The sequence below is a fragment of a genome, unplaced genomic scaffold, assembly GCF_019419815.1.
Source record: "Pyrus x bretschneideri cultivar Hongxiangsu unplaced genomic scaffold, Pyrus_bretschneideri_v1 Contig52, whole genome shotgun sequence".
In the NCBI taxonomy this organism is placed as follows: domain Eukaryota; kingdom Viridiplantae; phylum Streptophyta; class Magnoliopsida; order Rosales; family Rosaceae; genus Pyrus; species Pyrus x bretschneideri.
The window spans coordinates 2031079-2155295 of record NW_025999790.1 but is presented as its reverse complement, the minus strand read 5'-3'; the positions used below and the strand labels follow the sequence as shown (position 1 = coordinate 2155295).

General features: G+C 36.7%; 9 protein-coding genes and 1 long non-coding RNA gene across 14 annotated transcripts; 2 read left to right on the top strand and 8 right to left on the bottom strand.

Annotated features, from left to right (window-relative positions):
* Positions 1-3648: 3648 nt before the first annotated feature.
* Positions 3649-4851, bottom strand: LOC103945635 (F-box protein CPR1-like). The gene has a single exon (XM_048570232.1). The coding sequence runs from the start codon at positions 4849-4851 to the stop codon at positions 3649-3651; it is 1203 nt and encodes a 400-aa protein (XP_048426189.1).
* Positions 4852-13775: 8924 nt separating this feature from the next.
* On the bottom strand, positions 13776-14624 carry LOC125470741 (F-box protein CPR1-like). Its single transcript, XM_048570231.1, has one exon. It carries the CDS (start codon positions 14622-14624, stop codon positions 13776-13778), a length of 849 nt encoding a protein of 282 aa, XP_048426188.1.
* Positions 14625-17821: 3197 nt separating this feature from the next.
* Positions 17822-26191, bottom strand: LOC103945582 (protein LNK2). 4 transcript variants are annotated; one of them, XM_018647063.2, is made up of 9 exons: positions 25903-26191; positions 24215-24503; positions 21952-22081; positions 21136-21451; positions 20950-21036; positions 19633-20352; positions 19392-19549; positions 18258-18661; positions 17822-18147 (listed from the first exon to the last, which is right to left on the bottom strand). In XM_018647063.2, exons 1-8 carry the CDS (start codon positions 25924-25926, stop codon positions 18289-18291), a joined length of 2097 nt encoding a protein of 698 aa, XP_018502579.2. In that variant the 5' UTR covers positions 25927-26191; the 3' UTR covers positions 17822-18147; positions 18258-18288. The 4 variants fall into 4 exon arrangements, with proteins under 4 accessions (XP_018502579.2, XP_048426292.1, XP_048426293.1 ...); XM_048570335.1 differs by having other exon boundaries at positions 17822-18661; positions 21136-21245; positions 21324-21451; XM_048570336.1 differs by adding an exon at positions 24593-24784 and having other exon boundaries at positions 17822-18661; positions 25903-26189.
* A 13244-nt stretch (positions 26192-39435) lies between these two features.
* Positions 39436-42254, top strand: LOC103945581 (annexin-like protein RJ4). 2 transcript variants are annotated; one of them, XM_009356174.2, is made up of 5 exons: positions 39436-39591; positions 40371-40516; positions 40902-41120; positions 41381-41593; positions 41730-42254. In XM_009356174.2, exons 1-5 carry the CDS (start codon positions 39519-39521, stop codon positions 42018-42020), a joined length of 942 nt encoding a protein of 313 aa, XP_009354449.2. In that variant the 5' UTR covers positions 39436-39518; the 3' UTR covers positions 42021-42254. The 2 variants fall into 2 exon arrangements, with proteins under 2 accessions (XP_009354449.2, XP_009354448.2); XM_009356173.2 differs by lacking the exon at positions 39436-39591 and adding an exon at positions 40113-40263.
* A 1263-nt stretch (positions 42255-43517) lies between these two features.
* Positions 43518-46580, bottom strand: LOC103945580 (annexin D4). The gene is made up of 6 exons (XM_048570379.1): positions 46517-46580; positions 45770-45942; positions 44993-45211; positions 44312-44536; positions 44005-44076; positions 43518-43923 (listed from the first exon to the last, which is right to left on the bottom strand). Exons 1-6 carry the CDS (start codon positions 46560-46562, stop codon positions 43714-43716), a joined length of 945 nt encoding a protein of 314 aa, XP_048426336.1. The 5' UTR covers positions 46563-46580; the 3' UTR covers positions 43518-43713.
* A 5453-nt stretch (positions 46581-52033) lies between these two features.
* On the top strand, positions 52034-55553 carry LOC103945579 (annexin D3). The gene is made up of 6 exons (XM_009356171.3): positions 52034-52408; positions 52876-53021; positions 54159-54386; positions 54578-54790; positions 54892-54981; positions 55162-55553. Exons 1-6 carry the CDS (start codon positions 52228-52230, stop codon positions 55363-55365), a joined length of 1062 nt encoding a protein of 353 aa, XP_009354446.2. The 5' UTR covers positions 52034-52227; the 3' UTR covers positions 55366-55553.
* Positions 55554-58106: 2553 nt separating this feature from the next.
* Positions 58107-63471, bottom strand: LOC103945578 (aspartic proteinase 36). Its single transcript, XM_009356169.3, has 10 exons — positions 62743-63471; positions 60875-61004; positions 60511-60764; positions 60181-60408; positions 59818-59980; positions 59608-59681; positions 59419-59515; positions 59219-59282; positions 58769-58840; positions 58107-58609 (listed from the first exon to the last, which is right to left on the bottom strand). Exons 1-10 carry the CDS (start codon positions 62988-62990, stop codon positions 58437-58439), a joined length of 1503 nt encoding a protein of 500 aa, XP_009354444.2. The 5' UTR covers positions 62991-63471; the 3' UTR covers positions 58107-58436.
* A 21653-nt stretch (positions 63472-85124) lies between these two features.
* LOC108867116 (probable LRR receptor-like serine/threonine-protein kinase At3g47570) lies at positions 85125-97423 on the bottom strand. Its single transcript, XM_048570229.1, has 8 exons — positions 96913-97423; positions 96693-96764; positions 96519-96590; positions 92442-92609; positions 92142-92321; positions 88534-88893; positions 85623-87632; positions 85125-85522 (listed from the first exon to the last, which is right to left on the bottom strand). The coding sequence occupies exons 1-8, from the start codon at positions 97421-97423 to the stop codon at positions 85125-85127; spliced, it is 3771 nt and encodes a 1256-aa protein (XP_048426186.1).
* Positions 97424-102964: 5541 nt separating this feature from the next.
* On the bottom strand, positions 102965-104212 carry LOC103944659. The gene is made up of 3 exons (XR_007253043.1): positions 103840-104212; positions 103653-103759; positions 102965-103023 (listed from the first exon to the last, which is right to left on the bottom strand). It is a non-coding gene; the product is annotated as an uncharacterized LOC103944659 (long non-coding RNA).
* Positions 104213-110479: 6267 nt separating this feature from the next.
* Positions 110480-119006, bottom strand: LOC125470740 (LRR receptor-like serine/threonine-protein kinase GSO1). Its single transcript, XM_048570228.1, has 4 exons — positions 118427-119006; positions 117634-117801; positions 117043-117150; positions 110480-110667 (listed from the first exon to the last, which is right to left on the bottom strand). Exons 1-4 carry the CDS (start codon positions 119004-119006, stop codon positions 110480-110482), a joined length of 1044 nt encoding a protein of 347 aa, XP_048426185.1.
* Positions 119007-124217: the final 5211 nt, after the last annotated feature.

Genomic DNA, 124217 nt, shown 5'->3' with positions numbered 1-124217 from the left:
GGTTTGATCACGATGAGGTGTTTGATGTTGGGTGTATGATCCTCAGGTCCAATGGAAATGTGTAATTCCCATCTTCCAGTGATAAGCTTTTAGGATTTTACAAATTGTGGTTCCTAAAGATCATTCGCTGTATAGAAGCATTATGATTTCTGGGGTTTGATATTTCATTTAGTTTTGTTATATTTGGAATATAAGTTTTTCAAATTGTTTGCTTCTTCTTGGGCCGTGCCATGCAAGAAGGCTATTGAAAGAATTTTTACCAAGGGTTCATCGAAGAGCTCTGTGTGTTTACTGAAAGGCATGGTGTTCATCGATCTAAACTTCTAATTTGTTTCTCAATTTTTTTATAGTTTTGGATTTTTAAAAACCCTCGATTGAATAGGATACTGGCATGGTCCCTTACAGGAGAAAAAAAGCTTCATTTAAAAAAAAAAAAAATTAGTTTTTGTTATTTTTTTCAGAGGAACTCGGGTGGTGGCTATATTACTAATTAGCGACAGAAGTTATATATTCTTATGAGTACACTATGGATGCTGGTTTGCTATGTCACTTTTTGGGATGAAATTACTATAAATACACAAGAAAAATTGGATTGATATTATTGGTTTGTACGCAAAAATACAAAATACCCAGAAACCTGAAGTGGAAAAAAAAGGTATCCATCTCTTTTTCTTCAACTTTTGCTTCGTTTTTACCTCTTTTTCCATTTTTGTGCTTCATAATTTTTTTTAAACATTTAACATTTTTTTCACTGTAATCTGTTTTGTTAAAGGTAATGATAAGGATATATCAATTTTGTTTGTTTGGGGGGTTTATGATCAGAACCCTGATGAGACCTTCAGTGTGAAAGGCTTTTGGTTTCACAAGTCACAACAAAATTGAATACCAAATGAATAAAAATCTGGCCATAAATGCACCACTTCTTTACTCCATATTTATGCACATATCTCCCAATATATATGCACTGATGAGACCCTAAGGAGGTTACGATATGTTTCCCAATTATTAAACAAACTGAGATAACTTAACAAGTTAAATTATTATATCTTTATAAGAAACATTAGCTTATATGTGCACTAAGTAAACTAAGGTCATCTATTATAAGTCTCCCTAAGTCTTCGATCTCTTTACAGTGTGTTATTTGTGTCTGATTGGTTTTTCCCCTATATTTCCCTATGTTTTCTATCACTTTATATGTGCACTGATTAATTTGATCAGTGTGTGTGTATTTGTGTCTAATTGGTGTTGGGTATATTCCAATTTGGGGTCTTTATTTACTTAGTGTGCAATCCAATGTCTTATCTGGTTAGAGAGAACATAATGTTTGACAATAGGATGTCTGATATCTGATCCACCTGGTTCTGTAGATATGCTGAATAAGTAAGGACTGTTTGCCGATTTAGTTGCTTGTCGAGTATCTAGAGATTGTCTTTTACCAGTAGATGATTAATTGTAGATGTAATGCCCCTTAGTAGAAGGAAATTAAGGTGCATTAACAAGAAAAATCAAGATAATGTGTACACAAGTGGATTAGTTTTTTTGCTGTCGGTGTCCAACCTGATGCAAGCATCTTTTGAAGAGTGTAATATCTTTTGAATTGTACATAAAAACCAAGCTGCTTATCTTACTGATCCTATTCACTCATCTATCTCTTTGTTCATTCAGGATTATGTTTAATTTATTCAGGTTAAATGTGTCTTATTCATGCAGTTAAGGCTGGTGCATTCAAATCCCGCAACAACGCGCAGACATTTTTACTAGTATTAGACCATAAGAGGGGGAGTAGGGTTGCTATATTCAAGCTCTCTTTTTTATTTTTATTTGAATTGGATTTCATTTTTTTTTTTATAGGTTGATCATCTTACATCATTCGTGAGAAGTGGGATGGTGAGTTGTTTGTAAAAAATGTGTTTTTATTTAGTTCATTGCAGATTCTTATTCTTTTATTTAGTTCACCATTCATGCTTTTAAAGATAAGAAGTGCAATGCTCTCTCATATGTTAGTTTTGGGAGGCAAAGTTTTGAGCTTTCTGCATTAAATGTCCTGTTTTCGGGACAAAATTTGGTGTTTTAAGATGTCATGAACAAATTGTTGTTGCCTAGGTTTTGTGTTGTTGCGAATTTACTTGAGATCCTCACTTGATATATTCTTACTTCTCCCAATTTCATGAGCAGAAGAAGATGAAAATCAAAGATCTTCGACGTTCCCACGAATGCCTTAGTTATTCTGGTGAACAAAGATCTAGAGTTCAAGTTTGTACATCTGATTCTCACAGGCTAGATGGATGGAGAAAATCAGCAGGAACTTATTCACTGTCACACAAGGTATACTTGAATCAAAATCTATTTTGTTATGCATTGGAAAGTGTTTCTGTTTCATACAAGGTATACTTGAATCATGTCATTTGTTGTGACTTTTTATTTCAATCAGTTTGACTGCCCTTCTTGTGACATCCCACATCTCCCAGAGGAGTGATCCTTATATGTATATTCCCATCCCTACCTAGCACGAGGCCTTTTGGGAGCTCACTGGCTTCGGGTTTTATGGGAATTCCGAAGTTAAGCGAGTAGCACGTGAGAGCATTCCCAGGATGGGTGACCCATCGGGAAGATCTCGTGTGAGTTCCCAGAAACAAAATCGTGAGGGCATGATCGGGGCCCAAAGCGGACAATATCGTGCTATGGTGGTGGAGCGGGCCCGGGAAGTGATCCGCCCCGGGCCGGGATGTGACAATTTGGTATCAGAGCCTAACCCTGGTAGCGTGTGTGTCGACGAGGACGTCGGGCCCCTAAGGGGGGGTGGATTGTGACATCCCACATCTCCCAGGGGAGTGATCCTTATATGTATATTTCCATCCCTACCTAGCACGAGGCCTTTTGGGAGCTCACTGGCTTCGGGTTCCATGGGAACTCCGAAGTTAAGCGAGTAGCACGTGAGAGCATTCTTAGAATGGGTGACCCATCGGGAAGTTCTCGTGTGAGTTCCCAAAAACAAAATCGTGAGGGCATGGTCGGGGCCCAAAGCAGACAATATCGTGCTACGGTGGTGGAGCGGGCCCGGGAAGTGATCCGCCCCGGGCCGGGATGTGACACTTCTAACCCTTGAATAAGCCATGCTCAGTTGAATGTATAAGAAAGCCAAACTGCTTATCTTATTGACCTCGTTCACTCATGTGTTCCTGTGTTCATTCATGATTATGTTGAATTTATTCAAGTTAAATGTGTCTTATTCATGCAGTTACGCCTGAAACAGTTGGTTCCCGTTACAACGAGCGGGCTTATTATCTAGTTACCAACTAAAGAACATGGGATAGTATTATTATTATTAGGTGCAAGAAACTAGAAGCAGATCATCAATTCAGTACTGTTTAAAGAACGAAAAAGCCCCAATTACCATCGGGTGCCGAATTTTTATTTTTTTGAAGGAAAGCAAGAAACAGGGAGGGAATAAAATGAAGAGTACTACAGCAAAATATAAATTGGAGGGAACGTCTGGGAAGAAAAAAAGGGGATAAGAAGAAATTAAATTGATTTTATGATGGATATTAATTAGTATAAAATTAATTATGAGAATGTGATATATAAAAAAAAATGATAAAAGACTATATTTAAACTTGCCACGCTGCGAGTTTTGAGTGAATTGTAGTGTCACTCAATGTTGGCATTTTCCTCCACTACTGGATCAAGAATCCCTTCTTGACGTTTTCCTTTGTTAGAGGGAGAGGTGCTCCTCTGAACAATAACAGGGTCGCCATCAAGAAGGCAAAGGCTCCGCGTGCAAATGGTTGAGGTGAAATTAACATCGTCGTGTAGACCACCAATTTCAAGTTGTTTCCAACTTTTTTTCTCTAAATCGAACCAAACAAACTTTCTAAAGTCTATCTGCACAAGAACACTTTCACCATTCTTTGAGAGCCTCACGGGTTTCCAAAACCAAGGTTCAAACACATTGCCCCGCGCAATCGAATAAAGCAGGGTCCAAGATCCATGTTCCTTCATAATCCAAGCATCTCTGGTGCGCCAACGAGCAGCACATAGCGAGTCTCCCAAGACCTCTAAACTCCAAAAATCACCATCCCTATCAACCGGCCGGTTGGGAAACCAGTGATATTTCTCACTGGCAAGCTCAAAGGTGACAACATAGGATTTTTTATCTAATACGTTATATGCCTGCCAACTTAGAGCACCGTTCGAAAACACGATCTCACTTAAAACGAAATGTAACTCATCACGAGGCATGTATTTTGTCTTTCTCCATGAGTTGGATTTTAGGCTATAAATTTGATATTGGTGCACAACAATATTCATGTCCCAATTAACAAAAAACATTGCAATTCCCAAAAGTTTATAGTCGTCGTTTGCTGAATCATACCCGAATCCATAGTGACGGTGCAAATATGTATCTGACGATGGAGGCTGCTCAAACGTTGGGGAGGGTATCTTTTTGAACTTGCGAATTGACGGATTCCACAAAACAATTTCCTCGACCCTGTCCGGCGTCTCAGTGCGAATGCAAATTATCCCATTGGATGAGACCAACGTGTAAGGAAAAGGATTCCGGCCTTCTACGTCTTGCAGAGGCGACTGCCCGATTCCCATGGCTCGTTCTATAGTACCGTCGTTGTAAATATTAGAGAACTTCAACTCACTCCCGTCGTGGTTAACACTTGCAGTTACTAAAAGAGAGCCAAAAGAGTTGGTTTGGATGGAGCGTTGGAGATGGGATTTGATAAAGCTTTTGTCATGGATGGTAGCATTCCAAGATTTGGAAACACACGAGCATCGTAACAAGTCCTCGGGCGGGAGCCGTAAAAGGATTTCAAAGATCAGCTCCGGTGGGAACTCTGCCATGGTTGAGACTTGCAGAATTCTTGTAGGTTTAGTATTAAGCTTCCTTTGTGCGTGGGTTTTTATGGTTTCGCTTCACTTGATTTTTCAATGTGTTACACCACGTGTCTCTATACAAGTAGTGAGATTCTTGTGTTAAAAAACAATAACATAAAAAAATAAAATTTCCCACCACTTATATAATAACCACCTGTGTTACGTGCACAAGAAAAAATTTCTCCAAATTTTGGGAGAAGTAAGCCACTAGTCTTTCATATGTTGTGGAACTTTGATCGCTTACGGAAAACTTTTCTTCAACCTCGCCTGGTCAAGGCACATTACAAGCATTATGAAATATAAAAATTCTCAAAATTAATATTATTATAAAAAAAAGTTGTTAGTCTTAATTTCATCAGCAATGTGATTATGTAAATTTTAGTATATTATATACAGGAATCCTATCAGATGTAGAAGATTCTTCCTTGTACAACTTGTATTACTTGGTGTGCAAGTTTTTCTTTTGCTTATTAATATAAACAAAGGCACAAAACTCACGAATTCCTCAAGCCTTTCTATCTTCTCTACTTGTCGTATGTTGTCTCCTTCTCTTTTCCCTCAATAAAATAGGATTAGAACACACGATTACAACACATTATCAGCACCCTCGTTGTGCTAAGGAACTGAAGGATTTGGGAAAAGGGGATCTTCTACAACACTTGAAAGCTTTCATCGTTTCCATCTAATATAGGTTCTTCTAAAAGACGAAATCAAAGTTTTATAAGCCTTAATAATATAAAAGCATTCACCATGGCACATGAACTTATTTTTTGCCTATGTGTGAGTACGAAGAAAAACAAGAACATAGAACCAAGAATCGGAATTTTAATACCCTAATTTGCGTGTGAACCGCGACCTGTAGCAGTCAAGCCGCGCTGGCCAAGCCACGGCTTGGAGCATTTCCAACAGTGCTGCCCTACCAAACCCAAATCCAAACGCGCGTAACGACTACGTTTTCTAGTCGTCCCCAACCTCTCGATCCCCTGCAATTTTATCTATTTCCCAATGATTTTCCTGCCTCCGACGACGTCATGCAGTCTTCTTGAACTTCGAGAAATTGTATCCATCATGGAAACACGAGATTCCAGATGAATCTTGAACGGATTCTATCCTCGAAAGTCGAAACTCGACCTGCAGTCGAGATGCCTTCGTCGGAATTTTTTTGTGTTTTCCACCGACGTCTGCCGTAATTGCAGACCTACAACAGCCGATTCATTGACAAATAAGAAGATACCATCGTCCAAGTTGACGACTTTGATGAATTTCCAGAAACACTAGCATCGGGTTTGGACCTGACCGTCGCGAACCATGCTCGTCGGAGTTAGGCTGCTCCGACAGTCATCCTTCTGGCGATTCTAAAGTTAAACCTTTTGGTTTGCGGTCCACTTTTTAAAACAATTTTGGCAGTTAAAGGGACTACACTACTACAATTTACAATTTCTAGTTTGGCATCGTCGTGTTTAAAAAAAAAACTGGTTGTGTTGCAAGAATAAATGGTTATAAAATAAAGTTGTTGAGTGTTTAGTAAACATTTGTATTTGTAACTTAGGGTTACAACATTATTGCTTGGAATCCAAGTATTAAACTTCGTGAATTGATACTTGATCTTATTGGTTGATTAACATAGTTATAGTATGCATCTTTGAGTCATTGAATTGATTATTTACTGTAATTATGGATTTGTGTTGGAAAACATTGTGATATATGTGAATGGCGACATGACAATCTCTCTTTAAATGGTTGACTTAAGTAGTTTGGAATCTAGTGAGCCATGCTCATTGAGTTCCATTGATTGATTGTGGAACTCTATGTTTCTTGCTAGTAATGCCTTCAGAAATTTCAGAGCTTAACATAAAGGTGAATTTGCGAATGGCTTGATCCTCTCGTTACGTAGGCAGTCTAACAAAAATGTTAGATGTAGCCATGAAATAAGAGGAAATGTATTTTATTGAACCGTTGGTTTGTCTTTGGTCATGTCTCGGAAGCGAGGCATGATAGTTGAATAGAACATCACGTGTCGATCTTAGACGTATCTCTGGATCGGAACGTGACAGCTATATCGTCTCTCTCATTGTATGTCACATTTTTAATCACCTAGTCAATGATTTTAAGCTTAAAGCGACGTCTGTTCAACGAAAACAACAGAGTAACATGCAACCGTCGTCTGCTTAATGCCATAAATGACCAAAATTGTACTAGCATTCATCACTTCTATTCTCTTCATTCAACAAATATGATCCCTACGTTTGTTATAAAAAACATATATGGTACTGCGGAATGTTCATTTTGTTGTGCTAGGATAGCACCAAAATCTTTTGGAACCAACTCAAGCTAGCCCACAAGAAATTTATCAAATGGAAATGCAAGAACAAAATTTAAAATAACACCAAGATTTTAACGAGGTTCCTCCATAGTCAGTGTAACTGGAGTACGTCCTCGGAGCAGTAGGAGCTCACCCAATAATCCACTATCAACCAAATGGGAGTTTACAAAGTGTTGGCAATCTCACAACCCTTAACCCCAATACACCCAAAAGCTCTCACACACCAAAGAAACAAGTAGAGAAGAAAATATAGTGATTAATTTCTTCTCTATACAAAGCTCAAAGCTATTACAATTACTTTGATGGATGATTACTAACCAAAAAGGAAGAGCACCTTCTTCTCTTCGAAATGGGGTTGCTGCTCCAGATTTCTTCTTCTTCTCTGCCCTCTGTTTTTCAGCTCTCACTCTCTCCCTTAAAACCAATGAGGATAATTGCTATCCTTTAATTAAAACCCCAAAGCCATCCGTGGCTTTTCCCATGGGTCAAGACAAAAAAAAAAAAAAAAACAATTCCCTTTTTTTCCTCCCCAAAACAAGGAAGACACAATGATGTTGTCCACCTTCTTTTTTCTTTTCAACAAACATCATCATGTCCACTTGGCCACTAATTCAACAATCTCCACCTTGGCCAAGTTCCGAAAACGCCATGATAAGCCAACCAACACAATTGACACACATCACTCCCGAACACTAGCACGAGAACAACTCATGCCGAGCCAAATGCTCCAAAAACTCCTACTGCTCAACGCCTTCTTTATATAGGCATAATGTGAGCCAAGTTCAAACAGTGAACAAACTTGGCTACACCAACAACCTTAGTCAACATATCAGCGGGGTTGTCTTTAGTTGGAATCTTCTGGAGAATGATTTCCCCTTCACCAACAATTTCACGAACAAAGTGATAACGCACATCTATGTGCTTGGTCCTCGCATGATGAACCTGATACTTAGCCAAATAAATGGCACTCTGACTATCACAATGTACCTCCACCTGCTTCTGATCAACCCCCAAATCTCTAATCAGTCCATGTATCCAAATGACCTCCTTTATAGCTTCAGCAACTGCCATATATTCAGTCTCTGTAGTAGACAAGGCAACAGACGACTGCAAAATGGACCTCCAACAAACTGGCTCTTTAGCCATAGTAAATACATAGCCTGTAGTAGACTTCCTTCCATCCAGATCACCTGCATAATCTGAATCAACATAACCAACAGCAAAATGACCAATACCAGAGTCATCCCTCTCAAAGCATAAACCAACATCTCGAGTACCATGGAGATACCTCAATATCCACTTAGCTGCATTCCAATGCTCTTTACCAGGATTATGCATATATCGACTCACCATGCCAACTGCATGAGCAATATCCGGTCTAGAGCATACCATTGCATACATCAAACTACCAACCAAATTTTCATATGGTATATTTTTCATTTGTAGCTTCTCTTGATCAGTTTTAGGACATTGTAGAGAACTCAATTTAAAATGAGGAGCCAAAGGGGTACTAACCGGTTTGGTTGAGTCATGAACTCCAAACTTCTGAATCAACTTCTCAAGGTAGTGACTTTGATTCAAGCATACCAAACCTTTCTCTCTGTCTCTAGTGATCTCCATGCCAAGGATCTTCTTTGCTTCACCAAGATCCTTCATCTCGAACTCATTTTTCATTTGCTTCTTCAATTTCTCAATCTCTTCAACATTCTTTGAGGCAATCAACATATCATCAACATATATCAACAAATAAATGAAAGACCCATCTTGCAACTTCTTGAAGTACACACAATGATCATATTGACTTCTAGAATAATTTTGGCCTCTCATAAATTTATCAAACCTCAAATACCATTGTCTTGGAGATTGCTTCAAGCCATAAAGTGATTTCTTCAACTTGCAAAACAAATTTTCTTTCCCTTTCACTTTATACCCATCCGGTTGACACATATAAATCTCTTCATTCAAATCACCATGCAGGAAAGCCGTCTTCACATCAAGTTGCACAAGTTCAAGATCATATTGTGCAACAAGAGCTAACATAATGCGAATTGAGGAGTGCTTCACAACTGGAGAAAAGATTTCATTGTAGTCAATGCCCTCCTTTTGTGCATACCCTTTTGCAACTAATCTTGCTTTGAATCTGACATTGCTTTTCTCATCAACATCTTCCTTCTTGGCATACACCCATTTGCAACCAATAGCTTTCTTACCCTTAGGCAATTTAGCTAACTCCCAAGTCTTGTTTTTCATGAGAGAATTCATCTCGTCGCCCATGGCATTGCACCACTTCTCCTTTTCCTCACTCTCAATGGCTTCCTCAAAATTGGATGGAATCTCATCAGTGATAATAGGAAGAGCAAAAGCAACATAGTCACTATACCGAGCTGGCTTGGTAATATTTCTCTTTCCTCTGTTCTTGGCAATAGACTCTTGAGGTGAAACTTGCTCTTCAACTTGAATAGAATCTTCAAGTTCAACTTCTTCAACATCCTCATGGTCTCCCACTTCTTCACTTGTAATGGCTTCGACATCAGTGGAAATAGGATTTGAAGTACCAGAGGCAACTTTCTCAAGCTCCACCTGTTGGACATCTTTCACATTCTTCTCAGAGCCTCTGAACATACTTTCTTCATCAAATGTCACATCTCTGCTGATTACAAGTTTTTTCATCTCCGGGCACCATAACCTGTAACCTTTGACACCACTACTAAAACCAAGAAAGATAGCCTTTTTGGCTCTAGGATCAAGTTTATTTTCAGTTACATGAAAATAAGCAGGTGAACCAAAAATACGAATATAATCATAATCAGTAGAAGGTTTTCCAGTCCATACCTCCATTGGCGTCTTACCCTGAACAGCAGCTGAGGGTAATCGGTTGATGATGTGACATGCATAAGTAACTGCCTCTGCCCAAAACGACTTGCTCAAACCCGACTGAGCCAACATGCATCTAACCTTCTCAAGCAAGGTTCGATTCAATCTTTCTGCAACTCCATTTTGTTGTGGAGTTCCCCGGACACTAAAATGTCTTACAATCCCTTCCTCTTTGCAAACTTTAAAGAAAGGGTCGAATGTGTATTCACCACCATTATCCGATCTCAAAATCTTAATCTTTCTCCCAGTCTGGTTCTCAATCATTTTCTTCCAACCCAAGAAAATGCTCAACACCTCACTCTTGTGCTTCATAGTGTAGACCCAAGACCTTCTTGAATAATCATCAACAAAGGTCACGAACCAATGTCTACCACTCAAAGAGGGAGTCTTTGTAGGACCCCAAACATCCGAATGCACATAATCAAGAATGCCCTTCGTCTGATGTACAGCAGTACCAAACTTCACTCTAGTTTGCTTCCCCAAGACACAATGCTCACAGAAATCAAGCTTACAAGTCGTGGCACCTTTTAGAAGACCTTGTTTCACAAGCCCTTGTAGAGCTTTCTCACCGGCATGGCCTAATCTCATATGCCACAATCTAGTAGTATCAGAATCGGATGTGCCCATATTTTCTGAGACTACAGATGCTTCACCTGTCACAGTGCTTCCTTGCAATAAATACAAATGGCCACATCGAGGAGCTTTCATCACAACAAGTGCACCATAAGTCACCTTCAATGTCTGCCCATCTGAGTGAAACCTGAAGCCCTTGGCTTCCAAAGCTCCCAAAGAAATAAGATTTTTCTTCAAATTCGGTACATACCGAACACCTGTCAACTCTTTAACCATGCCATCATGCAACTTCAAACGAACTGTACCAATCCCTTTTGTTGTGCAAGGATTGTCATCTCCCATGAACACAACGCCGCCATCAAACTCTTTCAAGCTTGAAAACCAATCCTTGTGAGGAGTCATATGATGAGTACAACCCGTATCCAACACCCACTTAGTAGCACAATCAAATGATGAGGTAGTGGTTAAAGCAAAATCAGAAAAATCTGTTTCAACTTCAGCAACATTAGCTTCAGAACTTTCTTTACCTTTGGCCTTCAACTTAGGACAATCTTTCTTCCAATGGCCCTTATTACGACAAAAGGCACATTCATCCCTTTCCAAAGGTTTTCTACCTTTAGAGTTTCCTCTAGGTCGAGACTGTGATTTTTTCCTACTAGAAGATGATCTTCTCTCCGATGATCTACCTCTAACAAATAAAGCTTCAGAGGTACTATCATGATTTTTATCTCTATGCCTCATTTCATAATTCATCAAGGCATTTGACACATCTTCAAATTTCACAGTTTCTTTACCATGCATAATAGTGGTAACAAAATGCTCATAAGAGTCCGGCAAGGAATTCAACAATATTAAGGCTTTATCTTCATCCTTAATATCCTCATCTAAATTTAACAAGTCGGCAATCAACTTATTAAAAGCATCAAGGTGTCTAATCATTTTTGTACCTTCTTTGTATTGGAAGCGGTAGAGCTTTTTCTTCAAGTGTAGCCGGTTCTCTGCACTCTTCGTCATATACTTGTCTTCTAATTTTTGCCACAACACACTTGCTAATGTCTCCCGCATCACAAAATACTTCTGAGTTTTTGCAAGGCACAACCGAATTGAAGAGCAAGCCCACAAATTTAATTTCTCCCATTCCGGCTTCGACATAGCTTCCGGCTTCTCTCCCAAAGCGGCAAGTAGATCTTGTTGAGCCAACACATCTTTTACCTCACATTGCCACATCCCAAAGTTGTTTGTGCCATCAAACTTTTCAACTTCGAACTTTGCATTTTGCACCGTAGTTCTTGCAAAACCGGAGCTGCTTCCAAAAGGATTCTCATCTTGCCCGTCTGACATTTTTGGCAACTAGACAGTACCCAAGAGCAACCAGTGCTCTGATACCAATTGTTGTGCTAGGATAGCACCAAAATCTTTTGGAACCAACTCAAGCTAGCCCACAAGAAATTTATCAAATGGAAATGCAAGAACAAAATTTAAAATAACACCAAGATTTTAACGAGGTTCCTCCACAGTCAGTGTAACTGGAGTACGTCCTCGGAGCAGTAGGAGCTCACCCAATAATCCACTATCAACCAAATGGGAGTTTACAAAGTGTTGGCAATCTCACAACCCTTAACCCCAATACACCCAAAAGCTCTCACACACCAAAGAAACAAGTAGAGAAGAAAATATAGTGATTAATTTCTTCTCTATACAAAGCTCAAAGCTATTACAATTACTTTGATGGATGATTACTAACCAAAAAGGAAGAGCACCTTCTTCTCTTCGAAATGGGGTTGCTGCTCCAGATTTCTTCTTCTTCTCTGCCCTCTGTTTTTCAGCTCTCACTCTCTCCCTTAAAACCAATGAGGATAATTGCTATCCTTTAATTAAAACCCCAAAGCCATCCGTGGCTTTTCCCATGGGTCAAGACAAAAAAAAAAAAAAACAATTCCCTTTTTTTCCTCCCCAAAACAAGGAAGACACAATGATGTTGTCCACCTTCTTTTTTCTTTTCAACAAACATCATCATGTCCACTTGGCCACTAATTCAACACATTTCTTTTTCTCTTCTGTGTCCTGTAGTAAAATTTATGTTTGAGTTCTCAGCTGGAAGGCCTAACTGCTAAAGAACACCACCTCTTCTTGTTTCTCATTACATGTGCTAGGCTCTGGAGGGCTATCAATTATTAATATAAACTAACATCTCTATTTCCCTTGGATTATCCATCTTTACTGTATGAGTACGTAGTGAAAAATGCTTGTTAAAACCCTAATTAATGAAAGAGAAATCCAGAGCCTAGCACATGTGATTGAAGATTTTTTGTTGAACACTGCAGAAGAGCGTTAATTTACTTGTTTTCATTTTATGTGGATCTTTTTCTCTTTTTCTTAACAAAGAAATGGATTGATTATATTTGTTATACTGGAAAGGTACATAAGCAAAACTAGCAGATATAAAATCTTAATAACTGAATGATTCCAGTTTCAACCCAAACTCACGAAATGAGATATGATTATGCGCAGAAGATCTTGTTCGTCATATTATTTTTTACACCTGATAATTTAGGCAAGAGAATTGGAAGATCTAATGCTGCTCGAAAAAAGAAATATCTTGATGCAAAAACTCAAAAAGAAAATTTGAAACAAGCTTATATTGGGGCCGAATTTGGTATGTTTGAGGTTCAAGCTTGCAGACCATTGCTTGCGAATTCAATTAAAGGCGCTGTGTTATAGCTTCATGAATATTATCAACTAAAGAAGATGGGATATTATTATTAGGTACAGGAAACTAGAAGAAGATCATCAATTCAGTACTTTTAGTAATGCGAAAACAACCCGAAACTCGTTCCTTTGGCCACTATGCAACCAACTTGAAAGTTGAAACGACATATATATATATATCATTCTGTTGAATTTCTCAGCACAACTATCAACTTCATTGTATGTTTTGCACATAATGTTGCCCTAAGTTAACAGAAAATAATTGATTACCGAGAGTAGTTCGCATACAAGTTGAACCAGAAAAATACGTACCCTTCTTGTGCCAATTAACTACTTTTCTCCTAATTATTCCGATCATCTTCCGTTGCTCTGACTACTGGATCAAGTATCCCTTCTTGAAGTTTTCCCCCTCTTAGAGGGAGAGGGACTTGCTGCTCTCAACAATAATTGGGTCGCCATCAAGAAGACATAGACTCCTCATGCAAATGGTATATATGAAATGAAGGTATAGACCTGTAGTTTCAACTTCTTTCCAACTATTTTTCACTAAATCAAACCAAGCAAACTTTTGTAAGTCATTCATCAGAAGAACACTTCCACCATTCTTTGAGAGCAGCACGGGTTCCCACCAACTAACCCAACTCATAGCGGCCTGCTCTATAGAATAAGGCAGGGTCCAAGATCCACGTTCCTTCATAATCCAAGCATCTATGGTGCGCAAACGAAAAATACATAGAGAGTTTCCCAAGACCTCTGTATGCACATTCTCATCAACCGGGGTGGGAAACCAGTGATATTTCTTACTGGCAAGCTCAAAGGTCACAACATGCATTTTTATATCTAACATGTTCTGTGCCAGCCAACTTAGAGCACCGTTCGAAAACAGGATCCGACTTACAATCATATGAAACTCGCAAGGCATGTTTCTTATCTTTCTCCATGAGTTGGATTTTAGGCTATAAATTTCATATTGATGCATAGCCATATTAAAATTCGTAATTCCCAAAAGTTTATAGTCATCGTTTGTTGAATCATACCCGAATCCATAGCCGAGGTACATATGTTTATCTGATGATGGAGACTGCTCAAACGTTGGGGAGGGAATCTTTTTGAACTTTCGAATTGACGGATTCCACAAAACAAAATCCTCGTCCTCGTCCCTCTCGGTGCGAATGCAAATTATCCCATTGGATGAGACCAACGTGGAAGGAAAAGGAGTCTGGCTTTCTGCGTCTTGCAGAGGCGGCTGCTCCATTTTCATGGCTCGTTCTATAGTACCGTCGTTGTAAATATCAGAGAACTTGAACAAACATTTCTTGCAAGAAAAAGTTGCAGATACAAAAAGAGAGCCAAAAGAATTGGTTTGGATGGAGCGTTGGAGATGGGATTTGATGAAGTTTTTGTCATGGATGGTAGTATTCCAAGCTTTGGAAACACATAAACATCGTAACAAGTCCTCAGGGGGGAGCCGTAAAAGGATTTCAAAGAGTAACTCCGGTGGGAACTCCCCCATGGTAAAGCTTGCAGAATTCTTGTAGGTTTAGGGTTAGGCGTCACTTGTGCGTGGGATTTTATGGTTTGGGTTGGCTTCCACCAATTACTCAAGTTTTGGGACAAGTAAGCCGCTAGACTTGCATACGTTATTATTTTTTGGCTTAAATGTTAGGTCTCTGTGTTTTAGTCATCAGGTCAATTTAGTTTTTGTGTTTTCAATTTGGTCAATTTGGTCATTCTGTTCATTTCCGTGAGCCAATTAATCATATTTTCATCTAATATCTGTAAAAAAATTCATAAAGTATTATAAACTTAGTTATTAAATTATTTATTTGATTTAAAATATTTAAAAATAAATAAAATTTTAAAAAAAATCTCCTCCCAACTCTCCAACGTTACTTCCCTCTCTTTTCTATGTGTTAACCTTAATAATTTTTCACATTGGAAGTTTTTTTTCTTTTCTTATATGTGTTATTTCTCATTGATTTGCATTTTTTTTGTAAAGAAAAAGGGTAATTATATCTCTTATAATTTTTCTTATGAATTTTTAACAGAGATTGAATGAAATGTCCTTAATTGGCTAAGATAAACACAAGCACTAAATTGACCAAATTGAAAACATGGGGACTAAATGGACCAAATGGCTATAACACATGGACCATTTGACATTTAAGCCTTCTTTTTTTTTTTGAACAAACGGTGTTATCTAGAGGGAGATGATAAATTAAGTCTCGCAATAGGCTAGCGATAATGTGGTTCAAATTCGCATTTGGCGAGAATCGAACCTAAGACTTCTTACTTATAAACCATAGTACTATTAGTTGCGCGTTTGTTTGCCCTCCTTAGCTTTCACTGGACTACATTAGACTAAATGGTAGTGTAATCCTGTGTTTGTTACACACGAGGACTAACTTTAATGAGACTCGCTCCGACTAAACCGGACTACAAGCTTCACTAGAGGGTCTTAGCAAGACCCCCCAAAATTGGGCGGACTGCTAAGCCCAACTCTGCAACGCTTCGCCGCTCCATTCTGCTCCTTCTTCGCCTCCTATAACCCTTTCAAACCCTGATCCCGCAAAACTTGAAACAAAAAAGCAAAACTTTTTCCAATTTTTCCCTTTCAAAACCAAATCCAACTCCCAAAATTTGAACCCAGAAAATAAAAAAAACCCAGAAAACCAAGAAACCGATAAACCCAACCAGATTCAACCCCTATCTCCCACCTTCGAGCCAATAACACATGCATCCCGCCCCCCAGCTAAAAATTCAATCCCTACCTCACACACGGAGGCAAAGAAAAAACAAAGGGAACATCAAAGTAAGGAGCAACCTGGTACAGAGAACATGAGGGTGAAATAAGTGAGAAAAAAAGGGAGAGGGGAGGAGGATAGTGGCGGAGAAAGCAATAGGAAAACATGATTCTAGAAAAGAACAAAAGAAAAAGTAGAAGGCTTTTTATATTAGCAACCCACAAAATGTTGAATACATCCCACATTGAAATTTTAATATTAAATGATTTATTTATCGTACTATGCAATGACAATTTTGACCTTATCATGTTTTTTTTTTTAAAAAAAATCTAAATAAACCCCAAATCACTTTTAACATATTATTTATCTTCTTTAACTATCAAAATCCCTTTGACCCTCCATTGTTGAACAAAATCCTAACCAATGAAACTACAAACATGTTGATTGAGAAAAATTACTTTTGACGAATGAAACATGAAATCGATATTTCTGAAGCTTCACATGAGGTAAGACTTCATATTTTTTTTATTGTTTTAGTGATTTTGACGACATCAATAATTATTTAATCTTGCTTTTGCTGTGTTGTTCAAGCTTCTATGTTCGTATTCATCTTTTCGGGTTCACAAGGATTACATGAAAAATTAAACACCTAAAATTACCACCAAATATTAAAAATAGACAACATGAATTTTAATGGTGGATTGTGGAATTGAAAACAACCCACATTTTAAATCCTAGGCGGCATCTTTTGTCAAAATTTCAGTCGGCATTTTTTGTCCAAATTAAAAACTTTATAAGATTTGAGAAATGTGGGGTGTATAGAAAATATGGGGTGCATGTAGAAAATGTAAGGTGTATATTGAGAATGTGAGGTGTGAGGTTATTATGGGGAAGTATATGGGGTGTATTAAGATAATTTTTCATTGAAAAAGCAAATGTGGGGTGTATTAAGTATGTGGGGTTATTCAACAATTTGTGGGATACTAATATAATAAGCCAAAGTAGAAGTAATAATATAATATTAATAAATTTAAATTAAATTAATAATAAAATATTAATAGGTACAAATTAAATAATATAATATTTGAATCATGTTTTTTAGTTCGACACTACATCAAACGCTTCATTAAATCAATCCAGTTTAATCTATTCCAATCCAGTCTAGCTTAATCTCTACTGCTAGTCCAGTTCGAAATAATCCAATGAAACAAACGCACCCTTATTGTACTTTAATTGCTTGCGGAAATTTCTCTTCAACCTCCCTAGGTAAGGCCAAGTGAAAACATATATAATACTATTATAAAGGGGTAGTCCAAATTAATATTATTATATAAAAAAAAATATTATTGTTGAATTAATTTCCATTAAAAAGACAGAACTGCATTACACCTTAAAGGTTTGGGAGAGATTTTTAGTGTGTCTGAATCAAAGACTGGTGCTAGAAACTTATAACCAAAAAAAAAAAAAAATTCAATTAATTGTATTATGATACTTAACATATCGAGCTTATGTCAGTAAAATATTCATCGAGGTTTGGAGATGCTTATCAAAATGGGCCACGACGACCTCTCGGTTTTGCCCATATACACCCTTAGGTTTTTAAGTTGCACCATTTAAGCCTTCTGTTTGTTTGGCTGTTTTAGGTACTGTTAAATAGTGGCTATGGGATCCATTTGGTGCTGAAGGTATAAAAGAATCTCAGTTCAGCTCTGGATTTATTTTCACCATCTGAACGTATAAATTTCTTAAAAGCCGAAGAGAGGCGAAGAGACGGATCCAATGTGCACTGGCTCCCGCCCTTCGTACAAGAAAATATTACTTTCAGAGGTCTCAAGTATTGCCTTGAATATGTTCAAAGGAAACACACCGGCTAATCTTACGACACTAACTCTTGCAACGTGCATATATATATATGCATGCAACCAGTTTTACAGAGCACAATGATTTACAGGACACTCCCCATCGGTAATGATTGATGTCCGAGACTGAAGCTCCACAAACACTAAGACAACAACACAACAAAGCCTTTTCCCACGAACACTAAGACATTGAAAGAAAATCTCCACATTACCAGTAAATCCATACATCCATGTACGTGAAACGTCTTAAAGTATTAACAAGCATGGGAGAGATAAAGGAAGGAATTATACCCTTGTCGAGTTCTGAGGCGCAAAGATTTGCTCACAGAGAAGCTTCAACCTTCACAGTTCCACCATGGGCTGGTGCCGGACCATTGTTCGATGCGTCTTCCGAGATATCCATCAAATGACTATTTTTAAACTGGTCCACAGAACCGGGATCAGCCGATGGGCAACAACTTTCAGATCCTTGGCGAGGAAAGCACTGCTTGATCTTCACACTGTCAGTAAAGCATTCATTTGACAAGTTCACTAAGCCTGCTGTCTTGCATTCACACGGCAACTTGGTAGGAGTAGGTGATTCAGATGCATCGGATTTTTTTCCGGATGAATCCAACGGTCTATGGAAGAGCAAATGAGCCACAGTTCGATCTATGGGATTGGTCTCTGTTTCCAAATCCGGTATCCTACCAAACCTACAATACCATAGGATTAACAGGAAAAGTGAGTGAAGAAACAATCACCAAAAACAAAATGTTACTTAGCCCTAACCCAAATATAAAATTGACCGCAGTTTGTACACCACAAATAGATAGAGCAAAACAAAAGCTCGAACATTCAGCAATACAAAGGCTATCGAGTATAGTCAAGAAGACATAATACATGAAGAACTGGAGTAGCTGTGTGTCCGCAGAAAGTTAATAGAAGATAAGAAATATATACAGCATAAGGTAGTTTTCTTTATCAAATTTCCACGGACCAACCGACCTTTCCACCTTTGTCTCTGTACAAGAACCTGGCTGACCATTCCACTTTGGTGAAGATGTGAGTATTCAACACAATATCAATTGGCAATGTGGAGAGTCCCAAGATTTTTTTAAGCATTTAGATTGCATCCTTCGATATGAGATATTCTCAACACACCACCTCACATGGACCATTTTTATGGTTGACATGGCATATGTGGGACTATGGAGCATGCTGCAGACTCTATTAAAATATGAGCATCCAAGCCAAAAACAGTCGGCATGGAGAGGCCCAAGATCTTTTAAGCACGTATGCAAGAGTTCCATCTTTTGATGTGGGATGTGTAAAATCCATGAAGGCATTCAGCATACAAAGGATAACCAACACTTGCAAAATGAAAATGTAAATTAAAAAAAAAAAAAAAAAAAACCCTTATGAGAACAAAGAAAGCTTTTTAACCTGTCATGACTATTGATTTCGTCCTTTGCAACAACTTCATCCTCATCCTTGCTAATTTTGTTTGAACTGCTAGTATCACTATTATAATGCCTCTGCACTGCACTTTGAGCCAACCGGAACAAGCTATCCCGTATGCAAAGCCTTATTTTGATGTCCAACTGTAGTAAAACATTGTTTTTCGGTTGTAACTAAATCCAAGTTATCTTACCTGGAAGAGAATCTACTTTGAAAGTGAGCGTACCTTTGATACAATACCTTGAAGCCTATAAAGTATTGTATCCTCCGCTGAGTGATCATCAACTGCTGCAGAAACCATATCGGAATCATCTTGTTCTATGGATGAGTTTGGGTCCAGAGAAGGAAGAGTACTTAAGCCTTCAACTTCCAGATCAGCTCTCTCAAAGTGCTGAATTTGATTTTCCTGCGGACATTTTTGAGAGCTAGACTGAGTGGTACTAGAGATTTGATGACTAAGTTGTTGCTGTTGCTTCTGAATAGCAAGCATTGCCTGTAGTTGCTGCCGCCTCCTTAACTTTTCAATTTTTTCTTGAGGTGACATGGTTAGCGGCTTTGCAGAAGTATCTAATGACTTGTTTATAGTATTTGCCTTTCCAGGAGAAACTTCACAACCAGAAAACAAAATTTGATGCTTAAATTCCCCAGGCTGAATTTGAGATGACACATGGATAGATGGATTAGTGAGGTTCCCATACATAGACTGGGCCACACTTTGGTTTGAGATATGCTGGTAGGGTAAAGACTCGGGTCCTTGAAGCTGTCTCTTCTGACTGAGAGCTGCAGAAGGAGAAGATTGTACCATGAAGCGTTCCGATTGGTTTTCAAAATGTCCAGAAGGGGTTCTTGATGAAGGCCAAGTACCATAAAAATCTTGCACTGATTTCTCCTCATTTTTTTCCTCCAACTTTTTACGACACCTCATTAACTTTTTCTGCCTAGAAACCTGCATGAATGAAGGGAAAAACACTATAACCCATTTGAACGATGAATAAATACAAACTATAACAGTAGTTCGATACGTTGTCATCAGTAAAGTCTTTCCTCGAGGAAATTATGGTGTCAAAGGAAATGTTCAAAATATGACATAACCGTATGAATCCATAGAAGAATTAAAATATATCTTTATGGTCGGACGGATAATTAGAATGATTATGACATTTCTACAATTGGTGTTAAGTACATCATTCTCTCTGAATGCGAGTCGATGAAATGTGAAAGTAGTACAATTCGATCTACATAGTAAGTAAAAGATTAATGATAGTACTCTAACTACCGCTGGCACCTAGGTTCGAAGGGAAAAACTCTGAAAAACACGATATAAGATGAAAACAACCATACTTTGACTAAGGATAACTAGGCTATGGACACTGCGCCTCTTTAACAATTTGGTTACTAATTACTCTACCTCCCTGCTAAACAGACTTTCATTACAAAAAATTGACACTCCGTTTACTTTTTACTTTCATAACTGATTTGCCTCATCACAGGACCTTGATATATCTGAACATAAGAGTAATAAAAAGAAAAAAAGTGGCAGTACCTTATCAGCTATTTCATTTGGGAAAAAAGAATTTTCAGCATTCAGGTAAGGATTCGTCAAAGTGCTTTTTCCTGTGTCCATATCTGACTGTGAAATTCAAATACAATTATGAGATCACTTGGCTTGCTTTATTAGGTGAAAGACATGACTACGCTATGGACTAATCATGTTTAGATTAACTCTTACCTCTTCCTTGTCCACAGGCTTACTTTTAACTGCAGCATATTCTACTTGATCAAGTGTGGCATGCACATTCTGCAGACCATGACCTGTAGAATAATCCATATTCCCATTGCCTGGGATGATCGACTGGTCATCTTTCTGCATATAGTCTGATTTAATTTCCAAATGCTCAGAAGCATTTGTTACCGCACCTGATGTGAAACTCTGTGAATCTGAAGATACAGGAAAGGCTTTGATTGGACTGTTAGTTGCATCTCTAGAAGACCATAGCTCTTCATTATTACCAAGACTTATGTTGCCAAATATAGTGTCATCATTGCTGCAAAATCATTAATAGTTTGAGACTACAGAGTCGGATGGATACTATTAATAGTATTTTTAAAAAAATGGAAAGTAGAATAATCTACGTAGAGGAATGGAGAGAGAAGTATCATAACTTATTAATATTTATTTCATGGTCTGAAATTCTAATGCAATTTACTACAGTGTATTTTGCATATGGTGTACTTTCAGTTTGTGAACTTGTACATCAGCGGAAAAGGAAAAATGGGGTACTTGAAAGGAAAAAGCCACAACCGTCGCAGAACAAACCTAATTTTTTTAGGCATGGGTGTTTAGAAACTACTGAGGAATAATGAAACTACACAATTAGTTTTCATTTAATTAGTTCAGCAGATCGTGCCAGCTTGTCAATTCTGAAAAGAATAAGAATGCGCTGCAATTTTTTTTGATAGGAAAAAAAAGTCATTTATGTCAGAATGTTCTCGAGTCAAACATGCTCCATTAACAATTAAAAAAAATGATGTCATTGTAAATTACCTGAAAATCTGATCAAGATCATCAAAACTTCCAATGTTAGCCCATCCGTAGTCAACAAGATCACCTTGTTCTTTACCTTCATTGGAGTTTTGAAAAATTTCACCATCTTTATCAAGTTGGATTCCCTCAGCTGTTAAAAAGGGTCAACATTTTATAAGAACCACAAATATTGTAAAAACCAGCTGAATAATATATAAGATGGATGAAAAATTCATCACTTCTATATGAGAAACGGTAGAGACAACAGTCCCCTTCCCCAACACACAACAAATAAGGAGCTGCATTAACAGGGATTCCTTTATAATGCTTTGACAGCAGACACCGTCAAGAAGCTAAAGGTTTATCCTACCAATTTAACTCCACATCCTCCCCTCTGTCCTCAAAGAGCCTCATGTTCTGTTCTAACCTAATACTCCACATGAGAGAAAAATCAGCACATCTCTAGACTGAGCACCATTTTGCTATCCTCCTTCTGCCCAACAACCCTCCGACAATGATAAAAAAACAGATCCTTGGACCACTCACAAGTCACAAAAATAAAAACACCACCAACATGCAAGCCCAAATCTACCCAGCGAGTCAATGTAGAAAAAAGTAGTCATAAGGCCTTCTTCTTTGGAACAATTTATTTCTAAAATCATTCCTCTAGCTCAATCCGATACTTAGACTCCTTCCTCATCTAACAAATCAGTCTCCTTAGTCATGCTCAAAATTGTGTTATTTAACTCACATCACCAGAAATTTTCTTATTACACACTTTCAGCTTGTTAAGCTCATTGCAATTTCTTTAGAAACTTAAAACCTTCTTTCAAAACAACTTAAAACCTTCCCATCCCTGAACTGAACATTCCAGCCACCATCCCCTGAAAGACTTATGTTGCAACCACTAATCATCAAATCTAATCACAAGACGAATCCACCAGAACAGTATAACGGTTAGTCCAAAAACTAGGGTTGTCGTCCAACATCCAGCTACTCCCTCTCCCAATCACGTGCAAAAATGAATCTATACAACTTAGAAACCAAACCTGTCATTAAAATTGGACAAACAGATTGATTGTCCTGTAAGACCTACAGAAACTTCTCTGCCTCCCTAATCAGCCTGTCAAAAAACTTAAAACTTCTACTCGCTTCTCCAATAATCATGTAGCAAACCATGCAGGTTCTATTGAACAACCAAAGGAAATGTGAGGGTGGGTATGAATGCATGCAGGCACAATTTATAACTATTTCCTTATCATGTTGCTATTTAGCTTCTTTGTCATTTTTAGAAAGACCACATCTGTCACATCCCGGCCCGAGGCGGATCACTTCCCGGGCCCACTCCACCACCGTAGCACGATATTGTCCGCTTTGGGCTTACCATTCCCTCACGGTTTTGTTTTTGGGAACTCACGAGCAACTTCCCAGTGGGTCACCCATCATGGGATTGCTCTAGCCCCCTTCTCACTTAACTTCGAAGTTCCGATGGAACCCGAAGCTAGTGAGCTCCCAAAAGGCCTCGTGCTAGGTAGAGATGGGAATATACATATAAGGATCACTCCCCTAGGCAATGTGGGATGTCACAACATCCCACATTTTTTTTTTCATTGAATACAAGTTCATGTTTTTGACTTCTAACTTCATTTTGTTGATCTAGCAAGTTAAAGACACACGGAAATCACCATGAATATTGTTTAAAGCATATATTCTACCAACATTATGCCACATCAACTCAATTAAAATCTCATATTAAACAATTGCACCCCACTATCACTAATATTCGAATTTCAAGCAGTTCGATGCAATTGAGTTTTTCAGGTGATTTAACGAGTTAATCAGAGATAGTCTAATTGTGTTCACAACTTCACAGAAAAAAACTAATGGAAAGATTGACGTCCCAGAAAATAACAACACTTAACTAAAAAAGACTCAGCATTTAATAAACGATAAAGGTCCTAGGAAATAATAGAAGGACCAGTAGTAAATGGAGCTGAGATAAAGACCAACTTTTCAATAGGATACAATGAAGCATAACAAATTAACCTAAGCCTGAATAAAAACAATTGATTTCCATCGTCAATCAGAAATGTACATGGGTTAACTGACACTCAATTATCAATCCCCTCTGACGGTCTCTTTGTGTGTTAGTTTGTCAGTGTTTGTTTCTCCAACATCTTATCCAAACCAAACTAAAGATGCTTTATGATTAAAATATAGATAAATAATAAATCATAAATGAAGGTGATAATTTCAGTTAAGTTGTTGTTAGGTGCTTCAGTACCTATGCAATGTTGTTCACTTTTTGCAACATTAGACAATGATAAATCAGGCCACGAGTCCATTCCAAATTCAGAGGTAGAAATTCCTTCACCCATATCAAAATTGGAACTGCTTTCCAACTTTCTGTCTTGCAAGTCAATTTTGGACCCATGGATCTTCTGTTCGGTAGGCTTCATGGTGTGAGATTCTTGTTTCCATTCCTTCTTGTTGCAATAATCATCACTTGCCTCGTTATAAGGCACAATATGATCATCACTCTCACCTGCCTCACCCCATATTATGTTTGCAAGCTGCAAGAACAAAAGAACTTTAACATTAGCATGAGGGCATGCCAAGAACACTATTTAAATAGTATCGTTGAAAAGTTGGTATAAACTACTTAAAAGATCACTGAAGGTAATAGAAGAAGATTCTGTCAGCTCAGTGGCTTATCACTTCTTGAGATTGCATAAATATCAGAGATATAGAGACAAAATCAATAACTGCATGAGGATTAATGTGCACTCATTGGACAACTACAAATCTTGAAGCTTCATGATCTTTTACAAATTTGGACATGACTTCCACCATCCTGAAGGTTAAAACCCAAAAGAAAAGCATTACCACTCAAACTGCAACTTCGCAAATTTGAATGGAGAACAAAATGCTAACATTTTCCAAGCACATTTGCAAGAGAAACATGCTCATTGCATTCAAGCATTTATACACCTGATAAGCCTACATCCCTTTTCCCAAACATATGCCAATTCTGCAGTTCCACAATACAGCTTTCGTAGTTTTCATTGTTGTTTATGTGTTCTATAACTACCACAGTGTGTGTAACAGCCTTCGAGACAGTGCTTTATAGCTTTCAAGACTAAGACTTTATTAGTATTTTTTTTTTTTTCCTTGTACCTTCTTCACTCTTATATTTTCCAGTTACAGTATAGAAACCCTAACGAAACACATTTTCCATAGAACTCCATATAACCCCTAAAGCTCAATATTTCCTGCATAACTTCCACTTCGAGCAACATCAATTCTGAACATGTTGTTTATCCGGTCTTCATTTCATTTCACTTTAATGAACCCTAGTTCTGCCCGATTCTGGTTTCTTCGCCTTGCTTTCACTCCACCAAGGACCTATGTCACCATCATGTATAATCACTTTATCCCCTACTTTTGATGACTACGTGCTTGTATCCTCATACTAACAAGCAGTGACTCCAATACAAATTCAAATTGGCATTCCAAACACCTTAACAACATAACTGATATTCCGTTTGTTCAACAACTAAACCGCCTTCGGAACTGTTCATTCTTGGATTCTCTCCATTGTGCTTCAATCGTTTTACAAAAATATAGTCGAAAATCGAATCAACTTATTTCGCAAATTTCTCAGTGAGTTCAAAATTTACTAACAACCATTTCTTTAGCTCGGTTTCTCATTGGCTAAATTGTAACACAAATTCAAGAAATATAACTATTTGACTCTTGTTTTTGGTGAATAACCCCAAATTGATCACCAAAAACACACAGAAATTCACCTAAAATTCAACAATAGCAACGGAAACTCATATCTTTTCACTCAAAAACCAAAGAAAAATTCAAAATTTTAATCATTAACGCAACAAATTTAAATGTTTTAATCTTATTGCTTAATAATCCAAAAAATATTGCGAAGAAGAAGACGAAGAAGAAAAGGCACACCTCCTCGTCGTTCCAATCAAACATCTCTGAAGAAGCCACAGTTAATCGCAAAACCGAAACCGAATTCAGATCGACGCACACAGTTTGGTCCACACATCGCCAAGAAACTTCACACTGTCAGCATCCAATCAAACCTTCCAACACGCACAGAGCTGAAGAGAGAGACAGAGAGAGAGAGTGAAAGAGCAGAAGCACAGCCCTTCGGAGCTAGAGAGAGAGAGAGAGAGAGAGAGAGAGAGAGAGAGAGCCTTCGAGAGCATGGCAGAGAAGCGGAGTTGGATTTGTGGTGCGTGGACCCGAAGTCACGTGAGCCTCACGTGAACGGGTGAATTTTGGGGACACGAGTGACGGGGAAGCGTATCTAAACTCGTGGTCAGAGAGAGGGGTGATCTAATGCTGCGACCTGATTGGCCGGATGACTTTTCGAGGTCCGGTTTTTCATTTGCACTTGCATTTCGCTCCGGTTTTAATTATTTTAATTTGGTTTGTGGTGGAGGCTGGGTCTGGAGGTCGCTTTCGAAAGTGGGGCTGGATTGAACCGAAGCCACTATTTTTGCCCACGGGCTCTTTCGATTTTGGAGTGGGTGGGGTGGGTGGGTCATTGTGGGCTGGGATTTTAATTGGGTGATTTCGGGTTGTGATTCAAACATGATTGAAATTTCTATTTTAAGAAACACCCCATCTCTTCTTTTGTCAATTTCAACTTGCCCTTGCACTACTTTTAGCTTCACCTAAAACGGAGGGATTTTAAATTTGAATTTTGTAAATAAAATTGAGTTTGTAATTAACTTATTATCCTAATCTTTTGAATATATCAGTTTATAAGAAATATATATATATATCATTTAAGTGGCGTTATTTGTTTATTTATTTATTTTTGACAGAAACGATAAAGTGTTTCATTATTAAGAATAACCAAATACAAGTGTCTGATGAGTACAATTTTAGTGGCGCTATGTATAGTATAAATGATTGTCATGTATTCAAATAGTAACTGATAATCCTATTAGATTGTACTCACGGTATAAGAGTCTTTTCTTAGAGCGAGCATGTACCAATTGAATGGTTTTATTTCAAAGTCCAACAATAAAAAATTTAAACTATAATAAATAACGTACAAGGAATTGATTTTGCATAGACCGCCGAATTTTTCATCTAAATTTGGTTTGAATTCGGTGTAGTTAACATAAATATATAATATTTATCGATATTTACAATCTGATAATTTAATTATGATTTGAATCCGATATGTGCTAACCTAACAAACCAATTATTGATTTTGGTTGATCTGGTCCAATTATAAATCAATTTTAAGGAGCCATGTTAATTCCTTAAGGTCCCTTTTGTTACACATCTTTAAGTGGGTCTAGGCTGATTGAGTAATATCTCTACATCTTCATCATGGTAAGTGTAACTCATTGAGTTGTTACTTGCTGAGGTATTGGTCTTTGACCCTTTATGTAACATCCCATATCGACCAATGGAGAGGAGGTAATGTGCCTTATATGTGCATGCCCACCTCTATATAGCACGGGGCTTTTTGGGAGCTCACTGGTTTTGGATTCTATCGCAACTCCGAAGTTAAGCGAGTTTAGGCTAGATCAATCCTATAATTGGTGACCCACTGAGAAGTTGCTCGTGAGTTCCCAAAAACAAAACCGTGAAGGCATGGCCCAAAGTGGACAATATTGTTCTACGGAAGAGCTGGTCTGGGATGTGACACCTTATTTGTTTGAAATTTTGAATGATGCAGAATTGAAAATGTAATACATATGAATTCTGGTATGTTGGTTACTTGCTTAATATGAAAATATGGAAATGTTTTGAATATGAGTGTGTTGATATGTCATGATAGGATTTTTACCACCTACAAAAGTAGAAGTAAAAACACTTAAAAATACTAGCAAGAGAACAAGATAATTGTAGTATAGATGACTCAAGTAAGGTTGTTCTCTACATGAATTATTTGAAACCATTTATGTAAAAATTAAATCTTAATTAATAACTTAAAACAAAGTTTAGAAAAAGCTGATTTTAGAATTAAAAATAATAAAAACGAATTTTAATTAACCATTTTAAGGAAATCAATTTGAAAGTAAATGGTTTTTAAAAATCAAATTTTAAAAGCACTAGGTTCCGCTGTCACCTTAACAATCCTATATAGTTTTGCCAATTACTTATGAATTACAAGTGCAACTTTGAAGATTAGGTTTTCCTAATGCATATTCTACTTGTGGCATTCAAGATGGAACATATATCAAACATGTAATCCATCTGTGACATTCAGATCAACATGCATGACTCATTACGTTTTGTGAAAAACCCTTTGAAAAACCATGAACCCTTAAGACGTGGCATCTGCACACAAGAAGCATTCCTCAATTTCCGAGTCATGGCATCTGCACTAAGACGTGGCATCCGAATATTTATTAAACATCCTAATGATCGAGAAGCATTAGACACAAAGACAATTTAAGTTATTTAAACATCCTAATGATCGAGAAGCATTAGACACAAAGACAATTTAAGCATAGTGATTAATAATTCAAAATATGGAAGCACAATAACATAAACAATTGAATAAAAGACTACATATTCATGCTAAGACTCGTGGTCTTGCCCTAGCAAAAGAGAATTAATTATGTAAAATCAAAAAGCAAAATATCATTAAGAAAAGGATAGAAAATACCCTGTAAAATAAAGTTCAATCGTCAAAAATCTCTAAGTCCAGTTCTCCAAATTGATGTGTAGAGTACCCTAATGGCTAGGTATCTACAAATTAAAATCTTTCATTGCAAAGATCTTCTAAAAACTAAGAAACAGAATAAAATAAAAGAAACTAGAAACTATTGTAATCTATTTTATTTGACAAGGTTAAGGGGGCCAGTGGCATGGAGAAGAGAAAGTGAGAGAGATGTGTTTGTAGAATTGTAGGGGAATGTGTGTGTTATCCCTTCTATATAGTGCCTTTATTTATAATAGTAAAATGAGAGAAGATATTTCTTCATCCCTAGGGAATACAAGATGTAATAGGAAATGATAACTAGAATCAAATCTAATATAAGATTTACACAATCACACTTAAACTAGGAATGTTTGCAACATTCCCCCTTAAGTGTGTAAATACTTAAGGTAGATTCAGCATCATGCAGAAGTTGAGGAAGTCAACTCGTCGGCACTGATTCCAAGGAACAACACTTATTCTCAATAAGATACGAACTTGCATAAGTAAATAAGTCTGACTGAAAAAACCCTAAGGCTATGGCAAAAACCCGAGTAGGGACAAAATCCATAGTCTAAGGAAAAATGTGTGAGAAATGCAAAGTCAAAAGGAACATCTACAGGACGTCATCAAGGATATAACCAGCCCAATTGGGCACCTCGTTAAAACCTAGTTAGGTAGCAAAAGTCCAGTGAGAAAAATGCTCCTAATCGTAGAGAAAAAAAGTACAATAAGATCAAGCAAATATCTTCAAGATACTCCCCATAAGTTTGACATAATTCCAAAGAGAAATAACAATGTTACAAATCAGAAAGTTTACGCATCGCAATTCTATGAACAAGCTTATGAAACATCATCCTCGACGGTGATTTGGTGAAGAGGTCGGCCAAATTGCCTTGTGAACGGATTTGCATGACTTCAATATTCTAATTCTCTTGTTGTTGATGTGAAAAGAAGAACTTCGACACAATGTGCTTCGTGTTGTCTACTTTGATGTAACATTTCTTGAGCTGTTCAATGCATGATGTGTTGTCTTCAAAAATCGTCGTCGGGACATCAATGGTGGGATAAAGATCACAGGAGCTTCAACTATGGCCCACAACTACTCTCAACCAAAAGCATTCTTGAGTTGCTTCATGTAAGGTGAGAATTTTAACATGGTTGGACAAAGTGGCAACTAAGGTATGTTTAGTTGACCTCCAAGAGATTGTGGTGCCCCTAACGATAAAGACATAACTTGTTTGAGAACATGCCTTTTGCGGATCAGATAAGTATTTTGCGTTGGTATAACCAACAAGGCAAGAATCGACTTAAGAAGCAAGGGGTGTGGCATCACTCAAGGATCTATAGGGATAGAACAAGCCCAAATCCGTAGTACCCTTAAGGTAACATAAAATGTCTTTCATGCCAGTCCAGTGTCTGCATGTTGTTGCATTACTGTATCGTACCAAAAGATTAACAGGGAACAAGATGTCAGGTCTAGTGCATTAAGTTAAGTACAGTAAAACGTTTATTGCACTTAGATAAGGAACTTCATGCTCCAAAATCTCTTCATCATCCCCCTTCGAACGAAACGGATCTTGTTTTGCATCTAGCGATCAAACGACCATAAGAGTACTCGAAAGCTTCGCTTTATCCTCATTAAAGCGGCGCAACACCTTCTGGGTATAGCTCGATTGATGTACTAGGATTCCATCAAAACAATGCTCTATTTTGAGACCGAGACAATATCGAGTCTTATTTAGATCTTTCATCTCAAATTTCGACTTCAGGTGCGCGGCAGTTCTCGCGAGCTCTTCAGGAGTTCCAATGAAGTTTATGTCATCGACATATACTGCAACAATAGCAAATCCGAAATGTGACTTCTTAATGAACACACAAGGGCATAGTTCATTGTTCCCATATTCTTGACTAGTCAAATACTCACTCAAACGATTATACCATATTCTTCCAGATTGTTTCAAACCGTAGAGTGAACACCTTAGCCGAATTGATAGCGTGTTCTAGGGTTTGGAAATATTTGAACCGGTCAATGTAAGTCTTTTGGGAACTTTCATATAAATTTCCGTATCAAGATTCCTATAGAGATATGCAATTACCACGTCCATCAGCTGCATACCCAATTTTTCGAAAACTACAAAATTTATAAGGTAGCGAAAAGTAATCACATCCATATCGGGTGAGTAAGTTTCATCATAGTCAATCCTGAGGCGTTGTGAGAAGCCTTGTGCAACAAGACAAGCTTTGTAAGGCACAATTTTGTTCTTCTTATTATGCTTTCGAACGAAAACCCACTTGTAACCAACATGCTTCACATGTGGAGGAGTAGGAGCTACAGGTCCAAACACCTTATGTTACACCCTGAAAATTTAAATATATGAATTTTATATTCAAAATTGTGAATATGTGAAGAAAATTGAAATTAAATCGATATACGGTCCCAAAGATAGAAATGGGGAAAATCGTAAAGTTTTGTTACAAGAATTATTAGAATGTACGTATTTGTGGTATTGAGAATTTATGTTATTTTTCGGGAAATTATATTAATTTATTTGAGTTCAGTTTTAAATTAAACTGTTTACGAGGTTTAAAGTTTGGAAATTAACTATTTAAAATTCGTAGACCTTTTTAGGTCACATTTATATTTTGACTATGGCTTGAACTCACGAACGTGTAGGCACAAACCGTTTGTGAAACGGAGCTATAACGAACGAGTTATTAACGTTTAAAGTTAAGGATATTTTTGTAATTTTGCTCTTAACTAGAATCCTCCAGAAAATCTGGAGTCTGAGGTGTGCCACCTATGTGGCTGAGATGAAAAGGAAATATTAGAAAGAAGGAAAACGGGGGAAGGGGAAGAGGAGGCCGGGAGGAAAAAGGAGGGGATGAGGGTGCACAGGATCACAAATCCTGGTCCAAAACCCGTGCGACTCATCTCCTTAACCGACGGCTCCTCGCTGGTTCTCGTCCAATTTTTCAACGAATTGGACCTATAAACCGCTCCCAATCATCACCTTGGCTCTCTCTCTCTCTCTCTCTTCTAGTTCCACCAAAAATTAAAGGGAATTTGATGGTATTTTGGTACAAAAATAGTGATGGGTGCGGCGGGAGACCTTGCCCAAAATCCATCAATTGTGAAATGATTTCTTACAATTACCTCCACCAAAACCCTTCCCTAGATGGCTGGAACAAAGCCCAAACAATGGTAGAGGCGGCGGGGCACTGGAGGTGATGAGTCGAGGCTACCCATTTATAGCGTTTGGGTAGTTTCGAGGCAAATTGGAGCCTTTCCAGGCCAAATTGGACTTGGCTACAGGTAGAAAGTTTTCTCTACTCTTTGAGATCTTCATTTTTGTAACTTTTGAGAATTTTTAGAAATAGTTGAATTTTCCGACGAGTCAGGGCGGCTGACCGCCACGCACGGCCAGGGAGCCGACATTGTGTTTTTATGCGAATTTCGCTATTCTAATTATGCTTTTGAGATCTAACTGCTATGGTTTGAATATTTATACGATTGTGGTATATGTGGGACTAAATGAATACTTTCGGATTTGGTTTGAATTTTGGAATTATGAACTACGAATGGCTTGATCCCTGTTTAGGGTACGTAGGCAGTTTAACGAGACGTTAGATGCAGCCATAAAATAAGTGAGGTTAAACAATTCGAGGAATAATTTTAAGAATGAGAATTGATTTATAAAAGAAAGTGGTGGGAAGTGAGAACAAAATTAGTACATTGGTGTGGAAATTTTTAATTATGAATCATGGATAGAGACAAGGAATATAATTAAAGACTTACGATAGGTGGTACTCAAATAATAGAGAGGAATCCTTTGTTGTGAATTTCTACTAAAGGAAGGAATTTGGTAAATAATTGGAGCATTTTACTTATGGTTTTTAATTAAAGGTTGGTCATGAATTTAATGTCAACGATCAGTGAATTTAATTAAGAAATCAGAATTAATGGTAGTCAACTAAACAAAAGTTTAGTTTGGGCCTTTCACCAATATCATTTCCCGAAATTAATAATTTTTGGGGCCGGGGCGTGACAAATGGTATCAGAGCAAATGATCATACTCTAAGAGATGTACTATTTGTGAATCTTGTTGGTGTGAATTATGACATGCATTGTGGTTGCATTAATTCATATATTTTAGGAATAAAGTGGCATTCATGATTTATATGTGAAATACATATATAAATTGTATTATGATGGTGGTGCAATTTCCTTGGTAAATATGGAAGTTTCGTTAATGGGAATTGAGATTTACGTTTATATTGCAATATTTCATAAGTTCTATGAGTATGACGGAAATTATGTGGAATGCATATATTGTGAATTATGATGCTTTGAATTGAATTGAATGGGATCAAGAAAATTTTAAAATATCGTATTCATGTTATAGCTTCAAAGTTGAGCATTTGATTAAAGTTTCGGATTAATCTTGAATTGAATCGATATTAGGCTATGTATTATGAAAATGTTGAATGCTAAGGTGATTGTGAGGTGGTGATAAGTAGATGGAGAATTTGTATTATACCTGGCACTTGAGAAATTGAATTGGGCAAAAAGGCCTGTGGATATAAGGATGGATATGTGAATTGGGCAGAAAGGCCCGTGGATATAAGGGTGGATACGTGAGATTGGGTGAGAAAGGCCCGTGAATGTGAAATGGGATGAAAAAGGCCCGTGAATGTGAAATTGGGCGAGAAAGGCCTGTGAATGTGAAATTGGGCGGAAAAGGCCCGTAAATGTGAAAAAAAAAGTGTGATGTATATTGGTCATGTATATTACAATCTTTTCCAGCCTACAAGTCACTTATTGAAATAAAGGAAAATGATGGTGGAATCATTGTTCTGTCAATGATAAGTGTGGATATAAATTATAAAATGTTATGGCCAACGATAAACATGGTTGGAAATGTTAATATTTGTGGAATGAAATTATAAACTGTGATTATGGTTTGCCATTATAATGAGAATGGTGGGTGGATATGAATGAAATTATGGAATGAAATTTGAGTTCATTTAATATAAGAGGAATTATGGCATGAAATTATGATATTTTGTTAGCCACGATAGTCACGGTTTAGAATTTGGCTTTAGATTTGTAAATGTAAGAGGAAATTATTGGACCACTATTAGTTAAAAGAGATTCATTGATGCTCTATTTTCTACACAATTTGTTGCCTCTTGACATGCCAAAATACGTATGTGGTGTCGTGACAAATTTGGGGGGTGTCGTGTGGGTTTATGACAACATGTTCATATACTTCTTCTTATTTTCTTACCAAAATAATGACTATGGTTTTTGTTGGAATTTTTGCTAATGTCAATTTTAGTGGTTTGGTTTGACATTGTGATGTTTACTCAGCCACTGATGAATACAGTGGAGAAGTTTGTAAATTTAATTTTGATTGGTTTGGTTACCACATTTATAAATTGTCATTGTTGAATTGGTTATTGCGAACCAAGTTGAGGACGAGCACTTATTCTCGTGGCTATGTGATAAATAAGGTTTAGTTTTGTTGGCCAATAGAGTGTTACATATTTCAATTTTCTCTTTTAATTGATGACATGTGAATGGCATTTTGAGAGAGTGAGTCACTCATTTATTATACTTGTGGTTGCACTTTGAAGTAAATTAAAAAGAAAAGCGATTGAAAGAAAGATCTAAAGGGCTTTAAATTTTTACCATGGGCAATTTAGTTAATTGCGAAAATGAAAAGAATCATAGAACGAGAATTTATGTTAGTGGTGCTGCGTATTTGGCTTTAATCTTCTTTCCATTAATCAGTGAGTGTGATTGGAAATTTCCAATGAATTTGGTTGAAATTTTTGATATTCGGATTGTCAATTATAAAGCTTTGGCTTGAAATTTTGAGATTCTACTAGGTTACTAATGGATGACTTCGAATTTTGATATTAAATTGGCCGACAATAGTTATGGCTGGAAATTTATAATATGTATGCTACCAATATCGATTTTTTTTATGTTGGTATCGTCAGTGATGGTGGTTAAAAATTTAGAAGAAGAATTGTGACAACGGCTGTGTATAGCCAATGGAGGCCATGAGAAATTTTAGCTTAATATGGATATTTATTTTGCCAATGGATGTGGCTGAGAATTTGAGAGTGTGAGTGAGAATCATGGTTATTATTTATTGAATGCTTGTTTTGGAGCTTAAATAAAGTCGTAAGATTGAGATTGTGATATCTTTCACAATTAAAGGAATGGTGGAAACAATTCCAATTCTTTTTCGCTATTCGATGGCTGAAACCTCGGGGACGAGATTTCTTTTAATGGGGGATGATTGTAATACTCTGAAAATTTAAATATATGAATTTTATATTCATAACTGTGAATATGTGAAGAAAATCAAAGTTAAATCAATGTACGGTCCCAAAGATAGAAATGGGGAAATTCGTAAAGTTTTGTTACAGGAATTATTAGAATGTACGTATTCGTGGTATTGAGAGTTTATGTTATTTTTTAGGAAATTATATTAATTTATTTGAGTTCAGTTTTAAATTAAACTGTTTACGAGGTTTAAAGTTTGGAAATTAACTATTTAAAATTCGTAGACCTTTTTAGGTCACATTTATATTTTGAATAGGGCTTGAACTCACGAACGTGTAGGCACAAACCGTTTATGAAACGGAGCTATAATGAAGGAGTTATTAACGTTTAAAGTTAGGGATATTTTTGTAATTTTGCTCTTAACTAGAATCTTCCAGAAAATCTGGAGTCTGAGGTGTGTCACCTGTGTGGCTGAGATGAAAAGGAAATGTTAGAAAGAAGGAAAATGGGGGGAAGGGGAAGAGGAGGCCAGGAGGAAAAAGGAGGGGATGAGGGTGCATAGGATCACGAATCATGGTCCAAAACCCGTGCGACCCGTCTCCTCAATCGACGGCTCCTTGCCGGTTCTCGTCCAATTTTTCAACAAATTGGACCTATAAACCGCTCCCAATCATCACCTTGGCCCTTTCTCTTCTAGTTCCACCAAAAATTAGAGGGAATTTGATGGTATTTTGGTACAAAAATAGTGATGGGTGCGGCGGGAGACCTTGCCCAAAATCCATCAATTGTGAAATGATTTCTTACAATTACCTCCACCAAAACCCTTCCCTGAATGGTTGGAAAAAAGCCCAAACAATAGTAGGGGTGGCGGGGCACTGGAGGTGACGATTCGAGGCCACCTATTTATAGGGTTTCGACGATTTCGAGGCAAATTGGAGCCTTTCCAGGCCAAACTGGACATGGCCACAGGTATAAAGTTTGCTATACTCTTTGAGATCTTCATTTTTGTAACTTTTGAAAATTTTTAGAAATAGTTGAATTTTTCGGCGAGTCAAGACAGCCAACCGCCGCCCGCAGCGGCGCATGCGGTGGCGCATAGCCAGGGAGCTGACATTGTGTTTTTATTTGAATTTCGCTATTCTAATTATGCTTTTGAGATCTAACTGCTGTGGTTTGAATATTAATACGATTGTGGTATATGTGGAACTAAATTAATATTTTTGGATTTGGTTTGAATTTTGGAATTGTGAACTACGAATGGCTTGATCCCTGTTTAGGGTACGTAGGCAGTCTAATGAGACGTTAGATGCATCCATAAAATAAGTGAGGTTAAAAAATTCGAGGAATAATTTTAAGAATGAGAATTGATTTATAAAAGAAAATGATGGCAAGTGAGAACAAAATTAGTACGTTGGTGTGGAAAATTTTAATTATGAATCATGGATAGAAACAAGGAATATAATTAAAGAATTATGCTAGGTGGTACTCAAATAATAGAGAGGAATCCTTTGTTGTGAATTTGTATTAAAGGAAGGAATTTGGTAAATAATTGGAGTATTTTACTTATGGTTTTTAATTAAGGTTGGTCATGAATTTAATGTAAAGGATCAGTGAATTGAATTAAGAAATCGGAATTAATGGTAGTCAACTAAACAAAGATTTAGTTTGAGCCTATCACCAATATCATTTCCCGAAACTAATAATTTTCGGGGCCGAGGCGTGACACCTGACGTTTTGTAAGCGAATCAAGTTCAACTTGGATTGCTTGTTTCCATTTTGACCAATCAGATCTACGTCGACATTCATCAACGGAACACAGTTCAATGTCATAGCTCAACATGATCTCAGTAGCTATTGCATATACTAATGCATCGTTGACAATCATCTCATTTCTACACCACACATCATTTAAGCTAGCTTAATAGATCGAAAGCACACGATTCTCAGAAGGATGATTCATCTCGTCATTGACGCTTCCATAATCTAGAATTTCCTCATGAGTTGGATAGAATGAGTAAGCGATAGTTGGATTCACGGTAGGCTATGCGGGACCTTGTGCCATGGTTTTCCTTTTTCGAGGGTGTGAATCCTTTGAACGAAGGGATCTGCCACGCTTTTGTGTAGGGGCAGATGATTGGCTAGCCGCTAATGTAAGTGGATCACCAAGATTGGCGCCCCAGGCCTCTAGGAGGGAAGTCCGTCGTACATTTGGTACATCCATACATTTGGTACATCCATCTTTGCAGGCGTGTTCGTAGTTGGAATATGTGATCTTGTCACTCGTGCTAGATCGGTGAAAGCATTTGGCATGCTCTAGAGATCTAATATGCGCTGCACTTCAGCTTGAGACTGAGCAGTGCAAGGATCTAAATGAGACAAAGTGGGAGTCGTCCACAATAATTCGTGTTGTTCTTCAGGAACGTTGACATTCTTATCTCTTCCTAACGACCGGAAGACTGTCTCATAGAAGTGACAATCAGCGAAACGAGCGATAAACAGATTGCCTGTCAAAGGTTCTAAGTAACGAATAATTGAAAGAGAATCATATTCGACAAAGATTCCCATCCTTCGCTGAGGCCCCATTTTTGTACGTAAGGAAGGCAAGATCGGCATATATACCACACAACCAAAAACGCGCAGATGCGATATGTCGGGTTAGTATCCAGTAACCAACTGAAGAGCACTAAATGGTTGTGTCGCAACAAGCATTAGGCAGACTAACTTTTCTGCGTGCAATATTGCATGGCCCCAAGCAGCGATCGGGAGCTTGGTACGTATGACCAACGATCAAGCAATCATTTGTTAGTGCTTATGGAAAGTTTGTCCAACCACAAATCGGCTACGCTAAGAATATAAATCAAAATATCAAAATTTGACCAAAATTATTACCAAAATATACTAAGAATGGGGCAAAATATATAATAAGAAAATAACTCATCAAGATGATAATTATGTATCTCCTTGCTGAGATAATAAATATGAACATATGTTATTCTTTGGTAGGTTGAATATGATTATGGAAATGAATATGTTTTCAAGACGAAGGTAACTCATCCGAACGAGTTCGACGTTTATGATTTGACTAAGTACAAAATCTGTTTTGTTGTCACAATTTGATGTCAAATTCATTGATTTTACCATGACTAAAGGTGGTTCGAAATTGGCATATTTTCCTTAGAAAATTGACAGGCTAAGCTTGGTCATTTAGTCACACTCACAAACTTTGTAATTTATATATTTGACAGCCAAGCCACTCATATACGATCACGTATATGCATATGCCAACCACGACCGTCCATATGGTCCATTATTCTCAATCGAGAGGTCTTTGGTATGAAATGGTGACACTTCTTAGACTCACTCGATAATAAACACTAAAAATGCAGGCTTTTCGAGTAAAATATGTACTTAGAAAGCATACGCACTCGTGCTCCAAACAAAAATGAAGATACTCTTTTTTGGACGTAACTAAAATATAATCTATATATATTCATTAGCTGTATACAATCTAGAAAGTATGATCATTCAATGTAAAAGAAGAAAAAGGAAAAGTGGGATCGTATTTTTTAATATTAATAAGTTGCAAAAGAAAGAAGTTTTATTGAATAAAGAAGGATGGAAAAAATGGAAAAAGAACATCTCATGTCAGAGTTGGTAAACGGGCCGTGTTTGTTTTATTTGTTTTATTCGTTTCGTTTTCGTGTAATACTTGTTATCTTAACTGGTTCTTAACAAGTGACTAGATAATGACTTGATTCGTTAACAGGTCGTGTAAATTTGATAACTACCCGGCTCTTCCTAATGGGACAGATAACTACTTGACTTGTTAATATAGGTTGATCCAAAAATTTGTTATTTTTGTGTCATTTCATATTGGATTAATAGATTGTCCAAAAAATTGCCAAACCTATCCCACATGTCCGCCATGCAAATTTTCAAAGGCAAAACACAATTAAATTTATTAATTAGAACAATTTCAATGCCAAAAGACAAATAAAAAAGAATAATTAGGTGCGAAAACCATAATTTTATTATCTTAAACCTCGGGGGCAAATTGCACCAATCTTCTCCATGATTTAGTTGGATTTTCACTTTCGTTCTCATAGTTTCATTCTTGCAGTTTTATCGTTATATATTCTCTTTAGTTTTATCAATTAAGTTTCCATCAATTTTGTGCACATCTTCTCATTTTAAAAACCTAGCCTAAATAAAACTTTATTTTATTTGATGAAATGAGTACTAATATAATAAAATACGACAAAATAGCTACAAAGACCGAATTGAAAATCCGAATAAACTACGAGGACTACCGGTATATAAATAATCCTTTTCTTCACTTGTTTTCTAATAATTGGTGGGAATAAAGGCAACTATTAGGATAATTAAAAGATATATAATGTTCATATGTAAGGTAAGAGGAACGTCTAAAACATGGTTTGTGTGAGGTGGCGTTAACTTCAATGGTGAAGCCTACAAGAAACCTAGCATTATATAAAGGGTCACGCACTTGGACTAATCACCCATTCACATTTTACTCACCTCTTTAATTCCCTTCCTACCGAAAACCAAGCAAAAACAGCATAGCAGTTTACGATGGCAACCCTCACTGTTCCAGATCACTTCTCTTCTAACGAGGATGCAGAAGCTCTCAGAAAGGCATGCAAAGGTACTCTAGTCTCTCTAACAATTTTTTAGCCAGTCTACATTTGGTCTACAAATTCAAAAGCATACGGTTCAGATCATTGAAAAATATAATTGTGTGTTCCCCGATATTCACCTATATATATATATGTGTGTGTACAATGTATGTGTGTGTTGTGTTCTTCTTTTGTTACGTCTCGTAGAATGTTGACCTCAGTAGGCTGACCGATTTATCAATGTTTTTTTCTTACAAGTCGATCATCACATGTTTCTCTTTTAGATTTGAAGTTTGAACTCTCAAGTTTGATCTACTATGAGAAAATGAAAGAAAACAAGGAAAAAAAAATGAAGTAATTAATTAATTAAATGTTTTCTTAATCCAGAAAAGGTGATATAATCAAGAAATGCTGTATTAATTAGAGATTGCCATTTTGCAACCTCCTATTAGTGCCACACCAAAGCCAACCAAAACTCATTTAAACACCACCTCATTTGTGGACAATTAGTAGATATGCTAATTAATATATGTTCGTTTAAAAATTTGCTATAAATATTATTGTAAGAGCAAGAGAATAAGACACTAGTACGAGAGGAGTCAAACAAACCTAGAAATTATCTCCAACAATGGCTACACTAATTGCTTCTGAAAACTTCTCTCCCATTGAAGATGCCGAAGTTCTTCGAAAATCCATGAAAGGTTTAGTTATAGTTCAGCTATTTAATTCTTATTTTAATTTGCATGCAGATAATTAATTGCAAAATTATATATATGGTAAATTTATTTTTTATTTTTTTACTGTGTAGGATGGGGGACTGATGAGAAGGCTATAATCTCTATTCTGGGACACAGAAATGCAGCACAGAGAAAGCAAATCAGGCTTGCTTATGAGCAGTCTTATCAAGAAGATCTTCTCAAACGCCTTGAATCCGAGCTTTCTGGGGATTTTGAGGTTTCTCATATTCTCTCCTTAGTCAATATTACCATTGCTATTGTTATTTTTTCAATAAAATATTTATTAGTTGACAAAAATATATTTATTAGAATAAATACATGAAATTATCTTTTGTTTGTCCTTGTGTATCACAAAACATAGAGATCTCCGAATGTTTTCGTCCTTGGGGAGGGACGCAAAATGGAAATGATATTACGTTTTTCTTATGAGATTTTTGTTTTTGACTAAAATATTTTGATGGGATTAAAGGGTATGTTATTTTACTTTGGGATCCGAATGCCTTTATATTTTTGTATGAATTCTATTAGTTTTGTATTTCTGGGTTGAACAATTTGCGTGATACTAACAAAATAAATTTCATTTGGGATTGACACCTATATAGAAAGCTGTGTACCGTTGGATCTTGGATCCTGCAGATCGAGATGCTGTTTTGGCTCATGTGGCCATCAAGAAATCTGGGTGTAACTACAATGTCATCATCGAAATTGCAACCATACTATCTCCTGAAGATCTCTTTGCAGTAAGGAAAGCTTACCAAGTTCGCTACAAGCACTCCTTGGAGGAGGACTTGGCTGCCCACACCACTGGTGATATCCGCAAGGTACAAGCATTATTAACAACAATATTTTTTTGACAAATAGTCTGACATGTTATGTTGTCGAATTGTAGATTACATGAGAGTCCACTTTTTCTATTAGACAACATAATAATAAGTTGGAGAATTTTCCATTGTTTGCCTTCTCTTTTTTGTATTAGGTGAACTACCATTTTGGTCTCTGTGTTTTTCTCGAACTGTGTTATGAGAATTGTTGAACTAGAAGAACTGCTAATGTTGTTTGATTTTTTTGTTCAATGTTACAGCTTCTGGTTGCTTTAGTGACTGCGTATCGTTATGTCGGTGGCGAGATCAATGCAAAACTGGCAAAATCGGAAGCTGATATTCTTCATGATGCTATCAAAGACAAGGCTTTCAATCATGATGAAATTATTAGGATCCTCAGTACTAGGAGCAAGACTCAGCTCATGGCAACCTTTAACCACTACAGAGATGACCATAAAATTTCCATCAGTAAGGTATAGACCCCCTTACGTCAAAGTTAGAGCATCCAACTCAGAACTAATTAGTAATTACTTACACAGACTTCCTTCTGCTAAGAGTCTAAGATACAAGACTGCCGAGTTTGACCTCTAAGTTTTCTTCTTTTATCAGACTTTGTTGGAAGAGGGTGCTGATGATTTCCAGAAGGCACTGCATGTAGTCATCAGATGCCTCAATGACCACAAGAAGTACTTTGAGAAGGTTCTTCGCAACGCTATCAGGAGGGTTGGGACCGATGAGGATGCTCTCACTCGTGTGATTGTGACGAGGGCTGAGAGGGACTTGAAGGACATCAAGGAGGTTTACTACAAGAAGAACAGCGTTCCTCTTGAACATGCTGTGGCCAAAGACACTTCCGGGGATTACAAGGACTTCCTCCTTACTCTGTTGGGGAAGGAATAGATCGTACTGAAATTCTTCTCTGAGTAAACTAGTATGATCAAGTGCTATGAGTGCTTCTGTTTTTCTGTTGGTGTTTGATGACGGTCTTTATGTTCTGTGTTTGTGTTTCCTTGTGGTGCGACTATCTACCTTACCTTTATCTATGTTTGGTGGAGTTTAGGGTTTTTATCAAGAGTTTTCGTTTTCGGATGTTACGAAGTATTAATAAAAGTTGTCTGACAGCTTTTTAATCAAGGGTTGGATTAAGCAGAAGTTATATTAATAATCTAGTAACAGATTTTGATTAACAGCAACCGAAGGAAGTAAAAAGATGTGATGAAATTCAAAACTCCTATGTTTGATGATTAAATATGAGGAGAATGGATATGCTGAACAAAAATATATGATCGTGACTTCCCTAAACAATGACCATCTTGTTCTGCTAGAAGTTGGGCAAGACACTTTTACAAGGAGAACAAAGACTACAATCTGTATATTTATCAGAGAGACAGGACAATGGTCCACTTCCAACAACATCGATATTGTCCCCAACTTGTTAATTATCACCTGCATAATTTGTCAGGTGTGAGATTTTATCACAAAAGACCTTGGTATTAGTTAGAGTGGGATTAGGATATTCAAACTCTTCTTTTCTCAGAGATACGGTCTTCAACACAAACTTGAACAAATGTAAATCAATAGTATCAAAATCGGACCAATCCTCCCAGGTGGACTTAATAATCCCAAATACTAATAACATCTGTATCATTAAACTGAAATCAGCTGAAAAAAAAGACAATAGCTAAACCATCTCTTTTAGCCTGTCAAGCAGCAACTCAATCAACGGCCCAAGAAACACCTCCGCCATGCCCACCATTGTTTCTTTGGTTGTCAAGCAAGGATTGCAATGAATGAAGATGGGAAGGGTGAACAAAAGAAAGAGTAGTGAGTACTAGGAACTAAAACATTAAGCACTGCACACCTTGTCAAACTAGTTAGGCTGAGTACTGGAAACTGTGTGTTAATGAAGACTTCAATTCATTGCTAATCGCATTGTAAACCTTACACTTTCCCAAAGCTTGAATATTTTACTTTTTTATTTGAGGAATCCAAAGGCAAAGGTGCTTCAATCCACGGAAAATACTAGGAAATTCTGCATAACAAAAGGGCTTATTTACTCCAACGCTCCCAGGAACTCAAACTTCTTCTCACTCTGCCTCCTGAAATTTTGAGTTTCATGAGGTAAAATGAGAGAAAGGTTGAGTTTCAGGGGGCTGAGTGAGAGGAATGTTGAGTTTAGGGAGCGTTATAAGCTAACGAAAAAGCTTATTCCGGACGATGTTGAAAATCCTACTTTATTCCCTACACAGTAAACATAATTTACCATAACGTCTTTTTTTTTCCACTCAGTTGATTGTTTAATCGTACTTTGTACATTCTATTTAGAAGACAAACGTTGCATTGTAAACATAATTACAATCTAATGCTGCAATTTGAAGTGGTTTGAACACGAAAATCTGCTTATTGAAATGGTAAAATGCTCATTGATCGATTGATTTATTTCAGTTTCTTTTAATGATAACACAACACTCATACAGAACACTAAAGCTATAACAGCCATGAAAGGCCAAACAATTGAAAAGAGTAACACAGAGACCCTTCAAGTAATCCCAACAAACCCAACAAACCCCAAATTTCCGTCCTGCCGTTTTAGTCAGCCTCCTCGTGCAAGCAAGGTGAGTAGGAAATCCTTATAGTTCCCATTAGCCATCTCTTCAATTTTCTCGACTAAAGAGACTCCGTGGTGGTTCTTGAATTCCTCCTTGATCTCCCTCATGTCCGAGTCAGCTCGGGTAACAATTACTCTCGTCAATCCCTTTTTGCTATGCTTATGGACATCAGTTCTCAATGAAACTTCCAAGACCTGATGAAGAGCACAAGAGTTTAAGAATTTCATGCACAATGTATGAGTAACTTCATACAAAAATATATGACTCTGGCTTACCTTGCTGAAATATTTCTCAGGAGTACAAAGGCATTGTACTGTCTCTTTTAACCTCACAGCATGATCAAGATCCTAAACAAAAGCAACAATATGTGATTTTAGAAAACAGATGCAAGAGGCATTCTGAGTATTGGAAGTATTTTGGGTTGACAAAATTTCTGGATAATGTTGTACAGCCAACTCTTGCCCCCAACTTTTTTATCTTGACATTCGTTGGGTTGCATATCACATGCCATGTAAGTAGGCGAAGAAAATTCAGAAAAAAGCTGGGAACTTAAGCGTTTCTCTTTGGACCTTCTATACATACCTCATCAATGTTGTGGCCAGAAATCTCCTTGTAGTGTTTATAGACTTCCTTGAGATGGGGCTTGCTCCTTGTTGATAGTATCCTGATCACCTCATCATCTTCATTGGGATGCCTCTTATCGGCATGAAGAATGGCATTAACAAGTGTTTTGGCCTCTGATTTTGCAGTGTCATCCTTAACCTTTGATCCTTCATACCTATAGGCACTCACAAGAGCAACCAAGAGCTGGACAAAGAAATAAAAACACCAGTTAAATGAATTCACATGTTCATTTTATATACACACATTTTATGATTCATATATATGTTCATTAACAAATCATTTCTTTATATCTGTTCGACCGATGGAACCTATGTACTGCACAGTCCTAGCTGTTAAACTACCATACTGCGCATTTGGTAGCACTACCAGTACTATCCAGTTTTGAAACCTATCTTTGTTTAAGACGTGGTCAGTAAATATGGAAAAAGTAGTCGTGCAGTAAAAATTGAATTACCCCTGTAGAAGAGGATCCTGTCAAATTGGAAAAAAAAAACCACAAAATACAAGGCCCATATTTTTCAATCCTCACTTGGATGATCTATCTCAAATCAAAATTAGCAAATAGGAACTATTATCCATCAAACGAATGAAAACTAAGAGACAACTATGCAATTGTTACGTACGGAAGATGACATTTACCTTGCCTTCAGGGCCATGAATGTGGTAGGCAACATCTTCCTCAATGGAGTGATCAAAAAGGGAATGGTAAGCCTTCCTAGCTCCTAATAGCTCCTCGGACGATCTAGTGCATGCAATCTCAACAAGAATACCATATGATTCTGGACCTTTTTTCAAGGCCTCCTTTGCCAAACGAGCATCTCTTTCCCATGGATGCATTGTCCATAGCACCACAGCATTCTGAAAAAAAAAAAAGAAAAATCATAACAAAGAGCCTCATAACTCCAATCTCATCATTTATGCATAAATTTGAAGACTAATGTTTCTTATTAGACTAATCTTACGATTCAAATTATTGGACTGCGAATCTGAATCACATATGCAAACATAATTAACTTTAATTTACCTAATGAGATCTAATGAGATTCTCAGGCCGCCTTCCTTTTGAAAGGAGGGATGTGCAATAATGTGTCGATGAGTATCAGTAAAGTGTTGATAATCCGTTGATATCGATTTGTTATTAACTTATTAGCATTTAACTTGTTCAGCTTTATCAAGTTGTGCAAGTATGTTAAATACGTTGGTAGAACACCACAGCAGACATACAATTCTAACCAAATTCGGAATGATAATTAGAAGTGAAACCCAATAATTGTTTGATCGATAAAATAATCTCTTGTTGTCAAATAAGAAGTCTCATGTTCGAATCTTGTTTCTATCAGAGTTGAGGGATGTGATAAGAAAACCAAAGTAAAAATGCCTTAAAAATAAGATAAAATAAAACGACCAGAAAGTTACCTTAAAACGCAGGAACTCATGCTTGAGAAGCTTGACATGGTGATCATCCCAGCGCTCAAAGGAACGTTCATCTACCTTGAAAAAGTGGGGAGTTGCTTTCCTGAAGGATTGCCTTTCCTCAGGATGCGATTTTCCCAGTGTTGCTACTAGTGCCTTCTCATCAACTCCAAGTCCTGCTTCAGTTAAATTAACAGTAATTAAATAATAAAACAATTATTAATAATTTTTAAAAGATTAGTGAAAAAATTCAAATTCCCGTCAAATTAACTACAAAACGGGTTTATATATTGACTTCATATCACGGTGAGAAGGAATCGGGATAAAAAGTAATCCAAATGCGAAGTATAAAAATTACCATTTGATGGAAAATTGGGAAAGAATTGGATTTTTGGTGTTTTTGAAGCTACAAAAGATTAGTCCATATGCTGTAAATTTTTAATTTTTCACAAACCAGCATTTTGCATTTTGGGGTAGCGGAAATCAAACTCTGAACTTCATGAATGAATGTTCATAACCGACTGAACTGCATTTAGCTATAACATTAAGCAAATGGGGAAAACAAATATAATCCATCAATGTGATTGACTAATTTTCTAAGAAAAAAAATTTTGAAAAAAAAGAAAAATAACACTAAAGAAATAAAAGAATTAAAATTGGAACGTAAACGAATTGTAATTGTAAGAGAATTAACGCATTGAAATTGATATGATAAAATAAAACAGAAGAAAATTAATATTTATGTGGAACCTGAGAAGGCCTTGGTGAGAGTTTGCAACACAGGAGTAAGAGCCATTGTTTGTGTTGATTCTGTTGGTGTAGAGATCTTCTGACAAATGCTGCAATATATATGAGCCCGAAAGGTTATAATTGTCATTTCCTGAAGGGTACTTTAGTAACTTTACCTATAGTATAATAGTCAGTAGACTATAGTAATGAGGGTGTAATGAACTGATTAAACGGCAATGAAACAGAAGTAGAGTTCAATGTCGTATTTTACAAATGTATAAAAGTGAGTAAATATGTGTCATTAATCCATTTATTCATGCAGCGTTTCTCACCTGTACATTCCTTGTCTGCATATTTTGGTTTCCCAATATTGTTGTAATTTGTAGTTTTCACCCCTAAAATTTTGATGTTGCCTAAATCAAATAAGAGGTGAAGAGTGATGGGAAATGGGTCAAGATTGAATCACAATACTTGTGTCATGACTTGCCAATTTGGTTTAAAATTTCATGCCTTTTTTACAATTTTTTTAGCAAGCTATTATTATAGCGATGATTAAATTTGAGAGATTATATTCGCACATTTCAAATTACATCTTCCACACTCTTTTATTTTTTTTAATATTTTTCTATCAAAGGTTAGTGGTGTGTAGAAAATATTAAAAAATTAAAAAGATGTGGGAGAAGTAATTTGAGGTGTGTGAATATAATATCTCTTAAATTTTGATACAATGTAGTCATAAGATAATATTCTGTAGCAAAATTTTAAAACTGTGGAAACCAAATACAATTACTATGATATGAATGTTTGAGTTCAGCTATTACAATTATTACAATACTGATGTCCGAGTTCAAGTTTTGTATTCGTTGTCTTGTTGGCCTCTCAAAAAATACCTACCGAGTGTTTTCCCTATCTACAAAGACTTCCATGTCAAATTCCATGTCAAACTGCCTCATTGGGTAATTAACCTTAAGGTAAAACCTAAATACATTCAATAATGTTAGAGTGTTACTATGCTCACCACCTATTTCATTTTCCTTCACGCACTATATAGATATGGCATCTTTATTGAAAAATTTTGGTACAAGTTTTTCATTGAAAGTTTGTTGTGTAGTTGAATGAAAAGGAATAATAACATATGATATATAATTATATACAGTTGGTGTTATGAATTATTTTGTTACAACAAGTCTAAACACAGATATGAATGTTCATTTTGAAACCCCATGGCATGATAAATGTGACCCTATTAATTTGTTAGTGACCATATCGTGCAATGCGTATGGTCAACAACTCAATGCTATATTGTCTATTAATTCACATACGTCTACACAACAAATACATGACACATGCCTTCTCTAGAAGGGAAATCCATCTAGCACATGGACCTCACAAGTCACATCCACAATGCCAAATGAAAGTAAATCAAGAAGTTAAATGCAAGTTTGAAAGGTGCTTTTAAATGATTTGAAGAGATTTTAGATAAAATATGTTCATAAAATAAACGACTTACAAAATTATAAATATAACTCAATTAATTGGGAAAAAAAAAACATCATAAATTTACCGAGACGGTTGCATAACCCGCTAGACTATATTGTGAATTATTATTGTGAAAATAATGAATACAAACACTTATAATTAGAGAAAATTAAGTAAATCAAATCTTAATTCTTAACGGAGAAGAAATCCGAATCCTTGCCTTCCAGCATATGAACTATGTTTTAGCAAAGCTGTATACGTAGATGTATATCATATGCCTATAAAATTGCTATTTTCCTACTTTTTCTTTTAAGGCAGCACGTAGTGCTCAACCATCCATGCGAAATTCCTAATTTTTTTCTTACGTTAGCCCCACGACGTTGGTCTCTAACCAAAAAATATAAATACTTGAGCTTGAAAAGCTTCTGGTTCAATGGGTTCATAAAACTCACTAGGATATGAGGTATTTTTCATGTGGGAAAAGTATTAAAGTTAAGCGGCGATCCATATCATATATAATTCTGATGTAAAATATTTTAGTCGAGAATCTTCCTCTCGAGTGAAGAAGCTCGTGGGAGTTTTCTTGTTTAAAGTAAAGTGCCACCTGAAACACATGCAGGCAGGCACAACTAATAAAAACAAGAATTATTTAGTATTGTAGGGCAGCCTAATCCCATCATTTTCTGCTGCTTGTTGAACTGAAACTATATGATTGCAAGTACATAATTGCTAGTTATAGGTAAGAGTCAAAATCTTAGGGTGCAGGTACAGCTAGGGATAGATATCGATCAGATATGATCATATTATTAACAAATAAAAAAATTAGAAAGTTATCCTAAAATTAATTGATAATATAAAAAGTACATATAAGATTATTTTTTTGTTTCTTCAATGTAAGATTCATTCTCCAAACTTAAACATATTGATAACAAAAATCGAATATTGTAAAATGTATGGCTACTAGGCTTCGCATGTGGAACAAACATAAAACTAATTGATAATATAATAATCAGCCCTACTCATAGGCAAATTTAAAATTTCCTGTTTCCTCTTCACTCTCCAACAAAAGTGTTCATATTATTGTATGTGATTTCTGGGATATTGTGGCCATCACTGATTCATCGTTTGAAACCTGGAACAGGTTGTCTTATCTCTTTTCCCATTATTTTAAATCATTGTGATTCTTTTAGTAAGTATCACGATTCACATATGTTTTAATAGGGATTTTGTGCTAATCTTGTCCGATAAACAAAAAGTATCACGATAATCTTTACGATTTTTTTTTATTTTTTTGCATTTGAATGCTAGCACATTAATATAATCTAATTTTAATTTATTTCCGTCACCTTCCTCAATTTAAGAGGCTATTAACAATATTGTAGGTAACAATTTCAAATGAGACATCGTGTTATCCCAAGATGGAATTTACAATGTTGAGGAACTATCATTTCCCAAAAAATAAAGGGAATTTTAACGAAAAGCTCGCGGTACTGTTCACTTTAACGAAAAACCACATTTTTATACTAAAGAGTCAATCCTGACACTATTTACTTTACTTTTTATTTTGTCATTATCGTTAAAACTCAAAGTTTTCAAACCATTTTCATTAGTTTTCCTAAAAATAAATGGCCGACAAGTTGGTTGGCTATTGACAAAATTTTCAAGTACATATTCAAATGATCGAGTAAGTAAAAATATGAAATTATTTATGAATCCGGATTCTCGTCGGATCTTCTTTGTGAGGATTCTAGGAATCTGTGAATCGTGTCTATTTATGCAGTCAGAAATTATTTTACACGATTTACGGATTCTTAAGATCCTTACCAAAAGGATCCGAAGAGAATCTTGTTGGATTATTTATAAACCTAAACTCAATTTCGTAAGTAAAAGTAAGGGATATTTTTGGTCTAAGAATGCCCTGAAAAACAGAGTTGCAAAATATTCCCACAATATGTATGGGCGATCAATTATGTAAGCAGTCTTCTTTCTTAGTGTTGGCCCCTTGTAGTATATAGACGTCATTACACATGACACTTTATTGGAGTGACATTTCACCAATTTTCCTCATCTCTTATATTTAACAATTTAACTCATTAACATTGTTGGTTGTCAAATAAAAAAAAAAGGGTTATCTTGTTTTTTTATGCAGATATTATGGGATCTTACCAAGCTTGTTTGTTGAAAGTTGTTAATGCACTCAAATTGACATGTGTTTTATTATGGCCTTTATATCCCTATCAAACAAGCTGTTATAATAACGCACCAGAAAAATATCTATATATGCATTGATGAATGATTACGACATTGAAATTGATGTTTATCGCTCGAAAAGGGCTTGGAGAAATGAGAATTTGGTAACCGACTGAATGTGCATTTGTAGTGGATGCAAATTGAAGAATTAAAAATCTCCATGGTGAACAGAAAAGTAACAAAAGTTTGTGGTCTCTAGTGTCAAAAGCACAATTTACAGGGTGCAGTTATATTTTGGACAAACACCTGCAGGGACTTGTTCTTTGCTAGGATTGCCCTATTTATTTTATTTTCATTACTTGTTTGGTAACCAAGAAAAGTACCTTGTAGCAGTAGCACCAAAGGGTGAGTTCAGATGACAATTCTAACCGTTAAACTCGATAACTGTAGATAATCGTCTGGATGGATGGAAATTCGGGTATATTTTGGGTATGGAAAAAAACCGTGAATATTATTCGGTTATGGTTTTGGATATAGTTACAGGGATCCCCAATCCATATCCGTACCCAAATCCGAACCAAATAATATATAATATAATTATATATAATATTAAAGTATTATATAATATATGTATATATATATATATTCATTATTCACCGACATTATATAATATATGTGTGTGTGTGTGTGTATATATATATATATATTGATTATTCACCGACTATTAACTTGGAAATACAAAAATTGCATTGTGTGAGTTGCATTTTATGGCAAAGTTCAATAGTTTTGATATGAATCAAAATATATCAGAATTAAACGGAATTTATGGGCGATATCAAAGATTAACCAACATTAATATACATGCTCCACAAGATCCATTAATTAAATCATTTTATACATCAAATATTTAATAACAAAAGTAATATTTACTAAATTATCATGTGTCAATTGGGCGAATATATTTTTTATACTAACGAAGATGGATATAACCATTAACCGATAGGGAATCCGTTATTCGGTGGGTATGGTTATGGATAATACCTGATGATTAATTTGCGGTTATGGATATGATGAATTTTCATGGTTATGAGGATGGATGTAGCATTTCTGTCCCCAAACCGATCCGTTGTCATCTCTAAATTCAATCCTCTTACTTTTTTCCTTACCTTAGTTGTGTAAAATTGCGGGTTAGCAATATAAATTTTTAAATTCAAGTTTAGCCAATGTAGTTCATGCTATACATAGGCTCACTGAGGGCATGTCCAACGATGCAAAATGATTTAAAATCCGTATTTGCATTTTTGGTTGACCAAAAAGTTTTTCAATGAAAAGATGTAAAATAAACATTTTGGTCAGAAAAGGAAATAAAAACCTAACGTAAACATACTTTTTACATTTTCAATGGTGCGTCCTGGTCCTGCTAATCAAAGAGAGAGAATTAAATGGGATTGTAAATTTACATCTCTCGTTGGAGTAGAACTCCATTTTAAATTTACAAAAAATGTAGAATTAATGACATATAAATATGATTTTGCATCTCTTCATTTTGATAAAAATGACATTTTTAATAGATTAATATCAAATATCAATAAGTCAAATTCAGAATCGACGACCAATATTAAGTATAAAAAAAGTGATATAATGAAGTTAATTTTTTTTACAATGATATATTTACTTTAAACGGTCAGAGAAAATACACATAACACGTCATCATTGGTCATAATCTCTAAAAATCAACCAAACGGCTAAGTCAAAATTGTCATAATTCCACAACGTACAAATACCAAATTGTTACAAATAAAAACACGAGTTAACCATCTTAAAATCGTAATGTTCAGGTACTAGAATGGAATTAAATAGCCTCAAAGTATTTCATCGCAAATCAGGGGCAGTCATGTACATTCAAAATATATAAGATTTAGGGGCAACTTTTCTCTGGGTCTGAACTAAGGGCAAAATTGTGAATATGAAAAGATGATGATACAAAATCTTTGATTTTCCAGCGAAGGTTGAGGCGGAAGAAGAGCAAGAAAAAAACTGAATAAGGAGAAGGACACGGCTAAATGCGGAGGTTCTTTGGTAAAAAGCGTACCTCGTCACTTCCCAAACAAAACGCTTCGACTGGAAGCTCAGCTTCAGAGAAAGATTACAAGCTGCTGAGCGGATCAATGGGCAGTCTCAAAATACCAGAAACTGTTCCTCCTCCCGACCAAGACTGTCAGAGACTCAAAAAAGCCTTTGATGGTCTTCTTCTCACTCACTCACTCACTTTTACACATGATTCAAGTAGTATTTATGATGGTTTCGATGAATGGTTCTGCGTCTGTCTTTGAATGTTTTATTCAATGGCTGAACAAGGTTAGCGAAGTGGGCTAGAATAGTGTGTTGGCTCATTCTGCACTTTGAATTCCCGTCGATAAACTTTAGGCTGAATTAGATTAGAATATCGCTTTGTCAAAGAAAAGAAAATTTTATTCAATCTTGGTTCGCCAACTTTGTTGGGTTACGATGAGATTTCTGATTCTCTTTCTGAAATTTGAATGGAAGGAGTTTTGATTTCTTCATGGTTTTTAATTGGATGAAACATTTGTGGCTTTATTATGCATGTCACCATCTTCTCTTATCTCTAATTTTATTTTTTCTTGATGCAAAAGAATATGATTATTTTATATAAAATTGATTTTATTAATTTTTATTGTAAATGGATATAGGATTTGGAACGGATGAGGATGCTGTGATATGGATATTAGGACACAGGAATGCAAGCCAAAGGAGGGAAATAAAAAACACCTACCAACAGCTTTACAATAAATCCCTCATCGATGATCTCCAATCTGAACTTTCGGGAGATTTCAGAGTAATTTCTCCAACCCTTTATGCATCAAATTTCGGTCTTAAAACTAGTACCTGAATTCATCGAGTCGCAGATTTAATCCTTCATAAGAATGTCATGTTGTTATTATTTTTACGGTTCTTTAGATTTAAACCCTTGCAACTCTTAAACTCTAGACAAAAACCCATATATATTATAACTTCTAAATAAAAACCAAATTTTAAAGATGATGTCATGTTAGATAAAAGATGTCCATAAATTTGTGTTTATTTACAAAATCATGCCACCAAATCTCTTGTACATTTCTTTTTGCTAGACATTTAATTTGTTTAGTATATTTTTTATATTGTGTGAACTCCTCCAATCCAAAATCTAATTAGATCAAATATATACGGACATATATTCTACATTTATGTATACTAATACCATAAAAAGAAGTAGGTAAATTAATTTTGTCACAAATTTAAAAAGTAGGCACATTAATTTTCATGTAATTATACAATAGGTAAATTCTTTTCATAAAATCAAACAATAATAGATATTGTTTTCAAAAATTTAATTTTCATAGTAGGTAAATTTTTTCATGTACTTATACAGTAGGTAAATTATTTCATAAAATTAAAAAATAGATATTGTTTTCAAAAAAATTAATTTTCATAGTAAGTAAACTATTTTCATGTAATTATACTGTAGGTATGAAATTAAACAATTGATATTGTTTTCATAAAATTAATTTTCATAGTAGGTAAATTATTTTCATAAAATTAAACAATAGATATTCTTGAAAATAAACACTAAATTAGGTATATTCAAATTGAACCTTATTGTAGAAATTAAAAAAAAAATTCCAAATTAATTCCTCTATCTAGACCCATATTTCATGGCTACAAGGCCTTGCCAAATTCAATGCACGTGATCAATTAAAACAAAATTACAAGAACTTTCCATACTAGCTTAGAAGGGGTATATTAGGGATCCAAAAAATATAAAAACGGACATACAAACTTAATTTGGTAAGTTGCTTAGTTGGATCCTAATCATTGGGTTTTATTCGAATAAATATTTTATGATGGGCTAGAGGCTAGAAAAAATGAGTTTGGAGGGGGAAAGAGACGATTAATTTGGTTTATTCGTAACAATTCAAGTAATGATGCGTAACAGGATGCGGTAATTTTGTGGACATGTGATCCTCCCGAAAGGGATGCTAAGTTGGCGAGAGTTGTACTGACGAAGAAGAAGAAAGTTGTAAAACACCTGAAAGTGTTGGTTGAGATAGCTTGCGCATCTTCGCCGAGCCACTTGATGGCAGTGAGGCAGGTCTACAGTTCACTGTTTGATTGTTCACTTGAGGAGGACATTGCCTCAACCATTTCCCTCCCAACCAGAAAGGTAAAATCATATTTACCTCTCTCAAGAACAGCAGATTCAAATTTTTGGTAAATAGTCGTCATTATGATGCTTGGCAACTACTAACAGTTCGTCTGGAAATATCCTAAAAATCGGTGAAGATTCCCAAATTAATCGTCTTATGTTCCACTCTTACATTGCATCCTATTGACTCATCATGCCGGTTGGCACAGCTTCTCGTTGGTTTAGTGACCTCCTACAGGTACGACAAACAGCTGGTGGATACAGGCATTGCCGATTCAGAGGCATCTAGGTTACACGAAGCCATTGAAACAAAGCAATATGATCACGATCATGTTGTTTGGATACTCAGCACAAGGAACTTCTTTCAGCTCAGAGCAACATTTGAGTGCTACAAAGAAAAGTATGGACATTCCATTGACCAGGTATTTATCACCTCTACTTCTGCACCCTTCACTAGTCAGAATACTTGCGTTCTTTTCAATCCCTTGTTCTTCCGTTCAGAACTTGGCACTTTTCTTGACAGGACATTAAGAGTTGTGGCAATGGAGAATTGGAATCTCTCTTGATAGCGGTATATTGGTGCATAGCATCACCTGCAAAATACTTTGCAGAGGTTAGTTCATTGCCTCTGCACAAAGTACTTATATGAAGAATTATTGTTTTTGGTTAATTAGACTCCAATACTGATGAATGTGTTAGGTTGGATTATCGAAGTATTAATATCAGTTTTAACCTCCATCGCACGGGAATTTTTTTTAAATTACCCTTCCATTCTTGAATGAACCACAACCAGGTCATCAAAGATTCCATTGTCGGACTTGGGACGGATGAAGATTCTCTGAATAGAGCCATTGTCACCCGGGCTGAGATCGACATGATCAAAATCAGAGAGGAGTATTCAAAAATGTCAAAAACCAGCCTTGTCGATGACATTATAGGTGACACATCAGGAGACTACAAAAACTTCTTGTTGACCTTAATTGGAGAAAGACTTTAAGTTCATTCTACCAAGAAGCACCTATCTCGCTTCTGTTTAGACCTCGATTGATTTTATAATAAAACTGTTATGGTTGTGTTAGAGTACCGAAACTTGTGGCTTATTTTCAACTCTATTGACCGTTTGTAAATAATTCGAAGATTTGTTTCGCTTTCATTGTCAAAGGAAAACTGCTTTTGCTTAAGTAACTAAATTGTTGGTCTTCTTTTCTACCAAGTGATTATTTTGGAAACTAAAGCAAATTTTTACTCTAGAGAGAATACAGAGAATACGGAATCAAAATGAGCATAAGCGAGTGCCTGTCTACAGAGCATTTTACACATTATTCACAAAATCTACCGAACATGTTACACATTATGCACAAAAATCTAATATAAGAATTGTACGAAACAAAGTGATATTCGCTTCATTTGAATGCCATCTAGAACACTACCTATCGCTTCAAAAATGGAGGCTAAACCTTCATCAGCGGTACTAATGACAGTGATTGTGTCACTGAAACAAGAGCTTGGTTTGGATGGTGGACATGTACTAGAGAAGCACTTTCTGATTCAGAACCATTTGGTGCTTCTCCAACCGTTGCCTTGATGTCTCTGGTTGATAACACTATCAAAAGCTTTCCCAAATTGGGTGAACCCCAACGTACCAGCGGTCTACTCTGAGGACTCTTCGCTGTCTGCCATGATCTACGAAGAACTCCCCGTTTAACCTTGTCACTTTAATATTGCCCTGCTTGAAATTCCTCCATTTGACTTGGGTAGCCAAGTCTGTAGCGATATCTAGTTCTGGACTGTCCTTCAAGCTTGGTATACGCAGAATGCTTCATTAACATGGTAGTGAAAGGAATTTGTTATTGAAGAGCTATCCGGATTCAACTCTTCAGGTACGTACTTGAGCAGAAAATTAACAGAGGACTAATTAAAGAATGAAATCTCATATATCAAGAAAATGAAAATCAACAATACATAAAGAGATGCAAGTACCAAAAGAACTTTTGGTTGCAATATCATCAGCAACGCTTCAAATTTCTGCAGCCTACAAAAAGAAGATATCCCGATGTAAATTGTGTACTTTTTTTAACAAGTTGCATAACAATTCAAGAGGAAGCTGTTCATTGGAGTGGTCGGGGGAGTTGACACATTAAGACCCTAAATATCAAGTAGAATATTGAGTCCTGTTTTCTGGTTGAAAGTTGTAATTTTTTGGTAGAAATTAGTATGTTACGAAGCCCTTGAACACAAATTAGCAAGCCAAAGAGTTCTATACACTGAGGAAATCTTCACCGAAACCAAGCGGCGTCCAGTATTTCATCATTTCACAATTTCATGTGGTTGATCCTCATTATTTGCACAGGGTTTGGCGCTACAAGGATTTTCCTTCCTTCTTTCTTTTTTTTTTTTTTTTTTCATTAAGAAATAAGATTGTCAGATTACGATAATATGAATCAATCAAGAAGGAAGAGAAACCCTACCTTATCCCAGAGAGGAAAGAGAATTGAAGAACCTTCATTTCCATTGGCTTGAAATGTAAAAGCTGCAAACTTAATAGGATTTGAGCAGCTTGTGGTTATTACTTGGCAATATATAAAACAAAATATTTGAAGCCCCTTTACAAGCCTGGTATAAGAGGGATTTAGCATGGATTATAACCCATCAATGGCAAATTCTGTAGATAAGAAGCTCGGTTTACCTGTGGTGCAAGCTTTCACTGAAACTGATAACGTAGTTCAATTTTTCTGTTCGTATAAGCCAACAATGGCACACCTGAAGTAACAATGGCATCTTTCTCCTCTGTTAACTGCTGACATGGCAGGTGCAGGCCCACTCCCTCGGCCAACTAAAACAAGAGCGGATGAGTAGGAGAGCTTCAAGGGCAGTATACAATATAGGAGATTCCCGAGCCTGGATGGAGGCCACGGTGTTCTCATACAGAGGCCCCACATTATTCATAATGGTGGCCACAAGGTCTTCATCTGGTATGGGAGAACCAGAGTGCCAGTTGATCAGCCAAGGAGTTGATTTTTATCCAAGAAGTCGGTGATTGAGAGGTCACGACATCGCATGTTCATTAGCTTGCCAGGGAGCTGGACGACACGGTTATGCGATGAGGATGCATACCATTCTTGCAGCGTCTTCCATGCATCTGGTGCACAGGTTTTGTTCACAATGACAGACAGAACATTGGGAGTTAAGGAACTCGTTAAACAGGACTGTTCCAATTGATCTTGCTGTATCCATGCTTCGTAGAGAGGGTTAATTTCGTCAGTTAACCTTCCCTTAGCATCGGAAACAAAGGTGCAGGACAGACCGACATCCCATCCACAAAGGAGAAGGGGAATAAATTGTGCACGCCACCAGGGGTACTTAATGCGGTCTAATTTAATCGTGAGAAAGTACGCAACATTAAGGTGAGGGATTGGGTTGGCAGCGGTAGTGGCTAAGTCCATGATGAGTGAAGAGATGTTTGTAGTAGGACAGAAATGGATGATACCAAGATAGAAATTAAAGAGGGATGAGCCGCTTCTGTTTGTGTTTCCAGTTGCAGCGGCTGAGATGCTGCTGATTTTGAATTTGAGTTGAGATGGAATATCTGTTCATCAACTAGGACTTACTGTTGATTGATACCCTAGGCATGAAAGATAATGTCAATGTTGTTAAATGACTAATCTATTTATTCCAATTTGTTATACTGGTTTTCACATAAATGAAATTCAACAGAGGGCTGGCAACCTCAAAGCGAAATTCTGTACCACGAAGCAAAAATCCACTGCTATATTTGTATGAAATGCGTAAGTTTATGAATGTCATTTACAATGGTGTCAATCAATATAATGAAAGTTGTACTGTGTGCCTGTTGAAATAATAAACCTAACCAAAACCAAAAATAGAGAAAAGAATAGCTGACATGACTTCTGTAAAAGTGAGTGGTCTCGCTGAATGCTACCATGTTAACTCATGAGAAACTGCACAATCGTCACAAGTATCAAACCAAGAATGGTAACCCCAGATCTGTCGCCCTAAGGTGTACAATAATCCAATCGCACGCGTGCCAAACAGGGTCTATATCCAGTGCTACAGCGATGGGGCAATGTGAGTGATTGACGTGAGAACAAGGAAAATCATCATGCTTGTTGTTATCAGCTTGAAGGGGCCGTTGCGCACTGAACCACTAAGGCCTATCGACCCTGGATTAACAGATGCAGTTCCGGTACTTGTATTCGTAGAAACGCTGACTGACTGTGAACCTGAGAGAAATATTCATAGTTCATACATTTACAAATGAAAACACCGCTAGTATTTTCTGGTGCTTTTTTGCCCGTACTTTCGGAATATGATTTTCATATGGTGGATGAAATGAGTGCTGAACACTTGGAGTAAGATATAAGAGTAATATCCGAACTTACAGTTATATTGAGCCCAACCAATCCGTTGATTCGCCAAATCATACACAATGATCTTGTCTTTTAAGACGAGGTCTGTCGGAAAAGATGAAAATATTACTGTTATCTTAATGAAAGGAAAAATTTGGACACATTTATATGAATGAATAAGCTATAGCAGATGTGATGAATTAACAAGCAGATTTCCAGTCACAAAAGCAAAATTTACTTATATGAAAGAGAGTACGTATAAACTAGAACCTAATCTGCTAGTTTATATTTATCCAATTCGTTAAATTTGTCATACAGAACAAACACAATGGGAAGGGTTGAAAACTTTTGAGCTGATAGCGTTAGCCATTGGATTTGCACAAGCGATCTGATGAATGACTGCTCATCAAGATTTAAAACTTCAGGCTGTTAGTGAATGGTGTTGCAACAAACTTGAATAAAAGTTGCATTCATTTTTCATACCTCCTAATACAGTTTGTTGACCCTGATTTTTCGCGATGCCGATGCACCATACTTCAGCACCATTCTGTAGCCGGGAAAAAAAAGAAGATGAAATCTTTGGTTTCAGTTCAAGATGCAGCGTAAGGAGTAGACAGAGTCATATAACAAAAAAAAAAAAAACCACTCAGAAGTAAATAAAAACTACACAAAAAGATACTCACCATAGAGTTCTGCTGTAAAAGGTAGTCCTCGGGTCTTAGAATCATGGATGCATTGCCATCAAAGTTCAAGCTAACTTGAGGAAATGCAGTAGAGATGCTGAACGGAGTTATGCACACTTTAAGAATTACAGTTCGAATGAAATAGCAACGCTCAATGACGAATAGTGCAAAAATATTGAAAATGTGAACCTGGAAGTGACTATGTAGCACTGATCTCCCTGAGAGGTGACAGGGGTCACGGATTGTGAAACAGCGCTTGTTATCTGCAAAGCAACGAAATAACACGTTATTCAAACAGTAATCCAGGTTGAATTAAGTTTGAAAGTACGAAGAGAGAACAAATCACCGGTACACAAAATAGATCAATTGAAAAGCAAATTTTTTAACAAGAAATATTACAGCGTTGACGAGAGGATCATAGGCATTTTCTGCAAGGTATGCCAAAGTTGTCCCGGAGTCAACTATGGTTCCTTGGGTGTTCGATGTTGCAAACACTGATGAATCAATGTCAAGTTTTTGGCCATTAACAGCAATGTTCTTCAGATTTAAGTTATAGTGAGCCCTGAAATTTCGGACATGAACAATTAGATATAGTTAAACTTACTCATCCAAGGGTTATGTGATTCAAAATCCTCATGTATCACTAAAAATATCTTTTATGATGCATGTAAACTTAAGTGAAATTTTACTGCTGTTCACTTGTCAAAGTCGAGCTTATGATATGTTACGAAATTTAGATATTACTTGTACTGTTGCACATACTGATTCTGGACAAGTGGGCTATAAACTATGTTTGGTTCCGTGATCTCGCCAAGAACCAAAATCCCTCCACCGGTGTCATCTCCTCTAAAGCAGTGAGAAAATACTTTTGGTGCCAATCCCTGTGAAGACAGCTGGGAGATGACGGAAAGTTCCTGCTGCCCAAATCCAAAAATCCCATCAACTGCTGAAGCTGTTTTCTGCAAGACCCCTGTTGCTGAGGTGCTACAACTGTTTCATAATACACCATTTGAGACCATGTTCAATCAAAATATGGACAGAGTATACGACCGTTGTGCTTACTTATAGTGCAAAGTACATCATATAACTTACCCAAAGACAATGTTAGCTGAAGAGTTTGAGGTACCAGACTGATCACCGCCGGCTCTGTCAAGAAGCAACAAGTCTGATACATAGTAGCCTGATGCGCCACTGCCATCTCCGTACTCGAAATTGTAAGTACACTGTTTATTTTGTGCATCACAGAGAGAATCTTGAGTCTGCTGTCCAAGGTTACACAGTTTATCTGAACAAGAGACCAACGAGGCTGTTGAGGAGCTACTAGGATCAAAATCTTTCAGCTGGATCTGTATGAAGAAAAATGTTCAGCAGTATGTTATTTCTATGTTCCGAAAACTTGACAGATTTGAATTCGGAGAGGAAGGATGAGAAGGATTAAGAGAGGTGATGAGTTTACTTTGAGTCCAGTCGATTGTGGGCAGCCACTGCAGGAAGTGCAGCCAACCCACAAAACATCACTTCCGGTATCAATCTGCACATAGTACTCCGTTGCAGGTGTACCCAATTTCACGCTTGTAAAATAAAGCCTACGATCAAGTAATAAGTCCGAAGAAATTAAGGATATTATAATCAATATAAGAAGTACGATAATTTATCAAAATAAGACAATTATGTGTAAAATCAATCACTTAATGATTCTGATACTACACAACTGTTATGTGTTGTGAATCAATACATAAACTGTATGTTACATATTGATGAGCTTGTTTGGTTTTCTTTGTTTTGATCAATGGAACAAATTAAGATTCCAACTTGAACTAATGGTTGTGACGGAATTAATGAAACTACAAGAACAAAAATGCAACAACAAAAAGTACGAGGATGAAAGTGAAATTCCGAGTAAGTACTACAAAAGGACCTCCTTAAAATACAGTCCCTTAAGCACCATATCAAACCCATGTCATTCCACAAACAATTGAAGGAACCCAAAACAAAAAAAACAGACAGAAAAAGAAAAAGTTTGCCCTCTTGTTTCCAAGTAATGATGTGGATTAGATAATGTGATTGCGTCCCTTTATCGTGACTTTATAACCAACTAATCTAACCCTATCTTTACTTCAAAACCAATATGAGTACAGCAGAAGAAAAAACAAAAAGAAATGTAATTAACAAAACAAAAACATATATATATATATATATATATATATCTGTAACTCAAAGAAGTATTTGCATTAATTCAATGATTATTGGGTCTGAGTCAACGCTAATAAAATATTAAGACGTGAATCAAATGAATTAGAACGCTCTTTTTCTAGAATATCATGATATATTAATTACGTCATGATTCATAAGCACATATAGTTGTTATATTTTCCAGTATTTATCATGACAGAGGACGTGTGGACTAACTAAACATGTTTTGCAACATTTACAAGAAGAAAAAAAATCAACGATACAGAGAGGAATAACAAGAGTTAAATCATTAATTAATGGGGTTTTTGAACTTTAATCCTTGAAGAAGATTAAAATTTAATAAAAACCTGGTGTTAGATTGGATAATGATTTTAGTCTTTCAATATGTACTTAATTCAAATTCATATTATATTTTTGTTTAAATATTTAGTAGGTATCTTTGTTATTACATTAAATTTTAAATTTATTATTATACATATGTTAATTCATTAATTTTATTTAACTTCTTCTAATTCGTGTACCTAAACGTCTGTATCATAATATATTTTACTAAATTAGTGTACCGAAATATTTGTACCTAAATATATTATGATACCTAAATACATTGTAGTGAATTAGTGGCACATAAGAAAATATGCAAAAACATAAGTGTACCAAAAATTCCGTACCTAAATATATGATATTAAACTAGTGTACCAAAATGTCCGTATCTAAATATATTATACTAAACTAGTATACCAAAATGTTTGTACCTAAATATATTATATTAAACTAGTGTACCAAAATGTTCGTACCCAAATATATTACAATGAATTAGTGGCGCATAAGATAATATACAAAAATATAAGTGTACCGAAAAATATGTACGAAAATATTTTCTTATATAAGATACTTATCATAATGAGAATTGAAAAATTTATAATATAATCTTCAAATTTTATTTATGAACATCATAAAATTATAAATAAATAAAAAAACATTAAATACATAAACTGACATTAAATAGAGTCTAGGGACTAAAATCAAATTTTAATTCTGTATAAGACATTTTTTCTAAACTTTATCTTATTGAAGGATTAAAATCTAGTTTTCTATTAATTAATTACTGAATTTGCAAGAAATTATATTTACCCGACTAGGTATGGATTGAAGGTTCCTCCAACGGGGAAACTGATGACACCGCTTGGACTTGGCGACTGCTGCAACATCCTTCCATGCCTGACTCGATCACGAGCTCTGAGTTGACTCAGTTCCACTTTGTGATTTGTTGGAAAAGCTCTCTCCAGAGTTAGAGTGGCGGGAAAACTGCACAGAACCACCGCATGCGGCATCAGTAGCACGACGGCAATCAGAAGCTTTCCCAGCAAAACTGCCGCCATCTCTCTCTCTCTCTCTCTCTCTCTCTCTCTCTCTCCGTGTCTCTCACTTTATTTCTCTCTCCCTCTTCTCTTCTCCTCTCTCTGCCCCTCAAAGGGTGAATATATAACAACAGGGTAATAGAATTTTCAAAACAGGAATGACGTTAGCTTTTATATTTTATTTCATATCATAAATAAATTTAATGCTTTAATTTGGTTTCAACTTCCTTTTTTTCTTCTTCTTCTTGCCACCAGCGTTTCAGCTGGGACGACCTCCACCGGTCCCGAGTCTCTCCTTTAACCTAACATCTATACGCATTTAGGCTAATTTTGACCATTTAATTAATCTATTGAACTAAATTAATCCACGTTAGATTAGAACAGAATACACGTTTCTGCACCTTAGCACCCTACTCTATCCCACACCACGAGTCTTCTCTCTTGCCGTCTACCCCGCTTTTCTTCCGCCGGCCGCACAACGCCATAGTAATCGAAAAGCTTAAACTACTGTGTCGTAATTGTCCAAATGGAAAATTCAATTTCAACTAATATTCAATTTGCCTTTGGCATGACAAAAATAGAGTAGTTACGAAAATAGGTGTGCTTTGACTTTTTATTTTTTATTTTTTTTATTAATCGTGTTCTTCTATTGGATCACAGCAAAAGACATAATTAGAAGGATGAACTGATTTTAGTTACCCAAAATTCAAAATTCATAGCCTAAGACATTACTCCTTACCCTTCAGGCATCCATCATATATGAAGCCTGTTGTAAGTTTAACTTTCTTTGGTAAAAGACAAGTACATGGCTGGAACCACACAGCAACCACTGGAAGTTTTTTGTGATTTTGGCAGAGAGATGCTGAGTGATATGGTGCGACGGGGATCTCAATCTAAATTTGACGTGGAAGAATTATATTATGTTAGATTAGTTGAATGGCCACGATTACTGTAAATGCATGTAAATACAAAGATAAAAAATGCAGAGATTTGGAATACACCTTCACTAGGTGCGTTTAAGCATGATGTCTTTTAGTTTAAATAAAAAAATTTAGTTAAAATATCATATTTTTAGTTTAGGTACTAATGAAAAAGTCAACCAAAATAATTCACTAAATACTATTATATATAATTAAAAATTAGTACATATTTGTCACTCAACCCTAATACGTTCCGACATGTCAACGTTTTCCATTTCCGGTCTCTAGGTCACTGTTCAACAGTTAATTTAAAAAAAACACATACTAGGTGATGAATGTTCTAGTAAGGTCTCTAGTTTTATTGTGTGCATGTAAAAATAAAAAATAAACTCGCTGAATAAACAGAATTGAAGATGAAAAAAATTTCACCTATTTCTATTGTTATGTCATTGTTGAACAATGACTTGAAATTTTGTAGCGACTTGAAAAAACTTCTAGTATCAATGACAATGGCCAACAAGAATTTTTGGCACTGAAGCCGGTGGTCTGTAGATCGTGCGTGATGGGGGTGAATATATAAATATTTTACACAAGAAAAAATATAGTTGTACAACCAAATTAAGCGAGTTTCTTGTTACCATAACAAGACCCCACAAAATTTCAGGATATGTACAGTTGACGAGGAAATATGTTCAATTTCATTTAATTGAATGGTTCACTCTTGTAAATAATATTTTCTTATTGTACAAATTTCATGATCAAAATGGTTCAATTTCTTAATATTCAATTTAAAGATCATTCTACAATAAATCATTTAAATCGAAGATCGTTTACTTATCCAAATGTAGCGGATCGTGTATTTTTTTTCTTTCTTCTTTTTATTGTGTGATTGTACCTGAAAATGCTCGTGGGTTTTTCTTAGTCCCTTCTCCACTGCACATTAGGAGTTACAGGTGGGTTTGCTTTCTCCTTTGAGAAGAGGCTAGGTTTGATTCATCAAGAAGACAATTTTGGTTTAATAATTGGTTTTATGCTTAGTTGCTTCAAAAGGCTTTGTTTCCACTTTCTCCTTTGACAACATGAATTGTTAGCTACAGCTTTTAGTGCTTAGGTGATATTTGATGAAATTGTTATTTTGATCAATCAGTCCGGACTCTCCACTATAGACTTGAAGCCAATAATTGTTTCAAATACAACTGCGTCAAATAAGGATTGAAACTGAATCAAAAGGCTTGAAATATTACATAAAACCCATAAATTAAGAACTCCATCAAAGTGCATGAACATGAGGACGGTTCAACAACACACTTCTTCCAACATCCTTCAAAAACTTGATTTTGATTTTTTTGAACTTGGCTACAGCTTCTTGCATGTTTATTCTCTCGTCCGGTGGCACTGGCTCTACACATCAAGCAAGAGTTAATCGCAAAATGGACGATAAGCAATCTAACTTAGTCACAAAATCATTATCTTCCTCTTTTGTTACCAGTAGATTGGCATCCACAACTTCAGCCATTGCTTCTGATGGTAATGAATTTGCAACCCATTGCTTTAGATTCATTTCCTCAACAAACATATTCATTTGTTGGCTTCATTTTTTGTGAATGTTTCCATGACTATAATACCAAAACTGTACACATCCCCTTGAGTCGAAACAATTCTACTCTGCAATATTTGTTAACCACCATGGATGACATTGATTATGTTGCTGTAAGAAGGAAGAAGAAGATTCGAAGAGAGAGAGAGAGAGAGAGAGAAAGATATTTTCTGTATTTCTTAACTTCCAAGTTATTACATCTCACTTGTATTTATAAGCTACAAATCCTAACAACCTTGTCTAACTAACTCTCTACATGAGTGACAAGTGTCCTCATCTCAAACCATTGAATATTCCCTAACATCTCCCATCAAGATCATGGTTGAGGAATCCAAGCATAAGATTGCTGCAGTGAGTTCTAAACAAAGGTGCACTCAACCCCTTACTAAGAATATCTGCAAATTGCTCCCGTGAGGACACAAATTGTACCCCGAGTTGTTTCTTGGCAATCCGTTCTCGAATAAATTGCACATCAACTTCAATAAGCTTCATTTTCTGATGCTGCACAAGGTTAAACGAAAGTGCAATCACAGACAGATTATCACAAAACAGCACAAGTGGTGCTATGGTTGGAACTTTCATGAATGACAGAAGTTGTTGAATCCAATCAAACTCAGCTGAAGTAGTGGACATTGCATGATATTCTACTTCTATTGATGAATGAGAAACTGTTTGTTCTTTCTTAGAAGACCAGGAAATCAGATTTGAGCCCAAAAACACAACTAGACCTGTGGTTAATCTATGATCATTAGGATCCCCGACCCAGTCAGCATCACTGAAGGCTTTCAAGACTAACTTTCCTCGGGAATAGGTGATGCCATGACTGATCGTATCCTTTAAATACCTAAGGATACGCTTGACAGCAGTGTAGTCGACACCATGGGCTTCTACAGGAACTGACATACTTGGTGAACCGAAAAGGCAATGTCAGGTCGCGTGAACGTGAGATATTGTAGAGCACCTACAATGTTGCGATATGCAGTAGGATTTGTGTAGGGAACCTCATCATCCTTGAGAAGTCTGTTGTAGGGTAAACAAGGTGTGTCACAACTTTTGGAATCAGACATCTCAGTTTTGTGCAGCAAATCCTCAACATACTTGGACTAAGACAAGAACAATCCAGATTGAGCAAAAATAATTTGAATGCCAAGAAAATAATGGAGGTCGCCTAAATCCTTAATATCAAACTCAGATGTGAGAGACAAGATAACATCATGAATAACAGTTGTAGAACTCCCTGTGATGATAATATCATCCACCTAGAGAAGAAGTATCACAATATCACATCCAACTGTCTTCACAAATAAAGATGAATCTGAATAGGTTGACTGAAATCCAATTGTAGGTAGAAAGGTAGTAAACCTTTCATTCCATGCACGAGATACTTGCTTCAAGCCGTATAGAGACTTATGAAGTTTATAAATCAAGTGAGGATTCTTGACATCTTCAAAACCAGGTGGTTGGGACATGTATACTTCCTCTTGCAACAATCCATGCATGAAAGCATTTTTAACATCGAGTTGTCTCAGTTTCCAACCATGATGTGCAGCTAAAGCCAAAACCAATTAAACAGTTGTAGGTTTAACCACCGGACTGAACGTTTCTCCATAATCCAAACCTGGTTCTTGACTAAACCCTTTTGCAACCAGCCAAGCTTTGTGCCTGGCAATGGTGCCATCTAAGTTCATCTTGATTTGAACACCCATTTACATCCAACTAAGTTTTTCTGTGAGGGAAGAGAAACTAGGGACCAAGTACCCCGAGAATGAAGTGCCCCAATTTCCTTCTACATTGCTTTAAGCCAAACTGGAAACTTAAGTGTAGCCTTGTACGAAACAGGTTTAACCAAAGACAGATCCACATTCATTAAGTCATCTAGAACTGTCAATAGCGCTTTCTTCTTGATGATACCAGATTTGCTTCTCTTCTGCATGTGATGCATGTTGAGTGGAGCAATGGGGAGAACCATGATAGGAGCATATTTATGCGCCTTAGTTAGCTAGTTCTTATGCATTTTTGTTATGTTTTCTTCGTTAAAGTAGTCTTTTAAGCTACTTTCATGTGTTTTCAGGTTTAAAGGACATATTACATGAAATGATGCAATTTGGAGCTTTTGGAGCAAAACTGAGCTGGAATGTGGTGTATGCAAATGGAGCACGAGGAATGGACGTCCAAAACTAAACCCTAAGCCGTGGCCCCCCCATTTGATTATGCACCCTAATTCCTCTCCAAAACCGTGCAGCCACCATCACAGATTATTCCCCATTAATTCCCTTAATTTCCCATCAATCCGTGCATTTTATTCACACCCTAATTCCTCCTTATTAACCCTAACACTAATCAACCACCATCCCATTTTTAATTCTTATTCCCTAAGCCATTATCTCCCATTTCCTCTCCATAAACCGTGCAATTCTACTAACCCTAAATAAAATATTCTAAGCCATTCATTCCATTACCTTTCATCCCATTATTCCTTCCCACTAAACCATGCATCCACCATTCCATTTCATCTCCATAATCCATGCACTTCCACATATATACCTACCATTCACACTTAAATGCCCATTATCCCATTTTTTTAGCTTTTAATTCCACACCATCCCATTATCCTTTACATCCACTAAACCATGCATTCCATCCACCATAATTCCCACCATCCACACCTTTTCCCTTCCACCAAATACCTTAAACAAACATCCATTAACACCCATTCTCTTCCTATAAATACCCATTCATTCCATTCACCAAATCATCTCATTTTCCATTGTAATACACAAACACTTCCCCTTCTCCATCTTCTCCATTTCCACTCCATTCCACACTTCCATCCCCCCAACCAACCTATCCTTAAACCTTGTGCTACAACAACGAGGAAGAGAAGAGTGCCTAAACGTTCATACAATTCAAGTTTGAGTTGTTGAAATGTTTAGGTGTTTCTTTGATTTCAAAGTTTCATTTTAATTCTCTTTGTTTTGTACGTATAAGGAATGGAAGAGAAGAGTGCTTAAACGTTCATACAATTCAAGTTTTGAGTTGTTGGAATGTTTAGGTGTTTCTTTGATTTCAAAGGTATGAGGAACTAATCCCCCTTTAGCTAGGGGGTGATTCGAAACTATGTTTATATTTGCAATATGAATTGATTAACTTTCGTTGGAATTTCATAAGTTGTGGATTCAATTTGTTTAACCGTTTGATTGATAACTTATTTATGAATGTTTATTAAGAATGCGCGCTTAATTTTCATGCATAAATATGACGCTAGAATATAAGTGATTTTCACCTAATCGTTATGAACTTATATTCACAAGTAGTGGAGGTTGCTTATAAACAATCGCGTTAAATGAATTCTTGGCACGAGTTTCATGCTCATCATAGTAACGAATGCCTTGTCAACACTAGTTTTCATAATACTTAATGATCTTTGATTGTATCTTTATTGTGCTGTTCACGTAAAGGACTTTTGGAGAATGTTGTGAATTGCGTTGCGCAAACCCATCCAATTCATTAACTTAAGGAAAACTTGACGGTTAATTTAAGCGGACCTAATTAATCCGGAGTGTTGAGTTTCATAATTTATCGAAAGACCAACTGAGAATCAATCTTGTATGCAAGTATAACATGTGTGGAGAAGAACCCCTTAGCTAGCATTCATTCCATATTTCATCACATTCATATTTAAATTCTACCTTTAAATTACAATTTGTGCATTTAATTTATTTTCGTCAAAATCTCAATCCCCCTTTACTTTAGTGTCCAATTTAGTTAGAAAGTGTCTTAGTTTGTGTTTATAAGTGTTTTGTATTCTTTGAGTCTTTTGATTTGTTTTAGTGTTTTAATGTTTGTTTTACATTTTTGAGTCAGTTTCCAAGTGATTTAGTAATCCCTCCTAATCCCCGGTCCAGAACGATCCCTACTTACATCCATACTACAATTGTCAAAAAGAGGGTTTAATTTGAGTGTCAAGTAAATCTAGCATCAAATTTTGGCGCCGTTGCCGGGGATTAGCAACTTTGCTAATCCCTTGGATTGTTTTATTTTCGTTTGTTTTTATTTTTCCAGATTCTTAAATTTGTTTTGTTTCTTGTTTTAGGTACTAGTTCATGACTCGGAGTTTTCATCCGATTCGTGAACATATCCTGGAGTGATTGGGTTCTTCGTCCGGCTGCAAGACGTAAAAGAAAGCGCTACTTGGGAGGCAACCCAATACAGTGAATAAAGCTTGTTTATTGATTTCCGAGTGATTACAAAAAAAAAAAAAAAAAAAAAAAAAAAAAAAGGCAGAAAGATGGAGTCTTCACAAAGGTTGTGTACTTGAGGCCCCACTACGTGGCAACACTCTCAGAACAGGAGGTATCAGAACAGGAGGTATCGGAACAGGAGGTATCGGAGCAGGAGGTATCGGAGCAGGAGGTATCGGAGCAGAAGGCATCGGAGCGGGAGGCACCGAAGATAGATCATTCAAGGCCTCAAACCTTGGTGGAACGCTGGATGACCCAGGAAAGAGGTGCCTCTGGAAGAAAGCTGCAAACCGTTGACGGTCATCAAGCTCATCAAGCTTCCTCTTCATGCCTGTTGAATAATTGTTGGCAAGCACGTGCAAACTTCGGTTCTCGTACTTAAGCTGTTTGATCTCCTGCTTAAAACTTTCCACCTCCACCATCAAGGATTCAACCTGTCGGGAGCGAGCAAGAAGGCGTTGGCCCATGTTGGACACAGAGCCAGCGCACTGAACACTCAGAGCCAGGGATTCTTGAACGGCCAACTCATCGGACCGTCCTGAAAGCAGCTGACTGTCTTTGGGAGTGAGGAGGTTCCGAGCCACTATCGTAGCCGTTGTGGGATCCGTCATCACAGAGTCCTCATCTGTAAGAGGGCCATGGGAAGATAAGAAAGACGGGCACCATACCTTACCCTGACGAGACGCGACCGGATCACTGCTTAGACTCAAATCTAAGCAAAGGTTCGATGGGTTGGATGAGCTAGCCATTGTTCACGAAGTTTAAAGAAAAGAGGTGGACGGAGTAGATTTTCAAAAGGGCCGGAGACGAGTTTCAAGAATGGAAAATCTTCAGAGTGTGTAAGTTGGCGGTGATCGATAGCTCTATAAAAAGCCAAGGCAACGTGTCCACCAATTCAAAAAGCCTCGGCTTTTCAGAAATCGCGTTCAACACGTGGAGGCCATCATCGCAACTACACGTCTTTAGCCGACAAGCGCAAAGTTCGGCGACGCTTTATCTGCTTTTCAGAAAACGCGTGCAGCTTTATCGAAGAGGCGTCTTCAAAGATCGAAGAGTCGTCACTATTCCAAAAAGCCGGATTTGCGGGATCAAAATGTTTGTCGACAACGGTAAAAGAACAGTATCACCACTTGCTATTGAATTCCCTATATATGTCGACCTTCATTTTTTTTTGGCAAGACAGAACTGAAGAAAATGCCTAACTCTTTCTCACCTCTGAAGGCGCACTCTCACCAAAGCCTTTCGAAATACTCTATTCTTTCTTCTTCCCCAAAGATGATACCAGATGCCTGGAGTACAGATGACCCAGGAGGAAACAGCACCACAAATACATGTGCTGATTCATTCACCGCTTCTTCAAAAGCAAAGGTATCTCATATCATCAAGGGCAAAAGCAAAGGTATCTCATATCATGCTTTTTCCCTGTCTTTTCCTTTGTCCTTGATATTACTTGCATGGCAAAGTGAAAGAAGCAATCAGCCGGCACTTGGAGTCTATCTGGACTCTATTCCCTGGTTGCTTACCTAGCTTTGCTGAGCTATCCTCTAACCCTCTTCAATACGAATTGGAGAGATTGAACAAAGAAACAGATAAAAGGAGGAAGCTCAGACCTTCGGGGGAGACCAAAGGAAGCCTACTACCCAGTTCAAGAGTAGCACAAAGGAAAATCAACGATGGGAGCAGCGCATTTCAAGAGTAAGCCTGTGGAATCACTCAAGATGAAGCCTCACTGCAATCACCAAGGAGAAGATGGAATTTACACTTCATAACCAGATTTGCATCTCTAAAACTCTTCTCTTTGTTAGATACATTCTGCCATGTTTAGTATGTTTAGTGCTGTTTTATATGTTTTCTTTTGTTTGGTGTGTTTTAAGCTTAAAACATTGAGGACAATGTTTGATTTAAGTGTGGGGGGGTAACTAAGTATGTTGATGCAAAATTTGTTGGATTTTATCACCCATAACTTCAAGTGTTGTTCCTTGCTGTTTTAAAATGTTTTTAAACTATTTTAGTGTGTTTTGACTTAAAAATTCGAAAATCCCATAAAAATTTGAAAAAATTGTTTTGAAAAACCCAAAAAGAGTTGTTTTAAAGTTGTTTTTGTGTGTTTGTGTCGTAGGGTACCTTCCAACGCAATGATGAGGATTTGGTTTTTAATTGCATGATGGTTAAAGAAAGTTACAAACATGGATGGACGTTTGATATACTCTTTGGTTTATGCTTGGTTGTAGTTATAGTTCACGAATTCACATGCAATCACAAAGAAAAAAATTAGTTTTTATAACATGCTTGAAGGAATGAGCTCAAACTAACACTACATCCCTGTGAGACTTGAGCTTAAACGTTTATTTGGAGAGTTAAAATCTGTGCATTCTTTGTTTTCTAAAGTCGTTGCATGATCTCATTATTCTTTGATTGGTTGCTACTTAGAAGGCGTTTCATCACTTAGTTCCAAATGCTAGAACTCATGCCCATTTCATTCAAAGCATGTCATTGATTTGCATAACACGTATTCAAGATGAAGTTGTGTAGTGAACACCATAGCCAAATTGCCATATTTCCCTTTTCATTTGTTTTATAGGATTTAACCCCGTTGAGCCTTGTGTAGCCTACTTTCTTTGTTAACCCACATTATCTTCACCTAGCCTAGATTAGGACCATCCGTACCCTTGTTCTTGAAGCATAGTAAGCATGAATGAATTCCCTTTGATTAATGTGTGCAGAAAATAAGTGTGGGGGAAAGTGTATTCATGTGAGTTTTTGTGCCATAGGCACGGTCTTGACACTCAAATTTTGGCGCCGTTGCCGGGGATTAGCAACTTTGCTAATCCCTTGGATTGTTTTATTTTCGTTTGTTTTTATTTTTCCAGATTCTTAAATTTGTTTTGTTTCTTGTTTTAGGTACTAGTTCATGACTCGGAGTTCTTATCCGATTCGTGAACATATCCTGGAGTGATTGGGTTCTTCGTCCGGCTGCAAGACGTAAAAGAAAGCGCTACTTGGGAGGCAACCCAATACAGTAAATAAAACTTTTGCTTGTTCATTGATTTTTTTTTCGATAAATTACAATTGTATCTAAACATGGCAGAAAGATGGAGCCTTTACAAAGGTTGAGTACGTGAGGCCCCACTACGTGGCAACACTCTCGCAGCAAGAGACATCGGAGCAGGAGGCATCGGAACAGGAGGTCTCGGAGCAGAAGGCATTGGAGCAAGAGGCATCGGAGCGGAAGGCATAGGAGCGGGAGGCACCGAAGATAGATCATTCAAGGCCTCAAACCTTGGTGGAACGCTGGATGACCCAGGAAAGAGGTGCCTCTGGAAGAAAGCTGCAAGCCTTTGACGGTCATCAAGCTCATCAAGTTTCCTCTTCATGTCTGACGAATAATTGTTGGCAAGCACGTGCAAACTTCGGTTCTCGTACTTAAGCTGTTTGATCTCCTGCTTAAGACTCTCCACCTCCGCCATCAAGGATTCAACCTGACGGGAGCGAGCAAGAAGGCGTTGGCCCATGTTGGACACAGAGCCAGCGCACTGAACACTCAGAGCCAGGGATTCTTGAACGGCCAACTCATCGGACCGTCCTGAAAGCAGCTGACTGTCTTTGGGAGTGAGGAGGTTCCGAGCCACTATCGTAGCCGTTGTGGGATCCGTCATCACAGAGTCCTCATCTGTAAGAGGGCCATGGGAAGATAAGAAAGACGGGCACCATACCTTACCCTGACGAGACGCGACCGGATCACTGCTTAGACTCAAATCTAAGCAAAGGTTCGATGGGTTGGATGAGCTAGCCATTGTTCACGAAGTTAAAAGAGAAGGGGTGGACGGAGTAGATTTTCAAAAGGGCCGGAGACGAGTTTCAAGAATGGAAAATCTTCAGAGTGTGTAAGTTGGCGGTGATCGATAGCTCTATAAAAAGCCAAGGCAACGCGTCCACCAATTCAAAAAGCCTCGGCTTTTCAGAAATCGCGTTCAACACGTGGAGGCCATCATCGCAACTACACGTCTTTAGCCGACAAGTGCAAAGTTCGGCGACGCTTTATCTGCTTTTCAGAAAACGCATGCAGCTTTATCGAAGAGGCGTCTTCAAAGATCGAAGAGTCGTCACTATTCCAAAAAGCCGGATTTGCGGGATCAAAATGTTTGTCGACAACGGTAAAAGAACAGTATCACCACTTGCTATTGAATTCTCTATATATGTCGACCTTCAATTTTTTTTGGCAAGACAGAACTGAAGAAAATGCCCAACTCTTTTTCACCTCTGAGGGCGCACTCCCAGCAAAGCCTTTCGAAATACTCCATTCTTTCTTCTTCCCCAAAGATGTTACCAGATGCCTGGAGTACAGATGACCCAGGAGGAAACAGCACCACAAATACATGTGCTGATTCATTCACCGCTTCTTCAAAAGCAAAGGTATCTCATATCATCAAGGGCAAAAGCAAAGGTATCTCATATCATGCTCTTTCCTTGTCTTTTCCTTTGTCCTTGATATTACTTGCATGGCAAAGTGAAAGAAGTAATCAGCCGGCACTTGGAGTCTATCTGGACTCTATTCCCTGGTTGCTTACCTAGCTTTGCTGAGCTATCCTCTAACCCTCTTCAATACGAATTGGAGAGATTGAACAAAGAAACAGATAAAAGGAGGAAGCTCAGACCTTCGGGGGAGACCAAAGGAAGCCTGCTACCCAGTTCAAGAGTAGCACAAAGGAAAATCAACGATGGGAGTAGCGCAGTTCAAGAGTAAGCATGTGGAATCACTCAAGATGAAGCCTCACTGCAATCACCAAGGAGAAGATGGAATTTACACTCCATAACCAGATTTGCATCTCTAAAACTCTTCTCTTTGTTAGATACATTCTGCCATGTTTAGTATGTTTAGTTGCTGTTTTATATGTTTTCTTTTGTTTGGTGTGTTTTAAGCTTAAAACATTGAGGACAATGTTTGATTTAAGTGTGGGGGGGTAACTAAGTATGTTGATGCAAAATTTGTTGGATTTTATCACCCATAACTTCAAGTGTTGTTCCTTGCTGTTTTAAAATGTTTTTAAACTGTTTTAGTGTGTTTTGACTTAAAAATTCGAAAATCCCATAAAAATTTGAAAAATTGTTTTGAAAAACCCAAAAAGAGTTGTTTTAAAGTTGTTTTTGTGTGTTTGTGTCGTAGGGTACCTTCCAACGCAATGATGAGGATTTGGTTTTTAATTGCATGATGGTTAAAGAAAGTTACAAACATGGAAGGACGTTTGATATACTCTTTGGTTTATGCTTGGTTGTCGTTATAGTTTCCGAATTCACATGTAATCACAAATGATAAAAATTAGTTTTTGTAACATGCTTGAAGGAATGAACTTAAACAAACACTACATCCCTGTGAGACTTAAGCTTAAACGTTTATTTGGAGAGTTAAAATCTGTGCATTCTTTGTTTTCTAAAGTCGTTGCATGATCTCATTATTCTTTGCTTGGTTGCTACTTAGAAGGCGTTTCATCACTTAGTTCCAAATGCTAGAACTCATGCCCATTTCATTCAAAGCATGTCATTGATTTGCATAACACGTATTCAAGATGAAGTTGTGTAGTGAACACCATAGCCAAATTGCCATATTTCCCTTTTCATTTGTTTTATAGGATTTAACACCGTTGAGCCTTGTATAGCCTACTTTCTTTGTTAACCCACATTATCTTCACCTAGCCTAGATTAGGACCATCCGTACCCTTGTTCTTGAAGCATAGTAAGCATGAATGAATTCCCTTTGATTAATGTGTGCAGAAAATAAGTGTGGGGGAAAGTGTATTCATGTGAGTTTTTGTGCCATAGGCACGGTAAGAAAAAAAAAAAAAAAAAAAAAAAAAAAAAAAAAAAAAAAAAAAGAAAAGAAAGAAAGAAAAAGAAAAGAAAAAAATGGAAAAAGAGTTGAAAATAGTTGAAAAGTATTGGTTGTTGAAGTAAGGGCTCAAAACAATGAATTATGCCCTAAGAGTTGTTTGAATCTCCCCTATTTGTTTAAAAGTTGATTTCTGCATTCTAAGGGAATTCTTAATTTCATTACTTTACTTATTATTGCTTAAAGAACGTTTGTTATTCCTTACCTTCCCTTGTTAGCCAAAACCCCAAGCCCCGTTACAACCCTTGACTTCTATCTTGAGTGTTGTGCATTTCAAATGTGGAGTTTGAATTTGGTATGAGCATATGGTGTCACTGGTTCTCGCATCTAAGTAGTAGCATCCCATTCATGAGATCATATCCATACACGTTTAATTACTCCCGAAATTGCTTTCTTTGTATAACGTATGTGAGTACTAGTCTTTCATGTTTACATCAATCTTCTCACATATAACTAGTGTAGGGTGTGTAGTCAGAAAATTTGAGTGAAAATTGAGTGCATAACGAGTGAGGAATTGAGGGAATTCTCTAAGGCATGTTACAACATTCAAAATATGTTTTAATTGATTAAATGCGAACTAGTGAATGGTGACTATGATTAAGTATGTGCTTAAGGGGAAGTAAGACTAAAAGCTATGTGAGTAATGATTTTTGACATGTCATGTTTCATTGGAAATCCCTGAGGCAAACGTTGGAAGGTTTAGGTTATGTTTTCTTTGTTTTGTTTCGTTTTGTTTACTTTAGTTGTTTTGTTTTGCTCGAGGACTAGCAAAAGTTAAGTGTGGGGGAATTTGATAGGAGCATATTTATGCGCCTTAGTTAGCTAGTTCTTATGCATTTTTGTTATGTTTTCTTCGTTAAAGTAGTCTTTTAAGCTACTTTCATGTGTTTTCAGGTTTAAAGGACATATTACATGAAATGATGCAATTTGGAGCTTTTGGAGCAAAACTGAGCTGGAATGTGGTGTATGTAAATGGAGCACGAGGAATGGACGTCCAAAACTAAACCCTAAGCCGTGGCCCCCCCATTTGATTATGCACCCTAATTCCTCTCCAAAACCGTGCAGCCACCATCACAGATTATTCCCCATTAATTCCCTTAATTTCCCATCAATCCGTGCATTTTATTCACACCCTAATTCCTCCTTATTAACCCTAACACTAATCAACCACCATCCCATTTTTAATTCTTATTCCCTAAGCCATTATCTCCCATTTCCTCTCCATAAACCGTGCAATTCTACTAACCCTAAATAAAATATTCTAAGCCATTCATTCCATTACCTTTCATCCCATTATTCCTTCCCACTAAACCATGCATCCACCATTCCATTTCATCTCCATAATCCATGCACTTCCACATATATACCTACCATTCACACTTAAATGCCCATTATCCCATTTTTTTAGCTTTTAATTCCACACCATCCCATTATCCTTTACATCCACTAAACCATGCATTCCATCCACCATAATTCCCACCATCCACACCTTTTCCCTTCCACCAAATACCTTAAACAAACATCCATTAACACCCATTCTCTTCCTATAAATACCCATTCATTCCATTCACCAAATCATCTCATTTTCCATTGTAATACACAAACACTTCCCCTTCTCCATCTTCTCCATTTCCACTCCATTCCACACTTCCATCCCCCCAACCAACCTATCCTTAAACCTTGTGCTACAACAACGAGGAAGAGAAGAGTGCCTAAACGTTCATACAATTCAAGTTTGAGTTGTTGGAATGTTTAGGTGTTTCTTTGATTTCAAAGTTTCATTTTAATTCTCTTTGTTTTGTACGTATAAGGAATGGAAGAGAAGAGTGCTTAAACGTTCATACAATTCAAGTTTTGAGTTGTTGGAATGTTTAGGTGTTTCTTTGATTTCAAAGGTATGAGGAACTAATCCCCCTTTAGCTAGGGGGTGATTCGAAACTATGTTTATATTTGCAATATGAATTGATTAACTTTCGTTGGAATTTCATAAGTTGTGGATTCAATTTGTTTAACCGTTTGATTGATAACTTATTTATGAATGTTTATTAAGAATGCGCGCTTAATTTTCATGCATAAATATGACGCTAGAATATAAGTGATTTTCACCTAATCGTTATGAACTTATATTCACAAGTAGTGGAGGTTGCTTATAAACAATCGCGTTAAATGAATTCTTGGCACGAGTTTCATGCTCATCATAGTAACGAATGCCTTGTCAACACTAGTTTTCATAATACTTAATGATCTTTGATTGTATCTTTATTGTGCTGTTCACGTAAAGGACTTTTGGAGAATGTTGTGAATTGCGTTGCGCAAACCCATCCAATTCATTAACTTAAGGAAAACTTGACGGTTAATTTAAGCGGACCTAATTAATCCGGAGTGTTGAGTTTCATAATTTATCGAAAGACCAACTGAGAATCAATCTTGTATGCAAGTATAACATGTGTGGAGAAGAACCCCTTAGCTAGCATTCATTCCATATTTCATCACATTCATATTTAAATTCTACCTTTAAATTACAATTTGTGCATTTAATTTATTTTCGTCAAAATCTCAATCCCCCTTTACTTTAGTGTCCAATTTAGTTAGAAAGTGTCTTAGTTTGTGTTTATAAGTGTTTTGTATTCTTTGAGTCTTTTGATTTGTTTTAGTGTTTTAATGTTTGTTTTACATTTTTGAGTCAGTTTCCAAGTGATTTAGTAATCCCTCCTAATCCCCGGTCCAGAACGATCCCTACTTACATCCATACTACAATTGTCAAAAAGAGGGTTTAATTTGTGCGCGTATAAATCTCGCATCAAACCACTTGAAGACTTTCAGGATCAAACAAAGGATCCATAAGGAATGAGGAGGATTAAGTTGCAGTGCCAGTAATGGACTCAGGAACGTCAATAGGCGCAGGACTATGAGAAGATGAAGGATTAAACACAAGTTGTGTAGTATGGAGAATGGAAGAACTTGACACAGGTTGTGATAATTGTGATGACACTGGTGGTAAAGAGGGAGAGACTAAAATATTATTAAGAGTAGGAACTAATGGTGGTGAGTGACTAACACGAGAAATGGATGGATTGGAAAACTGTGCAGACTGCGTTAATAAGCTAGAATAGGGAAACTCTAGTTCATTGAAAACCACATGTCTAGAAATATACACTTTATGTTTGAGAACATCAAAACATATGTATCCTTTGTATTGACAGACATAACCAAGAAACACACAATTAGTAGTTTTAGCTTGCAGTTTGGAAGTGTTGTAAGAGTGCAATAAAGGAAAGCTGAACAGCCAAATACTTTCAGGTGAGATAGAACTGGAAGTTTGTCAAACAATAACCATGTTAACCACCATGGATGACATTGATTATGCTGCTGTAAGAAGAAAGAAGAAGATTCGAAGAGAGAGAAAGAGCTAAAGAAAGAGAGAGAAAGATATTTTCTGTATTTCTTAACTTCCAAATTATTACATCTCACTTGTATTTATAAGCTACAAATCCTAACAACCTTGTCTAACTAACTCTCTACATGAGTGACAAGTGTCTTCATCTCAAACCATTGAATATTCCCTAACAATATTAACATACCAAATAAAGTTAGAAGTTCAGCTCTTCATGATTATACAATTGAAAGACATTAAACTAGCAAAACCCTACTTGTCGTTTTCATTTTGCAAAATAAATACCCAAAAATCATTTGTAAAACATTGCTGGAAGGACACTTGGTCATTAAGGAAATAAAATTAAAAGATAATGCATGCATAGTAACAGAGAGGAAACAAGTTATCGCCGTTGTTGTGTGCACTATGTACCAACAAGGGAGTAGGATTTTCTCCCCCTTTTTTTTTTTTTTCCCCCTCCTCTTTCCTTCCCTCCTATTCGAACGGTCACAGTAAAACTACGTCAGCATCTTATATTAAATTTTATGGAAAGAGAAAGACAAAATAGAGAATGTGAGAGGAGAAGATGGAAGGGAATGGAAAGAGGAGGGGAGAGAATCTTAAGAAAGAAAAATGGGAACTTAAAGGTAGTCTTTTCTAACTTTGAAAACTTGAATGGTATATTGAATGACTGCCAAAACGAAAATAAATTATTGACTAATTCAACATTTAAAACACAAAAAATCCTCCATATCTTTTTTTTGTTTAATGGGATGTGTATCTTGTGGAATATGTTTGTGGAAACACTAAAACAAATTTCTCTTTTTTTTTTTTTTTTTTTTGGTAAGGAGACAACTGGTGACAAGCCATAGTTATCCATTCCTTCTGGGGGCTGAAAAGACTCGCAGAGGCATTTCAGTCTTCCCCTAGCCACAAGTCTGGCTTCCACACTAGCATATTATACACTTATATTATTTTTAATTAAATTATTAATATTTCTTTAAATCCAAATTTATTGCCTAATTTTGTAGTGGATACCTTCGCTTGCCATGACCTTCTTATTACTGACTGTCAAATTTGGGATCACTGTATTCCTTCTTTTGCTCAGCATGCACTTCATTTTGATAATGTAGGGAACAGTTGTACTCGAGGGTTTCCGCTTTAATATAATTTCTTCTTGTTTCAAAAAAAAAAAAAATATTGGTGAAGTGAATATTCACCGTACACATTAAAATCTCTACATGTGCTTATGTGGCATGCAATGTGTGAGATCCCATATCATTCAGGGGAGTGGATCCTATATGCCTTACATGTACATACCCACCTCCAATTAGCATGAGGCTTTTTGGGAGCTCACTTGCTTCGGGTTCCATCGGAACTTCGAAGTTAAGCGAGTTTGGCTTAGAGCAATCCCATGATAAGTGACCAATTGGAAAGTTGCTCGTGAGTTCCCAAATACAAAACCATGAGGGCATGGTCGGGGCCCAAAGCGGACAATATCGTGCTACAACGGAGTGTAGCCCGGGATGTGGTGGAGCCCGGGTCGGGATGTAACAATTTGGTATCAGAGCCAATTCTTGGTCAGAAGTGTGCCAATGAGAACGTCAGGCCCCTAAGGGGGGTGGATTGTGAGATCCCACATCGCCCAGAGGAGTGGATCCTCTATGCCTTATATGTACATACCCACCTTCAATTAGCACGAAGCTTTTTGGGAGCTCACTGGCTTCGGATTCCATCGGAACTCCGAAGTTAAGCGAGTTTGGGCTAGAGCAATCCTATGATGGGTGACCCACTGGAAAGTTGCTCGTGAGTTCTTAGAAACAAAATCGTGAGGGCGTGGATGAGGCCCAAAGCGAATAATATCGTGCTAGGGTGGAGTGTAGCTCAGGATGTGGTGGAGTCCGGGTCGGGGTGTGACACAACGTGTGTTTGACAAATCGTACACGTGACACGTAACTCACCAAAAATAGACAACATCAAGAGTGACACATGTTGGCATTTGGCGGAAATTAATTAAATTTAAATTTTCATTAAATTAATTAATTGATTTAAATTTTAAATGTGATTGATTATTTGGGTCTTTATCACAAATGATCCCTGAGATTAATCAAACTTATCATTTTGGTCCCTTACTTTCAAAATCAATCAATGTTGTCCCTGACATTCACTATTGCACATCAATTTGGTCATTCCGTTAAGATTCCGTTAACTATTCTGTTAGTTTGTATGTGGGACCCACACATCCAATGAAATGGATACATGTGGATTACACAAATAAGGATTTTTATCACAAATAGTCACTGACATTGATCCAACTCCTTACTTTTGTCCCTGAGTTTCAAAAATCAATAAATTTGGTCCCTTACTTTCAATACCACAAGCCAATTTAATCCTTCCGTTAAAGTTTTGTCAATATTTTTTGTCTCACTAATCCAATCATATGGTGCCACATGGATTAACTATAAGAAACTATTTTTTTTAAGATTAAAAACTAAAAGTAAAAAAAGAAACTAAAAACCAAAACTAAAGAAAAAAAAAGTCATCGTTGTCTTCATCATGGTATCTCAAAAAGAAAATGAAGGCAACATGACATTACTAAAGTACTTGGTCTCCTGAACTCACCCTTTATTTTCTGTAGTGGGTTATAATCCTATGAAATTTAGATTGAGGTTTTTTTTTTTTTTTTTTTTTTCAATTGGGACGCAAAAAATGTCAGCGCATTCGTTGGTTCACTCTTAAAAAAAAAGCACACAAACGAAAAATATTGATGAATTAAAAGAATGACTAAATTGATGTGTGGTAGTGAAACTCAGGACCAAATTTATTGATTTTTGAAATTCAAGGACCAAAATAAGAAGTTTGATCAATGTCAGGAACCATTTGCGATAAAAACTCTTATTTTGTGTAATCCACATTTCACCATTTCATTGGATTTGTGGGCCCACATACAAACTAAAAGAATAGTTGACGAAATCTTAACGAAACAACCAAATTGATGTGCAGTAGTGAATGTCAGGAACGACATTGATTGATTTTGAAAGTGAGGGACCAAAATGATGAGTTTAATCAATCTCAGGGACCATTTGTGATAAAAACCCTTATTTGATTATTGATGAAGTCAAATCACGAACCAAGTCCAAAATTAAGTCTTGGTTCTTTTATCAATTAATCAAGTCCACAATCAAGGCAAATCCAGTCGTCGACAAGACTTGGAGAACCTATAAATACGAGGCTCCAAGACAAAGAAAGGGGCTTAGAAATTCATCCATACAACTAGCCGCTCAAACTCTCAAGCCCTGAAAACTCTCAAACACTTAGAAGATTCAGAAAACTCTCTGCATTCTTTGTCACACTTGTGAAGAACCACCAAGCAACCCTAAATGTGCCGGGTCCCCCATCACCACAAGCCAAAACCTTGAGGCGTTTTTTCGTTCTAGATTAAGTCACCACAACCCTCGGATCAACAACACACTTACTTTTTACAGTGGATGTCGAATAGAGAAATTCAAATTTGTAACAGAAATTGTAACCCTACATTTACATTAATACAATTATTATTCTATAGACTTTTATCGCAAGAATTTCTCGTTTACAATGACGTTTGTGTTTCTTTGCCAAGTAAAAACGATCCCAGGGCGAAGATGGCACAAGAAAATTGAAGGAGAAGCGAAAACCAAGAAGTCAAATTTTTTTTTTTCCCTTTCTTACTAGTAAATAACGTTAGCCGTTGTATACATCCAATTTTAGTAACCATCATTTTCAGACAAATTATAAGTTTTATGTGTTGCACAAGTCTTGAATATATTTTAAATGAGGGAGGTAGCGCCTTGGTCATTCAACTACCATGCACATTCAAATTGTAGAAAATGGTAATACATATGATAAAGACTTTAAGAAACAGATAATATGATAGAGGTAGATGATCTTTCTCTTTCATTCTCAAAAATATATATATCTCAGTTATTTAACTATAATAATGCTTCACCTTGTTGCAAGTCCAAACAAAAAAAAAAGGCCAATAACTGCACTTGGTGAAATACTGGACGGTGGGCTTCACAACTATATTTGTTTTTTCAACTAAATAACATGCATGGTTTTTAAAATTTGCATATGCGGCTGCCTTATTCAGCTGCTATATTTGATTCTTAGCTGAGCTCCGTAGCATTTGGCATTTGATGCCAAGAGATACATGTGCTCAATTTCATTTGATTGAATAGTTGATCAAGTTTTATATTGTTTGAAGAACTTTAATTGGTAAATTTTTTTTGTCACTCTAAAATCTTCGTTATTCAAACTCAAAACATAATATTTATGACCATTTAGTATTATGGTCTAGTGGTATTCATCTTCATTGGTAAGTGAGATATCTTAGGTTTAATTCTCGTCAAAGGCGAATTTGAACCATATTATTGTTAGCCCATTATAAGGCTTAGCTCACTTTCCTACCCTTTTAGTGTAGATAATATCATTTATTAAAAGAAAAAAAAATACAATATCTATGGATTTGACTACAATACTTATATTTATTTAATATAATTATCATTTCAACAGTCGGTCTTCTAGTTTGTTTATTGATTTAAAATATATCTAATCGTCAAATAATGATTGTACTAAATATATGGCAATATCAGGAAATAAGACTTGCCCTACAAAAACGTGCCCAACGGAACAATTTTCGTCGGTTAAAAACCTTTACCCGACGAACTTGTCATTTAGTAGGGAAAATTGGAAGGTTTACAGAAAGACTTTACAAATATTTGCAGAGCAAGTTTTTGTTTTTGTTTTTGTGTTTTTGTGTTTTTTTTTTTTTTTTTTTTTTTTTTTTTTTTGTTTGTTTTGTCGGGCAAGATTTTGGCGTCAAGAGAGAAAAAAAAAGCTCGCAATACCTTGAGGTTTGCAGTAGTTCGTCGGCTAGGTTCCTTTGCTCGACGATCATATTTGTTGGCTTACTATATATTGCGGGTTGTAGGGCAAGGGACCACAATGATGTGTTAAAATCCAACAGTGAAGCCCTTGCTCGACGGTGTCATAATGATTACCTGACAGAATGGTTCGTCGGGCAAACTCTTACTCATAAATTAGGTATGTGGACAATTAGGGATTCCCAGCTTATGGTATGTTATGGGAATGGAGCACCAAGGGTTATATGATATGTCCAACATGCGGTGAGGACACTTCGTCCTTTTGACATGCTAGAAATGTATGGTACTTGGGTCATCGAAGATGGCTCTCCTGAGATCACAAGTGACGTGACAAGTCTGAAACATTTGTTGGGACAACAGGGTATCAACGTCCTAGATTCAAACTCTTTCTCTTACTTTTAATGTAGATTAGTATCGACTATTGCTTGTATTTTAAAATATAAAAAAACCAATATGATTACGGAAAAGATTCAGGGTGATTGATTCTATTCTGACACGTATGTATACATCGAATTTTAATAAATATCATTTTCAGACAGGTTATAAGTTTCATGCGTTGCATAAGTCTTGAACGTATTTTATGATATCCCTGGAAAGGAGGGAGTAGCGCCTTGGCCATTCAACGACCACATTCAATGGTAGAAATTGTAATATACCCGTAGGATTTAGCATTTGATGACAAGAGATATATATATGCTCAATTTTATTTTGATTGAATAGTTGACCCAACTCTTTATGTTATTATTTGAAGGAAACTTCCACATCAATTGGTTTTTTTTTTTTCACAAAAAAATCTTCGTTATTCAAACTCAAAACACTATATTTATAGATTTGAATACAATACTTACAGATATTTAACAAATCATTTAAATCCAAGATTGTTTATTCATCTAAATGTAACACATAATATCTTTTTTTTTTTTTTTTTATTGTATGATTGTTCTGAAAATGAAAAAGATGCTAGGGGTTTTTCTTATTCTCTTCTCCACTGCATATATGATTCACAGGTTGGTTTTCTTCAAGAGGATTGGTTTGACTCGTCTTCTAGTGCTTAATTAGGTGATATTTTGATGAAGTTATTTATTTGATCAATCAGTCTGGATTCTCCACTATAGGCTTCAAGAAAATAATTGTTTCAAATACAACTGCATCAAATAAGGACAGAAACTGATTCAAAAGGCTTGAAATATTACAAGAACCCATAAATTAAGAACACCATCAAAGTGCTTGAACACGAGGACGGTTCAACAACACTCTTCTTCCAACATCCTTCAAAAACTTGATTTTGATTTTTTTGAGCGTGGCTACAACTTCTTGCATGTTTATTCTCTCGTCCAGTGGCTCCGCACAGCAAGCAAGAGCTAATCGCATAATCGACGATAAACAATCTATCTTAGTCACATAATCATGATCTTCCTCTTTTGCTACCAGTAGAGTGGCATCCACAACTTCAGCTATTGTTTCTGATAATAGTGAATTTGCAACCCATTGTTTTAGATTCATTTCCTCAACAAACATCTCATTTGTAGGCTTCATTTTTGTGAATGTTTCCATGACTACAATACCAAAACTGTATATATCCCCTTGCGTCGAAACAATTCCAGCCATTCCATACTCTGCAATATTAATATGCCAAAGAAAGTTAGAAGTCCAGTTATTCATGATTAAGGACAACACGTATAAGGTTGAAAGATATTAAACTAGAAATTAGATCACCTGGGGCCATATACCCAACTGTGGCTAGGGTCATTGTTCGGGTCATGGAATCCCCTAAACCCAAGAGTTTTGCAATGCCAAAATCCGCAACATGTGCAACCATATCATCATCTAGTAGTATATTGCTTGGCTTCAAATCACAATGGACAATTGGTACTGAATAACCATGGTGTAGGTATTCCAATGCCAATGCAACATCTACCATTATATTCAATCTCTTTAGGATATCAAAAGAAGAGTTTTGAGAATACAACCACTTCTCAAGGCTCCCATTAGGCATGTAGTTCAGTACCAAGCCTTTGAAATCCAACTGGCTGCAACAGCTGATGATTTTGATAAGATTTCGGTGCCGAATATTGCTTAGCATTTCACATTCCCTCTCAAAACTCTTGAAAGCCCCTTCTAGCTGCAAATCAAAAATCTTTACTGCAACATCTATCCCATCTGACAATGTTCCCTTATATACTGAGCCAAAACCCCCCCTTCCAAGTAAGTTGCTATTGTTAAATCCATTTGTCGCCCTTAGAAGTTCAAGGTGTGAAACTCTTCTCCAAAGAGATAGAGGTAACAAGGTAGCCTCTGTGGCAACTTCAACTTTCCTTTTCCTATGCAGTATAAATATAGCTACAAAGGCTAGGAATACCGTTGCTATTATTATTGCTGGAATAATATATTTCAAGTTGGACGAACTAGCTTTCCTTGAACTTGGTTGAAGTGTATTATTTTTGCATGGTGGGACATGGAGTCGAGCTGCGCCACACAACGCCTTATTCGAGACAAATGATAGAGCAGAGAAGTTTGTGAAAGGTCCGCCTTCTGGAATTTCCCCTTGGAGTTTGTTGAAAGACAAATTCAGGTACTTCAGATTCAAGAGTGCTTCTAGAGACTTTGGAATTGCTTCAGTCAAATTGTTCTTGGATAAATTTAAGTGTACCAAGCCTTTTAAGCTGCCGAATGAACTAGGAATAGGGCCTTCTAAATAATTCTTTGCCAAGGACATAGTAACCAAATCTAGAAGATCCCCAATGCTGCTTGGTATAATACCAAATAAATGGTTGCTTGATAAATCCAAGTACGACAGAACTTTCAACTTGCCAATATCTTGTGACAGAGATCCGTTTAGAATATTGGATGACAAGTCAAAGTACCAGACTTGTTCAAGCCTCCACAAAGTAGATGGTATTGTAGAAGTTAACAAATTGGACTTTAATGATAGCTTTCTAAGATTTGCAGCTAGATTACCAAAGCATGAAGGTATAAAACCAGAAAGTTGATTAGAACCTAAAACTAAATCAGCTAGTCTGGTTAGTTGACAAAGTTCATTGGGGATATGTCCTTGCAACTTGTTACCTAACAAATACAAACCTTGGAGACTCCCTAGTCTTCCAATAGAAATTGGAATTAACCCACTCAATTGATTGAGTTCCAGGTTTAAATATATCAAGCTGCTCAAGTTGCCAATTTCATTGGGAATGCTACCCTTCAATTTTCCTTCACTTAAAGATAGTTTTTGAAGCGATGTAGAGAGATTCCGAAAGGAAATAGGTAGAGGAGTGTTTAATGGATTACGTCCCAGGATGAATACCCTAAGATATCTAAGATTAGTGAAACAAGAAAGGATGTTCAATTCTGGAGTTGAAGTGTCAACCGTCAAATTATTCTGGTATAAGCCAAGATACTCAAGGTTTGTTAAGGCACATAGCTTGTTAGGAATAAACCCAGAAAAAGAGTTGTCAGTCATGTCTACGTAAGTAAGCTTTGAAGCATTGGAGATAGAGTTGGGAATTACTCCGCTGAGTTTATTCATTCCTACTACTATCCATTTTAGGTTTGGAATTCCAAGGCCTATGTCTGCTGGGAGGCTGCCTGAGAGTTGATTACCAACAAGTGAAATTTCTATCAGCTTAGACATATTGAAGATTGTGGACGGAATGGGGCCATTGAGATTGTTCATATTGAGTAACAAATACTGTAGATTTTGAAGATCGCCAACTTCAGACGGTATAGTACCTGTCATAATTAGTATTAGAACACAAGTTCAATTTTTTAGCATTCTAAAATATCATACTCCCAAATGGTTCACATCTTGTTCTAAACTATTTCAGAATGTGAAATATTTACTACACATAAAGATTGATGTAAGATAACTAAAAAGTCTTTTAAGACCATTTGTTGAAAAATGGTCACATTTATGTCAAAGATGGGAACTTTCTATTTTCAATCTAACTTAGGAAACCCTTTGATATGTATTTCAGAAGGGTAATGCTAGAGAGGCTAAATTTTGGAAACTAAATGACATGGAAGTTGATGATTGGTTTATTACTTAAACGTTGATAAACGTGCATATTCCTATTGGTGCCACATTATTTAGTTTACAAATTTAATCTCCAAATTTAGTCTCCCTAGCATTACCCATTTAAAATTTATGAAATTCTATGTGGCTTGTTTGATAACTATTTTGTTTTTAGTTTTTGTGTTTAAGATATGAGAAAATATACGAGGCACAGAGGGATGGGATAAGGGTGATGAGAGAGAGGAAGAAATAAAGAAGAATGAATTGAAATAAAATCGTGATAAGTATAGAAAATCACTTAAGTTGGTTTTTTTTATTTTTTATTTTTTTATGCTTTTTTGTTTTTTTGTTTTATATTTCATATACACTCCCACCAACCTTCACACTCACGTATTCCTAATTTCTCCTATACATTCTCCCCAACTCTATAATACAAAAATAAAAATTACACAGTTACCAAACCGTCCCTTAAAATTTTTAAACTATTCATGATTAATACCCTAATTTATTTATTCATTGAACAGGATAGAAGAAGCACCATGAGAGGGACGGGGGAAGGATGTGTCTAGATGATTGGAACCAGAGAATATTAGATAAATAGACTTGGCAATTAAGTACCTGTCAAGGTGGTGTTGGAAATATCAAGCTCTGTTAACTTGGTCAAGTTCCCAATAGTTCTTGGTATGCTTCCATTGAAATTGTTGAAGGCCAATACCAAATTAAGAAGCTCCGCGCACTGCCATAACTTGTGTGGAAGTGGACCATCAAATTGGTTGTTCACCAAATTCAACAGCTGAATACCTGGAAGATGCTGGCATATATTGTCTGGCAAACTACCACTTAAGTTGTTTTGGGCTAGAGCCAAAATTGTCAAAGAGGACATGTTGAAGACAACAATAGGAATATGACCTTTTAGGGCATTACCCTGCACAAACAACCTTTCCACCTGATCTTTACTGCCAATCAAGTTTGGGATTTCTGAAAAATCAACACATATGTGGAAAAATTCAGTAGGCAATATTAGACAAGCTTATATTGCTATAACAAACTTTACGGAGTTATAACCACAAATAATCAACTATAACAGATACATTATAACAATGAAATGGCTGGAACAAAAAGTAAAAATATTCGAAATAAACTGACTTGGCACCAGATAGGGGATTGCATAGTCGCAATGTCTTACAAAACTTTGCCCCTTCTCGTTGTTTGAAGTTCAATGGACGTGTATCTCCTAGGATGCAACTCACCTATAAATTAAGGATCCAGCATTGACCTCTGGCAAACTTTTGTATGCTTCTCTCGCAAATGGAACTATTTGTATGTGAAATTATTTAAAGAGATTTTTACAGCAGCTTGTATGTGTTGTAATTTATATTTCACATTGTATGATTGTCCAAGTCTTTGGTAGATTTGGTCCCGTGACTCTTTCCTATTTAGCACTTGTATTCCTTGCAGAGTAAGTTTCTCTCACCTTATGGTTTACAATAAATAAGGGCACTGATATTATGGAAATTACATTCTACAATTTCTTTAAGCATTATTCTCTCCACTCTCTCTTGGTTGCGCGTCTCTCTCCCTTTGGTAAAGTGGGAAAATTACATTATCAAGCACGCTCTTGATGTTGCGCTAAGGAATCTGAATGGTATTTTTTGCCACAAACCAATTCACACCTCATCAAACAATCCAAGTTCTTCTAAAACATAGTCTCAATTGTTGATAATTTTACAACCTTAATTGCATGAAATATTCACCATAATGTATGAATCCAACTTTTACATTATCCAAACTACACATTCTACTGTTCTCAAAAAACAAAAAGCAAAAAAAAAAACCTATACATTCTACTTAAATTATGTTCTCATTATATTATAGATCTATTATTTTGTGAATTGATGATTGTGAAAGAAAAAAGAAAAAAAACGAAGAAAACCAAAATGAGGGATTTTCTACCCAAAATAGCATGAGCCACGGTGTAGAGCCGTTGGAGCTGAGTCGCCAACAAGCCAAGGCCTGTAGGCCACACTATTGAGCCAAGCCACCTAAGTCACCGAGCTTATGGGCCGGGTTGACCTAATCCGTTGACCCAACCCGCTCAAAATATTCTTTAGAATCTTTCTGGAATATTCTTTAGAATATTCTTGAAATATAATATTCCATATTTTGACTTTATGAAATTTTCTCGGGAACCCTCTTAGACTAATTTTGACGTCCTAAATCTTTTTTTGACATCCGTTTAGTGAAATTCTGAAGTTTTGACGTAGTTGATTGGCTCAGTGTCTCGGTTGACTATTTGGGTCAACTGTTGACTTTTTACAAAATTTTCCCAGGATCCCACTTAGGGTAATTCGACGCTCCGATTCCATATTCCCGCTCCGTTTTCCCAAATTCAAGCATTTTTAGTAGGGTTTTACTAATTGATCTCTTTATGTGTTTAGGTGCGTTTATTAATGGCAATCTCGTTCTCCCTAGTTTGAACAGCTCTTCGGGGACAAAGTATCTGTAACTGGACCCCTTCTTAAATTGCATGATTTTTACTAAATGCTAGGCTTGCATTCACGAAAAGCATGATTTCGTGATTTTACATTTTATGCATTTTTTATGATTTATCGAATTATGTTTTACGAAACGTTATGAATTATTGGATTTACACATATGAAATATTACGAATTTACGAATGATTTATTATGGTTTATGAATTGACGCTTTGAGCTTTTGAGCTTTTGAGTTCTGATGATTTAGAAAGATTATAATTTATGTTTTCGGTGCTTATTTAATGGATGATCATACAACACATACACACAACCTGAGTATGTATACGTCTATGGCCATATGACACAACTGAGGATATTTATGACATACTTCCAACTTCACTAGCAAAGTTAGTGTCAGACAACTTCACTAGTCACGGCTAGTGTCAGTGTGTTATGTGTATGTTTCTTTTATAGCATAACTCAGAGTCGTATAGCTTCATCTTCAGGTGATGGGACCTACCATATTTCTTCACTGGCGTAACCCAGTGTCGTACAACTTCACCCTCGGGTGATGGATATGATAACCATTCTAAAATTGTGCATAAAATCAAGACTTTGAAGAACAAATGAATGAATCTCTAGAGAGAGAACATATGAAAAAAAAATGATATTTTGTATTGATGAATGTTGAATGAATTACATTTACATAGCTTGGTCGGTTATATAGAGTTCTAGAAACTTAGCACCCAAGCTACAGAGCCAACTACCACAACCAACTCCTAACAATCTATTTAACAGATTGTGCTGACATGGCACTCCAAATACTAATAGCCTAACATCCTTATGCTGATATGGCTCACCTACTAGCAGATTACATTCAACATCCCCCCTCAACATCAACTAAGATTTCCTAGTTTGAGATTGTAAAAGTGTTTAATAAAGGATAGACTATGTTGCCCTTTGGTCAAAATGTTTGTGTTTGATCTTCAATGGGAATATACAAAACCTCCAAACCTCCTTGTTGTACAAGTTCCCAAACAAAATGATAATATGTGTCCAGATGCTTTATTCTAGAATGGAACATTGGATTGGCACTGAGAGAAATGGCAGACATATTATCACAATGAATACTTGGTGGATGAGACAGAAAAACTCCCAAATCCTTCAATATGTTTCTTACCCATGCTATATCAGCAATAGTGTGTGCTAGTGCTTTGTACTCAACCTCAGTAGAACTTCGAGAAACTAAAGTTTGCTTCTTAGATTGCCATGATATAGGATTATTACCTAAGAACACAACATAACTAGTAATTGACCTCTTTGTGTTCAAATCAGCTGCCCAATCAGAGTCTAAGAAAGCATTTAATTGGGATGTTATTGTTGTAGAATATAAAACTCTAGTGTTCATTGTCCCTTGTAGGTATCTGAGGATTCGTTTCACAGCTCCAAAATGAACTTCAGTAGGTGATGACATGAACTGATACATAGTATTGACTGCATAGGCAATGTCTGGCCTAGTAAAGGTCAAGTATTGCAAAGAACCTACCAAACTCCTATACAAGGTTGGATCTGTCAACAAAGTACATTTTGACTCTAGCAATTGATGGTGTGGTTTACATGAAGTAGGGGCTGGTTTACATGTTTCTAGACTAACTTTATTAATCAAATCCTTGATGTATTTGGACTGATTCACAAAGATATCACCATTGTCCTTGTATTGAATCTGCAACCCCAAAAAATATGTGAGTTTACCCATGTCTTTCAAATCAAACACTGTAGATAACTCATGAATCACTCCTTGTATCTTATTAGAATTAGAACCAACAAATCCTTGAGGTTGCTTCATGTATACTTCCTCTTGCAAATCTCCATGAAGAAAAGCATTTTTAATGTCCACTTGTCTAAGATTCCAATGATTCATAGCAGCCAAAGCTAAAACAACCATCACTGTAGTGTGTCAAACCACTGAACTAAAAGTATCCAGATAATCAATGCCATGTTCTTGAGAAAATCCCTGAGCAACAAGTCTTGCTTTATATCTTGAGATTGTACCATCAGAATACTTCTTTACTTTATGGACCCACTTGTTTCCAACTATAGCTCTATCTTCTGGATATGCAACCAAAACCCAAGTTCTCCGAGCTCTTAATGAATCATACTCTTTTTGCATTGCTGCTTGCCATTGTGGGATTGTTGATGCCTTTCTAAAAGATGTTGGTTCTTGTATATCACATATTTCAAATAAGAATGAACATTCTTCAGTGAATGGATCTTTTTCAATAATTTGTAAATAATGAAGTTCAGGGAATGAAACTAGCAAAGCTGCATAATTCTTTCTTATAATAGCACCACTTTTTAATCTGGTTTTCATGGAATGTGTAGATTCAGAAGCAAAAGGGTATGGTTCAGGAGTAGATGAAAATGAAAAAATTACCTCGAGTTGGTTAGTTAAGTGGACAAGCAACATTGATGTTGTACCAGAAGTAGGAGAAGAGTGATGATTTGTATGATGAAACTGCAAGTTGTTGTCATTTGTCTCTTTGTGCTTTGAATTCTCAGTTATATCAACAGTGTGTTGGGAGTTTGAATTAACAGATGGAATGCTTCTGTCACTAGTACCTAAAGATTGACTCATCTCATATACTAACATATCTCTTCTTTCTTGAACCATGGCTTGATCATTATGGATATGCTGAGATACCCCTCTTGGTGCATTGAGTTGTATAATTACTAGAGAACTAAACTTCTCTGAGTTTCCCTTGAACCATGAGTAGCACAAATATGCCTAAATAGAAAGACATCTTCATCATGTATCACACTTCTGGAAATAATAAATTTCTTTGTTTGAATGTTGTAGCATAGTACCCCTTTATAGCCAGTAGCAAATCCCAAAAAGACACATTGTATTGATCTAGGTTGAAGTTTGTTCTCATTAAATGGTATGAGGAAAGGATAAATAACCATTCCAAAAATCTTCAATGAATGAATATCAGGTTTGCATTTGAACAGAACATGATATGAGGATTTCATGCCTAGATTCTTGCAAGGCATTCTATTTATCAGAAAAAACAGCATAAGAACAATTATGATACCAAATTGAGTTAGGAGTTTTGCATCTGACATTAAACTAATGTTCCCCTATTCAACCGCCCTACCCATTTAGATACTTTATGATATTGGTTGATGTGATATCTACTTGAGTAATTACACACTCAAGGGGAGAGAGAAGTGCGGTGAATCCATGGTTCTAAAAGACGCTACTAGTCGAGCAGTGGGTTGAAGCTTAACACTTAAGCAGACTAGATAGATTTAAGTAAATTTATTGTATATCATATAAATAAGTACCTATTTATACTTAAAAAAAACTATACTTATATTGAGAATTTGAAAAAGATAAAATGCAAAATAGAAGAATACATAATATATTATTTATACAACATATAAGTTTATTGAGAAAAGTGTCTTCAATTTTGGCATTGTCATATTTGTATGATATTTCTCAAATGAGGAATGCTTGTTTGCATGTATTAATATAAGATTTTGTTAATTATTTAATTAATTAAGTATTATTGTAATTCCTTGTGGTTCATTGTTGGTGGATTAAAAAAGTGGGCTGCATGAGTGACTTGTCATGGCCTACAAACCTTTTTGGCCCAAAACTTATCAGCTCGACTTTACAAAAGCGGTGTCGTTCGCCAAATTAAAAGAATTGCTATATGCCTTCTGCAACTCTACTCTGCCACGCGCCGCCGCCATCCTGCCTAATTTGTAGGTGGCAACCTACAGCCACCTTTCCAGGCAGCCACTTATGCGCGGCCGAATGCACTGTCCACTTTCCTTCACGGTTATGGATTAATCGAGGCAGCTGACTACCGCCGAGCGACTAAAGCGTCATCGAGACCAATTTTTAGAACACTCGGTGAACTATAGTATGTAATTAAATATAGGGGAAGAAAAACTAGTGTAATACATCCAAAGATGTTGATTACAAAATTACTAAGAAGTCCATGCACTGAAGAGGGAAGACTTAACCACCACGTCTTGATGTTAAGAATTTCAAAGCCTACTAAAACATGAAAAGGCGCAAAACAAAAGGTGTGGTTGGGCAAAAATAATCATTTTTAAAACCTTTCTTTTTCAAAGTATAAGTAACCTCTTACCATAAAACAAGTATGAGTTCGCAAAATATTGTACTTTGTAAGTATGCAAAATGAGGTATTAAATTAATAATAATACTCATACTCAAAATATAAAACCATTTACAGGAATGAGGCAAGTAAAATTGCAATTCCAAAGTATGTCATCGCTGATGATGATGATGATGATAATAATAATCAATGGCATCAACGGAAAGATGATATTTAAGTAGTAGATAATCACACTCAATAATCAACATATAAAGGATGCTCATCACAATTAATGCAAACATACAAGCTCATGCAGAGATATTCATACATAAAACATGCTGAGTGTTTAAGGTTTACACTCTAGTACTACATACATATGAAGTTGGCACAAAACACTTACATAAGAGTCCTAGTTGCCTATTGCAATCTAGGACATGCTAGCACATATATTGGATCCAATAAAAACGTAACAGTGCATGTGAACATAAACATAAAGCTAATTCTTAGCCCGGAAATACAAATAAAGAACCTATGAACACCGTGTAAACATTCATAATGAGTAAGTCAGTCATCTAAAAACATGACATGGATAATATGTCAAAACACAAGTGTCAAACCGTAATCTCACATAAAGTATTTTAAATCCAAGAGTAAAGTACAATGGTGAAACTTTGCCGAGCAAGATTCACCATTCATATAAATCACATCGCCGACAACACATAAAGTATTTGTGCTTTTAAAGTAAACGTAAAGCAAAGCAAAGCATGATATAAAAACATATCATAAAAACACGTTTGAAAACATATAATGTAATAGTTTAAAAAGGAAACCCCACTGACAGTCATGTCGTCAGATTGAAGTTACCTTGTGGGCTTCAAAGGTTCTCAAGATATGTTTCACTTAAGCAAGAAACCACATTAATAAAAGCTAAGAGCATTTTGAGTGGAGTCTTAAAATAGAGACAACCACTGTATATAATGGGTATAAAACAAATATAGACACAAATGAATCTCCAATGGTTTGCAAAGTGAGTCCTTAAAGTATAGGGACTCATCGGATACATAGTGTATGTCCTCACATATAAGGATTGTATAAGAACAACCTTGAGTGAAAAAACAGAGCCCACAATTTTGATTGAAACATTTAATGCTTTAAAATAATTAGAAAAGGTTAATATAAACAAGAATATGTGCACCTTAAATGGAAAACGAGGCCCACAATCTTGATTGAATAAAATGTTTTTTTTTTTTTGAATAAATGATATTTTCTACACTAAAAGATAGAGGGTAAGCTTAACCTCATAACGGGTAAGCAATAATTTGGTTCAAATTCGCCTTTGGTGAGAATTGAACCTAAGACTTCTCACTTACAAATAAAGATAAATACCACTAGGCCGTAGTACTAAGTGGCAATAAAATGCTTTTAGTGTTTTTAATTTTAGTGCTTTTAATTAATTAAAAAAAAGTTAACATAAACACAAAATGTGCACCTAAACAAATTATCATATAAAATCATAAAAACTTCAAATTTAAGGATTCCACTATTAGGACCCCCACCAAAAAAAAAAAAATGGCAGCAATAATCTTTAGGGACACAAAGATTCCCTTTAAGCCCTTAAATAAGTACTCTAAACTTTGTTCCTCTTGCAGGCACTCGTATTGCTGAGTGCTACAATAATATGCCAAGAGAATAGCTCATACATGTCATGAGAATGAGTCAACCAAAGACAACGATTTCTCTTCAAGGAGCATTTTAATCATTTCACCCCTCTGATGATTAAAATATTCTAATTTTCGGACAGCTGTAACATTATTTGTACTCAATCTTCAACAAATGTGTTTAAATTATTCAGCTGGCCCTTTGAAGAGGGTTTTGTAACTTTTGTACTCAATTTACGGATTTTACTTCCATTAGGAACGTGTTACAATGTGATAAACATAAAAATGTGGTATATCTAACATTAATCTAACAATGCAGAATGACAAAATCAAGTCTATGGTACCTTCGAACATGTTAAAGTCAAGGAATATCCTCTTGAGCATGGTTAAGTTTCCAATTTCTCTTGCTATGCTACCTGTTAAGTGAAATATGTAGACACCCAGTCGTAGTTAAAAAGGGAACCAACAGAGTAAGTTATATAATAACTGCAACAAGAGTATATGTAATTGTGTCATACCTTCGAAATTGTTATATCCAAGTAACATCTCCTGCAACATTGTTAACTTCTCGACTTCTCTTGGTATGGTACCTATCAAAGTTTAGGCTTGTAATACATAAAGATAAGGAAAAACTAAATAAACTAGCAGATAAATAACATGGTGTTAAAACAAAAGTAAAGTAATGAATCACAAAGTTTTCCAGATAACTTGTTTGACAACTGGTTTGGCTGTACGTACCGGATAGCTCATTGTTTCTAAGATTAAGTACTTGCAGTGCAGATAAGTTGAATATAGCATTTGGTATGGAACCTGAAAATTGATTACCATACAGATCGAGTGTTTGAAGTTTAGATAACGAACCAAACCATGATGGTATGGTTCCTTTAAACTCGTTGAATCTAAAGCTAATAAACTTCAATCTTCGTAGATGAGACAACTCTGTGGGCAAGGTACCACCAAAACTGTTGTTTCTAAATTCAAGACCAACAAGAAATGAGAGGTTGCCAAGGTGGGGAGGAATGGTGCCCGTGAGACCCATGTAGGAGAGATTCAAGGCTGTCACTCTAAGGTGGTGTACACCGCAAGTAACGCCAACCCAGTTGCAAATGTCGGAATTGGAGTTAGACCAGTTGGTTGTCAAGATGTTTTGAGCGTCAATAGTTATATGGGATTTGAGAGCAAGAAGAGCGGACTGGTCTGTGCTGATGTTGGTTTGTGCTGCTACTGAACCCACTGTTAAGATAGCCATGTATACGGAACAGTATTGGAATAGCAGCAGCAACAACAAAGTTGTCGACGAGAGGAAACAAGTTCTCGCCATTGTGTCTACTGTTCAGGCGGCTAACTATTGATGTGGAAAATGTGGTGTAGTCTGCAGTGATCACTCTCTGGAAACAAAAAAGAGAGAAGAAATTGGAGTTCAAAGGTTGCTTAGACTTTTTGTATTTTGGAACTTCAATTTATAAACATTTGAAACATAATAATCGTCCATATCTATTTTATTTTGTTTAATGGGGTCCGTATTTTGTTGATTGTGTCAATTCAACAACATGTTCCTCTAAAACTACTGGAAGAATGAAAAGTGTTGAGAATGAGTCACAAATTAATGGGAGGATGAATCTTGCATAAGCTTATAAGAGGTTGGGCTACTCCTCATATTACCAATTGGTTTTATGGTGCAACCTAAACTCTCTTCATGATATTAAAGAAGGCTGTCCCACGTGTGAAGTCAAACAGCCACACGCACTCCACGTCACCCCGTTGTGTTGTTCACGTGTTAAGCTTGAAAATTTGCCATACGTGAAGGGTGAAGTCAAACAGCCACAAGCACTCCACGTCATCCTGTTGTTTTGTTCACGTGTTGGGCTTGAAAATTTACCACATGTGAGGGGGCATGTTGAGAATGAGTCTCACATTGATGAGAGTATGGACCTTGCATGTGCTTATAAAAGGTTTGGCTACCCCCTATATTGTCAATTGGTTTTACGGTGAAACTTCAACTCTTTCTTCAAAGAGTTTGAATGACACGGTGAATTAAAGAGAAAAGTATTGTCCATTAAGGCAATCCATTATTTGCATACTAAATAGAATTATGCGTACAGACACCTTGTTTTATTACTTGTGAGTATATATGTGTGTGTGTGTGTTTGCGTGTGTTTCTAATCCATTGTGGTAAATATCCTGCAATAATTACAATTATAATTCATAAGAGTCTACAAGAACCGAAGAAATTGAGGTTTAATCATTAAATTAATTGGTAATACGGGGAGTAACTCAACTTACTTATAAAGAACTTGTAAGGTTTCTTCTTTCTCCCACGTGGGATTCATATATACTTTCAACACACACCCTCACATGTAACACGTAGAGGACATAAATTTGGTGACATGTAACACATGTGCCTGTTAGGCTTTACTCAAGAGACAATCTGCTCTGATATCTTAAAGTAGTTGAGGTTCCACCATAAAATCAATTAGCAATATGAGAAATAATTCAACTTACTTATAAGCTCATGCATGATACCTTCTTTTTCCGGATGTGAAATTAATACTCTTAACAAAAACCAATAATTATGTTGAAGACTCCGGAGTGATTAATGTTGAATAAAGCAAAATGTCTCACATGAACTATCTCCCAAAACAAATCATAACTTGTATCAAATTGTTCTACTTTTAATTGTATCAAAAGCTTTTTCATAAAAACCCAACACCTATTATTTGCACGAGTGTTTTAAGTGGAGAAGTACTGATGCTATTATTGATAGGCTGCAGCCCATCTCTCTAAAACATTAATAATTTGTTCTAATCTAACACGCATGTGTACATTGAATTTAGCAATTATCATTTTCAGACTCATTATAAGTTTAAGGAGAAATGCTAAGATGACTCTTTTAGAGTTGGAATTTTTATAAACTTTCTGTCACCTCACAGTTTAACGTTAATTCTCCTCTTAACGTTATAAAATATTGTGTCAAAAATATAAGTTAGCAGAATTTACAAAGTCTCACTAATTTAAGTTTAAGTGTTGCATAAAGTCTTCCAACTAATTTTATGATACCGACAGAAAGGAGGGAGGTAGCGTCTTGGTCATTCAACTACGAAGCCCTGCATTCAAATGGTGCCCTACTGAATCATTATTATATAATAGTTATTAAGCAGATTATCTGATATGAATGAACTGTAATGATAATAATAAACCTTGTTGGAAGTCCAAATTGAAAAAAATGGCAATAGTGGTTGAACTGATGAAATGGTGGAAATATGTGGACGGTGGGCTTCCCAAGTATTAATTTTTTTTTTTTTTTTCTACTAACATGCATGGTTTTCAAAATTTGCAAACACAGCTGGCAGCTGCCTTATTTGATTTCTACGGCAGCTATATTTAATTTTTAGCTCTATATCTTTCCAATCCAGATGAAGTATTCAGCCAAGAGTTGTGACCAATTAAATTAACATTAAATTAATTAATATAATAGAAAAAATTATTGAAGTTTTTTTATTTTTAAATTATGCGGGAGAAGGGTTGGGTTATTAAACTTCTAGATTTTCTTTGTAAGTCTTAATAGTGTGTTTGCTCTTCTAAATACTTGTTCAGTTGTTCACATTATTATCTCTTTTGTCCAATTTTTTTAAGAGTATAGATCAAGCTGGGTTCTTAATTAGCAAGACCTAAGCCATTGAGTGTATCATGACTTTTTTAGAGTACCAATAGCAACTCAAAGAAAGAAAAATAAAACAGTAGTTATATCACGAATATGTGGCCTTTGATAGTAATCATTTTTTTGTTGGAAATAGTTAATTGGTTAGTTGGTTTGGTTTATTATTGTGTTAGGAAATATTTGGTAGTTTGTACCCTAGGATTTTATGTAGGATTTGGATTTCTTAAATTAGGATTAAGGTTAATTCTCTAACAAAAAATGTTTGTAATTAATTGGTATATGTAAGTCTAGCAAGGTGTAGACTCTTCAAGTTATGTAGCGTTCTTGATAATTTTGTAATGTTTCATTATTTTAAGTTAATTTATAATATATTCGTTATTTTTAGGAGTTATTTTGTTCGTCTCTTCTGTGTACTATGATTAACAAATCTGCTTAGGTGACCTATTAACTAGATGCATGGACAATTAATTTTGATCCTTCCGAGCTTTTTCTTTTAAAATAATTTAGTCACTGTTATTTTAAACATACATTTGGATAGAAAATTGAGAATTTGACGGTAAGGTGCAAATTTGCCAGTTTTATTTAGCTTCATACTAAGTTTTTATGCTTTGTTTTTCAAGAGGTTTTGTTTTCTCTTTCTCCTTTGACAACAAGAATTTCTAGCTAAAACTTTAAGTGGTTATGTGATGTCTGACGAAATTTTTATTTTTGATTGCCAGTCGACTCTTCATTATAGACTTCAAGCCAATAATTGTTCCAAACAAAAAGGCAAACAAGGACATAAACTGAATCAAAGGGCATCAAATATTTCATAAAATCCATTAATAAGAACTTCATCGAAGTGCTTGAACAGGACGACGGTTTAACTGCACACTTCTTGCAGCGTCCTTCAAAAACTTGTTTTGATTTTTTTGAGCGTGGCTACAACTTCTCGCATGCTTATCCTCTCGTGTGGTGGTTCTGCAGAGCAAACAAAAGCTAATCGCAAAATGGACGATAAGCAATTTATCTTAGTCGAAGACTCGTGATCTTGCTCTTGTGCTGTTATATGAGGCAATTTTAGGGAATAAGGAATGTAGAGTTATTTTGGGTGTAAAGTTATGTAATTGGTATCCTTGTTGATTTGGGATGTTTGTTTCCTAGTTTGTAGGAGATTGTATAAGCCTATATATTCCTCTATGTGAGAAGAATAATATCATAACAATACTCATCCAAAACCTAGAATTTTATCTTGATACCAAAGCAGGTTTCAACCTGTCTCTTCTCAGGGAAAAAAAAAAAAAAAAAAAACCTAAACCCGTGTATACTCTAGCCGTCGGAAAAATTCTGGTGTTCATCAAACTTTGAACCCAAAAATATCAAAGCTTTGTGGTCTTTGGAATCAACAAAGCCACGATAAAGACAAATCGCTACTCTGGTACAATGGCAGAACAAAAAAGTGGGGCCATAATTTCCATGCAACCTGTAGCTGTCCAAGGTGAATCTACCAACATTAATGGCATTCCTTTTGGGTTTCGGTTGAGCGACACTAATTTCAAGGTTTGGGCGAAGATGATGGAGGTTCATGCTTCAGGTCTCAATAAATAAGGATATCTGGCGGGGAAAATTCCGGCAGTAGATGAAGATGATCTAGGATATGTGAAGTGGTCAACGGAAGATGCTATTGTGCGTGGGTGGTTGCTCAAAACCATGGAACCACATCTGCTTGGCCTCTTTGTAGACTTGCCCACGGCTAAAGATATCTGGGAGAGTGTCACACAGATGTTTTATGATGGTTCTAATGAGTCTCAATACTATGAACTTCGGTCCAAGGCAACATGGATGAGACAAGACGGTCGTCCAAGTAATCAGTACTTCACTGAATTGAAGGGTGTGTGGCAGGACCTTGACAAAAGATGTCTTCTTCATATGGTGTGTGGAGCAGATTTGAAAACTCATAAAGAAGAACTTGCAAAGGATAGGGTGTATGATTTTCTTGCTGGATTGGATAATGGTTTTGACCAAGTTCGGAGTGAGATTCTCAGGATGAAACCTATCCCTGGAATCCAAGAATGCTTCAATTTGGTACAACGTGAATCCCAAAGGTGGGCCACTATGATGGGAACAAAGACTACAATGGCAGTACCTCTCATGGCTGACACGCCCCGACCCCGATATTCCCCGAATACCAGGATAGGCACGTGCTGGCCGACACCCGAGGGTGACGAAAGCCATTTATTAAGTGCAAATGCTGAAAATAAAGGATAAATAAGGTTTATAAATATAAAAGAATAATGAATATGCAAATAAGGATCGTGTTCAGAGCACACCACTAATCTAGAACACTAAAAGAAAATAATATAAAATTGAATGAAACGAAGGAGTGGATCCTACACCGAGAGGACTCGAAGATGCCGATGCTGAAGTGCGTGGACGTCGGGATTGTATGCCTCGATTCTAAGTCCTGAAGGGGGCGCAAAACAAACATGAGTGGACCAAGTTGATATATATATAATAAAACAGTTATCAACATACTAACCCCCAGGTTTTATGAAAACACATATATATGATGATAGACATAGGTTTTCCGAAACCTAGCATGTCGTGCAATATCTCAAATCATAATTCGCATAAATAATAAACACTAGTGAATGTCCGATATAACTCTCCAGGCCTCATGCCGGCTCCCCGTCTCTGAGCACACAGTCAGAGGAAAATGCACTTCAGGCCCCTTGCCGGCTCCCCGTCTCTGAGCAGACAGTCAGAGGAAAACACACTCCAGGCCCTATGCCAACACCAAACCGTCGCCCGGGACGGACCGGATCTATCCCTACGTCCCGTAGCGGAAAGGACCACTAGGTAAGTACAAAACCAGTGAACATACATATATTGAAAATCAACTTCATAGTATAAAGTCATTCATCATCTATACTATAAAGAGGTGTTCTAAACATGTTCTAAATATCATATCGTCATCCATCAGATATTCTACAAGAACATGGGTTATAGGAAAAATAGTAATAATTCAAACTAGCCTCAGTAAGCATGTTATCTCGTAAAACGTTTCATAAAACATAATCGTAAAGTCATGCTTTTCATGTATGCAGTTCTACTATTAAAACATGCATTTTTAGAAGGGGTCCACTCACAGTACTTCACCGTCGAAAAGCCACGTCATCTAGCGAAGAAGGAAACGTCATCGATAATTGCCCCTAAGCACATAAACGGTACATTTAGTCAAACTCCACTCAAACGGTTGAATTTGGGAAAACAGACATCGGAAACGGGTTCAGGACGTCGAAATTAGCCTAGGAGGGGTCCCGCACGAAAACCGAAAAAAGTCAACCCGAGGTCAAAGTCAACGCTGACCGTTGACCGGGTCAACGGTCAACGGGTCAGTGTCAACGGGTCAGGTCCGGGTCCGGGTCAACGGGTCAGGGCCACGGGTTTGGGCTTTAGGGTTTGGGTTAGGGTAAATGGGTTTAGGTTTTAGGTGGGTTGGGTTGGGTAAAAACAGAAAATGGTTTGGGTTTTGGGCTAACAGGCCTGAAGGCCTTAAATAAGAAAAAGGGAAATGGGTTTTGGGCTGCAACCAAGGCCCTAAGGCCTTTTGGGTTTTTAAAATGAGATAACTAAAAACAAAAAAAGGAAAGGGTGAGGGTATTGGGCCAAAGACCCAAGTCAGGCCTAAGGCCCGCGGGTGTGGGAGATGGCCCGAAGGCCTGGGTGCGCCGGAGAAGACCACCGGAGCTTCCATAGCTCCGGCCGACGCCAAACCTACAACCTATACCCCGATCTAGGTACCAAAATGAAGCACTAGCCGAGAGGAGTAGTTTTATACCTTGGGTTCGCCGTGAAACGGCTTGTGGTGGCCGGAAAACCCTCGGAAACCACACACACTCGCCGGAAAATTTGGGTGCCTTCACTCGTGCCAAAGCACTCCAAAACCTTGGAAAATCACGAACCCATCTCAGTAACTACATTTAACCAACATCTAACAAGACTAAAAAGGGAGAAACCATGCTTACCCAACCGGAAAAACAACCAAAACTCGCCGGAGGTGCTCGGCGTACTCCGGCACTGCGAGCAGGGGAGAGAGAAAGAGAGAGAGAGAAGCAGTTCAACGGCGATGATGGTGATGATTTCCTCGAGTAGGTGTAGCTGTGGGTGTGTGTGTGTGTGTGGTTGTCACGGGTAGAAGAAGAAGAAGAAGAGGAATGAGAGTTTTCGAAAAGAAAGGAAAAAGGTGCAGACAACAAAAGAAAAGAAGGAAAAGAAGAAAAAAGAAAAAGAAGAAAGAAGGAAGGAGGGACACGGCAGGGGGGACAAAATAAGGGGTGGGCCCCTTGGGCTCACCAATTAAGGCTCAAAAACAATTTTAAAATGGAAAGTATCCCCCAAACTTAGTGAAAAATACAAAAAATACCCATTTTCTTACGTAAATCACAGGACGGGTTGTTACAATGGCTATGGCAACTAAGGCACCCAGTTCTCATCCACCATCCAATGGAAATTCTTGATCATTCCATACCCAGGAGGATATTGATAAAGACAAACTCCATTGCAATCACCATAATGGAACGAGACACACTAAGGAAACCTATTTTGAAATTCATGGGTACCAAGAATGGTATTGGGAAAGGAAGAAGAAACTACAGGCAAGAGGGAATAAACGGGCTGGACAAGCCCGAGTGGCAGCCACTGGATCAGGAGCTGGATCTAGTGCCTTAGAAAGCCAAGTTAGGCCCAAAGCCCAATAGGAATGAGTTGATACGGGCAAGGGGTAGCTGCTGTTGCAGCGAGTCAATCAGGGCCCAGCCCGTCAAGTTAAATCTTGGCAGCCAATTATGTAAGGCCAACTTCAAAGACAGGATCCACGGAAACTGAAACAGACCCACTTCTATCCTTAATCAATCAAATTTCAATTGGTGACAACTCGAAAAATTCAGGTAAAATCAATATTGTTTTAATAACATCCACCAAAAGAGATACTGGTTGGATAATTGACTCAGGAGCTACAGACCATATGACTTACGATGCATCATTGTTTTATCACATGACTTCACCATCTAAAGACAATGTTATTACAACCAACGGTGATGTTGCTCTTGTAACGGGAGCGGATTCTATTCCTCTTACTCCATCTCTATCTATTCACAACGCACTGCTTGTTCCATCATTATCCAATCATCTACTTTTTGTTGGTCAAGTTACTAAGCAATTGATTGTGTTGTGTTAATGTTTCCCACTTTTTGCCTACTTCAGGATATCCAGACTCTGGCGATAATTGGGTATGGTACCAAGAGGAGAGGGTTATATTATGTGGATGATGTATCGGCAAGTCGAGTAAATCAAGTGAGCAATGGCCACCAAAACAAGAATAAGGCAATTGGGTTATGGCATCGTCAATTAGAGCATGCATATTTTGGTTATTTGAAAAAATTGCTTCCATCTTTATTTCATGGCACTTCAGATTCTGATTTCCTGTGTAATGATTGCATTCTTGCAAAAAGTCATCGTACTTCTTATCAATTAAGTTTCAATAAAAAAAACCGTTCCTTTTGAGTTAGTTCATTATGATGTGTGGGGACCTTTTCCAATAGTTACCAATCATGGGGTTCGTTGGTTTGTTATCTTAGTGGATGACTGCACTCGGATGACTTGGCTATATACTATGAAACATAAAAGTGAGGTTGGATCGATTTTTCACCAATTTTACTACACAGTTAAAAATCCATACTCTCTTCCCCTTAAGGTTCTTAGGTCAGATAATGGCGGGGAATATCTCAACACTAAACTCTCTCAATTTTTTTAGGAGCATGACATTCTTCATAAGATTACTTGCCCACAAACCCTGCAACAAAATGGTGTCGTAGAGCGAAAATATAGACATTTTGGAACCCACTTGTGCATTCCTCATTGGTGCTCATACTCCTCACTCCTATTGGGCGGATGTCGTTAGATACTCTGTTTATCTAATGAACCGAATACCATCCTGAGTGCATAATTTTCGTGCTCCTATGGAAGTTTTTGCTGATCATGTGACATTACCATCTTTTCTTCCTTTATCTCCACGTATTTTGGTTGTGTGGCCTATGTGCATCTTCACAAACATCAATGTAGTAAGTTGGACCCATGTGTAATTCGTTGTATTTTTCTGGGATTTAATAATCAGCAAAAGGGGTATCGGTGTTATCACCCACCAACCAAGCATATGTACGTCACCATGGATGTTACATTTTCTGAGCATAAGATGTTTTTTCTCACTGAACACACCTACTATAATCTTCAAAGAGAGATGAGCACAAATGAAGATTATAGGTGGATTAATTTGCCAACGGTGCAAGAGGATAACACCTGCCATGGTCCAGTAGTGGGTCATGTGAGTCAAAATCATGAGCCCAGCAGCTTGGGTAAGCCAAATATGGGCTTGCCGAGTTTAGAAAATAATATAGGTGGGCCTGAGGGCCTAAAAGCTGAAAGCTTGACAAGTGAGCCCGAGGAGCCTGAGGACATGAGGGCTGAAAACCTTTCTGAAAACAACAAGCAAATTAGGCCGTGCAGCAGAGCCGAAAGCCTTTCTGGAGATAGTGCAGGTTGCAATCTTCAACTAATTTTGACAGCCTAAATACTTCAAGAAATAATCCTCCTCTAATTGTACCCATCCGTGTCCCCGAGGATATCCATGAGGTAAGTTTATCCCAATCTAATGAAGCTCGTAATTTGACTAGCATTGAAAGTACTTATGTATTGCCCCCTAGACAAAGTCGTGGGAAACCTCCTAACAGGTATTCTCCAGATGGGAAACTTAGATATGTTATTGCCAAGTATGTCTCTACACACAGACTGTCTTCCAAGTACCAAGCCTTGGTGAATACAATGGATGGAATCAAAATTTCAACAAAAGTGGAAGAAGCTTTGCAAGATCCTCGATGAACAGAAGCAATGGTGGTAGAAATGAAGGCCCTACAGAAAAATGGAACTTAAAGCTTGGAATCACTACCACAAGGGAAAAGACCAGTGGGATGCAAATGGGTGTTCACCATCAAATACAAGGCCAATGGAACCTTTGACAAATACAAGGCAATGTTGGTAGCAAAGGGGTACACACAGACTTTTGGAGTAGATTATCAGGAAACATTTGCCCCAGTAGCAAAGATGAATATTATACGGGTCCTGTTGTCTTTAGCTGCTAACTTTGATTGACCATTAAAACAATTTGATGTGAAAAATGCTTTTCTGCATGGAGACTTGGAAGAAGAAGTATATATAGAGCTTCCACCTGGGTATGAAGTGCAGAATAAAACAGGTAAGGTATGCAGACTACGAAAGGCTCTTTATGGACATAAACAATTGCCAAGCCTAGTTTAGAAGATTTACTGATGCAATGAAGAAATATGGGTATTGATAAAGGAATACGGATCACACCTTATTTATCAAACGCAGGGGAGGAAAGGTTACCTTGTTGATAATATATGTGGATAATATGGTAGTCATAGGTGATGATACAAAGGAAAGGGAAAGATTACGAGAGTATCTTTCTTTTGAGTTTGAGGTGAAAGATTTGGGAGGTTTGAAGTCTTCTTGGGAATTGAAGTTGCTCGTTCCCGTGACGACATTTACTTATCTTAGCAAAAGTATGTTCTGGATCTTTTGTCTGAAACTGGGATGTTGGCATGCAAACCAACAGAAACACCTATAGTTCAAAATCATCATTTGGTTATCTACCTATACCAAGTTCTAGCAAACAGGGAAAGATACTAGAGGTTAGTAGGAAGGTTGATTTACTTGTCTCTCACGAGACCAGATATTGCATATGTTGTTAGTGTAGCAAGTCAATTCATGCACTCTCATAGTGAGGATCACATGGCTGTTGTTATGCGAATATTAAGTTCTTTGAAAGGTGCACTTGGAAAATGGTTGATTTTCAGGAAACATGGGCATATGGAGGTAAAAGGGTACACTGATGCTGATTGGGCCGGGAACATTACTGATAGACGCTCAACATCAGGGTACTTTATATTTGTTGCAGGAAACCTTGTGACTTGGAGGAGCAAGAAACAGAATGTAGAGGCTAGGTCCACGACAGAGGCTAAATACCGTGGGATGGCGCATGGGATTTGTGAGTTATTATGGCTGAGGATTCTTCTTATAGAGATTGGGTTCAAGCGACGTGGAGCGATGCTTTTATATTGTGATAATTAGGCTGCGCGAGAAATAGCTAATAATCCAGTTCAACATGATCGTACAAACCATGTTGAGGTGGATAGACATTTTATCAAAGAGAAGTTGGATGTTAAGTTAGTTGATATTCCATATGTAAGATCCGAAGATCAACTGGCTGATGTGTTGACACATGTAGTGGTGACAAAGGTGTTTCAGAACTCACTGGATAAGTTGGGCCTAGATGATATCTACACACCAACTTGAAGGGAAGTGTTGCATGAGGCAATTTTAGGGAATAAGAAATATAGAGTTATTTTGGGTATAAAGTTATGTAATTGGTATCCTTGTAGATTTGGGATATTTGTTTCCTAGTTTGTAGGAGATTGTATAAGCCTATATATTCCTCTATGTGAGAAGCATAATATCATAACAATACTCATCCAAAACCTAGAATTTTTTCTACTAGTAGAATGGCATCCACAACTTCAGCTATTGCTTCAAATGATAGTGAATCTGCAACCCATTGCTTTAGATTCATTTCGTCACCAAACATCTCATTTATAGGCTTCATTTTTGTGAATGTTTCGTGACTACAATACCAAAACTGTACACATCCCCTTGCGTTGAAACAATTCCATCCATTCCATACTCTACAATATTAATATACCAAAGAAAGTTAGAAGTTCAGTTCTTTATGATTATAAGGACAAGATGTATAAAATTGAAAGATATATAACCAGCAAGCCATATAACCAACTGTGGCTAGGGTCATGATTCGGGTCATGGAATCCCCTAAACCCAGGATTTTTGCAATGCCAAAATCCGCAATATGTGCAACCAACCATATCATCATCTAGTAGTATATTGCTTGCCTTCAAATCACAATGAACAATTGGTACTGAATAACCATGGTGTAGGTATTCCAATGCCAATGCAACATCTACCATTATATTCAACCTCTTTAGGATATCAAAAGAAGAGTTTTGAGAATACAACCACTTCTCAAGGCTCCCATTAGGCATGCAGTTCAGCACCAAGGCTTTGAAATCCAATTGGTTGCAACAACTGATGATTTTAATAAGTTTTCGGTGCCGAATATTAGCATTTCACATTCCCTCTCAAAGCTCTTGAAAGCCCCTTCCAGCTGCAAATCGAAAATCTTTACTGTAACATCTATCCCATCCGACAATATGCCTTTATATACTGAGCCAAAACCCCCACTTCCAATTAAGCTGCTCTCGTTAAATCCATTTGTCGCCCTTAGAAGTTCAAGTTGTGAAACTCTTCTCCAAAGCAATTGAGTTAACACAGTAGCCTCTGTTGCAACTTTATCTTTTCTTTTCCTATGCAGTATAAATATAGATACAAAGGCTACAAAGAAGATTCCTGTTACGATTATTCCTGGAATAATATATTTCAAATTGGATGATCTAGCTTTCCTTGGATTTGGTTGAAGTGTACTGTTTTTGCATGGAGGGACATGGAGTCGAGCTGCACCACATAGCGCCTTATTCGAGACAAATGATAGAGCAGATAAGTTTTTGAAACGGACCGCCTTCTGGAATTTCCCCTTGGAGTTTGTAAAAGACAAATTCAGGTACTTAAGATTTAAAAGTGCTTACAGGGACTTTGCTTCAGACAAATTGTTCACGGATAAATTCAAGCGTACAAGGCCTCTCAAGTTGCCGAATGAACTGGGAATAGGGCCTTCCAAATTATTATTTGCCAAGGACATAGTAACCATATCTAGAAGGTCCCCGGTGGTACTTGGTACAATTCCAAGTAAATGGTTGCTTGATAAATCCAAGTATGACAAAACTTTCAACTTGCCAATATCTTGTGACAGATATCCTTTTAGAAGATTGGATGACAAGTTAAAGAATCAAATTTGTTCAAGTTCCCACAAGGTCGATGGTATTGTACAAGTTAACAAATTGGAAGCTAATGATAGCCTTCGAAGATTTGCAGATAGATTACCTAAGCAAGAAGGTATAAAACCAGAAAGTTGATTCTCACTTAAATATAAATCAGCTAGTTTGGTTATCAAACAAATACAAACCTTGGAGACTCCCTAGTCTTCCCATAGAAGTTGGAATTAACCCACTCAATTGATTGGATGCCAGCTTTATGGATATCAAGCTGCTAAAGTTGCCAATTTCAATGGGAATGCTGCCCTTCAATTTGCAATGGTCTAAAGTGAGCAGTTGAAACAATGTAGAGAGATTCCGAAAAGAAACAGGAAGATGAGCGTTTAGCGGATTACGTCCCAGGATCAATACCCTAAGATTTCTAAGACTAGCGAACAGGAAATTCTGGAGTTGAAGTGTCAATTGTCAAATTATTTTTGTATAGGCTAAGATGGTCAAGGTTTGTTAAGGCACATAGCTTGTTAGGAATAAACCCGGAAAAAGAGTTTTCACTCATGTCTACATGAGTGAGCTTTGAAGCATTAGAGATAAAGATGAGAATTACTCCACTGAGTTTATTCATTCCTACGAATATCTATTGTATGTTTGGAATCCCAAGGCCTATGTCTGCTGGGAGGCTGCCTGAAAGTTGATTAACAAGTGAAATTCCTATCAGCTTCGACGTATTGAAGATTGTGGATGGAATGGGGCCGCTGAGATTGTTAAAATTGAGTGACAAATACAGTAAATTTTGAAGATCATCAAGTTCATACGGTACAGTACCTGCCACAATTAGTATTAATTAGCACCCAAATTCTGTTCTTAATTTATTTCAACAGTAATTTAGTGCTTGATCAGTAGAAAATTGGAACTTTGTGTATGAACTTTTCTAATCTATTATATAATTTGTCATGAGTTTGACTCCATTTGAGTTTTAAGTTTTGACTTAATGTTTCAGGTAGTCCTCGGTAATATTAGGCAATCATCTTCTCAGTGTTGGCATCCATTTTGTTCGAAATACAATAGGACTTTCCTTGCTATGATACAAATAATATTACAAAAATAAAGCTATAACAGTATTGTGAACCATTACTATTCATTTATCTTTATGCTCTATACTAATGAGAATAAAACCAAAAAGGTAGTTCATTTGATAGCTGTTTCATTTTTAGTTTTTTTTATTTTTATTTTTTTGATATGTTTAAGACATGAGTAAGTATATGGAAAAAGAGGGATGGAGAAAGGTGATAGGACATAGAGGAAGACATATAGAAGAATGAATTGAAAAAAAAATCTTGAAAGCAAATAAAATAACTTAAATTGGTTTTTGATTTTTTGTTTTGATTTTGTATTTTTCATTTTATACACTCTCCTGCTATCCTTAACACTTCTATATTCCTAATCTCTCCTATTCCCGAGATTCAGCCATGCGTCGCTTCGATTCGTCACTCTAAAAAAAAAAACAAAAATTCTCCTATTTCCCTCTAGCTCAATACAAAAATAATAATAATAATAATAATAAATTGAAATTGTTGAATTTTCTTTCCTCTTTTTTTTTTTTTTTTTTTTTTTTTTTGGGGGGCTTGATAATGGTTAGGTGAGACTTAGGGGTGTATTCAATTTTGGAAGATTTAAAGGGTGTATTCAATTGAGGTTTTGAAGGCTTATAAAAGAGTTAATTGTGAAGTTTGATGGAGTTCTTAGAGTCCATGTAAATTCATTCAAAATGGGAGATGGATGGCTGATTTCCTAAAGCCTAAATCACACTATAAAATCCTTAACTTTTTAAAATACTTTAAAGTCAATTTCTAATTGAATATACATTATGTGACATCCCACATCGTCCAGAGGAGTGGATCCTGTAAGCCTTATATGTATATTCTCAGCTCTACCTAGCACGAGGCTTTTTGGGAGCTCACTGGTTTCGGAGTTCATCGGAACTCCGAAGTTAAGCGAGTAGTGTGCGAGAGCAATCCCATAATGAGTGACCCACTGGGAAGTTCTCGTGTGAGTTCCCAAAAACAAAACTATGAGGGCATGGTCAGGACTCAAATCGGACAATATCGTGCTACAGTGGAGTTGAGCCCAGGATGTGGTGGGGGCCCGGGCCAGGATGTGACAATTTGGTATCAGAGCTCATCCCTGGCCAGATGTGTGCCGATGAGAACGTCGGGGCCCCTAAAGGAGGGTGGATTGTGACATCCCACATCGCCTAGGGGAGTGGATCCTATAAGCCTTATATATATATATATATATATATATATATATATATATATATTCTCATCTCTACCTAGCACGAGACATTTTGGGAGCTCACTAGCTTCCTTTCAAATTTTGATTAAATATCCATGAATTGATTTAAAATTTTGATTGAATTACCCTTGAATTTGTAAAAAAATTTAAAATCTTTAAACTCCTAATTGAACATAACCCTTCTCCCCCTTCCCCTCCCCCACCACCCCCACCCCCCCCCCCCCCCCACACAAAGAGGTACAGATTCATGGTGTTTAATGGATTTCATAGACTCTCTGTCAATATTCGGTGAATTCATTAAAAATCTTAAGGAGAGGCCTGATTTCCTAAAGCCTAAAAAACACTGTAAATCCCACCAAATCCATTAAAATTCTTTGGCTTTTAATATACTTTAAAATTAAATCCTAATTGAATACACATGTTTTATGAATTATTTTAAAATCCGGAATGAATTGCACTTGAATTTTTGTAGAGTTTTATAAGCTCTTTTAAAATATTGATTGAATACTCATGGACTTTCATGAATTCAATTAAAATCTTGATTGAATACATCTGATTTGTAAACTCTTTTACAATCCCTTAAACTCCTAATTAAATACACCTGACTTCAACTTGAGTACTTAATCTTATTTATTCTTTAAGTATGCAATTTTTTCTCTTTTTTGGTTAAATGACAGATTTTGTTAGATTAGATGTTAGATTAGCCACTGACGAGATTCAAACCCACACCGTATGCAAGGACTCAAACTCCTTTCCATCACTGTAGTAAAGTGCCACGCCCCGATCCCTACATACGTCCAGGATCGACACGTGACGTCACCAAATATTCGTATATCTCACATACCCCGTCTCCGGAATATGGCAAATCACAATTCAAGAATCAATTTGCAAAGAAATTTTTCGTTCACCTTATGGCTGCATCTAACCTTCTCGTTAGACTGCCTACGTACCCTCAACAGGGATCAAGCCATTCGTGGTTCACAACACAAAATCAAACGTTTATTCCACTAAGTTCAAGTAGAAAAGCATAGCATTCCTCAATCATTTATTATAACTTGACAACATGTAGTTCCTGGACTCAGGCTACATAATCAATCCCCATGAAAACATGATTTCTCTCCTATCCAACATAAAAATCATTAAGTTTCATCATGATATCGCAATTCACAACGCACATCATATTTAAAAGCCGACTAACACAAAACCATCCTCTAGCCGCATTAAATAATTAATTAATTTGCTCAAAGTAAAACAATCATTCTCATATCTTCTAAATTCATACCTTATGAAATCATAATCAAATCATAAAAAATCCTGAAGAAGTCACTCAGACGTCCAACATCTTTTCTAACTCAATTCACAAGACTCTCAAAACCATTGACACAAATATATATATATATATATATATATATATATAACTAAGGCCAGAGTGACACAGTTAGGCCAAGCCTACTTCTCCAAACAATGGGATTTTAGGCCGCCCCATGAAATTCAACAACCTCGGGTTCCGAACCACTCAACGGAACCAAACCAAATATGATTGCCTACACATGTACCATGTACAATTAGTCACCATCATCTCTAGAATGCGTATGGTCCTCCATCGCTGATATACCAAGCAGGACCATAGGCATAAACTCATCGTGCAGGCAGTGATCACCCATCGCGGATATACCAAGCAGGACCATCCATGTACCATCACTACGTGGTGCAATCTCATCATCACACATTAAACATAATTATACGCATACATGCTATTGATTCCACATATCAACCAGCATCAAGTCAGATGGAGCACAACACAAGAAATTCCCTCAATTACTATTTCTACTAAAATTCAATAAAGTACCTAACTCATCTCCAGACTTTCATCTCCATCTCAGGAAAATTTTTAGGTGTACCGGGTACACCAAATTTTTTTGGTGTACCCTCACTCATTAGAATTTTTTTGGTGTACAAAAAGTGAGGGTGCACCAAATTTTTTTGGTGTACCCTCACCATTATGAGTGAGGGTACACCAAATTTTTTTGGTGTACCGGGTACACCGAAAAATTGCTCCTCCATCTCATGCTAGGTAATAGTGCCAAGTTCAAATAGGTATCCAGTTGGCAAGCATATCCAAATAATTATCAAACAATAATTAGCTCCCATAATCGTCATAACATTCATCATAATTATCGTTCACATTATTAAAAAGATAATCAAACACATATATATCACAAACATCATCAATACACAAGCCAAATCATAGTTAATTAGCATATATTTATGGCTAAATATATAAAATTCACATTTCAATAGAAATCACATTATAAAACCAACTCACATTTTCATACTAGTAAACATGCATATTATTTCTCAACTATGCAATCAACATCGTAAGGTTCTATGCCTATGCTTCATAACCTTCTTTCTCTATCCTTTAATAAACCAACCTAAAGTTAATGATTTTCAAAACACTATCTCTTCACTCTTGCCACTACCCTCTTTTTGACGTATTAAATGGCAAATATATATATATATATATATATATATATATATATATATTAAGAGAAATTGGTTCGTTTACCATTGATTTGAATAAAAATACTCGTAAACAAACTAAACTCTTAAACCCCAACCAAACACACTCAACTAAGCACAAAATTAACAAGGATGTTATTTCAACTAGAATTCCCTTCTAGGTCTAGATGCTTGGTAACGAAAGAAGCATTTCATAAATCAAATGTTACATATCGGAAAATTTGACTTTTCTCAAAAATTCTCAAATTTCACAAGAATGAAGATCTCAACAAGTAGAGTAAACTTTATACTTGCGGCCAAGGCCAATTTGGCCGAAAAACACCCCAAACTGGCCACAAACCGCTAGAACCGTAAGGTGGGTGTTCTTCAATTCGACTTCTTTGGTTTTCCAATGCCTCTACAACCTGATGGGTCTTGTTCCTGGGTCCAATGGGAGTTGATTAAGGGTGGTGTTGAGTGGTGAAACTCGCCGAAAAGGCAAAATCGGCGTGAAACCCCTCTGGTTTCCCCGCACTATTCTTCACTATTTTTGATCTAAAAACCCATAATCTTGGGTGGAAATGGTAGAAGGGATGTTGTAGAAGAAGTTGTAGGTCTTGTATGGTGGTGGTTCAACGGAAAAGATGGCGAAAATCGCCGAAATTTGCTCAGGTGGGGGCGCGGGTGCACAGACGGGAGGGAAGGTTTCTTCCTTCCATTTTTCTTTTCATTTCCCCTCCGTTTCTTTTTTCCTCCTCCTCATTGGTTCTTTTCTAATCCCCTAACCGGTTCCCTTAACCCAATTAAATATTTGGGCCTTTTACCCTTTAGTGGAAATTAAATAATTTTCACAACCTAAAGTTTCACAACTTCAAACGTCCGTAACTATACCATTATAATCCGAATTCGCAAACGGTTTTCGCCTATGCACTCGTGGCTTCGAGATATATTCGAAAACGTTACTTGTGACCTCAAGAGGTCAACGAGTAAATAATAATTTTCCAAACTTCACCCTTCGTAACTAGTTTAATTGAAATCTAATTTCAAATAAACTAATATAAATTCTCGAAAAATAATATAAAATCAATAATACAAATACATAGATTATAGCAGTGAAATCCGGGAACAAAATTTCACATAAAGGGTCACTTGCATTCACAATACACAATAAAAGCTTTTTCTATTCTTTTATTAATTTATTTATGTATAGGATTCCATTCGCCCTATGGTTGGGAATTAATGATTGGCTCTGTCTACAAAGATTTTGGATTGGTATATTAAAGCAGTGGCTCATTATATTAACACCCCACAAATTGTTGAATAAACCCCACATTTGCTTTTTCACTTAAAAATTATCTTAATACACCTCACATACTTTTTCATAATACCCCCCACATCCCACACTCTCAATATACAGCTTATATTTTGTATATACACCCCACATTTCTCAAATCTTATAACACTCATTTTTTATTTTTAGGGACTGAATCTAACCATTTGAACGTTTAGTTTGCCAAAAAATTTCAAATCATCTAAACGTTTAGTTTGCCGAATGATTTCAAAATGATGATTTGCTAGGTAGGGTAACAGCAGCAATGGCTTCATTGTTAGGTTTAATTTTATGGTACGCAATTTTTGTTTTCACTTTCACGAACTTCATTTCTGCAATGTGGAGCACTTCTAAAACATTGGTATCCATTACTTCCAAACACTGAGAAATTTGAGAAAATATTTCTTGGACGGACAAAGGTAAGGAGATTTCATGTAAACTCTCATTGTGATCCCCAAAAGATGAATATGAATATAAAAGTTTAAATAACGCAGCAAACGCAAGACTAAATAATTATCGATGTCATTGAAATCAGTAAAACAATGAAAAATATGAAGTCTTACCTCATGTGAAGCTGGGTTTTGATAGTTGAGAAGATAAATAATATGCTAAAATTGACTTGGGATGTATTTAGAAATGTTTATTTTTTTAAAACCTAATAAGGTCAAAATTGTCATTGCATAGTGGGATAAATAAGTCATTTAATATTAATTTTTAATGTGGGGTGCATTCAACATTTTGTGGGATGCTAATATAAAAACCCTAAAGCATTTATAATTAAGTTTCACCAAAATTTATTTATCAATTAAAATAGGGACCCTTTTTTCTCACAACCATAATTATGGTGTTTGCTCACCATATACCTAATCATTTTTCATGTGTCATTTCAACTAACTTTAATTAAATTTCACATTAATGTTACTTTTTCAATTTTGAAAAAAATTAACCAAAATTAAGTGAAATGACATATGATAGATGAGCATTCAGCAATGTTTAGGGTGGCGATCAATAATCATGACTTGAGCAAGGGAACATATATTACTCTATGATAAATGGACTTCGAAATAAAGTACCTGTCAATGTGGTGTTGGCAAAACCAAGCTGTGTTAACTGGGTCAAGTTCCCAATAGTTCTTGGTATGCTTCCACTGAAATTGTTGAAGTCTAATAGTTGAATCCCACCTTGGCTATACAAAAAGAAAAGTAATAGCTTAAATATCATAATCCTATTCTAATTAATACCGAGGTCTTTTGTGATAAAACCCCACACCTGACGGATTGTGCAGATGGTAATTACCAAGTTGGGGACAATATCGGTGTTGTTGGAAGCGGGTCGTATGGCCCGTCTCTCTGATAATTCTACATGGTATCAAAGCCAGAGAGCGAGCCCATACTGTACTGCCACATGATGGGTGGGTCCCCTTAACCCCGCACGATGATGGTGGGTCCCTTGGCCCTGCGTGTAGGGTGAGTCTCCTTAGCTTAACGTGGTTGCCGATGTGTGGATCTCCCACGTATGACCCACTAATTGAAAGTAGGCCGTATGGCCCGTCTCTCTTATAATTCTACAAAAGTAGAAGCTCTTTGCACTGCCATAACTTGCGTGGAATTGTACCATCAAACTGGCTGCGGGCCAAATTCAACGTTTGAATGCTTGGAAGATACTTGCATATATATTGTCTGGCAAACTACCACTTAAGTTGTTTTGGGTTAGAGCCAAAACTGTCAAAAAGGACATGTTGAAGACAGCCACAGGAATAGGACCTTTTAGGGCATTAACCTGCAGAAACAACGTCTCCACCTCATCTTTACTGCCAATCAAGTTTGGAATTTCTGAAAAAAAAAAAAAAAAAAAAAAAAATCACATATACGTTTAACAATAATGTGAAAAATGCTGGGAACGTGGTACAAATGTGCATAGTTTACTGCCAATCAACTTCTCGACCTGATCTTTAGTGCGTCTACCTCTAGAAACGTGGTGCGTAGTTTACAAAAAATGTGATTTCGCTAGCATATTAATCTAATAATGATGAGGAATGACAAATCCAAGTCTGTCCTACCTTCAAACATGTTAAAGTCAAGGAATACCCTCTTGAGCATGGTTAAGTTCCCGATCTCTCTTGCTATGCTACCTGTTACTTAAATGAAATACGTAGATGCCCGTAGTTAAAAAAAAAAAAAAATGAACCAACCGAGGAAGCCATATAATCATTGCAACAAGCTGATTGAGTCATACCTTTGAAATTGTTATTTCCAAGTAACAACTCCTGCAACATTGTTAACCTCTCGATTTATCTTGGTATGGTACCTATCAAAGTTAAAGGTTTGTAAGATATACTTGCCGCAGCAAAAGAATAAGCAAAAGATAATGATAAACCAGCAGAGATAAATAACCTGGTGTTAAAACATAAATACATTAAGTAATGATAACAAAGACTTCCAGAAAGCATGTACGTACCGGATAGCTCGTTGTCTCTAAGATTAAGCACTTGCAGTGCAGACAGGTTGAAGATATCATTTGGTATGGAACCTGAAATTTGATTACCGTACAAATCGAAGGTTTGAAGTTTAGATAACGAACCAAACCTTGATGGAATGGTTCCATTAAAGTCGTTGAATCTAAGGCTAATCAACTTCAGCGTGCGTAGATGAGACAATTCCGGTGGCAAGGTACCACCCAAACTGTTGTTTCTGACTTCCAGCTCAACAAGAAATGAGAGGTTGCCTAGGTGGGGAGGAATGGTGCCGGTGAGACCCATGTAGGAGAGATTCAAGGCTGTGACTCTATGGTGGCGTACACCGCAAGAAACGCCAACCCAGTTGCAAATGTCGTAATTGGAGGTAGACCAGTTGGCGGTCAAGTTGTTTTGAGGGTCACTAATGATATGGGATTTGAAAGCAAGAAGAGCAGACTGGTCTGTGCTGATGTTGGTTTGTGCTGCTACTGAACCTATCGTTAAGATAGGTATGAATATAGAACAGTATTGGAATAGCAGCAGCAACAAAGTTGTCGACGAGAGGAATCGAGTTATGGCCATCGTGTGCACCTTATAATTTACTTGTGAATATATTACAATATATATAGGTGCCTCTGACCTATTACTAGTTTAATGCATCTCGTACGTTCAAATAGCGGCCCACTGAATCGTCATCGAGCAGATCATAGGTAGAGATTTAACTAGAGGTTCTAAAAGGCGACAGACACTAGTTGGGCAATGGACATGAGTAATCTAGCTTTTAGGTGCTTAGGCTATATTTTTTTATTTTCATTGAATTCATTATATAACATATAGATAAGTGTCTCTTTATACTTAAAAAATACGTAATTGTATTGAGATATATAAATTGCAAAATAAAACAATATAGTAGTCAAACATATTGAAAACATAGAGTAAACGTATAAACATATAATAAGTGTTCCTCCAAATATACAGTAATTCTCTTACAGTTGTATAAGTGAGAGTCACAACCCAAGTCATTTTTTTTTAAGTAAAACCAAATAAAGCAAAAAAAAAAAAGAAAAGAAAAAGGTAACAAAACCGCCCAGCACGCTTAGACTGCTTTGGCGGACTAGGAAGATGTCTATACTAGTCTGGATGGGCTAAGTGGATGCCTAAAGAAGTCTATACATCCTTAAAATTAATCAAAATGTTGGACAGCCACCTATCACGTAGGTGGCCCTAAGTGCAGCCTTATATTACACTAAGGGTACATTTGTTTGCACTCGCTAGTATCCACTAGACTGGAATGGACTAAGTTGCAGTGCAATCTCGCGTTTGTTCCATTTCGAGACAAGCTTTAATGAGACTCGCCCCGATTAAACAAGACTAAGGGCTTCACTAAAGGGGCTTAGCGAGGCCCCCCTGGAATCGGTCGGATTGCTAAGACCAACTCCCTACTTCGCCCCTCTCGAAACCAAGATCCCCTATAGCAACTCTGGCTTGCTTCTCCCCTCTCATCTACCATTTACAAACCTAAATCCCTCAAAAATCAAAACAAAAAAAGGCAAAAAATTCTACATTTTTTCCATTCTCATAGCCAAATCCAAACCCAAACCCAAAATTCGAAACAAAAAAGTAAAAAGAAAATTACAAAATCGTTGTGCGTTTCATTACGCACAGCAGTTGTCCAATCACACATGCACAACAGTCGTTCTAATCACACATGCACTCCAGACTCCCTGATCGCAGACCTTCACCGTTGATGCCAAAGAAGCGGACCGATGAATACCAAGATGACCCAGACTCTAATCTGGGTTCTGATCTGGGTTCTGATTTGCCAATTAAGTCCTAGAAAATTAGAAAAAAAAGGAGATGATCAAAGAAAAATAGGAAGAAAATGATGGAGATGAAGAGGGAGAGGGACGAAGAAGACAAGGGATTCGAACGAAGAAAAATTTGGAAGAAAAAGAGGGAGGGGAGAGAAAAAGAGGGCGAGGAAAGAGCAAAATTATGAATGATGAGGGAGATGAAAAGTAGGAAGGGACTAGAGAGGTTTCTAGAATGGAAAAAAAGGGATAAAAGTAAGAATTAAATAATAATTATTATTAATTAAATAATATAATATTAGATTTTATTATTATTTTGTTTTTTAATTCAAACGCTTCATTAAGTCAATCCAGTTTAGTCTAGTTTACGCCAATCTAGCTTAATTCTTGAAACTAATCAAGTCCGAGATAATCCCCTACAACAAACGCACCCTGATTTGACTATAACAATGCTTCACCCTGTTGCAAGTCCAAATCAAAATGAATACCAATAATTGTGAAATTGGTGAAATAGTGGACAGTGGGCTACACAACTATTTATTTCTTGACCAAAAACCTTATCATGTATAGGTTGAGAAATGGCTTCTCTGCTGTCCCAGTTTCTATGCACTTTCATCTCTTTCTATTTGTGCGGTCACATTAACATTTTATATCATTATTGTTTTTTATCTTATTATCTCTATTAAAAAAATCAATATAAAATATTGACATAATTTAATCATGATCGCATAAATTAAAAGGGAATGAAAATGTATGGGAACTGAAAAGGCAGAGAAGCCGGGTCTTAAGATTGCATGAGCAGCTGCATTATTTGAATTGTACAGCTGCATTATTTGATAGCTCCGAGGCATATGATGATAGGATGACTGTTCGCTTTTCTTACATACTTGGATCATTTTGTTACTTCTTTCGTCCAATTTCTTTGAAATTACATCAAGTAAATTAAAGCACTGGGATTTGTTATTAGTGAGAATTAAGTCATCGAGTGCATTATGATATATTTAGAGTACAAATAACTTCAAAAAAAATAATAAATAAGTGAACAACAATATGTTTGTTTTTTTTTTTTTTTGGGTCAAGGAAGATTTTATTAAAACCAAATATATGGATTACATACAAAAGGTCCACAAATAGAGAAACATAAACAAGCACAAAAAGAGGCAAACCAGACAAAACCAACAAGAGCCCAGCTAAACAGCTAAGGCCCAACAACAAAAAACACAAAACCAAGAAATCTATTGTAGCCACACCTCCACCGGAACAATACATCTCGATTTGCACAAATCTATGTTCATCAACAAGCATCGCCTCACCAAACTCATCATCCAAACCTGAACAGCTTCTCTGAGCATGGCCACAAAGTAGAGATAACCAACTGAAAGTAATCAATCAACTATCAAGATAAAAAAAGCCCATGGAAGACCATGAGCAACAATGCCAGAAACGACAGACAACAAAGAGAAGGTGGTTGTGTTGGGAGCACTCGAATCGGTTGAAGAACCATAACTCTACACACCTTCTAGACTAAAAGTATGGCTGAAAACATATCACATAATAAGGAGATCGAAGCCCAGAACAAGAGGAAGGGATGTCAGAAAGATAAGAAGAGGATGACACATTGAGATGAAAAGGAGGGGAAAACACAGTAGAAAAGACAAAACAAGAAAGGGGAAATTGGCAACCAACTCCAGTTGAAGCTAGAGTTTGCGCCAACTATTTTCAGTAGATTGAAAACAGAAAGAGGGGAAATTTTTTACTATTTTATTTGTCAAAGAAAAATAGAATATATTATAAAGAATTAATTAATCGGTTGGATATTCAGGAGTTAAAACTTGTTAATTTTATAAAAGCATTTTGAATTATTTGATCCATTAAATCTCTAATTTTAATGGATTTTTTTTTTTCATTTTCAACAATTCATGAAAGAATGAATCGAGGAAAAACTTTTGAATACACCGGCTACAAGAAAATACCTCATGATGGTCAATGTGGGCCCCTGCCACCCATCAATGCATGATGTTCTTTAACTCATCATTTCTCTAGATGATGAAGCTGTTATTGACAGTGAACCAATATTAGATTATTTACATCGTGAAATGAAAAAAATTACGAAAAATCGAACAATTATATAGTATAGAGAGAGTCACTCATGAAAGGAGAGAAGGGCCTGCAAGCTGCCCGATATATAAACAACAATAGTAAAATTATCATTTATTTTATGGATTATTTTAATTAAAATGAAAGGTCATTTACCTTTATCTTCAATATACTTTGAATATAGTAAGTTATCAATTTCGATTTCGAGACCAAAAATGTCTTGTGATACTGTTTGGGGATTTGATAAGCTAATTCAAGTGATGTCTATTTGTTGGGCCGAGCGACTAATTCAGTTATTAGTGTATTGATATTTTTCTTCTCAACGTTACAATATGTCCCTAGTTAAAATCACCCCTCAATTGCTAAAAAGTGCATATTATCATTAGATAGTTAGTAGCCAACAATGCATACCAACAAGTGGCTCAGTAGAAAAGTGCAGACAGTAACTCCCTAAAAAAAATAATGAGAGGTCATGATTTCGATACTTTGTAAGTTGTGAAGTTGCTTGATCATGACCATGGTAGGTGCAATTCTTAACTACCCTCCGTTAAACACGAAAGAGATGGATAATTGTGATTCGTCATTGGTGTTCCTTTTTTGAAGGAAGAAGGAAAAAATAACAACGCCGACCGACATGTTCCACATGGGCAGAGTTGATCTGAGAAGGCCTTAAATTAGTCTTTAGCATTAATACCGTTTGACAAAATTGGGAAAGCTCAAATTAGTCTTTAGCATTAATACCGTTTGACAAAATTGGAAAAGCAGAAAAGTTAAATGACACTGGCAGTAGTCAGGGTGGTCATCAATGAAAATAAACATCATATGAGCTGCAAATATAAACATCAATGAAAATAAACATGAACTAATCGGTCTCGATCTGACTTTTCCATTTGCTTCAGTCCTACATATTTCTCACATATGTCCGATTCTGCAACCATCTCTTCCACCCGCGTTTTGCGGTTTGCTAGGAAGGTGTGCAGAGCTTGGGCCCATATGGTGTCCACACCACCGCCTTTCAATTGTATGCCGTTTTCGGCTTTGTTGCTGGGGGAAAGTTCTTTCCCTCTGGGATGCTGGATCGGCGGCCGGTTCTTGGTTAAGTAGTAGTTATTTGATAATCATTTTGTATATATCCTTGGTTATTAGTTCATCATATGTATTTGTTTTTGTCCTCATACGTAATAATCTTACGCACGTCTCTGTGTCTATTCTAGTGCATAATGAAGAGTTGCAAAGAGCAGAAGCTGCAGAAGTCAATGAAGAGGAGAATTATGGATTCCCTCCACACAAGCCAATCGTCAAGAAGCCCCCTCCACCTCAGATCTATCCTCCAAAGCGCCTTTTCATGCCACGCCCTCCCTACAGAAGGGGTCCTCCACCGGTTGCGGTTGTGGAAGAAAAGCCATTTGTGAAGAAGCCAATTTTCCATCCACTTCCAAAATTCAAGAAGCCATTTCCTCCGCATCCATTCCTTGGGAAGCCGTTACATCCCACTGTTCCCTAAACTGGACTACATGGAGAGAGAAATGAAGCCTCTATTAGATGAGGCCAGATCAGCATATCCATCAGCACTGTACCAGCTAGCCGTGTCAAATAATGCTCCCAGAATATCCATTCGCTTCAAGCTTTTCGATACTTCATTTAGTAGCTCGCCGTGTTAAACTTTAGGATTTAATGTTATGCAATGCTCCAAGTTTTGTTAGCAGATGATGGCAGTTTACATTACTCAAATTGATTAGGAAAGAGTTGAGATAATCCTATATGTGTAATCCAAGTAAAATGTGTTTGCAAATTAATGAAGTAGGTCATGACTGCGCACATTGACATGCGAAGAGAAGAGTTGGAATGATCTTACTGTAGAGAAGCAGCCATGCAAATCACCAAT

What these genes read in the sequence shown, in the direction of transcription:
- LOC103945635 (XM_048570232.1), bottom strand. Translation starts at nt 4,851, where the DNA reads ATGGCAGAGTTCCCACCGGAGCTGATCTTTGAAATCCTTTTACGGCTC.
- LOC125470741 (XM_048570231.1), bottom strand. Translation starts at nt 14,624, where the DNA reads ATGAAAATGGAGCAGCCGCCTCTGCAAGACGCAGAAAGCCAGACTCCT.
- LOC103945582 (XM_018647063.2), bottom strand. Translation starts at nt 25,926, where the DNA reads ATGTTTGATTGGAACGACGAGGAG. An exon ending in AGCCTGTGGACAAGGAAGAG is followed by an intron (nt 21,037 to 21,135) that starts GTAAGAGTTAAT and finishes TGAATTTCACAG; the next exon opens with TCAGATATGGACACAGGAAA. An exon ending in GAAATCAATAGTCATGACAG is followed by an intron (nt 18,662 to 19,391) that starts GTTAAAAAGCTT and finishes ATGGTATTGTAG; the next exon opens with GTTTGGTAGGATACCGGATT.
- LOC103945581 (XM_009356174.2), top strand. Translation starts at nt 39,519, where the DNA reads ATGGCAACCCTCACTGTTCCAGATCACTTCTCTTCTAACGAGGATGCA. An exon ending in TCTCAGAAAGGCATGCAAAG is followed by an intron (nt 39,592 to 40,370) that starts GTACTCTAGTCT and finishes TTTACTGTGTAG; the next exon opens with GATGGGGGACTGATGAGAAG. An exon ending in CCACTGGTGATATCCGCAAG is followed by an intron (nt 41,121 to 41,380) that starts GTACAAGCATTA and finishes TCAATGTTACAG; the next exon opens with CTTCTGGTTGCTTTAGTGAC.
- LOC103945580 (XM_048570379.1), bottom strand. Translation starts at nt 46,562, where the DNA reads ATGGCTCTTACTCCTGTGTTGCAAACTCTCACCAAGGCCTTCTCAG. An exon ending in TCTCACCAAGGCCTTCTCAG is followed by an intron (nt 45,943 to 46,516) that starts GTTCCACATAAA and finishes TAACTGAAGCAG; the next exon opens with GACTTGGAGTTGATGAGAAG. An exon ending in ATGAGTTCCTGCGTTTTAAG is followed by an intron (nt 45,212 to 45,769) that starts GTAACTTTCTGG and finishes TTTTTTTTTCAG; the next exon opens with AATGCTGTGGTGCTATGGAC.
- LOC103945579 (XM_009356171.3), top strand. Translation starts at nt 52,228, where the DNA reads ATGCGGAGGTTCTTTGGTAAAAAGCGTACCTCGTCACTTCCCAAACAA. An exon ending in ACTCAAAAAAGCCTTTGATG is followed by an intron (nt 52,409 to 52,875) that starts GTCTTCTTCTCA and finishes AAATGGATATAG; the next exon opens with GATTTGGAACGGATGAGGAT. An exon ending in ATGGACATTCCATTGACCAG is followed by an intron (nt 54,791 to 54,891) that starts GTATTTATCACC and finishes TTTTCTTGACAG; the next exon opens with GACATTAAGAGTTGTGGCAA.
- LOC103945578 (XM_009356169.3), bottom strand. Translation starts at nt 62,990, where the DNA reads ATGGCGGCAGTTTTGCTGGGAAAGCTTCTGATTGCCGTCGTGCTACTG. An exon ending in TCAGCTAACATTGTCTTTGG is followed by an intron (nt 60,409 to 60,510) that starts GTAAGTTATATG and finishes ATTATGAAACAG; the next exon opens with TTGTAGCACCTCAGCAACAG. An exon ending in TGGTTGGGCTCAATATAACT is followed by an intron (nt 58,610 to 58,768) that starts GTAAGTTCGGAT and finishes TATTTCTCTCAG; the next exon opens with GTTCACAGTCAGTCAGCGTT.
- LOC108867116 (XM_048570229.1), bottom strand. Translation starts at nt 97,423, where the DNA reads ATGGCTATCTTAACAGTGGGTTCAGTAGCAGCACAAACCAACATCAGC. An exon ending in TGACTTTAACATGTTCGAAG is followed by an intron (nt 92,610 to 96,518) that starts GTACCATAGACT and finishes GTGATATACAAG; the next exon opens with AACCAACATCTTTTAGAAAG. An exon ending in AGTTGGGTATATGGCCCCAG is followed by an intron (nt 85,523 to 85,622) that starts GTGATCTAATTT and finishes TTAATATTGCAG; the next exon opens with AGTATGGAATGGCTGGAATT.
- LOC125470740 (XM_048570228.1), bottom strand. Translation starts at nt 119,006, where the DNA reads ATGGCCATAACTCGATTCCTCTCGTCGACAACTTTGTTGCTGCTGCTA. An exon ending in TAGAGACAACGAGCTATCCG is followed by an intron (nt 117,802 to 118,426) that starts GTACGTACATGC and finishes TTTTTTTTTCAG; the next exon opens with AAATTCCAAACTTGATTGGC. An exon ending in TGCCAACACCACATTGACAG is followed by an intron (nt 110,668 to 117,042) that starts GTACTTTATTTC and finishes TAATTGTGGCAG; the next exon opens with GTACTGTACCGTATGAACTT.